This window comes from Lycorma delicatula, chromosome 1 (assembly GCF_047948215.1).
Source record: "Lycorma delicatula isolate Av1 chromosome 1, ASM4794821v1, whole genome shotgun sequence".
Taxonomy (NCBI): domain Eukaryota; kingdom Metazoa; phylum Arthropoda; class Insecta; order Hemiptera; family Fulgoridae; genus Lycorma; species Lycorma delicatula.
In genome coordinates this window covers 47,005,377-47,123,318 of record NC_134455.1, presented here as the reverse complement: position 1 = coordinate 47,123,318, position 117,942 = coordinate 47,005,377, and the positions used below count along the sequence as shown (strand labels likewise).

Genomic DNA, 117,942 nt, shown 5'->3' with positions numbered 1-117,942 from the left:
TTAGTATCTCACATCAGGTCACCTAAAAATAATTTTGCTTACAGAATCTCACCATTTACATAAATGTAAATAGTAAAAATTAGAAGAATATGTTTATTGTAACTACAGAATAGAATATATTTATTCGTAAAAAAATGACAATAAGTTGATTAAATGAAAAAAATTATTAGCATAAGAAAATTTATTATAATTTAGTAATCTTAGAAAAAATCATAAATATTACAATTTGTATGGGATAAAATTTGATGTATTTAATAATATATGTTTATGTATAAATAATCTTAAATTTATAAATGCTTTGTAGATTTTTTCAGTAATTTTTTTTTACATCAGTAACTCCACTGTTTATTAATATTATATGTCTGATATAGATCAATGGTTCTAAATCTTTGATATCTTGATATACATGTTAGTTAAATGTAGAAATTTCTCATTTCATTCAAATAAAAGTTACAATTAAATCATTGCAGTGTTATGGTATCATAAAATAAATATTACTTATCTATTTTTTTTTTAATGATAATATGTACATTAAGTATAACTGCTTTAGAGAAAAACAATTAAAAATAATTACATGGAATTACTACTAGTGTAGAACAGCCATAAAATTATATTATTAACAATATTATATTACTATTAAGTACAATATTTTTATATTTATCGTCTAAAGATAGAGAACCATTGGAAAACAAGATTTATTTTTTTAAATTATTTTTTAAGTGATCAGAGAAGGTTACCTTTTACATAGTACAGCCGCTATGTAAAAGCTTTTGGAAGAAAAATGGTTGTTCATGAATTTTATTGCAAATATCTTTTTCTTGAAAATAGATTTATTTTAATATAAATATTGAATATTAATTATGTCTTCTATTTTTATAATATTTTACAAATAATAAAACAATTATCTTATATATTATTTAATATACATTTACTATAATATACATATATTATTTTAATATTATTTATTATATTACATATTATTTTATTATTTTACAAATAATAAATAATAATTATAATATTTTACTCATGTGTTTTTATTTTTTTATTAAAGATAACATCAATGTAGTTTTATTGTTTTACAGATAGTAAAAAAAAACTTTAAAAAATGCATTTTTATTGTAATCTTTTTTTAACTTTTTAAAATTTATCTATCCTATAAGTGTAATATAATAAAGATCTTATATTAACAATTTTGAAATAATTATAGTATTTAGCGTATGATTCTATTATAAATTTACTTTACTTATAATATTTATTCACTCTCAGAGCCATTGAGAGTGATGACAGTTCTTGCAATAGTGGTTTACTATTACATAGAGGACCCAGAAAATTTCCATATTTTAGAAAAGAAAAGGGAATTAATAAAGAAGACAGCAACAAGAGGGCAATCTGTTTAAAAGCATTAATATCAAATAAATTTATGCCATATAAAACTCTTATGTGGCATATCTGAAACAAAATTTATATTTTTGCTGTTATTGTAATTAAGGTTTTTATTATCAACAAAGAATGTAATACTATTTTTAACATAAATATCTACAATAAGAAGTTTGGAGGAAAATTCTAGTCTAGAACTCTTTGTAGACTTTGGTTCTTACTTTGTAACTATCAACAATTTCCATAATACTAATGATGTAGATTGATGGGTGTAATAAATATTTTCATATTGTCAAAAGATTTAGTTAGGTGTGTTTATCTTGTAATAATTGTAAATTTTAGATTACAATTTTTAGAATTGTAATGCTTTTGCTTTATGGATGGTCAAAAACAGAAGTGAAAATAATATTGTAGTGGCTATTTCTGTTAATATATAAATACAAATGCAAAAGTAATGAACAACGTAAGCCTCACCACAGCTATTAGAGATACAAAATAAGTTTTAAGAAATCATTATGAATAAGTAATAATCTTTAAACTGTATAAATTTAAATTATAAACACCAGCTGTAAATAGCTATGCAATTCTAGTCAGTGCTGTCTGAATTAAATTTTCATTTCTTTTTTTTTTAGGGAAGTACTTCAAATTAGAACATTATTTTACATCATATGATAGGAAATGTGGTCCATTTCTTGGTTATCGTGGTTTCTTGGTCCAATTTAGTTATACACCATGAACTTTTAAATAAATCATAGAATTTAATCATATTATTCATGCAGAATAAAAAATGTGACACCCTCTGGCTTTCTTCTGCAGTGATAACAAAGATAATACCAAAAAACTACTCTTTAGTAATTTAGACTTTTTTTTGTATAAATTTAATGTAATTATGTAATATAACTGATAAGAAAAAGATAAACAGAGAATTATACAGTGAACTGGATGAAATAGAAAATGAGTTTATTAATCAAATGCCACATTTAAGAAGATTGCATTAGTTTTAGTAACAGAAGGGAACGGTAGATGTAAAAGAATTTATAATTGTCTCTAGACACTTCAGTTGATGTTAAGGAATCATGGAAACAGGAGAATGTTCTCTTACCTTGTTCTTATTCGTATTATGTCATTCTTATATTAGTGCTATTAAGTTTTTTTTTCTAATTTAATGCTATTTTGATAAAAACAATTTATAAAAATACTGTAAGCTACTGAAATAATGTTTTATTTTTTGCAGTCAATTTTGCCTAAAATCAAATTAGGTGTTCATATTATCCTACTGCTAATTTAAACCAATTTTAGTTAGCTTAAGAAATTTTAGTTAGTTATAAGAAACATGTCAATTTTCAAATTTTCTGTAGTACATTACACTATCACATTTTTTTTCCCCAAATAATATGACGAAATATTATAACACTATAAAATTATCAATGGCTCACTTTCAGATTTATTTGCACTTTTTATTAATTTTAAAAACCTTTTTTTTATATAAAAGGGTATTTAAATTCTTTTAAGTGTTTTAATCACATATTAGTTAGTTAAAAAGCTAATTTTTCAATTAAAAAAAATTATACTTCAATGATCTTATACTTTCAATGATCTTGAAAAGCAGTAATCTGTTATGAAAATGCTCATATAACATAAAGCAAAAGCCAAGAAAAGTAACAGTACACATATTATTCTGTTTGTTTTAATAACTTTAATATATTACAAACTTAAAATATTAATTACAGATTTTGAAGTTCTCAGATGTTGATATGTCCAATTTCAGGTTTTATCTCAGAAATCTATTCAACTAAGGTATTCGTACATTGTAGGAGTTAACATCGGTAAATCTTGTACCATATCCAGTTTTACTTTTTACTGATTTCCAAAACTGCTATCTTAATATTTTGGTGCTGCAATATTTAACAAAATTTCTCATTTAACTATGGTGTTATGAAATACTGAGTATAATACATAGTGCATTGTTTTACGATTGACTGAAAAATATGAAAATGTTGCTTTGTAATCTCTGACCCAAAATTTTTATAGTTGTAATTTCAAGCACCTAAAGCACACGTATCACAGGAAACTACTTCGCAATTCATTTTTCTTGTGTACCTGACATAGGATGGTTGTAGGATGCTTTTCAGGAATAACTATGTCTGTAAAAATTGTTTTGCCTGTGACACACTTAACTGATAACATTTCATTAATAATTCAATGGTTTATATATTTTTTTCACATAGTTCTTGCAAAATAGTATATAAACTACAACAATTTCTCAAGGAAAAAGTTAACTTTGTCATCCTGTAGGAAACAGTATATCAAGGTTTGATAGCTGTGGTTTAATGCATTTATACTCTTACTGTCCAGGTAGGTTAATAATATAAAAGTAATATTTGTAATGATAAGTTTAGTTAGTAAAGTAATATTTTGTTAAAATTAATTTTAACAAAGTAGTTTTATTCTGCTAATAGGATGCAATTCATAAAACTATTCATTCAATAAACTACTGCAGCCACAGTAATGATAGAATTTCCCATTTTTAGTTAATTTTTCATTGGTACCTACTTCTTTTTCATTAATACCAGCTTCTATAAAAAAAAGTATTACATATTTTGTTAAGCTAAGCTATATATAATTAATATAGTAATTATATATAAATTTAAATCTTTGTATATTTTTCTTCTTGGTAAATCTTATACTGTTATATTAACTCTAATTGATACGAAAGAATTTTTAATAATGTAATAGTTTATTTGCTAAACTGGCAGATTTAAGTGCTTTCAATTTAAAATCTAATATGAAATTTTTAGTTAGTAAATTTTTTTTAAATCTTTTTTTTATATATCTTTATTCTTTTGGGTGTTAATAAAAAATTAAACACAAAAAAGATTTAACCCCTTTTATATATAATCATTCGTTTTTGGTTTTAATAATATTTTTTTTATTATATATATAAATCCTCTTTTTATTTGTAAATAGTGTGTTTGTATGAGACATAAAATGAAATTACATTTACTCATTTAATTTATACATTATAGAAAGACATTTATTCAATAAAATATTAATCAAATGGTGTTATGTAATTTATGATTTCACATAGGTTATTATGTAAAATAAATATAAAAATAATTCTATCTGTGTTAAAAATGTAAATAAATTGTTTGACTTAACATGATACCAGTGTAATACGTAGTTATCATTGTACTATAATACATACATACATACATACATATTATAAATTGAATCATATCATTTTAATATATTAAGAGAAGTTATTAAAGATTTAATTGTTGTTAATGTAAATAACAAAAATGAAAATAATAACAAAAAATTATATATCAATTCAACTGAAGCTTTTAAATGTTTAAATATATTCATGAATTTTGTTAAAATGCTCAAATTTATAACTAGCTGTTAAATTAAAGGAAATAAGCTAAAATAATCTCAAATACATATACCACATACATAAATTTTCTTAATTTATCTTACAATTTGAAGTAAATTGATTTGTTTGAAGTAATTTGATTTAAAGTATGTGTAATGTAAAATATTCCAGGAAAAATTGCATAAATATGCAAAGTAATATAAATCCTTTAAGAAACAATTTCCTGATGAAAACAGTAACATATTTGGTTATATTTTTACTTTAGAATCACTTATTTTTAATAAAAAGATTATTTCTGATTTTAAGCAAATGAGACATAAAGTTTTAAGTACAACCACTGAAAAATATTTTTATTTTGTTTAATATAACTTTGTCATTAATGATAGTTAAATAATATCTACCAGTATGAGAAACAATAGACTGCCAGTTATTGAAATTGATTGAGATAAAGAAAACTTGGGAAGTTTGATGAAAGAACCTCGAATTAAAGAAATTATTATTTCTATCAACATTATTCTTAACTACTGTGTATTATTTAATCACCAGCAGATTACGAGTTTAGGTTTCAATATTGACACTAAAGTTGATATGTACGTTTAAAAAAAAATAAATAAACACTGAACATATTAAAAATACAATAATTAAATAAAATAAAAATCAGGTTTATTTTAACAAAAACTGCTGCAGAAGTGTTACTATGTGACTGATAAGAAGAGCAGTGAGGATAATACATTAGTTAGTCCATATACAAATACAAATATATGGTATCAATAATGTCAAATAAAAAATTATTGTTTCACATACTGTATATAATTCATGCTAGATTGTATTTAAAAATTAAATAAACCAAGTTTAACAGGTTGATTTCATGTATATGATTTTAAGTATGTAAATTTTACTCACTACATATATGCCATATCCATAGGACGTGTGTATATTATATACATATATATATATATATATTCAGAGAATATTCAGAAAGTAACTATGCATATATTATGAAAATTTCATTTAACAATCTGAAACACAATACTGTTAATTAAAAATTTTCAATAAAATTTATAAACAACATTTTATTTATAACTTAATGAAAGCATACTACATTTATTTTTCTTATTCTTATGTTGCAATCTGTTCAACTAGTGAATAATAAGCAATTTAAGCAACTCCCCCTTTCCACAGCCCTATGAGTCGAGGACGAAATGTATGACATGTAAATGAGGTGTAATACTCAAATCCATATAAAAGCAATTAACTTTTACTAGGAGTTGAACCAGAACCACTGTAAGGTAATACTTCAGAGGATGATATGCATGAATGTAAATGAAGTGTAGACTTGTACAGTATTTCGTCGACCTCAAGACTATACTTCATTTACATCATCCTCTGAAGTAATACCTTACAATGTTTCTGAAGACTAAACAGAAAATGATTTGAGCCTCAGAACCTTCACTTTCGAATATCAGCTGTTAAACAATTGATATGCAATAATGAATTAACCACTAGACCAGCCCAGTAAGCTAAAACATAGTACTTGTATATGTACATTTAATGGGTTAACTAATTATTTCATCAAATTTAATCAAAACGATGTCTTTTGTAAAAAAGTCTGTTTTTTTTTTTGTCTTCAGTCATTTGACTGGTTTGATGCAGCTCTCCAAGATTCCCTATCTAGTGCTAGTCGTTTCATTTCAGTATACCCTCTACATCCTACATCCCTAACAATTTGTTTTACATATTCCAAACGTGGCCTGCCTACACAATTTTTCCCTTCTACCTGTCCTTCCAAAATTAAAGCGACTATTCCAGGATGCCTTAGTATGTGGCCTATAAGTCTGTCTCTTCTTTTAAGTATATTTTTCCAAATGCTTCTTTCTTCATCTATTTGCCGCAATACCTCCTCATTTGTCACTTTATCCACCCATCTGATTTTTAACATTCTCCTATAGCACCACATTTCAAAAGCTTCTAACCTTTTCTTCTCAGATACTCCGATTGTCCAAGTTTCATATAAAGCGACACTCCAAACATACACTTTCAAAAATCTTTTTCTGACATTTAAATTAATTTTTGATGTAAACAACTTATATTTCTTACTGAAGGCTCGTTTAGCTTGTGCTATTCGGCATTTTATATCGCTCCTGCTTCGTCCATCTTTAGTAATTCTACTTCCCAAATAACAAAATTCTTCTACCTCCATAATCTTTTCTCCTCCTATTTTCACATTCAGTGGTCCATCTTTGTTATTTCTACTACATTTCATTACTTTTGTTTTGTTCTTGTTTATTTTCATAGGATAGTTCTTGCGTAGGACTTCATCTATGCCGTTCATTGTTTCTTCTAAATCTTTTTTATTCTCGGCTAGAATTACTATATCATCAGCAAATCGTAGCATCTTTATCTTTTCACCTTGTACTGTTACTCCGAATCTAAACTGTTCTTTAACATCATTAACTGCTAGTTCCATGTAAAGATTAAAAAGTAACGGAGATAGGGAACATCCTTGTCGGACTCCCTTTCTTATTATGGCTTCTTTCTTATGTTCTTCAATTGCTACTGTTGCTGTTTGGTTCCTGTACATGTTAGCAATTGTTCTTCTATCTCTGTATTTGAACCCTAATTTTTTTAAAATGCTGAACATTTTATTCCAGTCTACGTTATCGAATGCCTTTTCTAGGTCTATAAACGCCAAGTATGTTGGTTTGTTTTTCTTTAATCTTCCTTCTACTATTAATCTGAGGCCTAAAATTGCTTCCCTTGTCCCTATACTTTTCCTGAAACCAAATTGGTCTTCTCCTAACACTTCCTCCACTCTCCTCTCAATTCTTCTGTATAGAATTCTAGTTAAGATTTTTGATGCATGACTAGTTAAACTAATTGTTCTGTATTCTTCACATTTATCTGCCCCTGATTTCTTTGGTATCATTACTATAACACTTTTTTTGAAGTCTGACGGAAATTCCCCTTTTTCATAAATATTACACACCAGTTTGTATAATCTATCAATCGCCTCCTCCCCTGCACTGCGCAGTAATTCTACAGGTATTCCGTCTATTCCAGGAGCCTTTCTGCCATTTAAATCTTTTAATGCTCTCTTAAATTCAGATCTCAGTATTGTTTCTCCCATTTCATCCTCCTCAACTTCCTCTATAAAACCATTTTCTAATTCATTTCCTCCGTATAACTCTTCAATATATTCCACCCATCTATCGACTTTACCTTTCGTATTATATATAGGTGTACCATCTTTGTTTAACACATTATTAGATTTTAATTTATGTACCCCAAAATTTTCCTTAACTTTCCTGTATGCTCCGTCTATTTTACCAATGTTCATTTCTCTTTCCACTTCTGAACACTTTTCTTTAATCCACTCTTCTTTCGCCAGTTTGCACTTCCTGTTTATAGCATTTCTTAATTGCCGATAGTTCCTTTTACTTTCTTCATCACTAGCATTCTTATATTTTCTACGTTCATCCATCAGCTGCAATATATCGTCTGAAACCCAAGGTTTTCTACCAGTTCTCTTTATTCCGCCTAAGTTTGCTTCTGCTGATTTAAGAATTTCCTTTTTAACATTCTCCCATTCTTCTTCTACATTTTCTACCTTATCTTTTTTACTCAGACCTCTTGCGATGCCCTCCTCAAAAATCTTCTTTACCTCCTCTTCCTCAAGCTTCTCTAAATTCCACCGATTCATCTGACACCTTTTCTTCAGGTTTTTAAACCCCAATCTACATTTCATTATCACCAAATTATGGTCGCTATCAATGTCTGCTCCAGGGTAAGTTTTGCAGTCCACGAGTTGATTTCTAAATCTTTGCTTAACCATGATATAATCTATCTGATACCTTGCAGTATCGCCTGGCTTTTTCCAAGTGTATATTCTTCTATTATGATTTTTAAATTGGGTGTTGGCAATTACTAAATTATACTTCGTGCAAAACTCTATAAGTCGGTCCCCTCTTTCATTCCTTTTGCCCAGCCCGTATTCACCCACTATATTTCCTTCCTTGCCTTTTCCAATGCTTGCATTCCAATCTCCAACTATTATTAAATTTTCATCTCCTTTTACGTGTTTAATTGCTTCATCAATCTCTTCGTATACACATTCTATCTCATCATCATCATGGGCGCTTGTAGGCATATAGACGTTAACAATCGTTGTCGGTTTAGGTTTTGAATTTATCCTTATTACAATGACTCTATCGCTATGCGTCTTGAAATACTCCACTCTCCTCCCTATTTTCTTGTTCATCACGAAACCTACTCCTGCCTGCCCATTATTTGACGCTGAGTTAATTACTCTAAAGTCACCCGACCAAAAGTCGCCTTCCTCTTCCCACCGAACCTCACTAATTCCTACTATATCCACGTTTACTCTATCCATTTCCCTTTTTAAATTCTCTAGCCTACCAACCTTTTTTAAGCTTCTAACATTCCACGCTCCGACTCGTAGAATGTTATTTTTTACTTTTCTGGTGACCCCTTCCTTAGTAGTCCCCACCCGGAGATCCGAACGGGGGACTATTTTACCTCCGGAATATTTTACCAAGGAAGGCGCCTCCATTATTGCTTTTGAAAATGCAGAGAGCCACATTTTCTTGGAAAAAAAACAGCTGTAGTTTCCCATTGCTTTCAGCTGCGCAGTACTCAGAGGACTGAGTGATGTTGATATGGCCGTTTAAGTCATTGTGACTCACGCCCCTAACAACTACTGAAAGAGCTGCTGCCCTCTTTCAGGAATCATTCCGTAGTCTGGCTCTCAACAGATACCTCTCCGATATGGTTGCACCTTCGGTCCAGCTACTCTGTATCCCTGAGCACTCAAGCCCCCTCACTAACGGCAAGGTCTCATGATTCATAGAGGAGGAAAAAAAAAAAAGTCTGTAATGTTGTAATTTTTTTTATAAATATATGTATGCAAATAAAATCACAATTTAACGCGATATAACGATAATCTAGGTAATTCGCTACTTTTTCCGCTCAGAAAAATAATGTAGAGTGGGGGTAAAAGTGAGCTGATTGAAAAAGTTGATGGTTTCAAATCCTTCAAAATAATTCTATTAAGCAACTTTTACGATAATCATAATTATCTGTACAATATGGACAACAATGCTCTGAATTGCTTGAAAAAATTATAAAAATATATTAATTTCATTGAAAATCTATAAAATACTTATATAATACTAAAAATATTTAAATACACCATGCAAAAAATGGTAAAATAATTATAATCAACAAAACATAATTTTTAAATGAAAAAGCAAGTACATGCGATTACAAATACTAGTAATGTGAGCGTTCAAACAAATTAAGATACGAGTTGTAAGGTACTTAACAAACGAACGAATTCTTAAAAGTGAAATAGGTATAATAATTAATCGGTTAGAGAAATAATTTACATGAGAAATAGTCATAAGACAATAATAATAATATGAATAAAAAATAAAATAAAAAAGAGTCAATATAATTTCGGTTTAATATAACACTGAACTCATAATGAAATTAAGATAATATATATTGTACCAACTCGTTGGATAATGTATCCTCTATAATGTACTATCTATACGAGTTAGTGGTATATGAAAAAATGCCGTCTTCATAAATTTATATATAAAAAAGTGATTTTCAATTTTAGAAATATTTATCCTAGCTTGATGAGGAAAAATATTAAATCGGATAATATATCATCTAGTTTTAGGTTCCATTTGACAAGTGCCTCTGCCTGTCTTTTATCTATCAATTCATCTTTCTCGTAAAAATACTAGCACCATTTTCAAGACCGTAAAAATAAAATAATCAAATATAACATTAAAAACATCATTCCTGACAATTTGCAATCAAATATTTATAAATAAATATAAAATAACCTAAATTGAAAGAAACGTTTTAGTCAGAGTCATCAGGTGTAAAAAAATATAAAATAAATAATACGATGAAGATATAAACAAAAAGAGAATGTAAATAACTAAGTTCTGGCTACAGGCGCTCATTTTTCAGCAATGCTCACGTTAATTGACTTAGATCTGAAGCGAAGCGGGCAAACGCCTCTCGGCATAAAAAGGTTCATGAAAATTTTAATTGGAAAAGATGTGTGATATATTATTTACTTTCGTTATACTTAAACAGTATGATCATTTTCGATAAGTTAATAAGAGAATAACGAACTATTTGCAATTTTTTTCAATATTTTATGGACGAACAAAAGCTTACCATTCGAACGAACACCAAAAATAAAATAATGCTACATTAGCTAATGTTTAACTAACACATTTTTTAATTCCGGAAGGAACAGCAAATCAAAGTAGACATAAAATAATATTAAAAAATAAGTAAATAAAAACCGATTTCAAAAAATAATAGTACTAAAATGTTACAAATAATTATATTTTTATTTATTATCTAAAATAAAAGTATTTACAACAAATAATTAATTTTGAAGTCGGTGTCAGCCAACACAAATTAAATATAAAGTTACGAACCTCAACCTACCGCTAGGCGGCTAAACGAGAGTTCTACATGAAATATGGAATACGAATGTTCAGCGTGTTTCTACCGAACATATGGTTCGCGTCCTGCTGGTTAGTTAGTACTACTCTCTGCTGCGGGATGTGCTCGCATCAGTCCGCTACTCGAACGATAGGCGTTCGGATTTATGTAGCTGTGTATTAGCAATGTAATAAGTTTTGTATTATTTATTAAGATTTAACTATATCATGTCATGTGTTTATGGTAATAAGAAGAACTTTAATTTAAAAACAAAAGAAAATCTTCTTTTGAATTGTTGTATTGTTTTCTTTAAAGATATTAAAACCATGTTCTATTAGTTCACCTCAATCTAATGTATAAGACATTACATATATTTGCTTGTTAAAAATTTAATATCTTAAAATATCTAATATTTAAAATATCTTATGTTACGTTTTTAATACATGAATCTAATATATTTTGTTATGTTTTAATATGTGAATCTAAGGTAATATAAAATTTCTTTAAATATGTTTTGATTTTCTTCTTTATAATCTTATGCTTCATAAATCAAGGGAATTCATGTCTACATTTAAAATTCACGATTGTAAGATTACAGTTCTGTGTAAGTTAACATTAAGCTATTAATGGCATTCAATGAACAAAAATAAGATTTTGTTATCCACCCGACGGATGAATCACTCTGGAGTCCACTAAATTAATATTTTTAGGTTTTAGGACCAACATATGGTCCTCATTGGCAATGTTAAAAGTGAAGAATTATGTTAAACATGAATAAAGTGACTTCGGGTAACGTATCAAAGGTCTACTTTTTTTTGTATTTATTTGTTTGAATGATTTTTTTTTTTTTGAGTTCAGTTACTATTACATTGTTCACAATGGATCTTGTTAAAAAAAAAAAGCCCAGACGTTCATCACAAGCACTTATGTCCCTCAGCGTCATAGCATACACGATGTTAGCGCAAGATTACATATGCTAATTAATGCGTTCAATAAATTCACTGAGTGTCAGTTAATAAAGACTTCAATCATGCCTCACAAATGGTTGAAGAAGTTGAGGAACAGTATATTTCTGTTAAGGCCGCCATGGATGAATAACTCTTATGATGCCAAAAATGTTAAGCAAGAACCTAACATGGTTAGACATGTCTTCAAAAAGGGCATGGGAGCATAAATGTACTGGAACAAATATTCCGCCTTTGTCAGACCTGTCAATTTATTCAAAATAAGCAACCTAGAAAATCCATGTAACTACTGAAGTTACCTGCATTCTATGTTCTCAACCTCATTTTTTGTGTGTGCAATGAATCAAAGGGAGAATAAAATTCGCAAAAATAATTTATCCTTTAACTGTTTACGCTCAAATTACTTTTCTAGTCAATGCAATTCTGCCCAAGGATGCCGCACATGTGGTTTGCGTCATAACTCTTCATAAGAATAAGTTTAGAACTATTGGACAATAATAAGTTTAGAACTAAGCGGACATTTTTCTGGCAACTGCCATTGTTCACGTTCGTGATCGCATCGGTCAAATACAAGTGTAGAGCATTACTTGACAGTGCATCACAATGCAATTTCATTTCGGAATCGTTAGTAAACTAAATTTGAAAAGGCATAAGAATAACGTATGGCATATACCCCCATACATGGTATAAATGACACTACTCATTGCGTTGCCGTTAATATTATGAGCAACCACAGCTTTTACGATAGAACTGCTTAGTTGTACCAAAAATCAGTAGCAATAGCCCGGATGCTAAAATTGACCCTTCTTGGCGTTTACCTTCGAACATAATGTTTGCTGATCCAGCGTTTAATATACCTGGTAGAATGGATCTATTAATTGGTGCTGAATTGTATTTTAGTTTGTTACCATCAGACAAATCACTAAACCTGGTCACCCTACTCTTGTTAATACCGAACTTGGCTGGATTTTGTCGGGACCTATTCCAAGATCCGATTATAATGCATCATCCAGCGCACAACAAAATTTTCTTCTTATTGAACGTAGGTTAGATGACCAAATTCGACGCTTTTGGGAATTGGAAGAGATTCAGCTGCAAACAAACAACTTCTGTGAGGATCATTTTGTCACAATACTACTAGAAAAGGACGCACATAGTTCGTCTTCCGTCAAAGGTAAACATACATGATCTTGGAGAAACACTGGATGGCGCCACAGATAGATTTCTTCGCCTTGAGAAGCGCTTGATGAAGGCTGCGTGAGGAATGCATCAGATTTTTCAAAAAATGAGTCGATGGGACATATGGAGTTAGCTGATTCTTTAGTTTACTAACCACACCATCCGGTATTCAAGGAAAGCTCGACAACAAAGATCAGAGTTAAATGATACTCTGGACTGCACACTGGTCCAACTATTCAGCAGGATCTGTGTTCAATTATTCTCAGGTTTAGAACACACAAGTATGTTTCACAGCAGACATTGAGAAGATGTATAGGCATAAGAGTAAATGATGCTGACTGTGAATTGCAGCGGATTCTTTGGCGCAGTCATCCAGAAAAACCAATCAAACAATACAAATAAAAACTAAAGTACAGTTATAAAATACGTTCAACATATTAATGATTTAGTGTTGAAAGGAGAGCTTAATAATGTTCATGTACGACACTGGCTGTTAATTACATAGGATAATAAGAGTGGATCAATAGAACATTATTAATATATTCGTTTTATTTGAGGGAGAACTACTTAGTTTTGTAACTGGTGTTCATTTTTCTATTATACAGAGTAACATAGTGATGAGTCTGTTCAGAAAAATACAAAAAAACCACACAAATTGAAGCCTGTCTCAATTCCCGTCCTTCATTGCCTTAAGTGTGACCCTAATGTGATTCTCTTACTGCAATACCTGAGCCTGATATTACAGAAGCGATAACTAAATTCATTATCTCGATGGCAACTGCAGCAGCACTTCAAGTAGCAGCAGCACTGAAGCATCACCTTCAAGTTCGAACCAAGTGGGCTAATGTGGAAGTTAGGAAGAATCCTGCAAATCAACAAGGTGATGACAATTTGGTGGAGTAGTGACTAAGAACAGCAACTGGTGAACTGAAAAGGAATATTAATAAAATTTGTGTTTACAATCGGTGAAGAGAAGACATTATAATTATTTAATATTATTTATGTTTGTAAATCTTTGTACTTTTGTTTAAATATCTATAGGAGATTAGGTTCTACTACATATAATTGCTTGTTAGTTTCAATTAATGCATCCTATCTTATGTTATGTTTTAATATGTGAATATAATATGGTAATATAAAATTTCTTTGAATATTTTTTGATTTTCTTCTTTATAGTCTTATGCTTCATAAAGAGATTATTCATGTCGACATTTAAAATTCATTCACATTTAAATTCATTCATTAATTATCCACCAGACGGATGAATGACTCTTGGAAATAGTCCACTAAATGAATATTTTTAGGTTTTGACGATTATACCTCTTCAAGTTCTTATGTTGCATTTTATTGTTGTATTATATTGTTCTGTAAATCTCATTTTATTGCAGTAAAATTTCTATTACCAATTTTGCATTGTTTTAAGTTGTAACAGTTTTGTTACAGTTATTGTTTTGGCCCTGGGGAGCTGTTTTGGGAGGTTCAGTGGTTGATATCACTGCAAACAATTATTCGATTTTCAAATGTTAGTAGGTTGAAGGTTAACTTCTGCATGCTTCAGGTACACTCTATGTAACAAGAACACGATTATTCAGAAATGTTATCTATCTAAAAATGTAAAATTGCCTTATTAGGCTGGTGAAACATTTCATATGATTACAGTGCGCTTGGCTTTACAATAACATAACTGTATTTTTAGTAATTTTCGAGAAATTGGGTAAAAGACTATATATATATATATAATTATTTGTTAACCACCCGATGTTAGTTATTAATGAAACCGGGATTCGAACTCAGAGAACCTTCCGGATGAAAGGCAGAGTTGTGTAATCACGGATCTCGAATGCTTCGCATGATTTTTAATTAATTTAATGAACCATCTTATGTATGTTCAGTCTTTTGCTAATTTACCATAACTCTACTTACTACAAACTTCACTTTGATTACTAAATTGTACACAATTTTACTTAATATTACAAATTAGGAAAACAATTCTAAAAACTTAACCAAAAAATTTGAAATTATAAATATAACATTATTATAACAACATAGCAATTAAAACATCTTTTATATTCTTAAAATTATTTTTCGTGAAATTTCAGTTTAATAAATTTCCACAAGATAATGCAAGAAAATCAAAAACTCCACTGTAAGCTGACTGCCTGTCCTAGTTAGCTAAGGGGTTCAATTTATTATTATACTGAAGTCGCTGTGGAGGGGGGGATTCTCTTCAGTCCTTTCTTTTCACTTTAAGAGAATATTTTTTTTAAAGAGAATAAGTAACTAATGAAATTATAGACATTTATTTGAACTGGTATGTAACACTATTTGTATTCAAAATATTTTTCTTCGTGTTTAGCTGACAAGGAACTTTACACTATGTTCAATACAGGGACTGGCATAGTGAACATCACTGCTCTCAGAAAAGGCTGCTCTAACTTGTGTCTCTTGAATCACGTCATCTTTACATGCATTACAGTTAAAGATAAACTGGGACATATAGTTTGGGTCACTACGTAGTTTAAAATTAAATTATTATAATTAACACTGCAGTTGAATGGATTTTAATAAAACTTTACACAGTTATTTTTACTAAAATTTGTAAAAAGTAGTCAACAATTTGCAAATTTTCTTTAAAAATATTAATCTTTGAAAGAAGAAATATGGTAATCGGTCAAAAAATGGGATATGCGTTCTTTATATTTTTTGACCCAAAAACCACAAAAAAAAAAAATTGGGATGTGTTGTATGTATGTATGTATACGTGTTGGCGTGTTTAAAGCTTAATACTTTTGATAGGCGAACAGATTTTGATGAAATTTGGCACAGAGACTCATGTGTATGGGGAAATTTGTTGGTAAATTTGTGCAAAATTATTATTAATTTTAAACATAACTTTATATTAAGCTCAGTGTAAGCATAAATGATTATTATTTGTAAAAAAAATTGCCCCCAAACTCTCTGTTGAATCACAGTTACTGACAATCACACAGCTCCTAATCGTTCACTCGGCTTCATATGATACACACAGCCAGCTCTGCATTAGACTCTGTCAGATCCATAACCTTGCCAGCCTCTGTGGCACGAGTGATAGTGTCTCGGCCTTTCATCCAGAGGTCCTGGGTTCAAATCCTGGTCAGGTATGGCATTTTTACACTATGAATCATTCATCTCATCCTCTGAAGCAATACCTAACTGTGGTCCTGGAAGTTAAACAAAAAAAAAATGATCTGGTAACCATGCACACATTGGTTTGAATCCTACTTCATATACATATATTGTTTTTAATTTTACTTTTTAATTTAAATATATTGATAATTTTATTTCACTAATTTATGATTTTTTAAAAATATTTTTATTTTTGAATTATATTAATATAAATAAGTATCAATACATACGAATTAAAAAAAAAGGTTAAAAAAAAAAGTATATGAAGACTCAAACCGATGTCTTCCCCTTGCAAGACCGAATATTTCGTTAATTAAAATTTTGCCTATAACTCTGGAACCAATGAAAATAAATACCACTTATTTTGTTGAAAAGCTCTCAACGAGGACTTAATGCTGCAGTTAAGAAAAAATCCAAATTTATTTAGAGGTAGACTATACACACATTTTTGGTCCAGTCGATTGCAATCAAAAGGGGAAGTGCAAACACCCTACGGCTAATTTTTGAGTTATTGCAAGATACATATGTACATAGAAATTGGATTCAGGGGTGGTCAAAATGGATGTTTCCGTTGAAATCTGAAAACCAAATTTTTTGCAATTACAATAATTCCTTTACTCATACAAGTAGGTAAAAAGGAAGCGCTAAGGGGAACCTAGGTGAAAAGAAATCTAATAATATATAGGTACCTTTTAATTTTTGTATGACAAATTTTTTTTGGTGATTTGTGTATATCATTTGTATGTGTTATGAGGTTTTAAACCTCATTTGTATGAGGTTTTTAGTTTTTATATGACAGTGAAGTGTTTTTTGATAATCATGATTAAATTTAGTAAGAAATAGAATGTTTTAAAATGGTATGGGCAAACGGGTTATACACCCTTATAGTAACGATGATTATTAATAATAGTGAATAAATTACATACAACATAGTGTTTCAAATAAGGAATTACATACAACATAGTGTTTCAAATAAGGAAAAGATCTGTTTAGTTAAATCATAAAAACTAGAATACAGTCCAATTGACTAAAACATTATGATGACTGCTGATATTCATAGTGTTTCAAATAAGGAAAAGATCTGTTTAATAATAGTTAAATCATAAAAACTAAAACATTATGATGACTGCTGATATTAACACCTAGTATACTTGAATTACAATTTAAGATATGGTCAATGAAACCTTTGTATTTAAAAACTTATCAGAAGAAATGTTAGACTATCGTATATAAAAGACGACGGCTCAACCCTGTTTTTGACCACTGCTTAATTTTTGTTTTATAACAATCTGCCTTTTTAAGTAATTGCAAATACTAGGTCAATGAATGATAATTTTTGTAGAACTACAAACAAATTTTTTTGACTGTGCTTTTCTCTTCTTTGTGATTGTTCAGAATATTAAGCCTGGTCATGTTTTCATGTCCTAAAAACATTTTATCTACTAAGTAGATTAATCAGTGGATATTAACCAGTTGTTAGTGATGGAAATAATTTAAATCCTTTGTAATTTACAAAACAATTTTAAATTGAGATTCTGCCTCTTCTTTTGATGGTTTCATCACAGATCTTTTCTTACTAGAAAATACACCTTAATCCATATCAATAATGCATTGGCCAGTTAAACAACAATAAAACCCAACCAATTTATCACAACTTTTGTTTAAAAATTTCAAAATATTGACCTAAGACTCTACACTTAAATTTGATATTTTCTTTTCACATTTATCAAAATCTTATCTTAAAAAAAACCAGCAATTTACATTATAAACGCATCATAACACATGGAATTAACATGTTCAATTTACAAGACAAAACACATCATATGGAATTACCATGTCTATTCTGTAAAAATAGTTTTCCATAAAAAAATTCTGTGTATTAGTAGTTTTCTAAACACTTACCTAACATTCTGATAAAGTAAAATTCATTAAATTTGTAAAATTCTTTCATACTTGTAATTTACTATAACAAACAACAGTATTTATTGTCATATATTTATTTCACTGTAAACTGTTGGTATATAATAAACTATTTGTAGTATATGGACTACCAAAAACAGGATAACTGTTGGTATATAATAAACTATTTGTAGTATATGGACTACCAAAAACAGGATAAAATACTAAACTTGCCCTCTGTTGCTATACTTAAAATGATATAGCTACTTATTTTATTTAAGCAAAATGTCATTTCAACTTTATGCTCTCTTGGTTTCTATTAAGTAGCTTCAGTTCGAATTCTAAAATTCTCCATAAAATGTATACTTCCTGGTTTTAATATTGGTAAATTTCTATAATAATTGGAGTTTTTGGTATATGTTATTTTATCAAGTGGTAGATGAGTTCATGTAATTCTTTTACGTTTCATACCCAGGAAAAATGATGCATTTAAGGCACTGAGAACCTGCCTTCAATTATGATGCAAATGGCAATACCACACCATACATAGTCAGGAAGTCATCATTCATATTTTGCTATATAATTAGAATACATATACAACATTATTTGAAGAAACCAATCCTCCTTCAATACATAATCATTAGTTTGGCAATTAAACCTTTTTAGATAATTTGTAGCTGAAAGTTTGAAACTGCTGTTTAAAAAGTAAATATTTTTCAACTTATTTCTAATTAAGTATTGTGATTTTATTTTGGGCAATTAAACTTTTTATCATATAATATTTCTTCCTTCCTTTTATGATAAAATTTATCTTGAATACAGCACAATTATTCTATGTAATAACTGAAACTACAACACACTGCCAAGACTCAATAATTTTATTATAAAACTAAAGTCATATATTGCCAATCTAAGACTTCATACTAATACTAGCTTCAATAAGAATTTCCTCTTAGGTAAACAAAGGCCAATAGTAAACCAACTGTACTGCCAGGCACTGCAGCTGCAGTTTGAAGCTATTCGGGTGAAGAATGTGCATAATACGGTGTATGTCGTCACCTAAATTGGGGGAAGCTTTTGAGGACGGTCGTCACCATATTGAATGCTTACGTGTGCGGCAGTTAAATCTGTATCATTCCTGGGCAGCCACCATGAGGAGTACGACCTCAAGGTCCTCTTGGTACAGGAATCGTACACGATCGGGGATAGGGTGGTTGGTTTCCACGGAGTTGATGTTATTTATTCTCATGGGAGGCGGCCGCTCTGCGATTATGGTCGGCTCGGTCTCGTTGGGTGCCTTCTGAATGCCTCAGTTTTCTGAAGAGCAATTCACCATCATGCGAGTCACAAGGGGTACGCTCGATGTTGCGTGTTGTACTGTTGTTGGGTGACCTGTTTGTAAAGTTGGGGCGAATTCTGGACGGCATCCCAGGCATAAGAGCGCTAATTGCTCTGGACGCAAATGCCAAGTCTACTGCCTGGGGTTCACCAGTCATTGACCCCAGAGGCGCTGGTCATGCGAAGTTCATAGAAGCCAGAACCTACTTGCTTAACGAGAGAGAACAACCGCCAACTCTCTTGCGAACTGTGGAAGAGTTACATCGACGTCAACTTTGTGACGGGCGATCTGCTTAGATGTACAACTAGTTGGACTGGCCCGAGGCCAGTGTGAGCGGAGCGATCATAGGCTTATAACCTATGAGATCGCTTACGGAGGCGGTCCAAAAGCTCCGGATCCGAGTAGCTGCAACCTAAGGAACCTGGATCAGGACAGGCTGCGGCGTGAGTGCGCAACTGCCTTACAGGGGGTTGGAATGGCGCGTGGAGCACAGCAAGGAGGTGGAATTGATGGCTGAACAATTCGGTTGGGCCATGAAGACTGGCTGCAATAGGGTCCTACAGCGGCCACGGCCAATGGACGGACCCTTGAGTAATGGCCAGTCCGCTGATCAGAGAGTGCCTGGAATACCGGCATCAGCAGTTCATCTAAGAGGAAAACTATCTCGCTACTGTGGGAAGCTACCTGAGAATTATGGCTAGCTACCAGCCAATTAAAGCTCCAAGCGCTTTAAAATGGTGGACAGGTATTTGCTGGCATTCAGCGACCTGATGTGGTGTATGGCATTGCGCATAGTCGATCATGTTGTTGCGAAGGTTCTAGGAGCTATTAGGACACTGGTCACTAAGTGTTTCGAAGCTCAATAGCTTTGTGGCACAGACATTCGACCTTATACTTTAGGACAATCGAATGTAGTGGTGGCAGGAGAAATGCCAAGCAAACCAATTGGCCTCTAAGTTCCAGGGTGGCCTGAGTTCTGCCCCCCCCCCCACCATCGCCTATTACAGTGAAGTAGTACATGATATGTACATTTGACTAGAACTTCCCAAAGACACACAGCTCATCAGTTATGTGGTTGATATTGTTCAAATTTATGTGGTTGGTGAGCACTTGGGCCCTTAAAAATGATCCTGAGTCATACTTTCCCCACAATAAGTCAAAATTATCGTTATTGCAAATAATGAAGTTGAGGCATTTACAGTCACCTTAGCTAGAAAGAAAAGCTTTGAAATAGGTGTGGGGTTTGCGCTTCCATGAACTCTGTTAGCTAGTTCTGAGGGCACTGTAGTAGGTCAGAAGAGATGCTTGAAAGAAGCCTACACTGAAGGCAAAGGCTGAGCTAAAAATCACTGATGTAAATGTCTATCGAGGCATTTCCATCAGCAGTATCCCAACTGAGGCCTGGCTAATGACTATGAAATGTAACCAGCTAGGGGGTCAATCAGATGACCCCCGTTAAAGACTATTAGGGCTATGATCGTGGGGGGTGGTGTGACGACCGGGATTGCCACAAGGTAAATGAGTGTCTTCCCCTACGGGGGTTGGCATGTCTCGATTATGTTCAATCTCTGGTCCCTGTGATGTGCTGAAATTCAATGCTATTTGGTCGAGTGAGTACCTTCTACTAGTTCCACGTCCTGCTGAGTTTTATATGGCTGCTACAGGTTGCGTCAATTTAATGAAATTATCTTTGTTTCTCAGACACAGAGTAAAAGGCACATTTATATGATATGCACCCACCTTCCCACAGCGAAGAGTTGGCAATGACTACTGGTCATTATTCTCTGTAACAAGCAAGGGAATCACCCCCTGTTAGACCTGCTCGCATTCTTTTCAAAATGCGCTGTAAGCTGTGGTTGCAGTTTATGAAATGATTCAGTAGTGACCAAGAGGTGTAAAGAGCGACAGGGGAATAAAGATCTCTGGCTGCCACTTGCTTCTCCTTTTCTTTGATTTGCTAATAGGCTTGCATTATCTGGAAGATTGACTTTGAAAAAATCTCTTCCTCCACACTGCTAAGACCACTCATGTATTTAATTTTCAATTCAAAAACAAGTGAACAACAATTATACACAAATTCTTCTAAAATATATTACAAACTAATTAAACTCAATAAATTTGAGCTTTTTGAATATTAATAATAAAACAATAATTTAATATGTAAAAATAGTTATCGACAGCACAAAAAACCCAGCTATTTAAAACCTTAATACTTTGGTACCAGGATTGTTGTTTCATGCTTCTGCATCACAGAATTTTACAAAATGTGAGCAGAGTCATACTGGTCATTGCAAACAGTAATTCTGACTCAGAAGAATCCCCAAACACCACAGACTCGCTAGCCAACCATTTACCAGCCTAATTGGCTAACAAAATAGTCACTGAACTGAAGGAACTGCATCACCTGCCTGTGAGAGGGTGCAGCTACTAGCTGTATATTACCCAGAAAATCATACTGTCCACATGCTTTCACAAACAGACTTCTACCCAAAACAGTGCTGGTGAGTCCACTGTACACCATCTGAATACATGTGCCAGCTGCTACGCTGCTCATTGCCACAAACCATGGCAGCACCTGCTCCATCCAGGTTACAGGTGCAAACTGTAGCCTGGGAAAGCAGTGTTGGCCACAACACTGGCGACTACAAACTGCCAATCTCCTGACCTAAGTCTTTGTGGTGGATGTACCTTGCCGACACCCTGTGTATCGGGTGTCTATCTTCCTGCACCGCACTGTATAGCAATTTGTGTCCAGTCCCTGTCAGTTTCCACCTATTGTAGTGCTGGAATTCTGAGCCATGATTTGCAACATGAGGCCCCATTTCTACACCAACATGCTCCCTATACACACAACTGAGCACGCTGGGTTCATCTCATAAATCAATGATTGGATTTCAACCTGTCACCAAGAGAGCATATTTTTCAATCCTCACACTACAGACTCAAGACCCAGAGGTGTAGTGCCAAACTATTACACGCGCTACTAGTTTCCTAGAAGCCATTACCCCCAGTTATATTAAATTACAAAGCATACACAAAATTAAACACTGTCAAGCAACATATTTTAATTTATCTATGTAATAAAAATAATATGTTACTTCTCATTAAAGGAACCAATCAAGGGACCCATTATTTCCTGATGACCCACATTACAACAAACTATCTAATGAACATGAATATAACATTTTATATTTCTGAACATACCACATATATTTCTGAACATACCACATTACTCTCCTTAAGGTAATATTGGTGGAGAATGCCGCTACTGCAACACAAGAGCAATTTGACTAACTGATCATCTAAGACCCAAGGTTTAAAACAAAGATCCATCAGAATGATCGTCACCACTATTATAAAAATCCTGGCAATATGCCACATACTTCTGTTAATTTGGAGTACATGATCGCCTCCCAAGGGCAACATATAATTGATATCTCAATTCTCCCCGGGAGGGAGGACATTGTGGCATTCCATTGTAAAGCCTTGTGGCATTCCGGTTCCTACACCATTCCCTCAGTTCCTAGTCTTGATTGGCACTACCAGAGGTTGTCTTTTTGCTCTTAAACGTATCAGATTCTACAGTCATTAGCCAGCCTCAGAGAGATGCCACCAATGTAAATTCCTCGGAAGACATTTACATCACTAAATAATGCCTAGTCTTTGCTTTCACTGAAGGAATCAGACATCTTGATACCTCTGCCACATAGTTCTCAGAAACTATCTAACGGAGATCACGAAGCATGAGGAATCAGATACAAACTGAAATTCAAAATATGCCACTATTATTATTCGCAACAAAGAATAGACAAAAACATTATCAATTAGTGTGCAATATCAAATTACCAAATCTCAGAGAAACTCTGGTCTGATCTGCTCGGGAACTGAGTATAACTTCTAATCTCCCATATCAGCTCTAACTCAGAGGCCTGCTAAGACGAACTTCAAGGTGACCGCAACAACAAATTCCCTAATAGATTTTGAAACATTGAAGCTAAAAAAAAAGGATAAACCAAATATATAAATATACACATAAACCTAACAGAACCATCAAATATCAAACATGAATACAAATATTGTAAACTTAGAAACTAACACTAATAACATTGTTAATACATTGGTTATTGTTTTACTATGTTTTGTTGGTTTCTAAGTTACATTATTTGTATTCTCTCAACTTTTAAACTGCAAACACCAGCACACTAAAACAAAAAACATCATAAACATAAACTAAACATAAAAATAACAACTGTCTAAACATTGAAACCCACAAGAACAAAAACCAAAAACATAGACAAAACATATATATAAACCCAAAACATGAACCTTCAAAAGTAAAACAAAAACACAAAATAATAACAACCACTTAATTAAAAAACAAAACTAAACAACTGGATGAAAACCAGAAAGAACCAATAAAAATCACGATCATAAACATTAACATGAAAATAAAAACAGTATGACGAAAACAACTACTTTCTAAATATTGTCTATTTATCTGTCCAACTACATGGAAAGTTTCACGCTTCACGCATGTTTGTATGTAGATCATTCTACTAATCTACAGTCAAGTCCAGCCAGCTTCTCTACACATGAACAGTTAACACAAGCAGGGACCCCCTTCCTTCTTGACCAAATAATCTTTGAACATGTCCTTCCTTGCTACAATACAATAGCCTCCGGTAACTACCGTTTAGATAATACTTCAGAGGATGATATGTATGAGTGTGAATGAAGTGTAGTCTTGTACATTCTCAGTTCGACCATACCTGAGATGTGTGGTTAATTGAAACCCAACCACCAAAGAACACCGGTATCCAGGTGTGACTTGAATCTAGTATTCAAGACCATGTAAAAATAGCTGGCTTTACTAGACTTGAACGCTGGAACTCTCGACTTCCAAATCAGCTGATTTGGGAAGACGCGTTCACCACTAGACCTACCCGGTGGGTTTCACTCTCCTGCCAGCCTGAAATACAACTTTAATGATTTTATTAAATTCGTCTAGTATGTACTTTGAGTTTTGAACTTGATGGCATCCAGAAAGCCTTCCTCACCCCAATATTGTGGTACATCGTACATTGTCACGTGTGGCCGCAGAGGCTTGTTGTGAACAGTCTTGATGGGTTACTGACTTATTCCCTCATTTCACTGAATACTACTACTACTTTCAGCCTTACTATCATTCACGACAATTTTTACACCCTTATGATTATACAACCCAAGTTTCTGCTTCCTTGCTTGAAAGCATCAGGAGTAATTCTAACAGAACAAGCTTATCTATCAGCAAGACCTTCGGTTTTGACACCACAAGATTCCAAACAACCTCAGAAATCAGCTTCTCAGCGAAAGCATGATGCTGAATATGCTGGAATCACCGCTGATTTACACATTGCCAGTCGGTTTTATGTTGTCTATGACGGACGACAACCTGCAATGAAAGTGTCTTTTTCCAAAATCCTGTGCAAAAGGGTGCTTTTCATGGAAGAAATTATTCACATTCCTCACCCTGTTCATGTCGAAAAGACACGAGTTGTTGCAGTTTTACCATTGGGATCGACAATCATAAGTTTTCATCCTGCTGCTGAACAGGGATTCTGTTTTGTCGAATACAATGTTTATGGATTCCACATTTATCTGTCTGCTCATCGTTTTAACTGTGAAACCCACTCTCTTGTTAACCATTAAACCTTTGAGGGCTGACTGTCGACTGAGGGGTCATGGGGAAGGAATTTATATTCTCTGCAGTCATTGATGAAAATCAGCCCCATTATTCCAACACCTCAGGTGCAGCCTCATGGTTATGTTGCATACAGACTTTGTGTTGACCGGCAGGTAAATGATGCAGTAAGGCACTTCGATCATCATTATCCCCACATGACTGGGTAAGAACTCTTGGATATGAACTTCACCCCACATATGATGTTGCAGGTTATCCGTATCACATTCACGAACAAGATGCTGACCAATCTGAGACATGGGCATTTTTTTGGCAGGCAGGACCACCTCATCAAATCCCAAAAGAGTGTGGACCGAGTATGGCTCAGTGAATACAACAGTTTCGGAGCACAAAAACTGTGAGGGAATTGAAGAGATCTTCAGAAAACACTTCCGGGTGGTTTTTTCTTGCTTCTTTTTTGTGACCTCTGTTTTTCATTAACTGCATTTTCTTTGTCTTTGCAGTCCCCCATCCCATGTGTAAGCTTCACCCTCAGATCCTCGATCTTGTACATCCCCAGAGTAAGATGCCAGCGTAATAAAAACATGTTGTTTTTCCCTTTTTTCATTTCGAGATATGAAATCAATGAGGCCAATCTCCTATTCGGCGTCACAGAATTCTATGGGCGGAAAAAGGTCTATGGATGATTTTCCACTTTATGTAGAACATTGTAAGAACTGCATGCATAAATGTCCACAGACAACCTATTCGAATCCCTGTATGCGATTTCTAATTTATATTCGACTGCAGCCTTCTTCCAATCACATTTTAAGTGGCGGACCAGCTCTTTGAGAGGGTGTAGGTTACGGTAACTGTCAAAATAAACCGCATTCACTTCTCATTTTTTATAACGCACCCTGTGGGTGTCCAGATTGGCAGCACCGTCCGGGTTCACTATCCCAGATTCATTTTCATTTATCCTGGCCAGCAGAGCGTCACTCATGAAAACACCTCTGAAGTGGAGTATTTCGACCTTGCGCGCGATACACTCCAGTTCGACATTCGTTAATGGGCATTTGGGGAGTCTGTTCAAGCTCTACTGCTTTTTTTACGCCTTGATGGTGGTGGCATTCTGTTTTTGGCTGGCGGGGGATGGTAGTGGGGGGAAGGCAGCAGCGTTTTTTAACCCCCATCCACTCTTCGAGCGGCACAGTTTGAAGTATACACCTTTTTTCTTTTTTGTCAACCATCTGCTGAACTTTCTTTTCAATTTCATGGCGATCATTACGGCCTTTTCTGCAACCGGAATCGGGAGCCATCCCCTTCTGCCAAGAGGAGTCGTCACCCAAGATCGGATTGCACGCCAGTTTCCCAATCACGCTTCGCTACTATAATTGCGACACATGCAGATGCTCTATACCCAACTAGTTTCACTAAATTGGTCAATTTTTTATCAACTCTTTTCTAAATTCAGCTTTTCTTATGGGAATTCTTTAAGTAGATAAAAAAAAAATGAATGAATAAAAATATTCTTTTATTTGCCAAACAATAATAGGAATATGCGCAGTAAGGATTAGAAAAACAAACCACTTCCAGTCTTCATTTATTTTATTTTCAAATTATTATAATCTTTCATATACAAAATGTTATAACAAAAACATTTATAAATTACAGACAAAATTATAATGAAACAAAGTAGACAAAATCAATTCAGTCCAAACAGTAAAAACAAACAATGATAATGAACCATTAAGTGCTTTCACAAATTCAAGAATGATTTAAACTAAAAAGTTAAAACGAACATCAATTGTTTCCAATATATCTTCATAAAAATAAAAAAAATATATATACATAAAATGGAACATTGTAAAACATTATCCGGAATTATATAATACATCAAATCAATTACTAATACACTCTTAAAAACCACTGCAAATTTTTCAAAATGATAAAAAAATATCAGATTATTCAGGTCAACAGATCTGATTATTTTAGGCAGCTAATGTAAGGAAGTATGTTTAACGAATAGAATTTGAAATGGAAGGCTCAATTCCAAATTCTATTTGTTAAACATACCACACACATTACCTATGTTTATGACTAATTCACATATTTGTCACTGTATGTTCACGACACGTAATAAAAACCTTCTGTGTACCTGCCAGCAATACTATTGAAGAGAAAAAAAATGTTCATAAATATAATTCAATTAACAGCTTTTAACTCTACTTGAAATACAAGAGCACTATTAGGTGGAATCTGTGGTGGAGATCCTTTCTGACCATACCTGTAATCAACAAAAAAAATTCACTTAGTCCCTTTAACTCGTGCTTTATTTTCTTGAACACTATGCACTAGAGGAAGTCTCATTGAAATAAGCTATTAAAATACGTGGTTTTACTAGTTCTGGAAAAAGGAATAAAACAATATTATACATATATACCTAAAATATGTTTATTCTGCAAAATATTTACATATTTCTTATGCCACTGTAAAGATTTCATGTATCTCCAAAGCAAAATTAATTATATACATTTGTCTGTAACAAAGTTTACAGACAAACACTGTAAAAATCATTTATTGAAAAAAAGTAATAAATTACACATTGCACTCCCCGAGCTGTAATAATACACTTCATTTGTCTTTTCCAGCTTACAACGGACTTGCAAAATTGTTCCTCTACTACCCCTAAAAACGCCTGTAACTGACTCAAAAACAGCCGCCAGTCTGAAAATGGTGTTATGGCTCCGGTTTCATTTCATGTTTTTTAAATTTTGATAAAAGAAGGAATTTTAAATATTATGAGGAACTACTTTAAATTTTACTTTTTAAATTTAGTCCTTTTGAACGGCTCTCAGCTCTGTGCAGCTGCAATCAGCTCCCTGTATGCTAAAAAGCAAAGTTTTGCTTTACGCTGGCTCCCACTATAATAGTCAGTCCAATATCAGCCATCAGAGACTCAACATGCATTTAACAGTCATGTATAATTAATTTATAACATTACATATATGAAACGTTACATACATGAAAGTGAATATTATGATAAAATAATTTTTGATGTAATCAAAACATAGACTTTTTTTATTTATTTCAATGAACCAGCGAATAAAATAATGCTTAGAATAATTTTAACCCAACCGAGGTATTAAACCAAGGCGGCAATTATTCGACAAATAGTACGCTTTCAATTTCTTTTATTTTTGGAAATAAAAAAACACAGGGGACCAAATCTGTGAGTAGAGGGTTTTAAAGAACTGTGGTAGCTAATTTGGCAATAACTGCTTGACAATGACGGCTGTGCGAAAGAGTGCCTTGGTAAAGCACTAATGACACAACTGGTCTTGCCACAAATTGGGTCTCTTTCTGCACACAAACTTTCATTACTTGCAGGTAGTAAGCAGAATTAACTGTATAACCCTGGGGAATCCACTATTCCACGTGAGCAAAAAAAAAAAAAACATTAGCTTGCCTTGACTTTTGATCTTCACATCCTGACTTTTTTTGCCTGTGGCTGATGTGGTATTTCCCATTTCATGCTTGTTTCTTCATCACTCAAGATCATACTCATAAATCCAGGTTTTATCTACCGTAATTACATTTTTAAATATGTCTGAATTTTCCCACCAATCTTTATAAACATCCAGACAATTCTTTTGTTTATCTGAAAAGTGTTTTGGAATGATTTTGCATAATACCCAACTCTTGTGTGAGGATGAGGTGCACAATTTCTTGATTGTTCCAGTGATCTCAGCGAAATCTCTGACCACAAGGGGACAGTTTGAGTAGATGGCTTGCTCAATTTTCTGCATAGGAATACTGGAGGAGCACCCCAAACATTCACTGTCCTCTGTAGAGGTTCTCCCCTCTTTGAACCTCACCACCCATTAGAAGAAACTTGTTTTTACAATCTACATGATCAGCATTCATCACTTCAAGAATTTAATCCCTTGTCTCCCGCTGGTCAATATATTAACCACTGGTCATCAATTTTTCAAATTCAAATTTCTCATGAACCATTTAATATAGAAAAAATATTTTTATATGGATTTAATCACAACGCTTTGAATTATGAGAAAATGCAATAAGCATAATAACCTTGTATAGTGTAGATATTTCATAAGGGATCAAACACACAGTAATTTTTTATCACTGACGTCATTATTTAAGTAATAATATTTTGGTATTTTTTTGTTTATTTGATTCTTATATACATTAGCAGTTTTTTATCTTTTATATAATTGCTATGCAAACATAAATTCAACAGAATAACGAACGAACGTGACTTTTATGAAAGGAAGCAATAATTTTAAATTATTTTTTTTTTAAACCATACTTGTTCTTTATTCAAAATATTTTTATACAAGTATCAAATACTCGCATGCATAGCCAAGCCTAGGATTTTATTTCACTAGCGCAGTCCATTGCGAAGCGAGATACGGTATTGTAGTGCGTTACTGTAGTGTGTTCACTAGTATTTATGTTATTTATTTTTTTCTTTATAAACTACATATTTTATATTACTTATATAAAAAAATGGCACCCGGCCCATCACGTGATGTGGACGAATACAATCTTTCGGACTTAGACTCAGACAGTAGTGTAACAACAGATGACTCAATATCTGATTACTCTACTTCTACTGATGATGATGTTACAGGTAATCTTATGATTGACAGTGATTGGCGCATTCCAGGTATAAACTTGCCAGTTTATCGTCCTACACAATTTTGTGGATATCAACCGGGTGTGCGGCAAGATGTTCAGGTTGATTGCACCAGTGTAACAACGATATTTTGGTATTTTGTTTTGGATGTGTTCAATGACATAGTGACTCAAACGAGCAAATACTACAACAGATGGTACAATAACATGGGTAGAGAAACAAAAAAACAAGAAGACATTACGGCAGATAGCAATTATCATTACAACAGGACATTTACAAAAACCACAACTTTCAGACTACTAGTCACAATACACATACAAAATTACACCTACTTTTGGGGAAATAATGGGACGTAACAGATTTTTACACATACTTAGATTTTTACATTTTGAAGACTTAGATGAATCAGAAGACAAACAAAAAAACAATATGGAAAACATTGGAAAATACGGTACATATTTGACTTTCTAAATGAAAAATTTACTGACCTTTATTCACCTTCAATTCGGCTTTCTATTGACAAAATTATGATTGCTTACAAAGGTAAATATCAAGGTAAGCAATACATACCTTCGAAAAGGAAGAGATTCGGAATCAAGGTGTATAAAATTTGTGATGAAACAGGGTATACAGTAGACATGGACATTTATGAGGGACACAAACCAAAAAACTCGGATGAGATGGTGACTGAACGGACAGTTTTGAATCTATGCAGGAGAATTGATAGACGAGGTTACCATTTATATATGGACAATTTATTTAGTTCTCCTGCATTATTTTGAAAACTATCCGAGATGGACATTTTTGCCTGTGGCACAGTACGTCCCAACAGGAAAGGAATGCCCGTCGAATTAAAACCAGCACAACAGAAACACCTAAACATAAAAAAACAAGAAATACGATGTAGAGTAAATAACACAATGACCTGTATTTTATTTGCAGACAAACGAAATGTGACGTTTCTTTCAACAATACACGGGAGGGTAAAAGAGGGACCATTAGACCGTGATCCTACTGGAAAATTGATAAAACCGACAATAGTTACTGACTACAACAGATACATGGGTTATGTTGACAAATCAGATCAAATGACATGTTCATATAACATGGATAGACAGACAAAAAAGTGGACATTAAATTTTTTTTTTCATTTATTAGACTTGACATTACTAAAATGTCACACAAGACAGCAACAAAAACTATTAGAAAAAAAAGCCATGTGACGTGTCGGAGAGAGATAGTAACACACGTCATTACTTGCTCTCCGACCAGTAACCCTATGGGACATAGGGTTGCGCAACATGACCATTGACCAATTGACAAGCCGGCAGTTCATAAAGAAAGGGACCTGCAGAAGATGTATTGTGTGCTCCGCCAATAAAAAATCCACAAGAAGTAAGTTTTATTGTGTGGAGTGCGACGTAGGGCTGTGTGTGGTCCCTTGCTTTGAAATATATCATACACAGGAGAATTTTTAGAAATGTAAGTAACAAATTATTTCTTTTTAGATTTTTTTTTGTTTAGCAGTTTTGACTATCTTATTTTGAATGTGTTAGTTTGAGTAATAGCGAGATAAACGAACATTTACCGAAATCTCTATTTTTTTTAGTCACAATTTTCTGAAATGTAGTGTTTTTTTTATTTATATAATCAGTTTTTATCGGATATAAATAAATTTTACGTCAAATTAACCAGAAACGTCTATAGTTTTTATAAATATAAAAAAACATAGGTCACTGATCACTAAAAAAATCAAAAACTAAAAAAAAGTATTTTTTTTATACCACATTTGTGTAACATCATCAAATATTAACAAAAATTAATTTTTGTTGAACAATATAAATTAATAACGCATTGTTAACGTTCCTTCATTTTTTCAAATTTTATGGATGAAAAACAATTCAGTAATAGCAAGATAAACATTTACTGAAATCTCGATTCGCGTGCGAAATAAAGCGGGAGGTTAAGGGTTAAATTTGTTTTTCTATACTTTCCCAAGGAATTTTTCATCAAAACTTGCTGCTCTTTAAAATCACAAAAGCAAAACAAACTTTTACAAAAACAGAACTAGGCAACATGATTAGACCGGTCGAAATAACTCGTTCAGAGAAAAAAATTTTTACCTGGACTTTTATAAGTGGAAATTATATAGGGGCTTATAATAAACATAAAAAAGGTTAATGTCTACAACTTTTGAAGAAGTCACTTTTTATCAACCTAAAGTTTCCGAGAAAAATGCAAAAAGACTTTTTTATTTATTTATTTTTTTCATTTCTGCAAAAATAATTTGATTTTGACAAAACTTGGTGAAAGTATACCACCTTTCTGTGTCTTAAATAACCACAAATTTTTTTAGATAAAAAAATCAAGACGTTTCTGAGATTTTTTTTCAGATCCAAAACATTTTGCGTAGAAAAATCATTGTACAGAGTTCTGTCAGTGCTTATTTTTTTTTTTTAACATACACTTTTTGGTAAAATAAAAAAATCTATAATCACTATTCAAAAACATGCTTAAAAATGGAAAACTGATTACACCATTCAATTGTACAGAAAAAATACAAAAAGTTTCATTGTTTGACCTGAACTTTATTTTTGTGCAGTATTGCTATAAACATTCAATTCGAATATTGAAGCATCAGATAAATAAATAAAAATTATTTTTTTTTAATTTGTTTGTTGTAGAATTAATTAGTGTACATCTTTTTTTTTAATTTTGATGAATTTATAGAGGTATAAGCAATTTTTAAATTAAATTTGCTAAATTCTGATTTTTGCTTTAAAAATTTTTATAACATACTTACAATTAAATAATACCAGACCAATCTTGGTCTTTTTGACAACTTTTTAACATTATCTTCGTCTGATCCTTCTTAGACTGATTTCTTCCTGATCTTCAAACATTTCTTTGATATCACTAATTTCTCGGGCAATTGATTTTCCTGGTTCAAGCAAAGACTTGGCTGCTCGATTTCATGTGAAATGTCTTCAGAATCACTGAAATCTTCTGAAATTTTGTTAACGTTCAAACAATTGTCCAAACCATGACATTTTGTACATAAATCTGTACAACGTAGTTCATGTTTTTGACACCTGCATCTATTACCTTCACAACTGGTTTCGCAGCTGCAAGAGATTTCTTTTAATAAATCTTCAGGCATTACTGAGACTTCCATAAAGCGAGGCATGAGGATTTTGGAATTATTCACCATTACTTCTTTCCAGCCCCCAGTTAGCTGGAGTTCCAAGCAACGTTTGAAGCTGAAAGTATGATCTATAGCAGTGTTGTGTAGCTGTTCCAAAAATTGATGATAATTTTTCTAATTTAAAGTAAACCTTGCAGTTAATACTTTGTATTCCTGAAATCTCAAATCATCCAGAGATAATTTATCATTTGTGCATTTGGAAATTAATTTGCAACCATTTCGAGCAATGTCTTTTGGCTCTGAATTAATGTGATAAAAACTTTACCAACTCTGTCAACTCAGGAGTTTTAATCAGTGAATTCAATGTCCAACAATAGAACGATTGTAATTTTCATACTTAAAACTATATGACGAATACATCGAGTCGCTTACATTGAACTTATTTTTTTTTACAGATTTCTAATGCTGTATTAATAGTTAGTGAATCTGCATCTTCTTCTGCTTGTTTAATTGTATATCCTTCAAATCTAAATGCTTTTGACAACTATTTTATTAATTCATTCTTATTTTTATCATTTGGCAAAAATTTCTCTTGTAAAAATGTTATTTTTGTGTGTGGTTCAATATTAAAAAAAAGAGACATTCAAAGAATTTCTTTGCCTTAAGCGTTCAGCTGTTTTTGTTGAAGATGCAGTTGAGTTTTCATTATCAGCCTCATTGTCCGGATAACCATCAAATATTATACAGCTATTGTCTGCATAATAATTGCATCTAAAGACAAATATTTTTTGGTGATCACTTCAATGGTATAATGTTTTTGCCAAACAACTTTGAGTAACAAAAATCCACCATCAATAGCATGTACTACATTTCCAGTAGTTTGTAAAGCTTCAGTGCTAGTGAATTGATGAAGCAGCTGCGATTTAATGTTTTTTCTGAAGTCATTTTCTGTAAAAAGAGATAGTGGGAACGCAAATGCATGCCGACTTGGCTCTCTTGTTTAGATCCTTCGATATACAAAATTATTTCAACTTAAGATGTTTATAGTAATACTGTACAAAAATAAAGTTTCAGGTCAAACAATAAAAAGCAGTTTCTTTTGTATATTTTTTCATACAATTGAATGGTGTAATCAGTTTTTGATTTTTTTTAAATTTAAATAAATTATCAACAATTACTAAAAAATTCATTGTTACAAGTCATTTTATTTACATTTTTGAGCATATTTTTGAATTGTGATCATAGATTTTCCTTATTTTACTAAAAAGTATATGACAAAACGAAAAAAAAAATAGCACAGGAGAACGCTGTATGATTCTTCTAGAATTTTTTTTTAATGAATACCTCAAAAACTTTTGAGACATTTTAAAAACTTTTTGAGACTATTTAAGACACAGAAAGTGATAATACTTTCACCAAGTTTCATCAAAATTAAATTATTTTTATGAAAATGAACAGAAAAAAAAAGATTTTTCACATTTTTCTCGGAAATTTTGAGGTTATGTTAAAATGTGACCTCTACAGAAGTTGTAGATTGTTGAATGATCTACAAATTTAGTTTTGGATACTTTTTTGGCATCAACTTTCACCTGAAATTGCAATAATACCATTTTCAACCCCCTAAATCAACCCTTCACCATCTGTGCTCACACATTTATTTTTTTTATGTTTATTATAAGCCCCTTTACCATTTCCACTTATAAAATGTCTAGGTAACAATTTTTTTTCGCCAAGTATAATTTGGTTGGACTAGAGATATTGTAACGAACTGAAAACAATTGCATGACTGCATAAAAAAAATGACTTGTTACAATGAATTTTTTTTATTGCTGTGCCACTGCTAACTTCTTCCCACTGTTACCATTGTGCGCACAATAAAATGAATCAATGAACTTTATAATGTTCCTTACAAGCCAACATAACTATAACAAATTTAACTCTCTGGCACGATATTCTGGAAATTCCTTTTATATATTATGCAGCAAGTTTGTTGAATTAGGATTTGTAAAGATATGGATCTTTTAGCTTAAGTCTTTAAACTGCAAAGTTAGGGTGTTTAATTAAAAGCGAGCAGAATGGTGGTACACACCCAAGCAGCTATAACATAAAAATGTAATTAGTCCTATGATAACCTAGACAAAAGCCATTTAGGAGGATTATTCTTATTAGTCAGCTGACAACATTAGCTAGGTCTTTGAAAAAAATATTCATGATTGGCAATACAATGTACATGCTGATGAAAAAACACACATTTTTGTTCTATTCATGATGCACTTAATGCTCTTATTGAAAAGGATGAAGAATACTTTTATACTGCTTAAAAAATCAAGAATCTGCATAACTAACAGACTGTAATAAGTCTGTTTCAAATCATTACAAGCATCAGAGATCGTATTCCCGAATTCAAATCAAAAGTAGAAACTAATCGATTTCAACAACATGCTTTGACTAGAACATCTTTAATTGAAGAAATAAACAGTGATGAACTTTGTTTAAAAAACTTTGAAATGTTGAGATATGATAAATCTTTATTTACAAGCCAGAAATCATGTGGTAGTGGTGTATTAGTAGCTGTAAATTAATTTGAATGCGATTTAATTATAGCTGAATATAATTCAATCTTTTTATTACTTAGTGCTGTATACATTTAGTGTTAAACTGAAAAATACACAATACAATGAATTTATTCAGTGTATTACAAAATGTTTCTCAAACTATGTAAATACTTCAGGAAATGTAAAATTTATTTTACTAGGTGATTTTAATATACCTGAATATAAATGGTAATAAAATGATTTGTCATTTTAGGCTGTTTCTTTTTACAAATGTTGATATTAGACTGCTGCATTTTTCAAACTTTTGTAATAACTAAAATTTATATCAATTAAGTATCTATTCTAATTTAAAAGGTAATTTAGTTTTCACCTATTTTGGTGAATTTTTGTTGATGTTGCAATGGATGACATTTTGAGCTGATTCTTTTCACTCTTGTGTTGCGTTAATATTGACATTTACTGTTAGTCAATCTATGTATAAGATGTTTTAAATAAACCCATTTTTTAAATACTGATTCTAATGGCATGATAGATATTGATTTATATTATAAATAAAATTAACAAGTTATTTCCTTATCACAAAATTTTGATCAGATTGTAGATTCCCTAATTGTTTTCTGCTCAACTTATTAACTTTGTTATAAGCAAAAAGAAGTAACAGCTATAAATCAGAATTTTATAACCATCTGTTTAAAAAGGAACGATCTCGTTGTAATTATCTAAGTAACTATGACCTCCACTTTATTTGCAAATATATGTGAGAATTCATTACAAAGTGAATCAACTTTCTTTTAAATATATAACTGCTACTACTGACAGCAGTAGAATCCTCATGTATGCATTATAATAACTTTGCTGAAAACAGTAAAGATATTGGAGAATTGTAGATAAACTTAAAAGTATATAAAAAATAAAAACTGAAATAATGATACGGAAATAACATTTGAATATCCAGTTTGCTTTAACCAAATAATTATTTTGAATTAAGTCCAGAAAAGAATAGACATTTCATGTAGTCTAGGACCTGATAATGTTAAACTGCTATTAGTTAAGAATAGTAATTTTTTTGCACCTTTGCTCACACTAAATTATATAACATTATCATCTGGAATATTTCCTAAATTACAGAAGACTAGTTTTATTAAACCGTTATTTAAAACTGGTGAAATACAATATTAATTACTACTGATCTATTAACAAATGCAATGTATTTAATAAATTGTTTGATAAGTTAGTTTATAATAAAATTATGCCATTTATTTCTAAAATTATTAATGAAGGTAAAACAAATCTAGCAGGTAAATCAAAACTAGCAGCATTTGGCTTCAATGGTTCATTATTATAATGGTTAAAATCTTTTCTCACTGACAGAATCCAATATTTTATATAACGAAATCAATTAATGTATCCTCTGGAATTGACCAAGGTATGCATCTTGGTTTATCATTTTTCTCATAAAAACTTTTATTATTTGTGGATAATGCCAAACTTTATTAAATGATTTATAATTTTTTTATACTATGTTGCTTCAAGCTAATTTTGATGCTTTGATAAACTTCAGTTAAATGGTGAATGTAATTTCACCATGCGAGTTAAATGTAGTTTCAAAAACTGCTTTAATACCTCTTTTGGAAATGATAATAATATTCAATTAAATTATATAGTTAACATTCCTATACAAAAAAATGCACCTACATTGAAGATCTAGTGTCAATAAATTAAAATTTCAGTTATCAGATAAATTACAAAATTTCTAAAGCTATAAAAAAAATTAAATTTCATAAAAAGCTAAATAAAAAATTATAACAATGAAGATTCTTTTAGAACACTACCCCATTTTCTTTATATTTATCTAGCTTAGAATTAATTAAAAAACCCTGTCAACTTTTTCTGATATTCAGCATGAAAATTATGAATCCCTATGAATTATTCTAGGTTTTTGTGGCATTTCAATCTATTAAAAAATTCAGATTTAAGTTCAGCAATGAATAGAATAGATTTATTGTTTACTTATAAAATAATGTTTTTGTCTCATCTGAATAACTTCAAACTGTTTATTTGTATGTTTCAAATAGAAATCTAAGATAATAATTACTACTTTTGGTACAAATTAATTCACATTGGAGATATCCTATTTAATGTTTAATTTATCAAATAATAATAATGCAGACTGGTGTGATTTATATATAATTCATCGTTGCATACTGTCACAATTAAGTCCAAAAATTTATTATATGTATAATTATAAATACATTTAATCACAATACAATACACACATTTAATTTACAACTACATACATATAAATACAGTTTTATATAATTAGTATTATCTTATAGTGTTTCCATTATTATAAATTGTACTACTACTATGGTTTAGAAACCTATCTGGGAATTTGATTATAACATTAAATATAAATTAATTTTCATGATCAAATTATGAATATGTATCATTAACATAAATTCAATCATATATTGAAAACTTGTTTGTGCATAATTCATGATAAATTTTTATTTTATCTATCGGATTAAGCTTTGATAAAGTTAAATGTTAGTCAATTAAAATTATCAAAAAAATAAAATTGCATTACTGTGGTGAGTAAAACCTGGTACCATCATTTCAGCTATTGAAATCCAAGCGGCTAACCACTATTTCCATGTCTCCAAAACACTGATAACCTAAATTCTATCATCAATGATAAGTTTGTATCAACTTTTTCACCATTAAAACATGCAAATTTGGGGATAACTGACATTTTTGACTATTCTTATCCTTACACAAAAAATATTTTTTCTTTTTCAAATGTAAATACAGATTTTTTTAATTTTATACCTGTGGATTCATTGGTGTCGTACATTTACATTTATAAAAATTAATAATGAAACCATAAAGATATATTTTATTAATTTATTTTATTTTCTAAAATGACAGAAATAAAAAAATCATTTAACACTTAATTGGCAAATTTATTTTTACAGCTTTCTTGATCCTTCTAAGCAAATGCTATAATAGTCCCATTTTGTTTATTTTAGAAGGTATACCCTATCTCCATTTCTGATATAAGCTATAATACTGATCCTACTGAAGTTATAATTAGCCACTGAAAAACCCCATGCTACTCGAAACTTACAATATAACGCTTTCCCCCTGCAACATCACTGCAGCAGTTGTAACATAAAATTATAATTTCAAATTAAATGAACAAACTTTTCTTAAATACCTCAATAAAGTTAAATAAGATCTTAAAGAAGTGTTGTATAAAAATTAACAGATTTTACAAACTTTTTAAGCTGCAAATCACAACATAACTTGAAGCTCTGCCAAGAAATGTCAGATTCACCTGACTCATGTTATTAATTAAAATACTTTATGTATAAAGTATATTAAATAACATTTTATGTTTACTTTCAACTTAATAGATTCCAGTATTTTTTTTTTTATGATAGATGGATAAGCTGTAGCTGTAGGGAAATTCTCAGTCACTTTAATGTATAGAAAAGTTGAGTAAATAAGAAATTTTATTTTTATATAAAATTAAAGAGATTAAAGAGATCTCATCATGACAAAAAAGATACGTTAAAACCAAAGATGTCATTTGTATTAAGACAAGTCTTATTACCCACGATGAAATGGAAACTGTATATGCATTTAGGGTAAGAAGTTGCAGTGTGTGTGTTTCTCTATAACAGCTGGGCCGATTTTGATGCGGTTTTTAGCATTACCTCAGAGCAGGTACTTAAATCAGTTTTATGATTGTAAGCCACTAAGGAGTGCTGCAGTAGTTTCTTCAAAGCAGCTTTGTGGGTTTTTAAAATGTTTAATTCAATCATGTATGTTTTATACTATTTAATAATAAAAAAATTATATATGTTTGTTAACTGAAAATCAAGTTAAGCTGTATAAAACACAAAAAACTAATAAAAGTTTTTATTTTTTTCTTTTAATTCCCTTTTTTTGACAATTTATAATAAATCTACATAGTCATCTGTATCTGTCAAGTAAATTAGCAGATTTTCATTTACTAAGTTGGATAGACTAAAATTCTGTGTTATCTACAATAATGCTTATCCTAATATTTGAATACTTACGCCATATTTGGTGGACATGTAATCATTCTTAAGCCTCCTACTTTCATACCATTTACACCAATATCCCATCCTTTAATTACTTCTCCTTTTCCTAATCTGAACTTAAATGGAGGGCCACCTCTTTTACATTCATCAAACATTTTGTTGTTTGATTTAAGCCTTCCTTGGTAAAAAACAGCTACCTAAAAAAAATAAATGAAAACAAACTTAAGGAACAACAAAATAAGTAAATAACTACAAATGCATAGACGTTTAATACCCACAAAAATATAAAAATTTGTTACTCTTTACGAATTCTACAACTGCAAGTAAAAAGGAAGGTTATTCATAAGGTTAGAGAAAGACGATTACAAATTTTAGTCAAAGAAGACATTAGTAGGCATAAATAAAGTTTACTATAATGAATTACTGTTAAGAAGAAAACAGGTGAGTATTCAGATGCATTAAGCTTCTATATATACATATATAATTCACATTTTTATATTGCTGTTGATCACTTTCCTTTATTATCATCATCATTATCACTCGTGTAGTTGAATTATTTTTAGATAGATGGTGGTTCACATGGGTGGTAGAAGCAAATGTTCAAATAAGTAAAAAACCAGGGAAGATCCATGTATGAAGGTACAGCACAGTTTAGTTTTTTGTATTAAGTGACATTTGCTTTATTCCAGTATTACAATCAACTCTTTTAATTTACAACGGTAATATATTTTCCCTTTTCTGTATTGATTTCTTTATATTATTTTGATATTTAGCAGATTGGCTATTTTCATTATAGAAAAATTAACAACTGACAGGCAAAAAAAAAACTCCATTTCAAGTTTCTTTATATTCTTGTGAGGTTTAAGTTTAACCCTACTACAATCCACATCACTTTTGTTGTGGTTGCTTACATACCAGATTGCCTTTTATAAAGTGCATTCAGTTTGTCTATATTGATAAGCAAGTACAGGGTGAAAACCAAACCCATAATTTAACTGCTGCAGAATCAGTAAGTTATGTTGAAATGAAATTTAATGAATGATGTATAAATTAAATAATAAAAACATAATTTAAATGATTCATTTATTATCTTATTGTTACAAAGTATGTTCAAAATGACCACCCTGGGCATCGATGCACTTTTGTGTTTGACTTATCATATTGAATTATGACTCAAAATGTTGACAATTATGTTGATTTCTCATCCACCTCCAGTTCATCAATATTGTGGGAACTAGATGCTTAAAATCTCTCCTTTAAGTAGTCCCAAAGGAAAAAAATTGTAAGTAGATAACTCTGAGGAACGTGGAGGCCACCATCCTCTGCCGACAGCTCATTCATTTGTGAAAGCTGCATGAACGCGATTCAGTGAAACATTTGATGTGCGAAACATTGCTCTGTCTTGCTGGAAGAAACTGTATTCTTTTTCATTACCAGTTAATTGTGCACAGAATTCTTTGAGAATTGTGAGGTTAACTTGTGTATTGACAGTCTGGTCAATAAATACTGGTCTCACTAGATTACAGGAAACGGCACACCAAACACCAATTTTCACATCGTGAAGTGGATGCTCAAATATCGTGCGAGGATTCCTCACCATCCAACACCTGGTGTTCTGTGAATTAACATGGCCGGATAAATGAAATCATGCCCTGTCTATCATGAAATATGACATCAAGTATATTTGTCCAACATTTTCGAGAAGCCAGTTGCAATAATCAAGTCGTTTCAGTTTGTCTGTCTCATTCGGTTGTTGCACAGTTGTAACGTGGTATGATTTCAATCTTAATTCATGAAGAATTTTACAAGTATTTAACACCAGATTGTTGGGATAACTTGGGTAGTGATTTTTTTGGAGTGGCAGTATTATCTTTCAAAATTGGCAATGGCCTGTAAAGTCTTAATGGAAGGTTGCCTATTCCATTTTGCATTTGAAACCAAACCTGTTGTATGCCATTTTTTAACTAAATCGTGTACGCTACTCTTCGCTGGGATACAGGCATTTGGAAATCTTTCTACGAATACTTGATGTGATTCTTCAAATGATCCAGAACAGATATAGGCCTCAACTATAGCTATCCTCTCCTGGAATGAATAAGGCACTTTACACAAATACAGCTGCACTCACAATATTGCACTGCAGCAAAACGTATTCTGCTCTGACACTTAACCACCTGACAAACAGGAACAACAATCAGTAGTAACATATACATCCACTAGTAACACTAGTTGAGTGAGAGGTGTTTCATAGTGTTGGATATTGGTTTTTATGTTGCTCAACTGTTATAATAAATTAAATATTCCCATATAACAAAAAATAACCATGAAATACAGTAACAAAACATAAAAAACTAACACCAAAAGCCGACTTTCATGGGATCCAGCATCATCAGTCAGTTCAAAACTCCAAAATTATTATTTCAAACAAAAACAAAAAAAAAAATTAAAAAAACTAAAAATTTAGAAATCATAAACCCCTATAACCACAAAACTTGAACATGTAACTCAATGCAAACTAGAATGACAATTTAAAACATCACGCAAAATTGTACCAAAATGTTTGGTACAATCTCATTTCACCAGGGAGCTGAAATCAAAGTGAAATTTTTCACTAGCCGTAACTCACAAAGCATTTTAAGGCAAATGTTTATTGTGAACATTTTCCATTATTTTTACAAGTAGAATAAATTATTTGCCTTAAATAATTAAGGTTCTGGAAGTTCTGGAAGTCCAAGAACTTCGTGATACAGCCTTTAAATAGTAATAGTTTTTATACACAGAACTTGGAAAAGCTGCATTTCAATAAAGTAATTTGAAATTCATTCAGTGGGATACAGAATCAGAGGCCCTCCTAAATTTATTTAATATTATTTGTTAGTGGTATTGTACTGAAAATTAAAAAAGTAATTTATAAAATTTGTATGAAATATATACAACAGGCCAAAAGTAACAATTTTCTCTTCAAAGCAAGCAAAATGTTGAAAGTTGGCAAAATTGTAAAACATTTTCAATTTCATCAAGTGGAACTTTATTAATAAAGATTTTCTTTGGAATAAGTTTTTTTTTTAATTTTATAATTCAGAGATTTGTGACAATTTTTGTGATTACTATATAACCAATTAGAAGGAAATATACATTGAAAAGCATAGTGATGAATAAAATTGATGATGAGACATGGGAGTAATGCATATGACATGGAATCAAGTCTGTCAGCACAGTAGGCCAGGAAAAATAATTACCGACGACTGAAAAAGATATGCAAAAGTCATTTAAACCAAGGTGATGATATTGGCAGTTACATTTGATATCAAAGATGTTTTTACAGAGTTTTTATATACAAGACAGATTTAAACAGCCACACTACCCGTAAATCATCAGACATCTCCATGAAAAAGTGAGGAGAAAGATTTGAAGTTTGGCGTGCAAGTTGCCACCATTGCTTGTTTTCTAAAACCTCCTTCCTCTGAATCATATTTCACCTGTAGTCTTTCCTGAATATTTTATTTTCAAAATTAAAATTTCCATTAAAAGGACAGATTTGACAAGAGTAAATTTTTTTTGGTAAAACTTTCTGAATATTATTTTGATAAGAGCTGCTCCTCAACCTGAAAAGGCATAGAGAAAAGTGTAAACACTTCAACTTTTTTCAATGTGCAAGAAGAGGACATTGAAAGGAATTAATTATGTAATGTAAATAATCAATAAACACACTTTTTTGAACAGACCTTGCACATCTAAAGAGTGAGTGATTCATTAATTAGAATCTTCATAAAATTTTGCACAATTTGTTAAACCGAATCTGTTTTAGGCTAAAAACCTTAGATTAGTCAAGGTTTTAAATTTAAAAGTATTTTCAGAAGATTCAACTGGTTAGAAAAAAACTTTCTCAGAAGCAAGTGGATATTTGGAATCTTACAATTTCAACTAATTTTTTCGTTTGAATCTTGTTTGATGCAGATTTTACTTCATGTACACAAAGTTTATACATCCATTTATTTTACATTTGAAGAAATTTTCTACAGCAGTACATAGAAGAAAAATTGGATGAAAGTGCCTTCGACTGTTCAATAAGAGATTTTTTTACCAATGGTTGGGCCTATGAGATTTCAGTCATTATCTGATTCTAAACCCAGTACATTAGGACACTCCACCTATCACTCAGCATCAACAATCTAGTTCTCCATCATCACACAGAGATCTATAGCAAACAAGCTCAGAAAAAGATAAGCATAATCATAAATTTTTTAGTTTTTAGCATTAAGTTCTCTACATACGAGACACTTTGAGCAAATTAGTATAAATGTGAAGGCAATAAAATCAAAAATCTGTATATCTGTGATACTGCAATAACAATTATACGTCACTAAACATGGCACTTACAATGGTATGTTAAAATAATTAGCATGCTTACCAACTGTCCATTCTTTGCTACTGGCCCATTTCCTTCTCTAATATCTTTAACAACTATCCCGCCTTCTAAAGTAGTCTTCTTTTTTAGTTGAGGACTACCAGATTCACTGCTTGGAGTCTTTTGATTTTTTGCTTTAACATCATTTTGGTTTGCTGATTTTGGTGTTTCTTGGCCTTGATTTCCTTTCTTCTTATTCTTTTTACCAGACTGCTGTTGATTAGGAATTGAGCCCTAAAGAATAAATAAATAATCAGACTATCTAAGCGTAACATATTTATAATTAAAAATGAGTGTTTAATTATCTAAGGAAGGTGGGGTACAAATACAATATTCTGCAGTAGTGGTTTTCAGCAGTTGTGGATTCATCAATTAGAAGTAGATTTTCACTTCTATAAACATAACTTGCACAAGTTACAAAACTTTCAATAAATGTTATGATCTTGTTTGCAGTGATTTTGAAGAATGGAGACAGATTGAATAAAAGATGAACTTGAAGAAAAACAGTAGGCCACTGAAAACAAAAGTACCGGCACACCAAAATTATACATGGATTAAAAGATCATTCACTCAAAACATTATAATATTCATCCTCATCCTCAGGCACTGCTACAGTTATTCAAAGTTCATAGTTGGGTATTCATAAAAAGTAATGTTTGAATGAGAACCAATCATGAGTAAAAGTGTTTTAAAAATTGAGCAGGATCATCTTTAAAAATGGAAAGTTCAATTATTATGTAAAACTTTAAAATTAGCGAGGAAATTATATTACAAGCTATTCTTCATTTACTGATTGTGACTGGTGTTCATAAAGATATTAGATGCAGATCATTCAAATTGCTAAGAGTTAAAATAAGAATTGAATCCAGAAATCCTCTGCTTTTTTAAAATTATTGTAATAAAATAAAACAATCAATCTAGTACACAGTTTCTTGTAAATGAATGTTTATTATATTCCAAATGTAACTTATTTTGCTGAAATCAAAAATGCAATCAGAATTTTTCATAGTGGGTTCTGACGTGTAAGCACAGAGAAGTATTCTGAATCATACAATTAACACACTAGTACTGATTAATCTTTCTGTGTCAAGTGTGTTGTGTTAGTGAATAAATATAACAAGGAAGTGAATAAATAATTTGGGTAACATCTGTTACATTTATAAGGATTTAACATCTGAAGCATCTAAGTTTGACGCCACTATTTAATAAATATTATTAACTATTTTTAGCTGTAAATGAGAATAAATATAAGAACTGGACCCCTTACATCAGCTCTTCAACCCGAATGAAATATCTAACAGATTGGGCTAAGGGTAGCTGGCACATGAATTTTGGCATACTGATGATGGTCTGGCATGACCACAAGACAATTTTTCAACTATTATTTCTGTATTACACAGATAAAAGAATAAGTGTCAAATTCATACACACACTGCAGTACCCAAATTTGCCATTACTATAAGGCTAGTGCCTTAAGGTGAGTATTTGTATACCCTCTAAACAGACATATCTTTAAAAGATAAATTTGAATACATGGTAGCCACTGAAAGTCGACATGAAGAGCAAAAGTAGAGCAAGTTTACTTTTGAGCAAAATCCTCTGTTTGTAAACTTCATCTGATATCTTAAGATCAATTAAATGATCTTGTTCAGGATGAAGAACCAGGTGTTTTTTTAAAACTTTTGGGATTTAGGCTGAAGTCTTCTCTATACTAACACTAAAACCCTTTAGTGTTTCTTTTGTAATCAAGAGAGCTTCTAGGTTTATATTTTGAAGAAATATGGTTTACTATACTGTAACAATGTTGTCTTGTCATGGATGCCTTCGTCATGAACATAACTCTATAGAATGGTGACAACACTTTATAGATTCTTCAAAAAGTAGTTTAAAGGTTGTCCTTTTGCATAATGGTAAAACATCTTCTGCTGTGCAGCTAGCTTATGTAATTAACATGAAAGAAACATAACAATATGAAAATCCTGTAAGAAAAAAATCATTACTACGTTATTATACATTGCAATTTAAAAGTTGTTGGGTTAATTAATAGGTTTGTAGCTTGACTGTAATACATTTTACTGCTTTTTGTGTGAATGGGACAGCAGAAACAAGACAAATAATTACATCAGGAAGGAGTGCCCAAACATGAAGCATTTATGCTTAAGACAGAAAAATACTGTAGATCCCATATTAATTAATTTAGGAAAATCTTCTACTCCATATAAAATTAAGGCTCTTCAAAAACATTGTTACGGGGACGGATAAAAATTGTGCTAGATTTCATTATTTGAAAGAAATATAAAAACTTTTTGAAGAACTTATGCCAAGTAGAAAAATCAGCACAGAGGAAAATGAAAGTATTATGCAGAAAATGTTAGATAATTGCAAATTTTCTAACTACTGTGACTATATGTGAGTTATTAGTCAAATAGACACATTTTAGGCAAGTTGAATAGTGCCTTATGTGTATGTTAAGTTTACATTTCTTTCAAAGTTTACCTATTTATCCCCCCAAAAAAATTGTAGGCGATTGAGATAATCTTTATTTATCTGAATTCAATGTGAAAAGTTCTAATAGGATCACATATATTACTTAGTTTAATTATTTAATTTTGTTCCTTAGTATTACTAATCCAAAATAAAAGTTTAATTGAAGATGTTGGTAGGTGTTAGGAATGTAGTTGATTATATAATGCTTCCATAGCAAAAGACTGGAAAGAAGAGAATAAATCATGCATTTTGAATATTTCAAACAAGAAAGGCGTTATACAGCATCAGTTAGCTAAAATAAAAAAAATGCTAGTTTATGTGTTCAGCACCTTTCTCAATTTGTCACTGAAAAATTCAAGATAGAAATAAAAAACCATTCTGCACAGATATCAAGGAAAATGTAGAAAATTTCTTGAAACATGTAGGACTGCTTCCAATTTTTGAGAAAAATGATTTGTATTGGACCAACAAGTTTAAAATATTGGTGAGATCATTATTACATGACAACATGGTTTCTTTTGCAACATTTTAAAGAAAGGGAAGATAATTGAAAGAAAAGAAAGAGCATTAGAAAATAAATTTGTTAATAATTATTAAATCATGTGGCTAATTTATAAATCAGGAATTTACATTCCTAGGAAAATCTCATCATGGCTTGATTAGATATTAAGGTTTGTAGATATTAATGTTCAGCACAATGTTTAATCCTGAAGAGGCAATTGATGCTAAAAAGAATGAATTTTTGGAAAATGAGAAACAACTGTAATCACCAAACACAATCATCGGTACTATCAAATTTAGAGCCAACTGCATATGATCAGGAAAAATTATAGGGATCCTACATGCTGGACAAGTACTCAAACACCTATATTCAAAAACACAAAATCCTTAGTGTAATGCTCAAGCTCAAGAAAATCACAGAAGTTGCAAAATAAGTATACTCTTAAATCATAATTTGTTAAAACAAACAAAATTTTCATGTAATCTGTGTACTTATTTATTAATAGGGTAGAATGATGATAAAATCTAAATTTTTATGTAATTTTATCTAGCTTATTAGTTTGGAATTGTGTAATGTTTTTACATATTCACCACTTGTAAACTGAAGAAATTATCTCACATGGTCTTTTGTTTTATGAATTACACTGATAAACATTTTTGTTTCCTATCAAGCGATACATGATTTTAATCTGTTTTTTGATGTTGAAAACTAATAAGAACTCAGAATCTTCCTATTGCCCACCATTTTTGAACAATTTTTAAATTTTAGTTTTCATTTTCCACTGTACAGTTAGCTTTGTGAATGTTATTTGTAAGCTATAAATAAACAATACTAGACAAATAATTAAATCGGATCATAGTCACATATTATTAAATCATATCTAATACTAAAGAGTGAGCCTTCATGGACAAGATTAATCATGTCTGTGCAGGTCAAAATATGTAGCTGAAAACGCAGCTGTGTTGTTTCTATGGATTTAGTGTGTAACACTGGATTTAGGAATGAATTAATTTTGTTCAATCTTATTGCTGTCTTAAGTTTGTTAACTGTTCAGTGTTATAATACCTCAAAATTGTCTAAATGATGTGAATGCCTTTTGTTATGTATGTGGTGAGCTTACCGTAAACTCAAATAGAAAAAACATTACACCTTTAATTAAAAAAGCATATTTGTACTTTCAGTATAACATTGGTGATCAGGATAAAGCATGGGCTCCTCATATAGTATGCACTAATTGTTCTGTATATTTAAGAGGATGGCTGCAAGGTATACGGAAGGCTTTGTCATTTGGTGTACCTATGGTTTGGCATGAACCAAAGTATCATGTAACAAATTGTTATTTTTGTTTAACAAGTGTGTCTGGAATTTCTAAAAAATCTAAACATACTTTAAAATATCCTTGATAGCAATCTGCAATCAGGCCTGTACCTCACAGTGAAATTATTCCAGTCCCTGAGCCATCTGTGAATGTATGTTTCAAAAGCAGTGATGAAGAATCAGGCAGTACTGAAGAAGACAACAATGATTTTGATTTTTAATTATATTCTAATAAGCCACATCTTATATCACAGGTGAATTAAAAACTTGGTTAGGGATTTAAATTTATCACAAAATCAAGCTGAAATGTTAGGATCAAGACTGCGAGGTTGGAATTTACTTAAAAAAATACAAAAGTTTCAGGCTTTCAAAGCTGACAAGACCTTCCTCACTACTTTATTGATGAAAATAATTTGGTTTATTGCACAAATACTGATGAGCTTATGTTGCACTTAGGATAAGCTCATAAATTTAAGGACTGGTGCCTTTTCATAGATTCGTCCAAGTTTAAAAGTGGTTCTAGTACAAAATGCTAACAAATATTCTTCGATACCAATTGCTTATAGTATTAATTGAAAGAGACATACGATGTAATAAGACATTCTTGAAAAAATAAATTATGAAAGACATAGCTGGAACATAAGTGGTGATTTGAAAGTTATAGTTACTATGTTAAGACATGCAGTTAGGCATGTGCTTAGTATACTAAGCACATGTGTTTTCTTTGCGAATGGGACAGCTGAGCTAGGGATAAACAATATGTTACCAAAGAGTGGAAGAAATGAGACAACTTAACTCCAAATGGGAAAAATATTATTCATGAACCCTTAGTTCAACCCAGAAAAATATTTTATCCCCTCTCCATATCAAGCTAGGACTAATGAAAAATTTTGAAAAAGCAATGAAGAAGGAAGGATAGGCCCAGATTTTTGTACAACAGGCAGAAATCTCTGAATTTAAGTGAAGGAAAAAATTAAAAAAGGAATATTTGTTGGTCCTACGTTTGCAAATATTTTCTCAGCAAACAAAAATCCAACAGTTACCACGATATTGTTAATCAACTTCTTACTTCATACAGAGCTACAAGGATGTAATATGTTTTTGAAAATACATTTCCTCCTCTTACATCTGGATTTTTTCCCAGACAACCTTGGAGATGTAAGTGACAAACATGGTGAATGTTTCCACAAAGACAATTTGGTGACGGAAAGCTGCTATAAAGGGAAATGGAATACTAACATGCTAGCCGATTACTGTTGGACATTAATTCAGGATGTGCCTGAGGCTATTTACAAAATAAAAGCATCAGCGAAATCATTCTAACACAGGTATGACCGTGCAAAATTATTAATTTTACAGATTTTAACTATATTTTTCCTTATTTTTTTTTTAAAACTAAGGATGATAGAAAAATTGTATTTTTCTACTTACAGGTCTGTAATGTACGCAAAAAAAGCAATTCAAGAAATGGTATCACACTTAGAGAAACATTAAAAAATTTTTAATTTTTTAAGGCCGAGTAAGGTTCTTACCTCTATATGTTATTAAAATTTAAGCGGTAAAAAGTTATTTGATTAGTGTGATAATTGGTATGAATATAAAGTTAATACTGGATACAGATGTAGTGAAACTGTTTTGGTATTATTTAAATTAGAACTGTTCTTTCTGTACATTTTTGCTCTCATATATAATTTTTACTTTAAAGTAATGACAAATAGAAGAATAACAAAGGTTATACTGCAAATAAAGCAACAATTTCAGAATCAAGATAAAACAAATATTTATCAAATGTATAATTTTAAAACACAACAAAAAATTGAAAGCTGAGATTTCAAATCTAATGCCAGATAATGGTGTCCAACGATATAAAAGAAAAATATATGTAAAATTTGTAGTCCTGTTTGATATGAAGGAAATCATTTAAGTATTGAATAAAACATCTAAGCAGCTTTATTTTCCTATCTATAATACATAAATACCAAAGGGTCTTGGTGTTAGGTATATAAGAGTTTGAGGATCAGAAGAATTATTTATATTTTCAAGTTAACACAGCTTTACAGTGAAATCAATAATACTAACAAGACTTATTTTAATTACACTAAGATGTGTACTTGAAATTTCATTTCATTAAGTTATTGGCATTTGATTCACTTTAGATATAAGAAACAGTATTATATTCAACCAGCACTGTCAGTTTTGGAATTGCAGTGCAGGGACATCAATTACTGTTTAATAAATAATATTTTTCATTAAAAATTATCTTATGGAGCAAATATCATGGCAGACAATCATTGGCTATGACAAAGTGAATTGTTTCTTTTTTTTTAATAGTAGAGAAATCTGTTTGTATTTTGTTTATTGAGAAAAAATTGTGTCTAAATAAATTCACAAATTAAATGTCTATATTAAGTAATCTTATTTGTTTGTAATTTGTATTATAATACATTTATGCTAACCTTTTCGATTTTAACCATTTCAACCTTCCTCTCTGAGTACTGGCTCCTATTTCAGAATAGTATAGTATTTTTAATATAAGACATAAATCTTTAATATTACCAAATTAAAATTTCCAATTATAAAAAAAAATCATACTTACATTAAGAAGAGGTGTCTGTTTATTTGCAGATTGCTGTTGTTGTTTAATGTTAGGTGTCTGTTTATTAGGAGTCTGTTGAACTTTCTTATTAGCAGATTGTGGTGTTTTTTGCTGTTTCTTTGAAGGTACTTGAACCTCTTCTTCTTCATCTGAATCAGCTATGTCATCGTCTTCCTCATCACTATCATCTTCTTCTTCATCACTATCGTCATCTTCCTCTTCATCTTCATCTAAAGCAGACATCAAAATCAGTTTATCAGTTGTAAGCTGGCAACTGAGTTAGTAAAGATCATAAATTTGTGAAACTTGTCAAATTTCTCAATCCAAATACATAGGATTTGTAACAAAGATCAATAAATGTATACTGTTAAGGTGTACTAGAAGTAAGATAATTAGGTTTTTATCATATGGTAATAACTACTAAGTTTTACCTGAACGGGATACATCTACAAGAATATTAATGAAAGCATTTCTGAAATTTCAATTAACAACTTGGTTGGCTGCTTTGATTATGTTTAGAAGTTTACAGTGATTATTTGGCTTCCAGAATATTTTACAATCTTTGCAAAACATAAATTTTATAATTTAATTTAATGTTGCAGTTTATTAATCTTTTTAATATAATTCCTTACAGTTTTGTAAATTTTAATTACAAAATTAATTATTTGTTATACTAAGCATAAGTAGTAACAAATTTCAACTTCATTATTAAATTCTGGGCATTTGCTGGTATTATGTAAATGTAAAAATAAGTGTGTTACATTCTTCTAATGTAAGAAATATATTTTTTTTAATAAATGGAACTAGTATATACATCATATCCAGAAAGTCCCTTTACTTAAAATTTTAGCAATACACGTAGAAATTTGATTTTTGTCCGATTTACTACGGTCATAAAGATTAAAATGTGGTGTTGTGCTGGCGTAAATTATCACTTAGAAAATTAGGTCACTTTCCAAGAGGTATTTATTAGCTGCTTAGCTTTTTTTTCCTCCAACCTATGATTTATCAAAAACTAATCATCACTTGATAGTAAGGAAAATATTACAATTACAAAGAGAATTTTATTGCTGCACAGAAAAGAAAGCAGTGCTTAATACAGGAATGTGAACGACAAAAATAAATATCACCAGAAGCAATATGGCTGCTATTATTGCAAGATTTGACTGCATTATAAATAAATAAATACATATACACAATGTGCCAAATAAGTAATGAGACAACTAGCATCGAAACTAAGAACTTTATCTTAATTTTACAGTTACATGGTTCAAAATAATCCCCTTACACCTCCAAACAACATTTACATCAATCATACAAGTTATTGAAAGAACACTAGAAATCCTGATTGTGTATCTCCTTCAGTCTATCGCTCACAGCATTCTTCTTTTAAAATACATTTAATTTTTGGAAACAAAAAAAATCTGTACGTGCCAAATCACGTGAATGGGGAGTTCAAGCATACAAATCTGTTTTGATGCTAAAAACTGTTTTTCAGGTAATGCACAGTGAGCCGGTGCATTGTCATGCAGAAGAACCCAACTCTTGCTTTGGAACAAATTTGTCTTGACATGACGCATGCGAGCAAAGAAATGTTGCACGACTCCTAAGTAGTCCGGTCGCTATTGTGCCCTCAGGGATCACAATTGTCTTGATGCATGATTTCTGGAACCAGAGTTTCTTCTGCCTCTGTGATGATGTTCCATGCCATTTCATACTTTCAAAGACAATTTGTCTTTGGGTAGTGCTTGAAACACCTTTGTAAACTTCTGATGCAGTTTTTCCTAATTTACAGTAAAATTTTATCACAGCTCTTTGATCCATGATACTGTGTTTAACCGCCACTAATTGCGCAATGTTACATTCATGGCTGCTGTGCATGAACTGGCTGACTCATTGACCATGGTCGAAGCATCTGCGTGTACACCATAATCTAGCAAGTGAAATGGTTACCACATTTCTTTAAAACATTAAAAAAAAATGCCAAATGGCTTCGACAGCACATGGCACTAACCTAGTAGTAGCCCTGAGAAGGGCCGTTTTTGTAATAGACTGGATCGATGGTTCGTTGTATTTTATAAACCTTGTAGTAGCCCTGAAAAGGACAGTTTTTGGTTTAGCTCTGAGAAGAGCTGTTGGATCCAGAAGCTGGTCTCTGGCAAACTTGACTTGTCTGTAATCAAGTTGCAACTCGTCCATTGAAATCAGACCAGGCTTTCCTCTCAGGGGCAGTTGGGATCTACTACAGTGTGGCAGTGGTGGTCCCCAGAGCCTCAGTGTTGGGTCAGTGGTCTTTTGCCAACTCGGCCAAGGCGGTTCTCCCTGAGCGATCCCACACTGGGCTGCTCCTGCTGCTGAGTCTGCCGGGCAATTGAAACCCAGCGAGCTGGAGTGCGAAGTAACAACAACCACGTCCAGCAGCTTTCTTGGTGGGCTGGCCAGGCCTGCTGCTCTGGTGGGGATGTTTGCAACTGCCAGGAGGTCCCAGGCTGAGGCAGCCAGATAACTTCTTCTTGGTTTCCCCCAGATGGTGGTCGACGATGAATTAAAAATTCACTCTCGTGCACGCTCTTTTAATGGGGCCTGTGAGTGGTGGGGGTGCAGTGCCGCTGTGGTGGAAGAACTGCATTGTCATCTACATGACAGGAGTGATGCTTGTACCAATGCATATGTGTACTATACTCCCGCTGACATCTAAGCTGCTATTGTTGCCATCCGCAGATATTATGTTTTATATATACATATATATATATATGTATGTATGTGTGTGTGTGTGTATGTGTGTTTATGTGCACACTTACATGAGTGTGTGAATGAATATTATTTTATTGTAATATAGAGCAGCACTATGGAAAAAAAAAGAAGACTGATGGGAAAAAGAAGAAAATTTACAAAAAATTGATTTTATTTCTCAGATAAATTCAGTACATTAACTGATTAAAAAAAGCAGATTTATAAATTTTTCTTCTAGGATAGTTACAAACACTGGATAACTAGTTACTAAACAAAGAAAATTGTAAAATAATGTTTCAATGAAAAGTAAACACTGATTTAGTATGAAGTGAATAAAAACATAAAATAAAAATAAAAAGCATGAATAATGTGAATGAAGTCAAACATTTTTGTGATTCTTTGTTAGAACTCGTAAAACTATTTTGAATTGGAGGTCTTATGCAAACTTAAGGGCTACAATGTTTTATTACTTTTTAACTATTTTATCCTCACAATCAGCTTGGACCCACATAACTTTGAGAGAACTAACAAAAAATAAAATCTGATGGTGCAAGACTGAAACTAATGTGGTTGTGGCAACCTCCCAACCCAACTTTTGAATAGCTTCCTATGGGGATAGGCGTTATGCAGAATAATTATGACTTTTGAGAGAAATGAAAAAAACAACAACATTTCTTCCTTGTGGATGAAGCTCTATTTTTCTAACATATCACAATTGTACTCAATAATTCTATCAGAATAGTTGATATTTTGTTCTTCAAAATAATTACAATAGACTGGGACATTACAATCTGAAAACACCATTAACATCATTCTACCTGAATTAAAGGCAAAGTGATGCTTATTATTCACTTTATTTTTCAATATATTTCTTGTTCATATTTTTAAATCTGTCATATACTTGCTTTTACCACTATCACTGATTAATTAAATGACTATAAAAATTGTAATTTATTTAATAACAATGAAATTAATGCTACTTTTCTATGACAATACTCAAAATAATAATAAATTAGTGGAGTTAGACCAAAAAAAATTGATCAGACATGCGTTTTGTTTTGTAGCTTATATTAAAATTTGAAATTTCCTTTTTAATTTGATGTATTATTCGCATTCACATGATTTTTAGTAATATTTTTATCGATTATCTAAACGTGTTGTCAAATCATTTATTTCGATATTTTTAAACTTTGTCTTGGTAAATTTCAATTTTCTCACAAACTAGTTCATCTGTAGCCACAGATGAACACATCATAGGAATATGTGCTCCACAGATGGAGCACATCCTAGGAAACAGAACACTTTGAACTAGGTAGTATTATGTTACCCATATTGGTGCTGTTACAAGTAATTAGTGTTTTATACTTATGTGAGTTAATGAAGTGAACAATAGTGTTTGTTCACTAAAAATTTTGTCATCTTTTGTCTTTTGAGTAGTGTATTTTTTTACATTCTTTCAAATATGACGAAACCAAAAGGAAGTTTCAACAAAAGGAAAAACAAAAGGAACCAACATTATAGAAAGAATCCAGCTGTTCCATTTGAACTTTTAAACTTCAACTCTGAATACATTTTGAATACAAATAGTGAAACTTCTCAAAGTACATCAAAAAGGAAACTACACTTAAGTGATTATTCCCATGTATAGATATAAGTTCAAAAAATATAATTATTGATATCAATATTCTAACCTCAATTATAAATGATAACCTTGCTTGTAAAACATGTAGTTGTCAGGTCACATTATCAGAAAATCAAAATGAAAAGAAGGGTTTAGTGTGCAAGTTGAGACTTTGGTGTGATAAATGTGATAAAAAAAATACTGGACATCTGAGAAGTGTAAAAATAATAATCTATTTGATAATAATTTTAGGTTGTTTTATGGTTTGTGATGCATTGGGCAAGGTTTAAGGGTAGGAAGAACACTCTGTACCTGTTGAATCTTCAAAGTCCAACATGGAATTACAAAAAATATACATCAGTTGTAGCTCAAGGTGTAAAACAGATTGCTGAACAGTCTATGGTTGATGCAGTTAACGAAGCTGTACAAGTAAATGAAGGCAAAAGTGATATATGTATAGCTTATGATGGAACATGGCAGAAAAGAGGGCCACATGTCAAATAATTCATGTTCTGTTGTGGCAATACAGGAAAAATTCTTGATGTTAGGTTTTAAACTAATGTTGCCGAAAATGTACTGTAGCTAAAAGTACCAAAAATAAAACCACAGTAGCTTATCAGCCTGAATGTTTTAACAATTATGATGGGAGTAGTGGTGACATGGAAGTGGAATCAGATCTTGCAATTTTCAATAGTTCTGAAGCTAAGCAAGGAGTTGATTATGTAACTTTTCTTTGTGATGATGATTGAAAAGCATTTTAGTCTGTTGTGAAGAATAAAGTACATGGTGATGCTGAAATTACCAAACTGAAATGTATAAACCATATCCAAAAAAGGGTACATGCCTTCAAAATTTAAAACAGGTTCTTGGGAACAAAAAGCTTTCAGATGGTAAAACAATAAAAAAACAGGGGGCGGCGGTCGACAATAGTAATAGATCAGCTACAAAATTACAATGGAAAAGCAATCAGAGGTAACACACATGATCTACAGGCTATGAAAAAGGCAGTGTGAGCTACTTATTTTCAAAGAGTATTAACAGACAAAAAATCTGTACACAGTCTTTGTTCTGACGACTGGTGCAAGTATCGAAAAGCACAAAAAGGTACTGTAGAGAAATTTAAGCAAAAAATCCCTATTCCAGAAGGAGTGATGCAGGCCATCAAACCAATTTATCAGGACCTTGCCAACCCTGAGTTACTAGCAAAGTATTTACATGTAACATCACAGAACGTAAATCATTTAATTTTGTACTTCAGTGAAGAATCAGGCGTACTTTGTACTTTGCAATCAGGCGTTCATGATGCTGTTATTACTTACTATGTTGCAAATATTGGTCAAGTAAAAGTGCTTGAACATATGGAACAAAAATCAGCTAGAACGCTATCAATATGTTGAAATGTATTGATAAGTTGCTCATCACAAAAATGGAAATAGCTGCAAGAGATGACGAAATTAGCCAGATCAGTGAGAAAAAAAGAAAATTGGCTTTCAAAGTAGCAGAAGAAAATGGTGCCTACAAACCAGGAGGGCTTCTAAAGTGTAGCTGTCTAAGACTGCAACATAAAGTGATTTCAGTTTTTCGAATTCAATTGCAATTTTTGCAATATATTTTTTTGGGGATAAATGACCCATTTTCTAAAAAAACTACAAAAGGTACAAGGCTGAAATTTTTGTACATGTTTAACTTGTTATTGTGTTACTATGGATCCACATTTATGATTCTACACGGGATTTATTAAAATAAAAAATATTTCCTGCAAAAAATCATCCAAAAGTGGAGCTGGTCAGGGGAACATTTTTTTAAAAGTACATATAAGTGATTGATTGAGGATCAATGGATTTGTATTATATATATAAACATACCCAGAAAATTTCATACTTCTACTATCAGAGGTTATTGAGAAAATGGGTCAGAAAATTGTCAAATTTAACACTGGCAAGATATATCAAAATAAGAGGGGATATAAGATAATCCCCTCTTAACATAAAATAATTTATATGTTGAAAAAATTAAAACCTAAATGCTGGTTTTAATTTTTCCTGACTGGCAAACTGTAATGTTTCCATTCCATACTCTGACATTTGGATTCAGGTTCAATGTGATGTCCTTCTTGTAAAAACCATTATTTAAATTTTCATACAATGTTAATTTGGAAGTGTGATTTTGAATGAAGTCTCAGAACCCACCTTGAACATGGTATGCAGTAATTCAAGATCATCATGGATAATGGAATGGACACTGCCAATACTCTCACTATATATTTCAGATATCCCAAATCTTAATGAATCTGTCCTTTGGAATAGAATCATTAATGTAATTTTGTTAAGCTCAGTCAAAACCATTATTTGTCAATCCACATATAAAAATGTCCATATTAATACACTTTTTAGTTTCAGTTTATTCTATTAAATATAAATATTTCCACTGTTGTAATTTGTTATAGAACGACTCTCAGATATTGAATTGTTCAGTAATAGAATGATGTTTCTAACAACTTAGATAATGGGGTTATTTCTTAACTCTAAGATACAAAATGATAAAACAGAACTTTCTTGCTAATTATCTTAATCTCTGTACTATATATACAAAAATAATTATTTATTACTTTTATAAATTAGATTAAATGATATTTGCTACTGCATATCAGAAAGTAAATTGTTGGCATTTAAAAAATACAACCTTAATATAATAAATAGATAAAAAGTAATTTATAATTTTGTTTTTATTAAATGTACATTTTTTTGTGTGTAAAATAACATTATATCACATTCACGTAATAAAGCAATTTTTTTTCCCTGGTAATACTTGCCTGTTGCAATTACAAACTATTAAATAAATTAATAAATGCAAATAGCATGCACTGAAACTGCATCCAATTTGTGATAAAAAACTATAGTGGACAATAGGAATTGCTTTATGAGGCATAGAATTTAAATGTTAGTTAATCTTTTATTCAAATATATTACTTTTGTTGTTTCAAGTGTTAGAGAACCATCAGTTATAAGGATGCAGCAATTTAATCTTACTCAGGCCCAAAAATTGTATTATTAAAATAATCATTTATCTTCATAACAATTAGAATATAAAAAAAAATTTGTACTATAAAATAAATTTGTCAGGCAAATTATGTCAAGTTATAGGAAGACAAACAGCATCTTATTGGGTATCACAAAAAAAAATCAAATAGGAATTCTATACGAGATAACAGCATCAAGTAAATACATCTAACTGCATAAACTTGTAAATTAATTAATTAAGTCCTGTTAAATACATAGTAATACCAATCTTCCAATTTAATTATACAAGAATAAAACTTAACTAAATCACCTGATTTATAACAGATTCTCTTCATTTTAAGAATATGCTACACTTAATTTTATGCCTTTTTACCGAATACACCCATAGGAGGAATGGTAATGTATTGTATGTATGTTTGTTTGATCCCTCTGCAGCTTCACTGATCTAACAAATTACAACCAACTTTTGAATAGTAACAGGTCTTCTATCTGGAAGTAATATGGGCAATCCTAAATTGTTTTATCTTTGAGAGGTGTCAAGATTTAAAAATTAACTACTTTCAAATTTTAATGATGGTATTCTATAAATGATAAAAAAGAAACACTTTTTGCCTCTAGCGATTTTTTTCTAAGTTCCAAGAATAAATTAAAAATGTGCCCAGTAGAAGGAACCAGGAATACATCACAGCTAGCACCCATCTACACGCTACATGCTGCCAGTGTGCGATGCATTGCGTTGCGCATTAATGATGGAGTACGACAGGTCTCCTGTGCACAATATCTCTATCTATTATCATTATGTGACAAGTTAAAACAAGAGCAATATCCCTAACTCACATCAATAATTTTAATAAACCAATACACATAAACAATACATGCAAATATATTACCATTCAAATCTATTTAAATTGCATGTTTCTAAGAAAAAAAATTATACCAGTATCGTATCTAGATGACTACTTCATTTGACTGATAAAGTTATGGAAACAAAAAAAAAAAAAAATCACTAAATAACGTTAATAAAAAACAAAAAACCAGACTGTCACATCTACCTAGAATAATTATAAAAAATTGTTTTCTTTGAGGCATTTTTTCACGAACGGTATACAGTGACTTTGTAATGTGAGATTTGATATTTCTACATTTTATGTTGAGTCAGGTGCCTGTGTAGGCTATATGAGATACTGACTTTAATGGCCTCCATTTTGTTAAGACAAACAGGCACCCGAATACAACATAAAATGTAGGAGTAACATTAAATCTAAGATCACAGACTAACTTACTGTTGTTATTGTTCTGGGTAATATTTTTATGTTTTGTGTTATGTGTTTAACTTGCTTTTTCCTTCTACAGGTACCTACCTGTAGAAGTGAACTACCTAGTTTAGTTCCTTCGATTAGTTCAGTACTTCCAGTCTTATTTAAGACTCTGTGAGATGCGTTTTGTTTTGAGTTCATTAAATAGTAATACACCGATGGGTATGTCACTTGTGGCATTTACATCGGTGGCATCCTGGCCGAGGGTGACTGGAATATGTCAAAAGCCAAGGTTTCAAAGATGACCTCTGGTAACGCCCATAATGGCTGTGAACAGAGGGGTGGGGGAGGGTGTTTTCCCTTACAGGCGTCAGGATGTATCTTGAAAAATCTTGATATTTACTGTGTCAGGACTGATACCTAGATCTCTGTGATTGTATGGGCAGTTCAAAGTTCTTTTACATTTATGTTCTGTGCATAATTCTGTTCACATTTGTTTTGTTAGGTTTCTATGTTTTTGTTTTTGTTAATGTGCGTTATCATACTGCTTGTGTTGTTTCTGTTGCTGTCCTGCTTCTTGCTTCACGATTTTCCTAGTTTTAATATTTTTATGGGCGTTGTTCTCTTGTATGAATACTTTTATAGTTTTGTTATTTTGCGGTAGTTTTTATTATTACTTGTTTTCTTGTTAGGGTAGTTGGTTTTGTTGTTTATTATTTCATGTTTAGCTGTGTTATTGTTGTCTTTGAATGCTTTGAATATTCTTGTTTTCTCATTACTGTCTTCTAATTTTAGATTTTATCTTTTTGGATTTATTACTTTATTGTTTTACTATTGTGGTTTCATGTGTATTTAGTTCTCGTTGATATTATGTGTTGAGTTCACTTTCCTGTCAGGTAGGTTGTGCAGCTCAATCAGTGTGGCCTCATTTGAGACATAAGTTATCAGTTTAGGGTGTATCATGTTAAGCAACGTACACCCATGTGAATGTAACTTGTGGCATTTGCATCAGTGGTATCTGGACAGCGGTCGGACTGAAATATGTCTTGAGGCTATTGAAAATGACCTCTGGTAAAGCCCCTAATAGCTGGGTACAGAGGTGGTGACATGGCGGTCAGACCCATCACATGATGGGTGTCTTTTCCTCAGGGTCAAGATGTATCCTGAAAACTGCCTGTGAGAAAAGAAAGAAAGACTTGTCTAACAATTTTTTGTTTGTTTTTCATAATTATTTTAAGTAGATGTGTACAATTAGTTGTAGGGTTTATTATTTTTTAATAATTATTTTATTTTGTAGTATTTTATATAGGATTTGGATTGATCTAAGACAAGAAAACAGAAAAATTAAATAATGGAAATATAATGACCATCAAGAAGTAGAACAGCTACATAACTTTAAACAACTAACCAACCTGAACTGGCTTCAGCCAAGTCCCCTATCTTCGGTAATGCTTCATTCTCATTCTCATTTTCATCCTCATCCTCATCTTCATCTTCATCTTCATCAGAATCGTCTGTGTATTAAGTTAAAGTTTATAAAAACAATTATATTTAGAAATAATTAAACAATTTATTTGTCATATCAAGCAATTCTCTACAAGCAAAATCTCATAAATTCTATAAATGCATCTTATAAATGCCATAAACATAATATAGCTTTTTAAGGGTGCTCATGAACATTTAACTGGACTGGGCAACCAAGATACTGAATTTTGAAGAATTATTTTAATCAACCTCAATATAATTTACATTCAAAAATACGTAAAGTAGCCAATCTCATTGTAAAAAGATAATTTCTTAAAACCATTATAACTGAAAATTAAATCAAACATGGATTTTGTTTTTAATCTTTCAATGATTTATAAATTATACTAATAATATATTAGAGAAGTAAAATTACTCTCACAATTGTCCTAAGGATAAAGTAAATATAAATAGATTTTTCATAAAACTAACTTAAAAATGGGAAAATGACCAACGAATTCCTATCAAGTGACTTGAATAAATAAATCAAATTTGAATATGTTTGAAAAATAATATACATACTATGTAATTATATAAGTTAGAGATACAATACTATATAAGCTTAGCAATTCCTTAAGCTTACAAAATTGTTTTAAGGTATACAAATGTTACAATAACATAATAAAACGCTTCGTCCATGATAAATAGAATATCTACAGGATAAGGAATACAGCCAATTAATTGGAGCACTTTCTCAGGAATATGACATTTTTGTGTTAGTTAATAGAGTGCAGATTGTGGATTAAAAAAAACAGCAAATTCAGATTTCACACTAAGTGTTATCTGACAGCTGTGAGAAAATTCTGTATCTACAATGGTCAAGACACCATTATTATATTTTAAGTAACAATCTTACGTGAAGCCATTATTATATTTTAAGTAACAATCTTACGTGAAGCCATCATTATACTGTTCCAGGTTTTGAGCATGGGATTCTGGATTGGTTTTCCTATAAATAAGATGCACAAAATATTAAGAATATTACTTTACAGTAAAAATGACAATAGATAGATCACTGGATCACAGCACTGAGAAAAGACGATGCAGTATGCAAATGAGAACAAATGAAAGGATGCCAAGAAGTTATAATTATGGAATAGAAGGAATATATCATGGTTGGTTACACTGAAGAGCAAAAGTAGATTGTATAAAATGCATATATGCAAATTTCAAAAGTTTGGAGGAAGATGATCAAACTAGGCAAAGCACAAATTGCTTGACAAGACAGAAGCCAGGAGAATGGATGAAATGTCACTGGTAATGTAATCAAACTGTAGAATATTTTATTGGAACCAAAATAACATTTATATATAGCTGTCAATTTAAGTCAACGATTTTCTCCGTAAATAAGTGTCTTAACTCCCAGAGATAATTGGAAAATAAATACAAGCTAATAAAATGCAAGTAATACTTTTAATTTTTCCAATTGCTATATCTAATTTACAATGTCTCATCACCCTCTGCAACTTCTGCCTGCAGTGTACTTCAGTTAATTACAAACAAAATTTTGTCCAATGTGTATTCAAAATCCTGCAGGGATTTGTAAATTTGAATCCTTGCATTCAAATACAAGGTAAGTTTGATTTCTTCGTGGAAAAAATGGACTAACTGCTGCTGAAATTCACTAGGAACCTTAATCTGTTAACAGCAAAGATGTTATGAAATGCAGTTTGTGGCAGAAGGGTGTCACGATGAAGAATGAAGTAGAAGGCTTTTCTTTGTCACTGATTAATTCATTCAGAAAATTAAACAAAGATTTATATCGATCAGCGTTCAATTAATGTGCTTCTCAGAATTCCCATAATAAATTAGAATTCATTTATAATAATTAGAATTTATTAGAATTCTAATTATAAATTAAAATTTATTTATAATAATAAAAATCAGAATTCCCATAATTTAGGGTCTTGCAGTAAGCATCAGAATGCTTACTGCAAGACCCTAAAAAAGTATCTTGTGATACAAATGATGGTAAAGTTAATGTCCTGAGTACTGTATACTAATGTCAATCTTGTGCACAGTTACATAAGTTGAAGAAGGCCTTAAAGTGTTAAGTTTTCATGTATTCTTTGCACAGCATTGATGTTGCACTAATGCAAGTGACTGTCACTTATTCATGAATATGACAGAAAATCTTTTCACATCTGTGAGATCCAAGATTAATGATAATCAAACAAGCAAAAGCCTTGTAAATTTACATATATGGAAAAAGGTGAAAAATTATACATAAATGGAAAGATAATTCTAAAAGTTATTTACATCACAATTCTAAGACACAAAATTGTTAAAAAATATTTTATGATCATTATATTTTCATTTTCTGAAATCCTTTACATACCTCCATACTTCTTTGAACAACTTTGACCGCAATTAAAAATAAATGCTAGTAACTGGAAAGAAGTAAACAATACAAAAGGTATGTTCAATTAATTAGAAACAATTATTAAAGATTTACAGTATTTCAAATCACCATCTTTAGTCCCATCTAACTATTATATTAATTTTTACAAATTAAGCCTAATCTGATATTTTTGTATTACATTTTAATGTAATTTATCATTTAATGTAAATTTACAAACACTACATAAACCAAAGAAATAATATTATTTGAAATGTAAATATTGACAAATTGATAAGAAGTTATATCATACACTATGTTTACACTTGTATTTTCTTCCTACCTTTTAAAAATATTTCTAAAATCTATTTTACATAATTATTTGTAAAACATTAACAGAAAGAAAAACACTACTTGACCACTAACTAATAATCACAATCTTATTAATATCTATATTATTAGCTATGATTCGGTTTTTTTATTTTTAGCTGAAAATATTTGAATATTGATTAGATGAAATATAAATTATCTCTCTTTTCTGGAGAGGAGAGAAAATTTTATTTCTCCAATTAAAGAACTCATTTCGAAATTTGCAATTATTAAACCCTTCCATGTTGAAAAGTAGGATCTCAGGTATACCAAAATTTAATATGATTAACTTCGCTAAAACTTGCTATTGGGAGTTCTTGGTAAGATGTAATACTTAAAATATAAGTAATATGCCAGTTATATTCTGCTCTTAACAGACAACATATTTTATAGTTTATAACATACAACTTGTAATATTTATAACATATTGTTTTGTAATAACTAAAACATATTAATATTTAAAATATTTTTTCTAAATATTATGAACTGCATATTACTTAACTATGAAAATTTTCGTTCTTCAGCACAGAATATAACTGTAATTTTAGTTGTATCTTACCAAAGAGTCCCTCCCCAATAATAAGATTCAACTTCCAGGGCCTAATAAATAAAAAACTTTTTTAGGGTAATACTTTCATATTATTATTGCCTGGGTCAAAAAATTGCAAAAAGCCCCTTCTTGGATATTAAAATAAGGTTAAAACATAGATGAAAACCAAGATAATAATAAAAAAAAAACAAAAACATAACCATTAGGATAAAATATACAATATGAATTCAAAAAATAAAAATTTATGGTTGCTTAACATTTAACTTTATGAAGTATATTGATTCTTCTTAGAAGTAACAATACCCAATATTTCTCATTTCTATTTTCCAATATTTTAATTTCCTACGATGCAACCAATGTCTCTGTAATTTGAATTTGTAACATAAAATAATAAAATGAAATTTGTCTGTATCATGCTATAAGTTGTGTGGAATTATAAATTTATGTTTTACTTATGCTAAATTTGAGCAGCAACTATGTCACATTAATAATGTACCATTTAATTTCTGGAGGATTATGTTATTATTAAATTTCTTTACAGATTTACTCTTTGTTGTTATTTTACAATGAAAATATATACAAGAAAAAAATACATGCATGCAATATTTAAGCCCACCAATGCCCAGTTAGTTAATAAAGTAGGAATCATATCATATTGTGGCCCCCTCTGTAACAAAAATAAAAATTCTAAATGGTTGCCAGTCAAATGAATGAAAATTAACAGAATAGAGGATTCCATACTGTATGTTGCAGTTAAAAAGTATATTGAAAAGTCCTTATTGAGACTTCAAAAATGGGGAAAAAGAGTTTTCTAATTACAATAATTAAGGATTTGCAGAAATTCAATTACTACGAAAATCATTTTACATAAACCACTTTTCTTTAGAAGGCTGTCTGTAATTTCAGGACAATAAATCTCACAATATAAAAAAAATTAATTTAGTTACATAAAAATATAAACTAACATGTTTAAATATGTACTATGTACACCAAACTGTCCATTGCATAAATAAAAAATTTTTTACCTATAAAAGAAAATTTAGTTACTGGAAGGACATAATTGAGGGTTCACTTAAAATTATTTTGTAAAAGAACTTATGCGCAAACTGCACAGAATTTAAAAATCTTACAATACTTTGATTGTATAAGGAAAAAATGAGAAGTCACTCCTTTGCATCCATTCTTTATATAAACATTCACATATTCTGCACTAAAATTATATTTCTTATTATGTTACTAATACTCAATTACAGCATGTTACTGTGTGCATTCATAAAAATTACACGGTCTACCATTCATTAAGGCTCTTTGATGATCATTCTAATATCAGACATGTAAATCTCTCATTCTATAAATAAAAACAATCCTATTTAAAATAAAAGAAAATAAAGCCAAAATTATTACAATAATAGATTTGTCATATATTACTTTACCAGATTTTTAAGTTATAGGAGTGAAATATGATTGGTACGATTTTTTAAGTACATTTATATACTCAAAACCTTTTTCTACTATAAAACTTTGAATCCCTAGATGCTAATTCAGAAGCAGACTTTTCATAAAATAGTCAAACATTACAAACTAATGGCTCAAATGATAATAAAATATTGTAAGATGCGAAGAAGTTAATTTTTTGGAGTTCATACTGAATATCTGTAATAAAAATCTGAATTATTTAACTACAATATTTCTATTTTAGAAAATAAATCACCATCATTCACAAAAATATTTATAACTGGTTTTGATTTACACTAACTGTTGGTTGGACATTAACTCACTGGATATCATGGTCAGCTTTGGATTATCACAGAAACAACTTAGGTGAACAATGTTTAAAAATCACTCCGTAAACAAATATTAAATAGATTGATGAGAATTGTTAAGTACAACGTACCTATCAAATGTCAGTAGTAGTTTAATTAATATGCATTTTCTTATACCTATTTAAGGATTTTGGGCATGATGAATAAATTGCATCCTTATAACAAAACCATTACATACATCTCTATTGATTCAAGAAAACCATAAAGTATGACTGATTTATGACACTTGTTGAATTCATGTATAAAACAGTTAGTCTACATCACCAAAATAAAATAGAAATAGTTTCCAATCAATTGGGATATGCAATTTAATTTTTTTTTAGCATTTATTCAGAAGAAATTAATTAAAAGGTATAAATAAAATCACCTTATTACACGAATTATAAATTTTATAAATTACACAAATTATAAAAATAATTTGTATTTTACCTGAGTCTTCCTCTCCAATTTTCATTTTTTTTTTCTTGCTTTTATTTATTTCTGGAATATCAGGTCTTCTTTTTCCTTTCTGTTTTTCCTTACTTTTTGGTGATTCTAAAACAATAAAATTAAAAAATAAATTAATACGTTATTACTTAAAAGAAATGAGAGAAAAAAAATTAGAAAACTTTTAATCTGCATTTATTTATAACCAAAATACTTCATAATAATACAACTAGCATTCCCTCCTCATGTTACTAATTTGTGGATGGCTATTTCTTCAGTTGTTGAATGTGATGTGTTTTATGAACTTTACCTCATATACTTAAATAGTCTGCGATAGTTTCAGTTAAATATTTTTTGATTATATTTATTAAATGTGTTCAACTTCTTTTCTCAGGAGGTAAATACAAAAAACAGGCACCTCACCAAAAAGGATTTAAATATGACTACATTTGTAAGGGAGAGATGGAATTAAACTTTTTTGGAGGTCTTTTTTCTTTCTCTATTCTTTCACCTGCAACTTAAATAAGTAACAAGGAAATAGGAGCTCATCAAAATAGGATAAACACAAGTCTTCATTCATAAAAAAAATTTAGCATTTGAGACTTACAGAAATTTATAAAAAATAAAAGCTGGATTATAAAAATTCTTAGTCATGATTTTAATATTCCCATTCTCCTGTCTAAAAAAGTGGTGTCTATCTTTGGTTAGCATTAAAGAATAACTAAACCTATTAAAAAAGGGAACTGATAAAATTATTTTCAGACAATAACTGCAATAGGAAATATTTCCTATTGCAGTTATTCTCTATTAGTCTTATAAGACTAACAGAGAAAAGACTAGTCTGTTAGTCTTATAATTCTAACAGAGAAAGACTGAATCTAAAATATAAAAGAACATTTGCTTATTGAAGATATAAAGAGTTAAGGAAAAATTGTCTGCCAACTGGACAAAATTTGTTTTATTATTATCTTTTCAGAACACAAAGGATCACAACATTAGCCAGTCCATTATCCAATTCTCTTCGACCTTGGAGTCTATTTGGACCTTGCAGTCCTCCCAGTACTTTTTCATATGTTACAATCTTTATTTATACCCTTTCTAATATTGAAAATGCTCATGCTCATGCTCATGTTCAAGTTCATTTTGTGAGGTTTTTTTGTGAATGCTAAACAAGTGTTTTTTGTTCTTGATTTTCTTGTTTAATTTTATTTTATCTGTGGTATCTGCTGGTGTTAAAAGGCCAATCTCCTTCAGATCAGTGTTTTTCAAATCAAGATTGTACTGAACTGGCTGTCTTGAATCTTCATGATGTCCAAAGAATCAGTCTCCTCTTACTCATGGTACCAGTGATGGGTTCTAACTCTGTGTACATAACTTTGTTGGGCATAATCCACCACTACCCGTCTTTCTGGTACTTTTTATTGATGCAGGTTCTTCCAATTCTTGTTTCTGGAGTGAAAGAGTGTTTTTGCTGGATAACTGACTAATGGTTTTATAACTGCGTTGTAGCGTCTTATTTTTTCATTTACTGATAAGTCATTTTTTACTGTAAGTGTACCAGGTTAATTTTTGAGCTATAGCTAGCTAGTTTGTTTCTTCTTATTTGGATTGAGATTTTTTTGTTTAGGTTGTTTGTTATTATTTCTGAGAGGCATTTAAATTAGATTATTTTGATTTTACAGTTTATGTTTTCTTCTTTTAATCATGTTGGTTTTCAACATAATTTCTGTCTTTTCAAATGATATTTTGGAGACCAATTTTATTTACAATGTATTAAAGTTTGAATAACTGTGATTTAGTTTTGTTGATGTCGTTTGCTACAAGTGCCTAGTTGTCGGCAAAACCCAGAGTTTGTTTTGATTTTTCAGCCAATTTTTACTTTTGGGGGCATTTTAAGTCATTCCCTCATTACCATTTCTAAAGCGCAGTTTAATAATAGCGGTGAAAGCCCATCGCCTTGGTGCAGTCCTGTTTTGATCTCAAATGGTTCCAAAAACTCGCCTCTGAATTTTACCTTCGACTTAGCATCCTAGTTCTTTCTTGAGTTGTAAACTAAAACTACTGAGGATGATTCTTGAAAGAATTTTGTATGTTGTGTCTAGGAGTGAGATTCCCCTGTAATATTAAAGGTCTTTTTTGTACCTTTTTTTATATAGCAGATGGGTGAGGGCTGTCTTTCAGTGTTCTGGTAGTCTAATAAACAAAACTATTAGAGAAAAAAGTTTTTAAAACTGCATTAATATAGGAGCTACGAAGTAGGGGAACTTATTTTATCAATAACAATGAAAAAGATTCACTGTTTAACAACAATTAGGGATCTATATCTTATAGTCAATTATTCAAAAATACTTGTAAAAGACTTTATCACAAGAAAAAAAGAGGGATGTGTATTTCCAAATGGTTTACAGTTCACATAATCTAATTTTTTCTTCAAATAAACTCAACCTTATTCAAACCTACAAAAGGGATGTGTTTTAATTAATTGTGAGCAATCAATCAGTTTGAATTTTTAATTTTTTTAACTTTTTTTTTTTTAATTTTATATTTATTTTTTTGATCGACAACTATTTTTAATTATATAAATCTGTAGAAATATTAATTATGTAGTATTTATTAATTATTAGTAATTCATTATTTTTTCATACTACTTCCTCATCACCTACTGAAAATGACTGTTTAACAACTGAAATAACCATATACATATATATATGATTATGATATATATATCATAATGCATTTCTTTTCAAATAAACTAAATTTTTTGAATTCCAGATTTCAACAGATTATTTCTCAGTATAACCACTTTAACAACAGCATCCCCTACTATTAGGTTATCTCTACCATAACAAAATTTTATTAAGTATCAGAATGAAAAGTAAAAAAAATAACAAGAACAAAAATTAATAATTTTTAAGGAACATAAAAAAATAACAAAATGACTATCAAAATAAAAACTAAGTAATGGTCGGTTACTAAGTATATCTTGGGAGGTTTGAGGATTATAAAAAAATATCACTTCTACATTTTTTTTTACTTTTTCTATTTTTCCACTGGGCACAACAAATTGCTGTTTACAGTGCCTAGACATGATATTTATAGTTTAAATAAATAATAAAAATTATCATTGGTATAAATTTGAATTGAATGCAAACGGACGGCCCTAAGAAATCATAACATAAAATTTCATTATTCCCTAGCATATTTTCCATATCAGTCCTTAGTTTAAACTTGCACTAAAATGCCACATTACAAATAATTCATAAGAATGTGGTGTAAAGTTATTCCTTTGCGACTCATCATGAACCACCCTCTTGAGAAGACAGACAAGCTCATTTGAAAGAGCATGATTAGCGAAAGGAAGATGACAAAGGCATGCCTCTTTTGCCATACTATCAGCATGCTCATGGCTCGAAATTCCAATTATGGCTAGGGATCCAGCAGAAGCTCACAGTTGTATTACGTTGAGTTGTTTGAAATATAACACACTGAATCTCACAGACAACAGGGTGTCTGGAGTACATGTCACTAATTGGCTGTAAGGCACTCATGGTATTATATGGGCAGACAAGTACGTGTCGAAATGTTCAGGTTATTATATTTAAGGTCTTATTAACAGCGTACAGCTCCACAACAAAAATACTGAGAATGCTGGGTAGGCCACATGTATGTTCTGTTGTAAACCACAAAAGCACAACCAAAACAATTAAATTGTTTTAAAAACAGTTTGTGTAAACTATAACGTCAGGATTTACACTATTTATAAGATCATAAAATTTTACTCATAATTTAATCCATCCAATTTATGTTCTTCTTACGATAGCAACAAAGAATAAAGCAGTAGAGAAGGTCACCAAGGGGGAAAATTAAATGGAACAGTAAGAACTGGAAGTAATTGTACATTTAGAGCTAAGAAAAGGCGTTGAGCTCTGATGCTTAATGGAGCAGATAATGACCATTCCTCAAATCAATTAACATGCTGGTTGGAGAATACCACATCAAAAGTTGAAAAATTTTGTTGCGCTTTAATGTGAGCCACATAGGAGCATATCATTTGCCTTCTCTATTCTAAAGAGATGACTCATATGACTGTCCACCAGCAGACTTACCACAGCGCCAAGCAAAACACACCAGTAGCAAGACAGATAAATGAATGATGGACTGCATCAAGCATTTTAAGGGTGGTGGACTGAGCAGATGAATAGGCCACACAGTCGTAATCCAGCAGGAATGGTTGTCTGTACTCTGTCAGCTCTCCATCAAATACCAGATAAAACTCTCAGCATCATTTTACCTTCAGATTCTTTAAATGTATTTCTCAAATTAGTCATTGGATCAAACCACATTACTACAAATCTAACCAGTGTGCAACGTTTAACTGGTTCACAGCATGCAGTAACAGTTGAGAGTTTAACATCCTGCCACAAACATGAAAAGCAGCTGCATTTCGTTTTCTCCAGAGAAAAAGTAAATCCAATCATTATTTTACACCATGGTTCTAAACGGGTTATTCTATTTTGTAGTAGCCTCTTAGTAGCTAAGTTTTAGATTCTATGTAAATTGAAAAATCTACAAATAATGAAACATACGAGTTGTTGCACGCTGTTTGTCATACTACTTATGGCTACGGCAAATAAGTAACACTTAGGATACTTTCCTGGGATATTCGATTTTATAGTGTAAAACTTTAGGATGTCGTGATTCCAACTTGAACTCGAAAGGACCAACTGTTAGGAAACCCCTGGTCAGAGAATATTTTACTGAATAAGGAATGTTAATTATCTTCCACATTAAAAGGCAAACTTTTTACTTGGAACTTAGGTTAGTGAAACTAACCTAAAAGAATAACTGAATGTGTTCACCACATCAAATGGGCAGTAATGAGGATGCCCCTGGTTTCTAGTCCAATTTACGTGCATTGGCACACATGGCCCAGTACCTTTCTCCAAAACACCCCACAAATAACATGAACAATGAACACAACCACACAGTAAACCCCAACTGATGATTACTGGAAACATTCCAGTAAAAATAGATGCAATTCCAGGACGGCTAAACCAAATTATAATAATATTATTAAGCCAGGATTATTCTTCAGGTAATGCTCCAAAATTTGTGGAATAAATCAGATTTATACCACAATGGGTTAACCCCACCGATAAAGGATTTGTCCAAGAAATGGTATCGACATAGTTTAGCCATAACTTCCACTCAGCACACCAAAACACTCAATGGCATACAGCCCTCGTTACTGCAGTAGGTAACGCATTTCTGTCATGCAATTGTAATTACATAAAACTCTGCTATCATCCCTTAATGGAACTATGTATGCTTACTATTAGGCATGGTAAAGGAAACTGGGACATCACTAAACTAAAGGAAACTATCATCCTCACTGATATCAGAGTTTGGTGGAAAATGTAAGTTGCAGATACTGATTTTAAACAGTGCCAGTATCTTTACTGAGACTACAGGGATGTGTGTACCAAGTGGTATCTGTTTGACCAATACTATTTCCTTTAGGAAATACAGCCACATACCTTCTCCTCCTCTGCCCAAATTTGACTAGTTGCATCTTTTGTAAACGCATCCATAAAAGCACACATCATCTTGGGGAGGGAGAAGAGTCTCTTGCAGACAATACTAAAAGAGTTTCTTCTTTATTAAGATTTGAATATCCTCATGGTGAGAGCAGAGACTGCAAACATTCCAATGAATAAAATTTGCAGCCATAAATACTCTTTTCCTGTTATATAAAAAACTGTGTGCATATTACTTGTCAAATACTATCAGATTTTTCTTTTTGCTATTAATAATTTTTAGGAAGTGCTTTGCTTCTTCAGACTTTTCATCAGCCTCCATATCCTCGAAGTGTCCTCAAGATGGAGGTGGGGACTTGGAAGCCTGCGAGGTTGAAGATACCATACCAGGTGACGAGCTTTTAGTGAAGGAAGGGATCTCTCCCTTCCTTCAGAGAGATCTTAGTAGTTTGCTGCATTGTTGGTGCAGCAGGAATTTTCATGGCAGCAGATTGATTTAGTAAATTGATTGTTTTTTTTTTTTATAGTGGTTTTCAGTAAACCACTTTTGGACTTTCTTGCCAGTACTCAATGCTGTAACAGCAGCTGTGAGAGACTTTAATTGATCCAATAAAGCTTCTACCAACTTGGTCAGCTCTTTGCAAGATCATTCATTTATTCATTCTCTTTTTGTATATAGTTTGAAGACAGCCTGAACAAAGCTTACACCAGGTTGTACAAAATTTATCATGCTGAGGGACTTTCTGTAATCCCATCGACCCACAGGAAAGGGCACTTCTTGTCAGTACAGATCTTCAACAGCTTTCTCTTCTTTTTAAATGGGACATTCTCCAGATCTTGATGAGCGTCAACATTTACAATTTGCAAATTTTTTTTTATCTCACCCATGTGATTGTCATCATGTCCTATGATGACAATCATGGGACATTATTATCATCATTTGTGTGTGTTGTATAATTACAATTAAACAACACACATAAACTTATTTTTTGGTGCAATCATATTTGTTGGGGCCAAAACGCTGGACACTGGGTTTTGCATCTGGGGTTAGGAATATATGATTGGTACATGGATACTGAGGTAATCTACTTTTATTCTGCTGAATAGTCATACTTGAAAAAGTTGGAATTAGCAAGATTGGTACAACAATATTTTCCCTTCTCACATTCCTCTGCACTTACATGACTGGGGGTGAAAACTCATCTGTAATTTCAGATAACTCAACATCAGCCTAGTCACGGCCAAAGATAACCCCCTTAGTGAAATTCAGTGCCTTATGGGACTCCACAACCCATATATATTAAAGGTCTTTCCCTACATATTTAAGAGTTATCAGTGTTCGGCATTGTTCCTCATTATTTACTTCAATAAACAGAGTGAGCCACTTCTTAGCATTTTGACAGGTTTTGGGGAACCACAAGCTGTTACTACACGCAAGCTGCATCACCACAAACTATGTACTTATTTAACAGGAAAGGAGAACCTTCCTCACTATATCTCACTACCAGAAACCTTCCATAGGAAAACTTCACCCCCTCTGTAACATTTCTTGTCTCCTCACCGCTAGCTAAAACTTCAGCTGACAATGTCAACTGAAATCTCTAACTCCCAGGTTTGTTGGTTTTTCAGGTGGTATTGTTTAGCGATATAATGGACTACTCTTATCAGAGCGTATGTGTACTGGAGCTAGGACTGCATGCAACCGGGCTCACCCTGGTGCCCAAAGACATTTTCCAAGACCCACACACCAGCTTCCACCCTGGGCCATAGTTACGCCCAGTAAGATATCACAACACCACAGAGTGTTAAGTGTAAGAAGAAAAGTGCATGATGCTGCTGTGCAAAAGTATATGTTGCGATTTGTATAGTGTTCCTGGTACCGTGCATGTGCATAGTGTAGTGTTCCACAGCTCTATGTGTAGTCCCAACCATGTAGAGGGAAGACGTTACCGGTCGCCACACCACCCTCTCCATTCCAAGCCCTGAGGGGCTTTACCGGAGGTCGTCTTTAGACCCTCTAACTGATTACATCTCACAGTCATCAGCAAGGCCTCGATTGGGATGCCACCAATGTAAATGCCTCGGCAGACATTTGCATCAGTAATACGTATTAAATTTTGCCTTCACGTAGGCCTCTAACGGACATCTTCACATCCAACCTAACATGATTCCCTCAAACTAACTAACCAAAACCACAGACCCCCCACGCCTAGTACTGACTTGACAACCGTTCATGACTGTGAATGCCTCAGAAAACAAATCAGTTTAAAGTTAAATCAGTGTGCCCTCATACCAATCAAAATTGTGTTTTACGCAACATAGAAATTCAGACCTACACCCTAATAAGTCAACCAGTTTAGGTCACCTAACAAGAGGAATGTTATTAGACCTCACTCTGGTCTGTGCAGGAGCCAGGTACAAAGCCTGCATTCCCACCCAGTCCCATCATGGTGTCTTGTGTGGCATTATCAAGTCAAGATTAGGACCGCCACCGGTAGGGGGAAACCATGCTCCTGGTTGCACAGGCTACCATACCCCAGGCAGTGCAGCCCCCCCCCACCAACAGGAACCTCAAATCGAATCAAAAACAATACCAATATAACAGAGGCATGATGCCAATGCGCCTACCTCCAACCAATCCAATGCCTAAGCCGGAACCCTAGCCACCTGGGATCTTACCATGATTGAGTACTTCGATCAAACTCCCTCTGCAAAGCTATACATTGTAAGGGTGCAAAGAATACCAGCCACTATAGACCATTCCTCATCCAGTTGGTACGGAGATCCAGGAAGGAATGTATTCTCAAAAGTTCCCTAACAGCTCGTGAACGTTTGACCTCGTATCGGGGACAGACGTAGAGGACGTGGTTCACTGTATCGTCAGTTCCGCAATCCAGGCATTTATTTGGAAACCACCAAACAAAACACAGCCAAACTTACCCAAAGAGAAACTGTGTGATATACCGATCGGGGGAGACCCATTTTATCGCACCTAAATTAGACACTATAAGAAACATACCATGCGTGTAGCAACCTGTGGGGAATTTGTCCAACCTTGGAGGGACAACGATGAATCTGAGAAATACCATTAATGTGCCCCCCCACACAAGTGAGGGTGTCGGACTTGCATGGGTTTGGCTAGATGTTGTTAAAAGTCTATGTGTACCCGCACCCTACCAACTAAAACTCCTCTCTCACCCTGGTTCCTCACTCTTCTTGCAACAGCTTAGGCAAGAATTTCATCTAGAAGGGGGGTAATACACCCATACAATCACTTCATACACAGTAATGCGTAGGGTACTCACAACTGAACAGTATAGTATACTAAATCATACAAAACAAGAACAAAGGTTATGCATCTAATCAGTAAACATCTAATCACAGAACATAGGGTCACGCCATCATACATACAGTAATGCATAATCAATCACAGAGATAAAAACTTAAACTAAAAGACAAAGAAATGTACACCAAAATACATACAGGCTCAAAACAAACATGTTCAATACTCATCTATCACAGTCATCGGACTCTCGTCAGTATACTAGACAATCATAAAACAAAACTAACTTAACAAGTTAAATGACAGATACAAATCAATAAATATCATATAACACACAAAGCGCAATTAGAGTAGTAAAAATTAAACTTATAGTAAAACAAAACATTTAAATCATAAATACTCACCTACCAACCTCAATTACAACAGTGTCACAATCACGAAAATAGCAGCTCAACTTCACAATATCAAAATCAATCAAAACACAAAAATAAATATACCACAGATCACATAATACAAATATACAAAGTATAGTAAAACAAAACATCTAAGTGAAGACATCAAAGTCAGTACATACCTTACACAATTATCAAGTAATGACACCCGTTCCTCGTCAAGCATAGCTGATCATACCTCATTCTGATACGGTCACCATCAGGCACAAAGAGAGAGTCCCCATCCTCATCGCACTCAGGCAACCACCACAAGTTCGAGGGTCACCATATGTACTCGGACGTGGGCCTGTCCGTTCACATGCCCTCCGGTGCCATGCTCAATTTTGGTTCTCCTCATATGCATGTAGCCATTGCGCCTCATTTTGCATGAGGATTCTATGTGTCTCCTCAGGACGAAACATGTGATCGATGTTTAATTTTTCAAGCATCTCGCTCCTTTCATCGGTGAATCTCAGGCATGCAAAAAATACGCGAAGGAGGTTCTCCTCCACGTCACATTCGGGGCAGGTGTCCGCGTGGACAAGCCTAAATCTGTATAGGTAAGATCTAAAACCTCCATGACCCACCAGGAACTGTGTTATCTCGCATCCCAGTAAGCCATGTCTCCTACTACACCAATCTTTAACAATATATATGAGCTGATGAATCCATCTGCCCTTCGTAGACCGGTCCCACCGCTCCTGCCACATTTCCATCAGCCCAACCTTTTTTATTCTTTTCTTTTCTGCTGCAGACAGTGATCTAAGTTCCAAGAGCCTGCAGCGCTGTATAATTTCTAAATCTGTAGGCAGGAGTCCAGCTAAAACCTCTACTGCTACTCGTGAGACTGTCCTATAGGCCGAAGCCACCCAAAGGCAACACCTATGAACAGACTCAAGTTTACCTCTGTATTTGGCGTTCTTCAATACACTTGACCACAGCTGGACACCATAGAGTAGGGTCAAATACACCACCCCAGTCAGCAGCTTTCTCCTCTGTAGAGATGGTCCACCTTTATTCGGCAGAAGGCGAGCTATTAGTTTCCTTGTTCTCTCAGCCTTTTCACATGCCTGGAGTGCATGGGCCCCAAACCTAAGTCTAGAGTCTACCCATACATCCAGGTATTTGATTGCTGGCTGTGATACTACCTGTTTTTCATCCAGGATCACCCTCAATGTTGTTCTTTTAGTATCAGTAACAACAACCAGCTCCGTTTTCTCTCGTGCTAGAACAAGTCCAGCTCCAGCCATCCAGTCTCTGATTTTTCATACGACACTCGCACTTTGCTGGCAGCATCCCATCGTGTGTCTGCCTTGACTACAAGTGTGAGGTCATCAGCGTAGCCTATCAAAGTCACTGCTGGAGGGAGGGCAACACTGAAAACTCTGTTGTACGCAGCCGTCCAGAGCGTCAGTCCATGAACCGACCCCTGCGAAACACCTCTGTTAATTCTTCTTTCAATTATCCCACCCTGCATATGAGCCTGCGTTCAGTGAGATAAGTTCTCACCATCCAGCACAGAAAATTTGGTACACCCAGCTCCTATAGAGGATCTTAATATTGCTGGATATAGGACAGAATTAAACACATTCCTAACATCCAAGGTGGCAAGAATGCAGATCATTGCCACCTCTTTCTGTAATCACCTCTCCAGCCATCTGGCAGATTCCCGCACTGCGTCAAGGGCGGACTTGCCCATGCCAAAACCAAACTGATTTACGGAGAGTCCGCCTCCGTAATCCTGACTTGGAGCATTCTTTCAAGTACTTTAGCTAGCGCATCAATAATGGCTAACGGACGATATGACGAAGGAAGTGCTGGATCCTTTCCAGCCTTCGGCACCAATACCAGTCTCTGTTGTTTCCATATACTTGGGAAGACCCCCTCTCTCAAGCATGCGTTGTAGGTTTCGAGAAAGACCTCCGGCCCAGCCTCGACTGCTACCTTAACCACCTTGTTTGGCAGTAGATCCGGACCAGGTGCCTTAGCAGATGGCGTTGTTATGACTGCCCCATTCAGTTCCTCGTTGGTAAATAAGGGAGGGACCTCAAGATCAGGGACATCCCCCACGGGCACCTCATTCCTGCAGGGAAAAGCCCATTCACAATGTCAGCAGTTTCGTGTGTGGTGCCCTAGGTCTGATGGCACTCTTCACCAATATGGCGTAAGGCCTCCCCATGGGTCAGCTTCCACATCCTGCATCAGTTGAGACCAGCATCTCTGCTTTGACTGGTTTGCTTAGCTCCTTCCTGCACACCTTGTACTGTTCTGCATATACAGAACGTACAGAGTGCAGGTATGCCCTAGTTATGCGCCTCCTGAGTCTGTGGCACTCGTTCCTCTTGAGCGCTATTTCTTCCGTCCACCAATATGTAGAGGGATGTCCCAATCTTACACGGGAGGACGGAACAGGCCTCTTTTTAATGTGCTTGCAAGCCTTTTCATCAGCAGTGATATCTCGATGGACCCCACGCAGATAAAGTCCCTCCGTAAATACTGCAGTCAAGGTTTCTGGTACTCCAGCCCATGTGAGAGAATCACCCTCCTCAGTTCCAGTATCTGCCACTGTCATCAGGACAGCCTGGTGGTCTCTAGCCAAATACCCATTCCATACTAACCTCTGCAGCAATATCTGGGAAGGCAAAGGTCACATCAATAATGGAACCTGTCAAGCCTCTCCTAAAGGTGAACTCTTCGCCGACATTGAGTACAACCATATGAAGTGCCGCAACCATATCCATCAGAGCTGCGCCTCTCTCAGATGTTCTGGTCGATCCCCAGTCCGTCAACCAGGCATTGAAGTCCCCAGCCAACAAGACCTGCCAACGTACCAAAATGTCCCTCTGTATGACTTAATACCATGTAATCTTCTTTGGAGATGTTGGGAGAGAGATAACATGAGTGGTAATATACTCCTGCGATTCTTACCCTGACAAATCAAAGCCCATGTTGTGTGCATTGTGCGTGACACACAGGTCCACAGCACTGCCCTGTCATCCTTCCTAGATAATAATTGAGAGGGAGACTTCTACGTCCCCTGTGCTGCCAGTTATTCGTGCTTCTAATGTAGCTGTCGTAACTTCTCCAGCTCTAATGTCAGCTTTGCTAAGGAGCCAGGCCACTTGCGGGTGCCTGGCTGCAAATATCTCCACTGACCTGCCCGCTTTAAGGGTGTGTATATCCACAACCGTAACAGTGTCCAGAGCTCCCTCTCTTCTGTCTGGCATCCCCACAAGGGTGTTCTTAAATACTTGTTTGGGCCAGTTCTTTTTTATAAGCTCCGGTAGCTCTTGTAGTTAATATACCATTCTCTAACGCATCCTGTATGGGACAACCTGTATCTACTTGAATCTGCGTAGCCACTTCATGACTAGCTCCAGCGTTATTCTTATTAGAATCAGCCAGCCTCCTCAGATCCTGTACAGCGATGCTAAGATCGGTTTCTAGCTCTTTAATTCTCTTCTTGACTTTTTTGTCAATATTCATCCTACGTTCTTTGACAAGTCACTCAAATCTCTGAGCAAATAGTTCCAGAGCACCAGTCCCTTCCATTGCGGTAGAAGATCGTCTCGCCTTGGGTCTTATGTTACCTTTACCTTTGGTATGGCAGGGTTGCAGCCCCTCCAGTTTCTGGTCAGGCGTTGCTTCTTCCATATGCATCTTAGCAGGTGAGGTCACAACGTGAGTGTTTTGTTTCTTTTTCCTTCCATTTTTTCTGTTAAATCAGAGTTCATCTAGTGTCAAAAGTTGTTTTATAACACTGCGTATTCGTTGACACCTCAGACACGTTGTGCAAAAGTGCAGAAATTGAGTATGGAAAAATGGTCCTGGTGAAAAAGTAAAACTTTTGAGGAGGGGAAGTCCCTCTTGAAAAGTGGTTGGTGGGGGACAGCTGGGTATCCGGTCTGATACCCAACGGGCTATGGGCCCAGGGGGACTGGTACAGAGTTATAGGGAAGAAAAGCTTTCCTTATGTATTTTCCCCTAGGACTTAGTAAAAAGTTATATAAAAATTCAGATTGACCGCTCACTCCCCAAACAGATTTATACAGAGAATATTTTTTAAATGCAAATTGACCGCTCACTCCCCAAGAAGAATTGTATAATTGAGATGTTCATATAAATTTAACAGTCACCAATTAAATATTATAGGATAGTATAAAATGAACTAGGTTGGTACTAACGTTTTGACTATAAATTACACTAGGACCAACTACGTTACTATATGCGGCCCATATAGGTTAGCCTACTTCAAGTCTATTTAAATATTAATAACTAAAAACTAACAAGTGTTGGTACCTTAAATCATTATTCTGACCAGTCTTTAACTTAAAAAAAACACAAATAATCCTAAGAATTAGTCTAATTAATTATAATATATATTAATTGGACTCACCACATATTCGTATCACTGCTCGGGAAAATCTTAAATATCTACATTTAAATATATTGGATAACTTTCCGAACTCTTACATCATTATATTGCACCACTATAGGTAATTTAAAAACAAGATATACTACAAAACACTACAATAAACCACACAAAACAGCCAAAATATGGAGTACAAAAACAACACTAGAGCACTGTTAACTACTTCATCTCTCTCCTGGGGGATTTGTCCCACCTGACCTGCCAAAACACAAGGCCCTGGACTTCAATCACCTGCTTTCATTCTGACGTCAATAGGTTATTTAACTTGGAAATGTAGCGTTCCTTATGCTCATTAGCAAAGATATCTACTGGCTTGACTCCAGCTATAATACAAACTGCCTCCAGCGAGACTGTTCTGTAACTGCCTATACAGCCAGCAAGAGGAGTCGCTGGGCCCGCAGCAAAATGTCCACACAACACCTAAATACCATGTGGTGAGCCCAGACAGGCACATAATAGCTTCGCTGACACCTTTGTAAAGGATATGCATGGTACGGTACTTCAATCCCCAATTAGGATGAATGACCCTACAGATTCCATAAAAGGCATCAGCGGCCTTTTTTGCTGCATACTGTAGATGTTCCTTGAACTGAAAATTCTCATCAAGGCTAACACCCAGGTATTTTTGAGTCGTAATGTACCGAATGGGGAGACCAGCCATCCAAACCCAGATTCGTCAGGAAGCAGCCAAGAGTGAGAAGAAAAGCTGCAGAGGCTAGGGCCGTACTTGCAAAATATTTTTATAATGAACTGAAAGAACTTAAGTTTTTAAAAAATGGAGCCATTAAAAAACAAACTGTCATTTTGAAAAAGATGGAAAAAATTATTTTTCATTTATTTAATTTTCATTAATTTACTGGGGGTCTTTACAAATAGCTGCTTTTGAAGAAAAACAAATGTAGATAACCATAGGGGAATAGGAAAGTGAATTTGGGTAATACAATTACTGAATATCACACCAAACTCAATAATTTTCAAAGTCACTGTACTGAAAAACAAACAATTTAAAGTTGTCACCTTCTGTTTCTTCTTCCTCTTCTTCTTCCATATCTTCATAATCCTGCATGTTCATATAATCTTCATCATCATCATCTTCTGGCACAAGATACCCTAAATAATAATAAAGTTATGAAAACATTTTATTTATTACTTTATTTTATACAGATTAAGTATGAACATTAAAAAAAAAAATACTGATTTAATGAGAGGTTTAACACTAGACAAAATATAACTTATTTCACTCACAAGATCTATATAAAACAATGATTTTCTAATTTTGCAAAGAATTCCTTTTATAGCAACTTCAAATTCTAAAATAAAAATGGAGCAAGAGAAATAAATCATTTCTGTAATTTCTTTTCATCATAAATAACTTATGATGAAAAGCTTTTTTTTAATATAAATAATTTCATGATTGTAAATAGTTTTATCAATTGTAGAAGAAAATAAATGTTTCTTTACATAAAGGCGCTCTCTTGAGAGACATAGTATTTGTTTATTCAAAACCATTTTACTTTTAAACTATTTTGTTAACAGATATTTATGAATTGTACATTAAACTTATTATTATTATTAATTCAATGTTGTGCGATTATAATAAAAAATTTTTAAAAGTAACTTTTTGTTGGTAATTGTTTTTTATCAGACAGAAATGAAAGTCATCACTGTAACTTGAAAAACAAGATCGCAACAGAACTTTGAGGTTAAGAGTAATAGTTCTGTTATTAACAGATTTCCATTTTGCAAAAAAATTCTGATAAAGTTTTCTTCCCACTTTACAAACAGCACCCTAGATAAATGATATGCATTTTGTAAAACCTGTAATTCTATCAGTTATATGATCTGAATTCATTTTTTGAAATGGAGAAAGAGAAGGAAAATGAAAAGAGCCCAAGAAGGTGCTCTCATCTCAAGAGGGTGAGATAGAACAATAAAAACATCTAAGAATGATTAAATGGAAATGGATGAAAAATAACAGCTGCTACTGAGGAGGCCTTTAAACAATGAAATGTAGGAAGTTAATTATAAAGAAAAAAACAAGAAAATATAAAAACTGTTAATATGTTTTGCATTAGTCTCACCTTACAAGTATATAGAACCCTACCTGACCATAGCACAAAAAATGTTTGTTGGGGTTGCCTCTCACCAGACAAGTATATTTTCTATAAAAATTCGAATGAGATCACCTGGAAGTGCCATTTTGCTGTTTGTTTTTTTTTTCAATTTTCTGTTTAGCTTCCAGAACCACCATAAGATATTACTTCTGGGGATGAAATGTATAAATGTTTATGAAATGTAATCCTGTAGTCTCAGGTTGACCATTCCTGAGACGTGTGGCTAATTGAAACAAAGAACACCGTTATCCAAGATCGAGTATTCAAATCCATATAAAAGTAACTCCCTTTACTAGAATTTGAACCTCAGAACTCTCAACTTCGAAATCAGCTGATTTGCAGTGACTAATTCACCACTAGCCAACTCGATGGGTTGGCCTTGCTGTTAGGTGAGCAATTTAAAATCACTTGTTCTCAGATAATTCCTTTTGTTTGCTGTTTTTTGACAGTTATTTTCTCACAATTTTTTTAATAAATGTGAACAAATCATACTGATTGACACCTCATTGAAGAGGATACATAAATATTTCTATGCGAGGTAACAAACACAGAAAACAAAGTCTATGATTAACCTGATAAAATTTTAAAATTAAAAATATAACTTTAAATTGTTAAGATCTTCAAGAATGCAAGATGAGGTGACAAAATTTTTTTTCTGAAAATTTAAAGTCACCTCTCATCTTGCCAGTGACATAACACTGCCATGTTTCTTGTTAGTGTCATCATATTCTCCATCCCCTTGATTCAATATCCACCTGCTTAAAAAGTGCTAAGTCTATCAAGTGCTAAGGCAATGGAAAATAAGCAGAGATAATTTTTCAGGAAGTGTGTAATACCAATAATATATTTCAACTTCATTTCATAAAAGTATTAATTGCAACCAGTAGCATGGAAAATTAATCCCAACACGGAGAATTTTGATGTTAAATATCTTTAAAATCACACTGAAACATACGGGTACCAGAACAGAAATTTGTAGCGTAACGAAAATATCTATATTGTCCTTTCTTAATAACTATTACTCTCAGAGATGAAAATGCGGTGTCATTTTACAACTTACACGGTCAGCTCATGATACGACTGAGTTTGCATCACTGCTAAGTGGGTTGGCGAGGAGGGGGCACAGTGCAGATCAGCCAAAACTGGTACTCCCACTCATTTCCAGTCAGTGTAGCTCACAACTTTACATGATAGTGCTGTGATTCATGTGTTTCTGTTATTTTGGACAATATTTATGTGTAAAAAATTAAAAGGATGTGTAAAAAAAGTATACAAAATCAATATGTCAGCCCTTAGCCTGTGCAAAACCAGCCAGAAATATAAATTACGAATATCATTGGAAAGGGGAGGTTATGAGCCACACACAGGTACCCCAGCACCTTGCCATACTGGGAAGTGGAAAAATTTTTGAAATATTAAACATTAAAGTGCCTGCATGGCCAGGCAAGTCCCCAGACTTAAAAATCTTTGAGCAGTAGTCTGAAAACAACAAAAATGAATTGTACCACAAAAATTAAATCATTAAATTAAATTAAAGCAATAATATTGGTATGATTTCATGATGAAATAAAAACTGTATAGTTCACTTGTTAAATTGATGCCAAATTATTAAAGCTAGAGGTTCACAAATTGTACTGGAATGACTTTTCTCTAAATAGTTACTTTTTATTAAATAGCTTCTGTGTTTGGATTAATTTGAATTTGTATAATAATACTTAATTGTAGTTACTAACTAGGGTTTGTACAAGATTTTTAAAAATAAGGTAATTGAATAAATAAATATTTTTCCTCAATATTCTATACTTCCGCTAGGATTACCATAACTGAATTGAGTGTTTATTTTCTGCCCTTTGTAGCATTGTCTCTAACATTTGCAGCTGATACGTTTTGGAATACTTCCATTCTCAAAACTACTTTGGGCACAGAATCTTCCTTACTTAGGATCATCGAATAAATAGCAATATTAAGCTCCTCCTATTTCCCATCCCTACTACCATGGCTTCTTTTGCTTTGTCTCTCCCACTTTAACAAGTCCACAATTCCTTGAAAACTAATCAATCCTTGTGATTTGTTTTTTATTTTAACAATTTTAGATTTTTAAACATTACATCGGATTGAGGGTTTATTTGTTCAGTTATGACAATCAAAAACAAAAAATCATCACAAGAATGAGTTTTCAAGAAATTTTAGAACTGTTAAAGAGCAGGAGAGACGACAAAGCAGAAGAGGCATTAGAGCATTAGAGATGGGGGGGAGTGGGAGCAGCTTAACATCGCTATTTAATTGACAATCCCAATTCAGGAAGACTCCTGAATTGTGTTGAAAGTAGTTTTTGGAATTGAGGTATTACAAAATGCATCAACTACAAATTACAGTGACAATTCTAGGAAGGACAGAAAAACACTCAAACCATATAGATAAGTTATTATAATTAGTGGTTATGGTTATATAATTATAATTAGATGGTTAGGCAAAAACAACTGTATATATTAATCCTTTTAGGACCAGACAATTTTTGCCCAATTTAGGAACCACCTTATTTTTGAAGAAGTTGAGAAATTCAGTTACTTCTCCATTTTCACCTGCATTGCTTACCGTTCTAATATCGTAACAGGCACAAGGGTCCCAACATTGAGTCTTGGTCAGGATTATAACCAGGGTCAACAATATCACTATTATTACTGAATATATCATAAATACTATTATAATCATTACTATCAAAAGTCAGATAGAGCCAGTTCACGGTCTTTTTCATTACTTCTAACAAGTTCATCTACCACTGTTAAATAGTATCACACTTAAAACAAAAATAAAATAACTAAACTAATAAATACCAATAATATAACTACACAGAAAAAAAATTAAATGTACACAAGAATACAGTAATAATGTAAACAAAGCATGCCTGACCACATGTAAACAATGACATTCAAGCCTGACTGTGACTGACTGACATCAGCACATGGTGTTCTAAACAAACAACTACGTTGATTTTGTCTTTATTATTACATCATTTATAATAGACAACAATTTTTATAATAGTATTATTAAAATTACACAGAATCTTCTAATAATCACATTTTGTAAAAAAATCAGGGGGCAATAGATCACCCGCTGTCTTCTTCACAAAAATCTTGCCAGGCAATAGATTGTCCACTTGGTATTTCTCGCATTGCCATGTACAGGTAATAAAATGCCTGCTCAGTGATATAAGGGTTAAATTAATATCAAAAAAATTGTAATCTTAAGTGGGAACTGGGATAAAGGTTTAATTTCTTGATATTTATTTACAGTATAATAGATTAGATAAATTTTAATAAAAAACATACTATAAATCTTTTAATAAATAAGACTCATCAACAGTGAACTAGGAATCATATCAAATAACTAAGATTATAAAGAAATCAGTATACCTAACAAAAATTACCTGAGAGATGTACAATTCCACTCCCTTTAATTTCAAATGATACTTTATCACCAGTCATGAAATTTAAATCAAGCTGCGATTGTAAAATGTTTAGCTGTTTTGACAAATTGCATAAGATATTTTCTTGTCCTTCACACTCCAGAATGACACTCAATATTTCAGAATCTAGAAAAATGATAATCAAGAAAAATGATTAGTGACAAATGAAATATTTTAGAGAAAAAAACATAATGTGAGCAATCACACACTTAACTTTGGGAGCATGCTTAAAAAATTAACAGGAATATTTTCACAAACTGTAATACAATGTTCTAAAATTATAAATAAAACATGTTTCATTATTTTCTGTTAAAATGTATGAACTTCTTTTCTTTTTCAAGTACAGTAGTGTGGTGGTACTAGCAATGCATTTGGCACCAACTAAACTGATATAATTTCACAACTTACAAATAAATTTTTTTGTAAATTTTTTGACAAGACTGCTGTAACCGCAACACTTATAACACCAGGTACAGAATTAAACAGGTGATTGAGTTCAAGTCCCAGACAGTTCAGAGTTACTTTTTTACACTTTAAATATTATTCACTTATTTAATTCTACTGGTCCCCTGTGATGTCACAACATAGCAGTAGTTTAGAACATTTTTTTTGGGATGCGGATGCAATTTTCAAAAATGTTTTTTGCAAATATTGTTATTTTTTAATTGTTAACAAATTTTCCAAAGAGAAATATGACCTAAATTAGGCGAAATCTCTATATGCTGATGATGAACTTGCTCTACAGCCTCATCCAATTTATCTTTTTAATCTTTTCCCATCACAATGATCTGCGGTTGATTAGCGCTCCGCGAAAATATGTTGGTATCAGATTGCCTCCCTTCATAGTCTTATGCTACCCTCTTGTGAAAAAGTTACAGTATATTAGAGATTTAACAGATTCCGACAAAAAAAAACCGTTACGATTGGATATTTTTTATGCCTGTAACAACAACAAAAAAATTGAAACAGTACAAAAATTACGATAAATTAATTGCAGAATTTTTTTGCGCATTTCTACCGCATTTTTTATTAGCGAAGTTTTTTTTTTTTTTGCTTTGTGTTTATGAAACATAGTTTGCTGATTTAAAAAATAATACTTTCAAGCAAATCGGTTGAAAATTGGGCAAAATATGATGAAAAACCCGTGTCATAAATCACAGATTAGTAACATATGTCAGTATAAGTGAAAGTAGATTCAGAAAACTACGTTTTATAAAAATCCACCCCAAAAGGCTACTCAAATTGACAAAAAACCATTTTTACTGTATACTGTTATGCATTACGAATCGATATGTTACATGTTTACCGATATAATTTGTCTGAAAAGATATTTATAGACCTCAAGTAAAAGTGACGTATTTATGACCACAAATTCCTTCTTTTTTTTTGTGTGCCGTATATCATAATTTATTATGCGTTTCAATACATCGATATGTTGCTAGTAAGATAAGCTATTTTTGTAAATAGTAAATAAATCCGTAATCCTCATAGCAATTATAATACATAAGTCGCACGCACGCGTGTGCACACACTCACACACACAAGCACATTTCTGAGAAAAAAATGGTCATATTCTTTCTAGTCTAAATAAAACATTTTACATTGTATAAACGTCGTTCAAATTGTGTAATAAAACTGATTCCTTTATGAATATAAAACAAAAATAACAGACTTAGATGCCATATAAAATGATTTTGTAACAGTATTTTAAAACTGACGCCGTACATAATCAGTTTCAAGGCTACATGATCTGAAAAGGTTAAGTTGAATATTTAATGTCATAACTGCCCCATACAGAGAAGTAATCTGACCCAGTTTGGTCAAAATCGGTACAGTAGTACTGGAGATATAAGGTGATTTAGAGACCAACACCAATCACACATATATACAAACACTAATATCCATAAAATTTTCATCAGTTTTTTGGGTTCCTTAGGTGCCAAAACATAAAGATCCAGTGAAAACTGCATTTGTCCAAACTGGACCAATTACAAAACTTTCTCTTGTAGTGCACTGTTGAGGACAGGAAAGTCAAATTTAAGATTTTCTTGTAATGATTTGCAACAACACACCACCCATATTTTTCTTCTTAAAATACTAAATATCACAAATTTTACAATAAAATGGCACTTTTTAGCGTAATTCACAAATGAATTCTATAAAAGAAAACAACAATATTAGAGCACATTATATTAAAAAGTAACTACAAATTGATCAATTTTATGAGATAATTAACATTTGAGAATAAATCATATTTTTAAAATAAGCAGTAAAACAATGAGTAGGAGATTTATTAACTATGTAATGCTTATGAGAAAAAAGTTTATTTACTCAGGAGGGAAAATAATGATTGATAGGGGACCTACATACTCTCTAAATTAGGATGCTGTTTGGATGATGAACAGGCTGTGCATGCAAAACCTAGGAAATTTTTTGAATATATGGAACTTACATTTCCCTATGATTAATAAAGGCCTAATTTTTAATCATAGGCCTAAAATTGATTCTCATGTTCCCATACTTTTTCTAAAACTCAACTGGTCTTCATTTACCGCAACTTTTACTTCTAGTAAAAGGTTCAGTTCTCTAAATATTCTGCTGAGTAATTTAAAAGTAGACATGTTAAATTTAGTGCACAGTTTTCATATTTACCTGCTTCCTTTCTATGGTAAAACAATAAATTGACAATACAATGTATTGTATTGTAATGTCAGGGTTCCTTATGATAAGTTATTTATTCATTCTCAAACCAACAGGCATTTTACATTTACATTTCATTTTACAATTCATTTACATTTACTTTGGGATAGATAAATTTTATAGTACATGAAAATGTCAAGCCTGAATGGAATTTGTATCCATAATGTTCTGGATGAAAGGCAGAGACTATCACTATGAAATGGAAGCTGGCAGAGTGGTAACATTATAATTTAATAATAATTACAGTATTATCATAATTATTAATAATTTTTTATGGCCTCCAAGTCGCCCTTAGGCATTCCCAACCTAAATGAAGGTAACTTGTCTATTAGGGAAGCGAATGACATTCTAGATATTAAAGCAAGAGTAGGGCAGTAAAAGAAACCCCACACAGTACTGCATTTATACAATCAGGAAGAGAATTAATAAAATAAGAAACAGAACCTACTGAAAGGAGGGATGGTCAAATATATATTACGGATATGTAACTTAAAACTAAATAATAAGTCAAAATAAAAAAAAAATCGCAGAATTCTTAAATACTTAATTTTGTCTTATTTAGTTTTGTACTAAATTTAATCAATTTCAAAAATGTCAATCACAAATTTTTAGGTAACTTTAGAATTATTCACACGCACGCGCGCACACACACACACACACAACTATTAATTAATTAATGCTAAACAAGTACATTAAATATTTAATTTTTAAATAATCTATAGAAATATTTTTAACATGTTTAGGGATTGTATTTCTTTTAATTAATAAAATATTAATTAAATATATAAATGTCTGACAACCCATGGTGGTATGTGGGGTAGAGGGTCAAGAAGGAGCTTTTCAGTCAAATGGAAAATTTGGAAATCTCTGATATAACTATTTCTATAACAGAGGCATATTCATAATTAGTGTTAAGTCTCAAATGACTTACCTGATTTTACTGATGAAATATCCAGAGCTGCCATAGACACATGAAATGACTTGTCTACAGTTGTGCTATAGCGTTTACCAGGCTCTAATACTAATCCTACAAAAATAAAATATAGTAAAATACAAAATTATTATCTACATCAACAAATATGAAGTTTTTACAACAAAAATAGTACAAGAACAAGAGATTAAAAACTGAACACATAATGTAGGAGTCGATTGACTTCATCAAAGAGATATTCATATATGAAATGTAATTATGAAATTTCCAGTCAATTAGCATACTAGTTTAACTTGACTATTACAACATCTGAAAACCATACAAAACAACAAAATAAAAATTTATATAATCTTCATAATTACAGTAGTAAAAACATACAACAAAAAGAAAATCACCATTTCATATCTTGTGAATCTAACAAAAATGGAAAATTTGATTGTGCAGACAACATTTATGGTTCCAGAAATGGAGGAAAAAATCTAGTTCATTTGTTAGAGGAAGTAATGCCATTGAGGTAAAACACACAGCAACTAAAGTAATAATATGGTGGAGAGAAGACAAGAGGACCAAACAAGAAAGTGAGGGACATATTCTTTTAAGATGGTAATATTTTCAGTACAATATCCAAAATGTAGGAATGAAATCAACTGAACAGTCTGAACTGACAAGACAGAGCCTTGGAATTCTGAAGCATTGTTTAAAAAATTCTCAGGTACAGTACACATTTTAAAATCATAATAGTTTAGTTTTAAAACATAAAGATAATTATATAGATTTTTTAGATCTTCTGCCACGCTCTTGCCCTACCATTATTTTCTTGAGGGAAAAATAAAACAAATGTTTAACTAGACCAAATAAAATATCAGCAACAACAAACTAATAATTAATAAAAAAAATTTTTTTAAATCCCAAGGACAATCACTAAATGTAATTGAAAACGGCATTATGAACAAATAAATTTTATTATATTCTACAGGCAAAATGACTAGAGAAGTGGATGAAACATCACAAATACATCAGATGGTATGATTAAAAAAAAGTGCACAAGAAAATTACAGACTCTGGGAAATTTTAATGTGTGAAAGAGTTTTCTTTCAGTTACGTTAATATTTTCATACTTTTAGTCTAAGTTTTTACATGCTTAAAATGTTTACATTTTTTAAATTTTTTATTGTAGAACTGCATTGCATCTGTTATTCTTCAGCTGATAAGAACTCAAGAATTAATGTAATACTTAAACCCTTACCATTAGGGTAACAGTCCTTTTTTTTTACTGCAAGATGATAATTATGCAATATTAATAAAATTGGTAATTATACAAAATTAGGGACTCGCCTCAGATTTTGATGAAATTTGGAATATACCTTTTATTTAGGACCTAAGTTATTCATCAGAAACACCTTTCACCACATTTACACCCTCCCAAAAAAGTTACACAGCACAGTCACCAAAAATTTTGTTAATTCAATACTGTACAAGTGCAATATACATTTGGACTAAATAACTGGTTACTATATAATTACAGTCGGCCAAACAATCAGCTAATTTAATATTAAAGATTAATAAATTGAGGTTAGCGAACTGAGTAAACAGAGAAATTAGGTTACATTAATGTCGTATAAAGTTCAGTACAAAGAATCATTAGTTACCTAATCGACCCTAACCTAAGCTTAACTTTGACCTAAACCTGAGTAAACTCAATACATTCTTGAATTACATATTGCATTATTTTTTCCCTTCATCCCACCTGTGAACTCGATGACAACATAAAGTTCTAGATTACATAAAATCATAATGTGACTACATAAAATCTGAATGTTTTGATTCCTGGCGTGGATTTTCTTTTATAATTTCAGGTCCTCTTTTGATTAGAAAATTACAATTTAAAAAAATGTTAAGTACATACACAATATCTGTATGAATAGCAATTAATAAAGAATATGATCTGAATTTAGAAAACAATCAGTGTAATTAACACTTACTTAAAAGTGCATTTATCCAATTCAACTTAACTAATCAAAAATATTTTTTTATAATAGACGTGTACAGTTCAAACTTCCTATTTTCGGATAACACATTAATGAAATTACTAATAAATATTTTACAATTAGTTACTGAGAAATCATTTTAAAACATAATTCAGATGATAGTTATATTTTAAAATACACATGCTTACATTGTATCTAAAAAAAGGAAATAGAAAATATTAAAGAAAACTGTATGGTATAAGAGACTTATGTGACTATTCTCTCACTGATTTATCCTGTTCTGTCAATCCAATCCACATGATCCAGAAAAAAATAATTGGTTTCACCTTTATTTTTATTCTCCTCTCAACTCCCCTGGGCCGGACCGACTTGTTGTTATTACGCCAACCAGGGGAGTGTCTTTTGACTCTAATGGGCCTCCCCCCACCTACCGGCTGTACGTCCGGCATGGCAAGTCGGCCCACCGGTTCAGCTCTTTTGAGAGTTCCTTATTTAGATTTGCCCATTTCTGACACCACGCCATACCTGGTTTGTTGTGGCGTGGTGTCGGGTCTTTTTCACTGATCTTCCTTTTCCAATATTCCTAACTTAGAGCCCCTGGAGTCCCCAGCGGCTCATTGGAACCGACACACCTCGGCATGTCGGCCTTTCCCGCTGAGGCTGTCCTCCCTACCATAGTCTATACTAATATCCTTGGCTTCTTTCATCAACAATTTTCTGGATTAGAATCTGCCTAACGTAACCTGCTACTGTGTTCCAGTTATATTCACTGCTAGTCATAAATTGCACTATATTGTCAAGTGTTAATCCATTGATGTTCTGATTAAATCTCAAGACGGCCCACCTGTCACACATGAAAAAGGTGTGCTCCGCATCATCAAGTTGGTCACAATACATACAGGTTGTTTCTTCCCTTCTGCCTATTTTATTTAAATAATAATTAAATACACCGTGTCCACAGAAAAATTATGTCAAGTAATGATCCATTTCACCATATCCTCTTCTTACCCACGGTGTAATCTCAGGGATGAGCCGCCTCGTCCATCGACCCACACCATCATTGGTCCATTTTTCTTGCCACAAAGTATTGATTTCCTCTTTGGCCTCTTGTTCTATTTTTCCCTTAGACCTCTCAACCCTGTATTTCGCGATGAGATCGATCGGTGGCACCCCAGCAACCACACAGAGTGCTTGGTAGGACACCGTCCTATAAGCGGCCACCACGCCAAGTAGTATCCTCCTGTGTATTCTGACAAGTTTCTCCTTGTTACGACCAATGTCTATCGCCTGATGCCATACAGGTATCGCATACATGAGTGAAGATATTATTGTTGATGCTAACAGTCTGCGCTTGGATGCCCTAGGGGCGTTCTGCGTTGACATTATGATGTTGAGACTCCTCACCATATTTTCGGCCTTCTTACAGATGTTATCTATGTGTTCAGTGTATTTACCATTCCTCTGGAGGGTGACACCCAAATACTTCAGACTGTGAACCTCCTCAATGACATTACCGTTGATAAATACAGCAATGGGGTCTAGTACCCTTCTGCCTGTTATGGCAATACACAGAGACTTTTCATACGACAGACTCAGACCCCTAGAGTCCATCCACTCATATATAATGCGGGTGGCCGCATTCACTCTTTCTTGCACCTGATCAACCGTTCTGCCCTCCACAAGGACTGCGAGATCGTCCGCATAGGCCAGCAATTCCACTCCATCAGAGAAACATTTAAGCAGGAGGTCATCTATGACAAACAACCATAGTAGCGGCCCCAGGATTGATCCTTGCGGCACCCCACGGTGTATCTCGAAATGTATCCTTCCCTCCTGGGCCCCGATGCTACATTTTCTATCGGAGAGATAATCCTCAATTTGTCTATGTAAATAAGGGCTCAGCTCCTTTGAGGTCATCGCACTATTTATATGTCTCCAGCTAACTGATCCGAAGGCATTCCTTATATCAAGTGAGATTATCAACGGTATGCGTCTAGTACGCCAAGTTCCTCTTTTGACCTCGTTGGCCCAGTTCGAAATTCTACCGATGACCTGCACCATGGACTGCCCCTGCCAAAAACCATATTGGTTTGCACTAATCTGACTCCCTGTTCTAATTCCTGTATAATTCTGCTCGCTAGTATCTTCTCTACAAGTTTAGCCATGGTATTTAGCAGACTCAATGGCCTATAAGTGGCGTCCTCAGCCGTAGGTGCACCTTTAGGAAGGAAGACCACTCTGGCCTCCTTCCAACATGCAGGGAAAAACTTCCTCTCTAAGCCATAGCTAGCGATCTCTAATAACTCCCAGGGAATCTTCCTGATCAAACCCTTTATTACCGCTGCGGGGATCCTATCCGGCCCGGGGATCTTCTTTAATGCCAGACTTTTGGCTGCCAGTTGTAATTCATCGATGGTAAACCTCCTGCCTCACAGGGTGTGGGTCCACTGTCTTCAGCCATCGTTCTGGGGAACAAATTCGCCACCTGTATCTCTGCGTTTGCCCTGTACAGCACAGGCAATCGTCTTCCAAATCTCTTCGTCACTATGCGATAAGCTTGACCCCATGGGTCAGTGCTCCAACATTCTCTTTTCTCCTTTTTAATGGCTTTATTCAGGGCCTTCTGGTTTCAGTATACATTCTTGCTGCATGCTGATATTCCTCTCTACTGTTTCTAAGTAATCTCTTTTCCTTCTCCTTAAGGACTGAAGTTCTTGTCTCAATTTACCAATCCCGGCTGTCCACCAATATAAATTTCGTCTCCTTGCATTATTATTTGCCATCCTGTCTATCTCTTGCATAACTATATTCGATAAAGCTTCAGGGGTCTTTTGCTGCCTGTCCCTTAACCTATCAGCTGTCCTATTAACTATTACTTCTATTTGATCGGCTGTGAAATTCAGTGGAAGGGGATACTACACTCGCTCGAGATTTGCGTCTATCAGGTCTAGTCTCGTTGCACGATGATCACTGGCAATCTCATCAAGGAGGACCATCCAATTGTATTGTTCTCCTCTCCATGGTCAGATTTAAGACAGACTGGTGGCCTCTGGCAACGTAGGTAGGGGTGCCATCGTTAACACAGCGACACCGTTATTTCCAGCAGATCTGCCAGAATTTGTCCTCTCCTATTCATGTAGCTACTACCAGCATTCACCATTTTACTATTGAAGTCTCCCAGCATGACAAATTTCTTCGGCAAATTAATTATTACACCCTGCAAGATATCAATAAAGCGAGTGAATTCAGCTAAGTCTATATTTGGTGACACGTACAACCCCACTATCATGATAGACTCGTTCTCCAGAGCAACAACACCCCTACTCCTGAACCTGAGCCTCCAGTGAATACTGCTACTAGCAACCATTATGGCAACATCGCCCTCCATATCAGTTATCCAACTAGATTTAGCAGCTTCGTATCTGTTAGGCTCAGCAACTGCAAGAAGGTGATCTCTTTCTCAGCTACTACCCTCGTGCGACCAAATCATGTGCAAGATGACTCCTGTTTACATTTGCAAATAATGTCTTATGCATGCTGATCTTTCTTACATAGCCACGCCCCAGTCCTGTGATCTTTGCTACCGCAATCAAGACACCGCTTCGGCTCTTGGCAGTCTACAATCTTATGGCCTCAACCTCCACAATTGAAACAGAGTTCCAATCCATCCGGGCCCTTACAGTCTTGCCTCCTGTGCCCGGTTCCCCAGCATCGATAGCACCTTTCCTCATCCTCGCGTATGTAGGCTCTACAACTTATCCACCCTATCCTCAGCCTTTATTCGACTATCTTACACGCGGCTCTATAAGAGGTGATAACCGTGACATTTCTAGTCTCGCCAAAACCCTTTCTGATTGACGATATCTTAAAATCTTTGTTAGGGCCAATCCTGTTGGCTATTGCGGCCATCACCTCCTGTTCAGCAGTATCCATCTCCACATCCCTGATGTGTACTACCGATCTCCTACTAGCTCGGCTCTTAAGATCCACATGCAGATCAGCCGCCTTGTCCCTGAGTAGAATGGTAAAGTTCTCTGCATTCTTAACGCCCTCGATCCTAACTTGTAGCTGCTCATTGCGGCCCTTACGCAACGATATGACATTATTGGCCTCCTCGCTCGACACCGCTCCCTTCATTTGACTTGCCTTCGGCTTTCACAACAACAGTGCGGCTCTGATGCGCCAGCAGTGTGGCTTTCTTGATGGGTATTTGATTAGTGCCCACATGTCTTACACTACTGTCTCCTTGTATCGTCAATATATATATATTGGTGTCTCCTTATTTCTTAGCAGATACGATAGGATCTTTTTCAAATAGTTTCCAATGCTCCACGCCGGCAAGACATAGGCAGCATCTGGTGCTTGTGTTACGACTCTCCTGGCCGCCTTCAAAAGTGTGGCGAGAGCCTCCCTCTCAGATATACCAGAGTTGTAGCATATTTTGTACTTGCTTCTCTTTTTCTCTGTTGTGTTGTCTCCAATAACCGAGACTTCATCTTTTATGTCTCCTACAGCAAATCTAGGGCCTTGTTCTTGCTCTCCCGTCTTCTTTAGGTCTTTTAAACTGCGTGTTATTTTCCTGTCGGGAACAGAGGGAGTTCTGTCACCAGACTTATCTTACTTCTCAGATTATTCGGCCACCTTCTTTGTAAGAGCCCTAACAGCTCCTCATCTTCTAGCTCCTTGCTAAGAATTTGTTCCATGTTGTCCCTCCGTGGCTGGCAGATCCGTTTGAGTGGTCTGTATCACTTATTTACAGAGGACGACTTGTCAACCAGTGCATTCAGGCCCTCATAAACTGCCCTCAACTCCTGTTCATGAGTACTGATATATTTACTGAGGCCCAGCCCCATATGCTGTTTCAATGAAATTGTGACCATTCCCAGTTGATGAACCAGACTTCCCAAGGTGTCAGTGTGCTCCTCCTCCTCCTCTGAGGACCCTTGACGTGGTCTTTTCTTGCATTTAACATCTAATTTCTTGATGGGTACCATTTTCTGCTGGCTGCTACTTTGGGCAGCTGTTCCCTCTAAGGGGAGCGATCCTCTGCACCTAATAATGTTACAATTGGACTACGGGCACAATCCGGCATCCAACGAATACCCACTCGGGGATGGGAGCCCCAAAAGATTTTGGGGGGTTGGCGGTGGTATAATGTATCGATCCAAAAATTGGATCAAAAATTTTGGGGGGTCAGAGGGTAGGGAAGTTTTTGGGATGGATCTATAACCAGGTATATTGGATATAAGACTAGTGGGTCAAAAGTTATTAGAGAAAGTTGAATTCCCTAGTAAACAGCTAGTCTGAGGACTTTGAAAATTTTACTCTTACAATAAGAAATATACGAAAAATTTTCAAAGTCCTTGTTTACTATTAAAAACAGATTAGTACAGGCCTGTTTTATAACTTAGAATAATTTAGCTAAAATAGCCTCTATTCTAACCTCAAAAAAACTTGTAAAAAAACTATTATACAGTAAAAATGTCTCACTTTAGTACACACTAGTAGTCTCTTCGTTAGTATTATACCTCACTATCACTCTTACTCACTATGATAAAAAAATTTAGCGAGAAATAAGTACAAAAATAATGAACTCACTAAAGAGAACAAAAAACTCAAAAAACTTGATAAGTCCGCAACCAAATAACTCAAAAATTATAGTCCATATCCCTTGTCCAGTCCACTTAAAATTCTAGTTCACCAGTAACACAAAAGCCAAAAAACCAATCCAAAAAAACTAAAAACGCGGAGCTCAGATAGACACATCAACACACCATGCAATCCACAACTCGACTATAATTGGTTGCACCTGTAATTAAGTAAGTGCACCCAGATAGAGTAGTCAATTCCCAGGGCATCAGCTTCTTATATTTTTGATTGACACCCAAACTTCGTCCCATTAATTTTTTTGGAATGAAGTTCTTGGTCCTGGATGATAAAATATAACATACACATCTTTGTTTCAGTCATCTATTTTGTCCACTTCTGCAATTCACCACCGGCAATCATAAATGCATGCAACTGTGTCTTATTTTGAAGTGGCAATGGCACTACTTTTGTAACTTGAAGTTTACTATCAGATGATGTGTACTGACACTTTAGCAAACTTTCAGATTGTGGTAATGAAATACCTGAAAGTAACAATGAAATGATCTGGTGCCTTTAATTTCCTGGGAAGTGTTGTACCTTTCCTCTAAGGTATTTGAACTGAATTCTTGGATTTCCTACTTCCACAAAAATATATGTAATTCTCTAAACAGATCTCTTTGCAGATCCTGAGATGTCAACATTTAATCTTTTACAACCACTATAAACTAGACTATCACGGATTGCTTCGTACTTACTATCCCCTAAGCCAACACAAGCATTTTTCTCATGACACGATGCAAAAAATTTCCATTCTATGACAAACTCCATAATCTGCTTTGTGATGGTACATATTTATAAAATTCTTTTTATTTTTATTTTGGCTTGCAACCCTATCAGAGAAATAGATTAATATTTTTTATAAAAGGATGCTCTTAAATGTAATTTGTTAATTGAAGTTGAAATGCATAGACTATTGTGGTATTATGTTATAGATGATCACTTACAACCTTTATTTTTATAATAAAACACTTATGAATGAACAGCAGTTTGTGGTACAAACTGGCTAGTTTGTACCACATAACTGGAGACTCATTTCTTTCATTATTTTAGTAATGATGAAAATTGAATAACAAAGTAAAAAAAAAATAAGACACTTCATATCAGAATATAACTGAGAATGAAAGCAAATCAGAACAAAACTAAAACAGAGATTAACTACCAACTACACACTTTATTCACTATACACAAAAACCATTCACTTCTATAATTTGATTGGTTTTAAATTGATTTATTGATTAACTGATTAATGATTAAATTAATTTTGGCTTCTTTTTACCAATGAATTTATTACATTTTATAAACAATTTTTAATATTTAGTCGGTATAGGTCCCGACTTCAAATAACATTACTTTCATAAAAAGAAATTTTATACCTAAAATAATTCAAAATTATAAATTGGGCAGTCTACATGTTTATTTATAATAAAGTACATCAATTATTTTTAAGAAATTTGATTTTCTTAGTTTAAAATGCCTTAGAAATAGTAGAATAACTTGCTTATCCCAAATTTAGAAATCAAGCATTTTTTGCTCAAATTCATAATTTTTTTATACTTTGAGTTGATTCTCAAAGTTGAAATTTATTGATGCCATTTGAAAACGTTCATAGAGACCAAAAGGTCTCTGTGTGATAATTGCACACAAAAATTTGTTTCAGCTGAAAAATTGAGAAAAATTCTATTTTTAAAAGGTTGTAATTTTTAAAAGGTAAGCTACTCACCAATGATATTTTACATAAAGAAACTATATTCATATATATTAATGTACAGGAAAAATTGAGGCTGAGCAATTACTTCTTCTTTGAGAAATTACCCTATGAAAAGTGAATTTTGTTCAACCACATTCAATAACTTTGGGCTACACAAAGTGTACATCAACAAAATCATATTAGGTAGATAAATAGGACTTAGATTGTACTATATGGTCAAAATATACTAAACACAATGCAGTTTATTTGAAAAGCCTAGGACAACTCAGAGCTGAGTAATTAAGAAAACTGTGGATGCCTGTGAATGCAAAAAAAAAAGTGCAAGGGTTAAAAAAATTTATCAACCAGATGCAATGAAAATGTTTAAAAAATTAGTTTTAACTACTAAAACAAAAGGGAATGTGCCTACAAAATATGAACTTTTCTGAGATGGTCAAGCAACCAATCCTTTTTTTATAGACTGACCAACCCAATTCCTTTATATGGTCTTTTATATGCTATTTATAATTATTCATAAATACTACTGGTTTTCATATCATTAAGATTAACAGTATTATTTTACATTCCTAGTTACATACTAAATCTTTTAGAATATATACAGAATGTATCAAGTTCTTCTGGAACTTTTATAACCTATTCTACTCATGAAAGTAATGTAAAAAGTTCATATAAACATATATCCTAAAATACTTTGTAAGTTACGGCTAGTGTAAGATTTCGCTCAGATTTAAACTATTCCAGTGAAATGAAATCGTGCTGAAATTAATAGGAAGAATTACTTATTTTTTATGGACTTTGACCTGAAAAATAGACTAAGTAGATCCCAGAACCATATCTGCAGAAGTTTTTAAAAAATCTGGGATGAAAACCAATAAATTAGGGTAAAAAAACCCTGTTTTTATGTTTGATGCACAATAACTTTGTTAAATGGGTAATAGAAAAATAAAACTTTGAATAATAAACAAAAAAAAAAACATTGAGAGAATTTAATTCTAAACAAAATGGTGTTGTAAGTTCAGTTGAATAAAACAAGGAAAAGTTAGATAAATTTGAATTTTATTTGGAAACGGTACACTAAACCAAAGTGCATTGCACTTACCAGTCTATAATAAATGTTCAAAAATGAGCCCACCATTAAACTCATTTCTTGGCACACTTCTGTACTATTTTGTAGCTCTTTTTAGTTCCTCAATGTTGTTAAAGTTGCTCAGCAAATCCATAACATGGGGCAATTAATTCCTCATAAGAATGTATTTTGTTTTGTATGCAATATTTTTCATTCATCCCCAGATACAAAAATCTAAAGATGTAAGATCAGACAATCTTGGTGGCCAGAAATGTGGACCTCTACGACTGACCATATCACAGGAAAATTATAATTTTAGTAAGTGGAAACGGCACAAGAGAATTGAAGAAGCACTCCATCATACTGGAAGTATGATGGAGTTCAATCAGCTACGGTGATTCTTCTTGGAGAAAATGCAAGTAAACCTCAGCATCTGAAGTGGCCAGGTAATTATAAACAGTACAAACAGCTGTTTGTGAATAAAACCACACCACACATCGACACAAAATCAGTGTTGAAGATTGCCTACATATCCTCATTTCATAAGTTGTTGATCCAGTCAACAAAAGGCAAATTTCACTCCACATGGCATCAACAACTTATGCAATGAACATACATGGGCAGAAGTAAATCCTCATGAAATGGGAGAAGACAATTTTCAAGATCAATTTTGCATCAATGTATGGTGCGACCTTCATCATAAACAGCTGTTGGTTAGTGGACTGTTCATAATACCTGGCTGCTTAGATGCTGATGTCTACTTGCAATTTCTCCAAGAAGAATTGGTGCAGCTGACTGAATATGTAAGTGAAATTTGCCATCTGTAAATAAAACATAATTGTAGAGTTGTCAATTTGTATTCCACTAGTTGCAGAACTCTAAGTGAAACGGACAGTCTCCTGGGTGATGTTGAACTGGCTGTTTATGGTAAGGATAAAACTTGTTTTAAGTGTCCTCCTAACCATCAAATGTAAAACTCCAATTTGCTTAGAAAGACATATAATGGTGCCTGAAATGCATCGATAATTTCATCAATAACAGCATTGTATTGGACAGATCGTTCATAGCCTGTAGTGAACCTGTTACCTGAAGACACTAACTGTTTTGGGATCTGGAATCCTGCGATTCGGAAAATGTATTTCTTATTCTACTGCAGCCAACTGTATTAATTACAATTACATACACCCAAAATGAACACCAGAACAGCAATTCCTCTGTTGTAAATAAACACGTCATTACTTAAATCACAAACTGATCATCACGTTCAAAATAAAATTCAAACAAAATCTTCGCTAATGACAACACATTTCACAGTACCAAATATACTTAACGTATCTTACAGAATGATTTAACACTAATATAGTACTGAACATTGTTAATCGCTATTGCTATTTTATTGCCATCTTTGAAATAATAATTTTTTTAATTTATTGTAGGTCTATCATTACTAAAAAAAAAAAGTATTATCTAAGTAATTTTTATTTTACAATTACTGTGTAATTTCCAGTTTTTTTTTAATTTTTTAACAGTAAATATTTTTACAATTTTTCACATCAAAAATTAATTTGGGTTTTGTTTATAATAAATAAGTACTTTTCTGATAAATGTAGAAATCTAGTTTCTAAATAAAATTTAAAATTTTCTACAAGTTTTGTTTAAAAGTTTTATATGTTTATTACCTATTTAACAAATTTACTTACTGTACATCAAACATAAAAAAACAAGATTTTTACTCCAATTTATTGGTTTTCACACAAGATTTATCAAAAACTACTGCAGATATGATTCTCGGACCTATTTTATTAGACATTTCAGGTCAGAAACCATAAAATATCACCAATTCTGCCCCTTTATTAACATCCTAAAAATTTCACTATGACCTGGAATTCACCAGGGTAGCTGAAATCAAAGTGAAATCTTTCACTAGTTGTTAACTCGCAAACAAAGCATTTTAAGACACATGTTTATACAACTTATTCCATTATTTTCACAAGTAGAATAGGTTATGAAATCACAAGAGAACTTTGTAATAAGCTCTGTATAGTTCATTTACAACCTATGGATCAAAAGATAATGCAAATATTTAAAACTTTTATATAAAAACGAATTATTGTGAAAAATCATCAACATAGATGAAAAGAGAATGAGTATTTTTTTAATTTGTCAGGAGTACTAATGCCATGCAGTTCCAATGATCCTGTAACAACTCTGATGTATATTCTATTCATATAATGGGTCATCATAATTTTATGCAAAGTAGAATTATTTCACTTTACTGGTTCATTTGAAAACTGTGTTGAAAATGACATCTCAAGTTATATAATACTGAGCATAAGGAAAAGTCTGTAAAAGCTGCCGAAATTATAAATGCTCACAACGCAAACTGGATTCTATCTATATCACTAAATTTAACAGCTATTAAAAATTATGCAGATAATTATCTAGTTAAAGGCTCACCTTATTTTGATTAAATCTGGAATATACCTTATAGGTAGTTCTAATTGATTTAAATTGTAAGAAATAAATAAATATATATATTATTATTTTATTATTTATATATATTTATTTATTTCTTACAATTTAAATTTATCAGAACTACCTTTTATCAGTTATGTTCCTCGTAACAGTACACTCATTAAAAATTTCTTATTTCAGTATTGTACAAGTATAACATATATTATTTTGAGACGAAATATTTGGTTTCAGTGAAATTAAGTATGAAATTGGACTCACTTAAAATTAAATAAGTTAATGTAAGAGTTTTGGTAAATGTGCAATGTATATTATTTATGGAGTAAATAACTTAAATTAAATTTTTCTTAAGTTTTAAATTAAATTTAATTGAGTTTAGGTCAAGATTCAATTGAGGTTAGATTGCTTTATAAATAAATTATAAAATTATAAATTACTGATGAAGTCACTATTCAAGACTTCTGCTCAACTTAACCTTAAAAAATCTACCTTATTCAGAATTAAATTTAACAAATCAAATTTATTAGTCAGCAAATAATGTATATTACATATGTATAGTGCAGAGTAACTGCAAAAAAACTTTTTTGGGTGTGGTATTGTTTTACTCTATCTCACCAAAATCTGAGGTGAATCTGTAATTTGACAATTTTCAGTAATGTGATTCTGTGGTTTGCAAATATTAAATAAAACATATTAAATAAAATTTTATTTTTTCAATGATTACTGCTTGGTTTTAATGTGTTTATTTCTGAACTGTTTTAAAACAATTATGACATTAATGCTTACAGTCACACACATGACACCATACTCATACAGAATGTTAACAATTTTTCATAAATTTGAAGTTTAATTTTTTATAAGACTTCACTCTTCTATTGTTTAATGATTTTCAATTTTAAAAAGATTTTTAAGGAGAATACAACTGAACTAATTTACAAAATCATACCATTGCAATGGAATAATTACACCCGATATGCTTATATTTCTCCTACTTGCACATTAAATTTCATAGGGATATATTTCATACGGTCGATTACTTTTACCATATTTCATCCAGATTTAAGAAATTTATCGCTACAGAAAGAAATGTTAATCTGCTCCCATACAATATTTTGAGAACTATACCTAAAAATTACAATTTTAGTACACAGTACGCAAATTCGTAATGTTTTGGAAACTTAACTTGAGAAAGTTAGGTTAGAACATGTTTGTACTAATATTTAAATGTTACTAATCAACAAAGACAAATTATATACATTACCTAACTAAGGATGAAAATTCAATAACTTATCGGTAACAAAAAATCAATTCAAAAATGTAATAAAACACGTGGTGTAAAATATACTCTATATAAACAAAACTTTGTTTTAACAATGAATATACTAAACGACTTAAAGAAACATAAACTTTTACAACAATTTACGAGAATACTTACCCCAAAACATGATGATTTATTTATTACTTTAACTTCTAAGACACTGATAACTATTGTAAATTAAAATTAATAAAATTCAGTCACTATACGCAGTCGAGCCAAGCACAATGATTGTTGAAGACTTTGAAATCCGGTTTCCGGCTAACCAGCATGTGGATATTCTTCCTTCCAAAAATTACCTTGACATATTGAAATACACGTTTAATTCAGTAATGTACAAAAAAAAATCCGTATTTTGAAAAACCATAACTGTTGTTTTTTTCTTTAGATAAAAGAATTACATATGTTGACCAATTTGTATATGTTTTTCTTTTATATTTTTGGGAAAAGTTATTTAAGTTTACTTTTTAGGTTAACATACTGAGAAGAATGTGATTAAGATTAGTTTGGTAATTAAATTGATTTCTCAAATTGATATTTTCTATATGAAATGATATGGGGCAAATGGTTTTATAAAACAAAAATATTAGAGTCAAATAAGTGCATGTATCGATAAGTGCGTTTTTCAGATGAATGTACTCATTCGAATATTTCAAATGCTGCTTTTAAGGCTATATGATTATTTTTAATAACAATTAATTCAGTAACTTTTATTTAACTTATAAAGCAAGGTTAAATGGATAGAAATTGAAAGTTACTTTTTTTAATTAGAATTTTCAAAAATCATCAATAAAAAATATTTGCAGAAAGGCTTATTTTGTTGAATTTTTAAAAAAATATATATACAATGATAAAAATCTAATTAATAAAGTCTTATTTATTGGATGTCCTCTTTTATCTGTCAACAAGGTATTATAAGTTCAATTATGTTTTATAACACAAAGAACATCTCATCTTACTCGCACAACAAAGATAATTTTTTATATTTGGTAAATAACTAAAATGTCAATGTTTTACAATCTTTTTTTAATATATTTTTATTTAGATTTTGATAAATGTAAATTATTTAAGTATTTAGTTTTTTTTTATATAAAATGTAGAGCAATTTTTTATAACTCATCTTTACTTGCTTTGACAAATAAAACTAGTGATCCTCACCTGCTATCTAATTTTAAAAATCTGATATGGACACCACATAACTTCCTTCTACGCCTATTAAATTACAAATACACATTTTTTGCTGCACTTCACTTAGTTATTTAATTTGAAAGTGAGATAGAATTCTTTAATAAAGTGGACAGTTACACAGTTGATGAAATATTAGTTTTTATTAATATGCAAAACTTCCCCTGGAGCAGACATTGATAGTGACCATAATTTGGTGATAATGAAATGTAGATTGGGGTTTAAAAACCTGAAGAAAAGGTGTCAGATGAATCTGTGGAATTTAGAGAAGCTTGAGGAAGAGAGGTAAAGAAGATTTTTGAGCAGGACATCGCAAGAGGTATGAGTAAAAAAGATAAGGTAGAAAATATAGAAGAAGAATGGGAGAATGTTAAAAAGGAAATTCTTAAATCAGCAGAAGCAAACTTAGGCGGAATTAAGAGAACTGGCAGAAAACCTTGGGTTTCAGTCGATATATTGCAACTGATGGATGAGCGTAGAAAATATAAGAATGCTAGTGATGAAGAAAGTAAAAGGAACTATCGGCAATTAAGAAATGCTATAAACAGGAAGTGCAAACTAGCGAAAGAAGAGTGGATTAAAGAAAAGTGTTCAGAAGTGAAAAGAGAAATGAACATGAGTAAAATAGACGGAGCATATAGGAAAGTTAAGGAAAATTTTGGGGTACATAAATTAAAATCTGATAATGTGTTAAACAAAGATGGTACACCAATATATAATACGAAAGGTAAAGTTGATAGATGGGTGGAATATATTGAAGAGTTATACGGAGGAAATGAATTAGAAAATAGTGTTATAGAGGAAGAAGAGGAAGTTGAGGAGGATGAAATGGGAGAAACAATACTGAGATCTGAATTTAAGAGAGCATTAAAAGATTTAAATGGCAGAAAGGCTCCTGGAATAGACGGAATACCTGTAGAATTACTGCGCAGTGCAGGTGAGGAAGCGATTGATAGATTATACAAACTGGTGTGTAATATTTATGAAAAAGGGGAATTTCAGTCAGACTTCAAAAAAAGTGTTATAGTCATGATACCAAAGAAATCAGGGGCAGATAAATGTGAAGAATACAGAACAATTAGTTTAACTAGTCATGCATCAAAAATCTTAACTAGAATTCTATACAGAAGAATTGAGAGGAGAGTGGAAGAAGTGTTAGGAGAAGACCAATTTGGTTTCAGGAAAAGTATAGGGACAAGGGAAGCAATTTTAGGCCTCAGATTAATAGTAGAAGGAAGATTAAAGAAAAACAAACCAACATACTTGGCGTTTATAGACCTAGAAAAGGCATTCGATAACGTAGATTGGAATAAAATGTTCAGCATTTTAAAAAAATTAGGGTTCAAATACAGAGATAGAAGAACAATTGCTAACATGTACAGGAACCAAACAGCAACAGTAATAATTGAAGAACATAAGAAAGAAGCCGTAATAAGAAAGGGAGTCCGACAATCTATCTCCGTTACTTTTTAATCTTTACATGGAACTAGCAGTTAATGATGTTAAAGAACAATTTAGATTCGGAGTAACAGTACAAGGTGAAAAGATAAAGATGCTACGATTTGCTGATGATATAGTAATTCTAGCCAAGAGTAAAAAGGATTTAGAAGAAACAATGAACGGCATAGATGAAGTCCTACGCAAGAATTATCGCATGAAGAACAAAACAAAAGTAATGAAATGTAGTAGAAATAACAAAGATGGACCACTGAATGTGAAAATAGGACGAGAAAAGATTATGGAGGTAGAAGAATTTTGTTATTTGGGAAGTAGAATTACTAAAGATGGACGAAGCAGGAGCGATATAAAATGCCGAATAGCACAAGCTAAACAAGCCTTCAGTAAGAAATATAATTTGTTTACATCAAAAATTAATTTAAATGTCAGGAAAAGATTTTTGAAAGTATATGTTTGGAGTGTCGCTTTATATGGAAGTGAAACTTGGACAATCGGAGTATCTGAGAAGAAAAGATTAGAAGCTTTTGAAATGTGGTGCTATAGGAGAATGTTAAAAATCAGATGTGTGGATAAAGTGACAAATGAAGAGGTATTGCGGCAAATAGATGAAGAAAGAAGCATTTGGAAAAATATAGTTAAAAGAAGAGACAGACTTATAGGCCACATACTAAGGCATCCTGGAATAGTCACTTTAATATTGGAAGGACAGGTAGAAGGAAAAAATGGTGTAGGCAGGCCACGTTTGGAATATGTAAAACAAATTGTTAGGGATGTAGGATGTAGAGGATATACTGAAATGAAACGACTAGCACTAGATAGGGAATCTTGGAGAACTGCATCAAACCAGTCAAATGACTGAAGACAAAAAAAATTAATATCAAATATTTATACAATTATTAATTCAACAAACTTACATAAAATATTAGGATAGAGTAAAAGTCCCTTTATTACTCATATTACTAGATCAGTATTATTCGTATCTTTGTGAGTTGCTTATTAACAAAAGTTTCAGATTTTTGTTGTGTCATATAAATAAAAGTTAATAATAATTAAACTATTTCGTTCAGTGAATTCCTGTATACTGGTTACAAATGTTAATTTCGACCTTACAGTGTAAAATATTCAGTTTTTATTTTTGGATTATTTGGTGAAAAATCAAAAATGAAAAGAAAAAATCATACAGGAAAAAGAAAGATAACATGAAGAAATATATCTCAAAAAAATGACAAGAAGATGAATACGAAGAGGAAGAAAATGTTAAGAACAAGGGAAGATTAAAAAAATGAAGAGATGATCATAAATATAAAGAGGAAGAAAATGTTAAAACGGAAGAAAGAATAAAAACGAAGAAAATATAATAACCAAAAAAAATAAGCAGAAAGAAAATGTTGCAAACAAAGAAAGAATAAAATGTTAAGAGAAGGTGATAAATATAAAGAGGAAGAAAACATTAAAACCAAGGGAAGAATAAAAAGATTGAGAAGATAATGAATATAAATAAAGGGAGGGAAAATTTGATAACTAGAGAACATGTACACAAATTAAGATCAGAAGAATTATATCAAATGATTGGCAACAAAAAACAAATAAACAGAATGATGATCAACTCTGACTTAGGGAGAATATTGTCCAACAATATCAGAAGAGTAATTAACTAAAAGATAAGAACTTTTTGCAATTTATTAAAGATTGGGCATGTATGCCTCAGTGTATATGTTGCTCTTGTGGGGGTTATTTTCCAGTTAACTTTAATGTAATTAAATTAAACAGAAATTCCAGAATAATTAAATAAAATTGAACTAGAAAATCCAAAAATAACAAAATTCTAAATTATAATTTTCAATTAATATTAAATTATCAGCTGTTTAACCAAATCTATTACATATATACATATGTAATAATGCCTATTAAATTCCATGTACATACACATTTTTAAAAGTACTTAAAATTTTATTTCACTAATAACTTCTGATTCTATTCATATATATATATATATATATATATTTATGTTATTGTTGAATAATTATTTATTGTAAAAATGTTTTTACAATCACAGATTAATAATTATTATAATTCAATATATTAAAATTAAAAAGAATAAAGTTAAAAAAGCTATAAAAAAGGAAATGAAGTCTGATTTGATTCAATGTACCTTCCCCTTGTAAGATCCAAATATTTTATAAATAATTAAAATTATTTTGATTATAACTCTGAAACCAATGAAAATAAGTACCACTTATGATATATCACTGAAAAGCTCACAATGAGGGGTTATTACTGCAGTTAAGAAAAAGCCCAAAGTCCAAAATTTTCAGGTTTTGGGCTTTTTTGGTCACTTTTGGTCTAGTAGATTGCAATCAAAAGGGTAGGTGCGTAACTAAATGTTACAACAGTCCTAAATCCAAAATTTCAACATAATACAGCTAATCATCTTTGAGTTATGCAAGATATATACATATGTACAGACATCACGTTGAAACTAGCCAAAATGGATTTAAGGATAGTCAAAATGGGTATTTCCGTTAAAATCTGAAAACTGAAATTTTTTCAAGATCACAATACTTCCTTCACTTTGTACAAGTAAAAAAATTGTCCACAACTCTTGAGTCAATTTTCAAAACAGATTAACTTTCAAATTGTATACTAGGTGAGAGATACATCAACTTTATTTAATGAAGTTAGCAAAGACCAAAATCAATTGAGATTAACAACAAATAAATTAGACTTAAAATTTTTAGAAAATGAACAACAGTTCGAAAAAACCTTTAGCAAAACTTTTTTTTAAAACTAATATAAGTACTTAATAGTTACATACATATGAATAATACTTCTTCTATATATTATACATATGTATTATACATATATATCATACATATGTATAATACGTATGAAGATATAAAACAAAGAAGATCCAAATAACCTTTTACTAAATAAAAATGAAATGAGGTTTTTTTTTAAGAATGAAATGAGATGTAAGATGAATGATGTGACTGATCAAACATTTTTTTTTTCATTAGAAACAGTATTTTCATTTTTAATGAAATCCACCGACAAATTTATTCTTGAACCTGACTCAAATTTGTATTTGATGTAGACTATAAACCACTTTGAAAATATGTAACAGGTTCTCCAACTCAGGTAACTCAGATAAAAAGAAATGCATTTTCCTATTTCAGTCATTTTTGAAAAAAAAACACAAGAATTCATTTCTGAAAATCCTTTTTCTAACAGGTATTTCAATAATCGATATTCTGCTTATGCAGAATGCTTATGCAAATAGTAAACATATATTTTCTAGACTGGTACCATTACATTTATGTCAAGAGATATACAGAAAAAGTAAATAAAATTCTGTTAGTGAAATTTCCTTAATTGTTACTACCTATAGTTATTTTGTTTGTTAAAAACACTTAATATTACTTTTAATGTTTTTAAAGTTTTCTTCAAGCCCAGTATTATTCACAAGATTGAGAAGAGTGCATACCTTACTTGTGAAAATTAAATATTTTTAAATTTTATATAGTAATTTTTTATCTATACATTTATAGATTTTAAATTAATATTCATTTTTAATATATTTTTTACAACTCTTTTGGTAATTATTTAGAAATATAACACACATTCAAAATTTAATTGTCTTGACATATGTTGTTATGTTGTTATGATCAAGATTTTAATAATAAACAAGAAAAAGTGTCGCTCTATCACAGTTTTTAAATTTCATCATCTTTTTGTTCTAGTAATAATGATTTATACTTGGTAAATAACTAAAATATTGTGTTTTTTACAGTTATCTTTGTTACTATATTTTAATTTAACTTTTAGTAAATGGAAATTATTTAAATATCTAAGTGTCTTTTTTTTTTTAATAAAGAGCAATTTTTTTCATTTCTACTTATTTTTTCACATTTTATTAACATATGAGAAAGGGAGAAAAGTCAGTTATGACATAAACATTAGTATTAAAATAGTTATATTTTGATACACTCTATTCAAATAGAAATGACTCGCATATTGCATCAAAAAAAGGGTCAATATGATGCAGTTCCCCACCTAGGGAGTAGAAGACCTTGTTACTAGTAGTAGAGCTTGTGTTTTCTGATAATTCTGAGAGCTATGCCAGCAGTAGTGTAGCTACTGGTAGGGTCTTTCTTGTTGAACAGGTCAAATGTGAAGGGCCAGACTAAGAAGTATTCCATGGCATGGAAATGGCAAACAATCACTTAATGGAGTGGGATTTGTGATAAACAAAGAGTTGGAAGGAATAACTGAAATTAAAAATGTGAATGAAAGAATCATAAAAGCAAAGTAGATAATGCAGAGAGTAAACTCACTGTAATTCAAATATATTCACCACAAACTTGGAGTAGAGAAACCTAAAATGGGAATTTGAGGAACAGTTATGAGACTGTATAGACCCAAGAGAACATAATAGTGAAGGGTGCTTTTAATGTTCAATCTGGAACTGAAAGAAAAGGTTATGAACATGTTCTAGGTCCTCATGGCTATGACAGTCGTAATGATAAAGAAGATCATCTTTTATATTTCTGTATAAGAAATAACCTAACAGTGAAAAACAGATAATTTAAAAAAAAAGACATATTGACTGATGTAATAATAGGAAATCAAATAAAAGATGTGAAAGTTATACTGAGTGAAGACATCAATAGTGACCATCATTTATTTGTGGCTGATATGAGAAAAATAAAAGGATAATAATAAAAAGATACAAAGATTAAAGTATGGGAATTAAATAGATTAGCTAATAAGACTGAAGACCAAAGACAAACACAACTAGGGTTACCAAAGTGTGCAATAAGGCGTGGTGAGGAGAAGTTGAATCTACTTAAACAAACTTTAGTCAGTAAATCAGAGGAGATATGTAGAAGGACTAGTTCAAAAATTCATGAAAAACACACTGTGGTAGAATGAAAGGATTAAGATGACAACACAAGACAGAATTTGCACAAAAAAAGAAATGGATAAAGAAAAACAAAAGATAAATAGGGATGAAGAGATGTTACTATAGAAGGGACAGATTTATAGACTATAGAAGGAGATTACAAGTAAAAAGGATCATAGCTGAAGTAAAGGATAGATGTTGGAGTGATTTTGCAGAGAAATTTGAGAAGGACTGTGAAGGGAATTAAGAAATTACTATAGAGAGTAATTAGTATTGGTAGAAAAGTGAATGAGACTATAAAAGCCATAGAGACTGAAGGATAATTGGTTAGAAATGAAATGGAAATAAGAGTAGTTATTAAGAACTATTTTGACAAACTTGTAAATGGAGAAGAAACAAAAAATGATACCTCTAGAGAGGAGGTAACTGCTTGTGAAGAGGTCCTCAAAGAAGAACCACCAATAACTTGGTCAAAAGTAAAAAATGACAAAGACAATGAAAAGTGGTAAATCATCTGGAGTGGACAAATTAAGTATTATGATCAAGACAGCAGTGGTTTATGGGCATCAGTGGCTAGTGAGAGTGTTACATATGGAAAGAATGAAAGATACCAGCAGAAAGGTGGTGGTGGTGGTGGTTTCGGCGATGGCAATTATTATATTTATAATTAACTATCGAGGTTGCATACCCATTGCCTGATTTGGAGTGTAACCCTACTTGCAATGTGCTACTTCGGAAGTTGCTGCTCACAAAAATGTATCCTATCCCAATCATTAGTCACACTATTGTTTTATTCTAAGTATCATCAGATGCCAAGTGAGACATAGTACCCCTTTTTCACTTCTTCACTGCTCTTATTTAATTTATTATAAAGGATTTATTGTTAACCTTGTCAATTCTAAGTTGAAACAATCTAGGGCAGCTTTTAATCATTTAAATTATATGCATTAAGGTTTGTAAATTAGATATTTGTATTTAAAATTTCAGTTTATTTATTACTGAAAAGTTTTGTGTAGCTTTTAAAGTTATAGGTTACATCATTCAATGCAAATGCATTTCTTACAACAATGTAACTCATACCTGTATTTTAGTGAATAAACATGATATTTTATTTATAAAACAATGGTTTGATATAGTTATATGAAACAAATAATGAAGGACCAAACAAAATTGATTAAAATTTTTAATTTTTAAATATTACAGTTATAAAAATAAATATTATTTTATAGAAAAACTTTACTTTCAAATATTATATAACACAATAATATCTTTATACAGAATATCTCACAAAGAAATGAAAGTAATTTCAGGATAAGATTCTATTGGTGAAAATAAAAAAGTTATAAATATAACTTTGGAAGAACTTAATTTTTTCATTATGGCTTGCGAAAAATTCCACCTTGATTTCTATTCCAATGATAAAATGATGTTAAGTTGAAATTTTTAGGACACAGATTATAGAGAAAAACTGGTAAGTTTCATATGTACTTAAAAATTTTTAAAAAAGGTGGTTAGCAGGATAGTATTTAATAATTTCTGAGAAAATTGTTATGCCTAAAAAATTTGAGTTGAAAAACATACATTTTTAGGTTCAGTGTAACATTTTTTTTTAATTAAAATATTACTTGGAACAGAATTTGTAGATAATTTAATTTTAGAAAATTGATATAGTAAAACTGAATAAAAAAAACTGCAGTTTAAAAAAATTCTACTTTTATTTAAAACAAAGCAGATTGAAATGTGGAAGAAAACATAATTTTAAACTAAATCAAAAATTTTCTTGGTATTGCAAATACCTTGGATATCTCTTTTGTATTGTATCAGAATTGTTTCATATAACTTCAGCACTGATGAAAACTGTAATTTACATGCATTAAAGTTTTTAGCACTCAGTTCTCCTCAAATTATAGAAATTGAAATATTGCAATATTTAAATGTTCTTTACATGTATTCTCACTTTAAACAAAATAAAAAAAACATAATGTTCAAGATGAAGCCTTCCTTTTCCCAACAGGCTATAGTCCCTCAATTAACAAAACTGAAAGTATTATCTTATAAGAAAACAAAATTGAGTCGAAGAAGTTGGCTTTCTTGCTGATTTACTCTTCTTCAGACAATTAAATTAAGAGAAATTGAAGTACTGCAATATTTGAACTGTACTTTGGAAGATGTTCTTTCTTGAAAAATGGTAAATAAAATCATACAGAAGAATCATATGTGATCCCTACTACTCCTCAATTAACAAAAATGTAAATACTGAATAATTGAAACAGTTCTTTTTAAAAATGGGTCTACCTTCTAAAAAAATTATTATATGATAATGTTATCCTAGAGGTTCAGTCCCTCTGCTATCCAAGGGTCTCTAGCTCCCTTTAATTCAAAATTGAAAGATTGGGATACACATCCCTTTTTTCAAAGTGGGAACAATCAAAACTTAACGATACTGAAAGTTAGAGCCATTGTGCCATCTGTGTACTTTCTAAGCCCTTTTAGTAAAGAAAAAGATACATTGCGGTATTAACATCTTTTTTAAATCTACATAGTTTTTCAAAGACATATATAAACCTCTTTAATGTTAAAGAGATTTCTTTACTACAGATAATATTCAATGAGTTATAGCTGAAATTAGTATTTCCAATCTTCAAATTATAAAAATAAAAAAATAAAAATGTATATTGTAATGTTCTAAAATTTTCCTTTGTCTAAATTTCTATTTTTAGAGCAAGTAAAAAATTCAATCACATCCATTATGTCTGAGGCCCTCCTCAGTCGCTTCCAACACTTTTCAGTTATAAAAATTGATAACAGGACCAAATAGTCCTCTCAATTAGCATCAAATTAATAATTAATAATAGTTGAAATTTATACATATAAAATTAAACATTTTTGTGCATAATGCCATCGGTATGGTCTTTTCATATCTTATTGTTACAAAAGAAACCTGATGCAAACAAGCCCAATAGAAACTTATTTTATACTGTTTCTATCAGTTAATTTTTTTTTGTCATATAACAGCAGCACCAGTTTTAGTAAAATTTACATAGGAGGTTCATCATAAACCACAATTAAAATATATTTTACCCTTTAATGTCCAATATTTATAGAGACATTTCCACATCCAACAATTTTCAAACGATTACTCTTACTTCATATTAAAAATGTAAAAATGACATTTGAACCAATTTAGTTTCATAAATGTTTTTTCTGGGAATAATATTTACCATTTCTACAAATGAAAAATTATTCATAAATAAGATGGTCACATGGTATCAAATATGTTATTATTAACAGACTGAAACTGAACATTCCTGCCAATAACTTTTTGTATATAAAATGCTTGTATATTAAATTCCATATGTAAATTAGATTTTACTGTAAAAAGGAAATTAAGCTTTCTGTAAAGAATGCTTTTTATTTTTATGTTTTACACAAAACTGAAGCGATTGTTTAAGTTTTTGCCCATTATTTCAAAGTGACAATTATTTTTATTTTTATTTCTGCTGTTATACTTAATGGCAAAACCTGTTTTAACTAAACTTGCTAATTGAACTTGTTTTAATTAGATATAGCAATTATTTAGTTCAGCTGTTCTCAAATTTTTTGCACTGCTGATGTGAAATGCACATCAGTAATGTACCTTTAAAGTATTAAATATGTAATATGTCTTTAGGTTAGTGATAGAATTATATCTAAGAATAGTAAAGCAATAAAAAATTAATGCTTTTTTAAAGTATGTATTTATTTTATAAAAGAAAAGATCATGTATTACAGTTGTTTTATTTACTACAAATTTTTTAATCGTATATTTATTTTACAAAGAAATGTTATATCATACTTTTACTTACATTACTGATCACAAAAAAAAAAATAAAAATTCAGTGAGGATAGTGCTGTGTGCTTGAAACAAATAAGGAGATGTGGTTCAGTTGAACTTAATTTTAAATGTAAATTTGGATCAAAATTCAGCTTATTACAGAATTAATTTATTTACTGTCATGGTAGCGAAAATCCAGTTTCACAAAAATATGTGAAAGGAAATTGAATTAAAAATAACAATGCTTTTCTTGACAACGATGGATACTAATTTTTAACAACGTTTAGCCAAAATTCACATAATTCTAATTTAATAAATACAATTTTTAAATCTCCATCGCAAGCTAGTTCTATCAACAATTCTGTTTCACAGTTAGTTAGAGTTTCAGGAATGATATCCAGTATGAAAGGGTTTCATAACCATATGAATTTAGAAGTCTTCTTTAAAATATTCTTCAAAAGTTTCAGCAAGCATTAGGAAATGGAATTTTATATTATTGATTAGATTATCTTTCGTTTCAATCTTGGGTACTGTCAAAAAATTTATCAAATTTGAAAAAGACTCCAGGTTTTCCTTCAAAACACAGGTTATTCATTATTTGAAATTTTATGATAGATGTCTTTATTTTGTCATCTATATTTTTTGTCAAAATTGATTTGATATTTCACCTTGCAAATTTAAGTTTAAATCATTGAGGTAATAAAAAATATCTGGAAGTAGTCGATTGTTAAATCCATAGGTAGTCTGTCAATCAATCACGCAGATCTAAATTGGTATCCTTTAGGAACACCTGCACTTCTGAATCTAGTTCAAATGCTTAGTATTTTAACTTTAGAAATCCATTTTACCTCTATGTGTACCAGTAATTAAATGTGGTTACTGCCAGTTTCAGAACACAATTTTGAAAATAAACAGAGTTTGAAGCTCGAGATTTAAAACTCTTAACACGTTGAAGGCTTCCTGGAGAACATGTTTAAGTTGTTCCTGCATCCATTTTACTGCCAAGGTGTCTCTGTGAATGCTGCAGTGAATGAGAGTACAATTTTCTATCACCAATTTTACTTTGGTGACAACACCACCCTATTTTCCTGTCAACTGGACCACCATCAAAACAGAAGCCAACATACTGCTTCCAGTCCAGTCCATTTTCTGTAAAGAAGTCATCCAGCTTTTTGAATATTTCATTGATGGTAGTTCATGTTGATAAATAATCATAAAATAAATAATTATCTTCTTTTTTTTTTAAATACATATTGCATGTAAACCATAACTTGAGCATATTTTCTTTCTTCTGTACTCATTTAGTTGAATGGTGAAAAAAAAATCACTATTTTTGATTGGCGCTGTTAAAGTTATCTTTAATGTACAATGCCATGCTTTCAATTTTGCAGTACTCTGTATCATTTGACAGTGGTATCATATCTAGCTGATGATTCTCCCAACATACAAGTGAAATCTTTTACAGAAGGTAAAAACAGCTCTTCACCAATTGTAGAGCTTTTTCACACTTTACTTTTCTTAAGCTCACTAAGAAAGATATATCATCTATTTTATGAGTACTGTCTGTAAAAGATGGCATCATTTTCTTTGTGCATTTTATCTCTGACAATTTTGAACAAAATCATCCTTATTTTTATTTTCTTAACTTTTTCACCACAACCATTCTCACCAATAATCACATTTAAAAGTACTACATAAATATAAGAGTGGCTATCTAAGGAACCTCAGGTGTGATTATAAGGGTCTACTTATGTTATATTGTAAATTTACAATACATTCCTCAAAATGTCTGTTTAAAATGTAACTGAATTAAAGTTACATGTTAACATATAAAAATAAAAGTTTCTCTTCAACACTGTGGATATGAGAACATTTGAACTCAAAGAACTCCATGTTCGATTCACAAAGATCACAAAAAATTTCGCAGGAATTAAATTAGTTAACACTAATTGAATTAAACCATATAAATAAAATTAAATTTAATGAGCTAAATTTCAGGTGAATTTTCACTCAAGTCTGCAGAACAACATAAAACAGAAGACACTTTTTACAAAAAAAAATCTTTGTAAGCCTTTGCCATCTTGTAATAAAAAATTATTTGCAGGTTTTTTATTAAATTATTTGCAGTATTTGCAAATTAAATTCTATTTTTCAGATTTTGCTTTTCGATTTCATATTATTTCCAAATTAGTGATAATTAACAGAGAAAGTAAATCCCTTCACTACAAAAATGTGTAGTGAAGTTGAATGTATTAACTAAACTAAAAGAACTGACTACAGTTCAGATCAATAAGAAATCCTGGTAATTGGAGATAAAAAAATGAAAATTCACTTTGATTTACATAAAATTGCATGAATTGATGTGTTCCTGCAGGTAACAACTCTTAATATTACCCAAGAGGAAATTCCAAAAAGTGTTTTTCTTAGCAATAGTTCCAAATTTAGTTTGCTGCATTTCTTGTATATTTCCTAAAATGCTTTTCTCTAATCATTAAATAACAAAATAGCATAACTAAATAATAAAATTGAGAAGGAAAACAGCTCAAAATTTCAAAAGTTTAATGAAAATTATTTGACATTTTTTTACTTTAATTTTTTGTAAAATTTATTGTCAACTAGTGAATCATAAAGTGATATTT

General features: G+C 32.0%; 1 protein-coding gene across 2 annotated transcripts; it reads right to left on the bottom strand.

The window, feature by feature from the left end:
* Positions 1–27,038: 27,038 nt before the first annotated feature.
* On the bottom strand, positions 27,039–104,218 carry LOC142317886 (46 kDa FK506-binding nuclear protein-like). Of its 2 annotated transcripts, XM_075354430.1 has the most exons (10): positions 104,064–104,218; positions 89,746–89,841; positions 86,076–86,240; positions 81,552–81,644; positions 66,855–66,959; positions 61,234–61,335; positions 51,192–51,421; positions 44,293–44,523; positions 39,897–40,078; positions 27,039–27,735 (listed from the first exon to the last, which is right to left on the bottom strand). In XM_075354430.1, exons 1-10 carry the CDS (start codon positions 104,071–104,073, stop codon positions 27,654–27,656), a joined length of 1,296 nt encoding a protein of 431 aa, XP_075210545.1. In that variant the 5' UTR covers positions 104,074–104,218; the 3' UTR covers positions 27,039–27,653. The 2 variants fall into 2 exon arrangements, with proteins under 2 accessions (XP_075210545.1, XP_075210549.1); XM_075354434.1 differs by lacking the exon at positions 61,234–61,335.
* Positions 104,219–117,942: the final 13,724 nt, after the last annotated feature.

What these genes read in the sequence shown, in the direction of transcription:
- LOC142317886 (XM_075354430.1), bottom strand. An exon ending in AGAGGAAGAAGAAACAGAAG is followed by an intron (nt 66,960 to 81,551) that starts GTGACAACTTTA and finishes TTATTGTTTTAG; the next exon opens with AATCACCAAAAAGTAAGGAA. An exon ending in CTTGGCTGAAGCCAGTTCAG is followed by an intron (nt 51,422 to 61,233) that starts GTTGGTTAGTTG and finishes TGTCTGCTTTAG; the next exon opens with ATGAAGATGAAGAGGAAGAT.